The sequence below is a fragment of the Siphateles boraxobius genome, unplaced genomic scaffold (genome assembly GCF_051911475.1).
Source record: "Siphateles boraxobius isolate OS27281-9 unplaced genomic scaffold, OSU_SipBor_1 13, whole genome shotgun sequence".
Lineage (NCBI taxonomy): Eukaryota > Metazoa > Chordata > Actinopteri > Cypriniformes > Leuciscidae > Siphateles > Siphateles boraxobius.
In genome coordinates this window covers 10,383,499-10,494,552 of record NW_027508733.1, presented here as the reverse complement: position 1 = coordinate 10,494,552, position 111,054 = coordinate 10,383,499, and the positions used below count along the sequence as shown (strand labels likewise).

Here is a 111,054-nt window from a genome sequence, read left to right as displayed (position 1 = left end):
ACCAAACCGGAAGTCAGCATTCTTATTTTTACTTTAATGTTACGAGTGAATGTTTAGTGTAAATTTATAAAACAAACATGTTTGGAGAAACAATCTCTGCTCACCATAGACAGAAACACTGAATGTTTTTGATGTCAGTTTCGCTCCACTTATCTCTAGTTCATAAACTCCAATATGTTCAGTTGTGGTGTTTGTGATGGTCAGAGATCCAGTTTGATCGTCCAGCTTCAGTCTGTCTCTGAATCTCCCATCAGGAACATCATATGTGGAGAAGATTTGCTTCTTATTATTAATTTTAGCTATGAAAGATGCTTCATTTCTAAATTTCCACACTATGTCTTGATCTTCTTGTAGGGTTATTCTAACATCAGACTGTAAAGTGACAGAATCTCCCTCCATCACTGACACTGACTGTATTTCACTTGTTTTGGCACCAGACACACCTAAAAGAAAATAAACATGGACATATTAAATCTCCTTTTTGTTTATAAATCCTGAAATCAGCTGCAGATTTTATTTTAACTATTCACTGAATTATATATTGTATTTTAAACTCATCTGCAGTAGAGTAAAATCAAAGTGTAAAGTTTTTAAAGAATAAATACATGTTGATTATTTACATCTTAATTTATTCTGATAGATCATTGGACAAAACAGGCTCACTGCATCTGATTCATTTAATTTACTCAGGGTTTCCACACTTTTTATCCAAACTTCCACTCTGTAGTTGTATCTGAATTATTTTTTAAAATATATCTTAGAAATTGCTGGAGAGAATTTGCACTTTAATTCTTGATATTAAGATCTAATAACAAAAGACGACTGTGATTTGCAAGCAGATTAATGGTTTTGGAAATCTGAGCAAGAAAATTTTACAATCACAATAGAAAGTGCAGAAATTCCAATTAAAAACTTTTAAAAACAGAGACCTCCGCTGATGAAAGCGATAATAACTCTCGCAGCTTTATTACCCTGATACAGAAAGAAATTAAGCCGTAAATATATTATAAAATTATTTTATAACTTACCGATCAGTCTCCACCAGCACACACAGAACAAAACAAAAATGTGAAACATTTTATTCAACGGTTCACTGAAAAGTCTGATCTAAAGACCATATCCAATAAAAACACTGAAGCTGTTCATCTAGTCTGTGAATCCTCCCTCTGACAACGTTTGATGCACTGGACATGAGTATGTTTAAAATGTGTGTGTGTGTGTGTGTGTGTGTGTGTGTGTGTGTGTGTGTGTGTGTGTGTGTGTGTGTGTGTGTGTGTGTGTGTGTGTGTGTCTGTCTGTCTGTCTCTGTGTGTGTCTGTGTGTGTGTCTGTGTGAACCATTCATGAAGGTGTAAACCATTCTTCATTTTTATCATTTTTTACATTGATTGTTATTTTGCTTTTTTTAAGTTTGCAGGTTTGAACATGTCATGGTAAAATGGAGCCTGACTCTATCGATTTTAAAATGGTTGTATATATTTGTAGTTGTACTGTATGGAAACACCAAAGCACACAGTTAAAGCCATGTGCCATGTGACGTTCATCTTCTGAGTCAAACTGAAACCTCCTGCGGTCGGTTTTACAGAAACATGATCTGTTGGATGGACAAACATCTTGTAGGTGAGAGTGAGCATTCAGATCAGGTGTGTTTATAGGTGAAGAGTTTCTTCCTGACCTCCTACAAGCTTTTTGACTTTTTAATGGAAACAATAAACCATAATCAGACATTGTTTGACACAGGGAGAGAAAAAAAACACACACTGATCATATTTTAAATATGATCAAGCATCAGTTCAGGCAGGGCAACATCACCAGCTCCTCCTCTCATCCGCAGCCAGGATTTGTGCTTCAAATATTTCCTCATGAACTACACAGAGCATTACAGTCTGTAAGTAATACTCTGTTTAGTTCCTGTCTCTATGAAGCCCCTCCTTCTGAAAAAGCACAATGTGCTCTGAATCAGTTGGCTGGACCAGTGAGTTGTGATTGGTCAAGCGCTTCCAGTGTGTTTGGGAAATGTCCAGACCCTTTCCATAACTGCGAGTTTCAACACACTGGCTGCATCCGAAATCACTCTCTTGAGTAGGTACTTATTTTGAATGAGTAATTACTTAACGACTGCTAAAAAAAAGTATGTTCTAAATAGTATGAATGTGTGTAGCATGACTCTAATCTGGACGTACTACATTCGCCATATTTTCAATATCATGTGATCTTTTAGCTTAATTTCAGTGTTGTCCATTGTGGATATATGCATTTGATTTAATATCTGTTGTTTTGATTATCTTGTTCTGGCCTGGATTTACTTCTGTCGTTTTGTTTAAATAAACCTTCAACTGCATTTGGATCCAACGTCCTGTTTTTACTAAACAACTGTTACAGAACAACAGACCAAATATGGATCCAGCAGTGAGACTCTTCTGACTTCGCCAAGAAACTCGCATATCGTGGATCACATCAGAGTGCTTGAGGCTCCATGTTGAAGATTTGCCAATGGGCTGTCTATTCCTTAAATAAGCTGTTTTCCCCCAAAAAAACAGGTTTTTTTCAGCATAGTGAAACTTCTCCTTCATTGACATCCATTAAAAAAAAAAAACGGCATCTGGTCTCCTTCCCTGCGTATCACAACAATCCGTGTATCATTCGTTCAGACGTTTTTTTATTTAACACTGAAAGAAGAAAATTAGAAAACAGTTCCTTTTTCGTTTTTTCATTTTCCCCCAAAAAAATGAAAAACAAGAATTCAGCTTGATTTTTCGTAGGTAGAAAAATGAATAAACAGCTTGAATATTTGATTTCTACACGTGGGCGGGAATGAAACGCCCTTTTCCTCTGATTTGTCAGCCAAAGATCAAACTGTTCCGTCATCGGTTCTTCCTCAGCTCCGCACAGCAGAATAAGAGTCCTCCGCTGCAGCAGCTGATGTGCAGATTATTATCTCGTTTATTGCAACTACATTTAATCTTTTTCTAATTAAACAACCAGACTAACGAATGGCTCGATGCAACCCGTAGCTACTGGGCAAGTGGTTCGTGAAATAATTAGCTATTTTATATTTTCCGGACTGTAAAGTCACGTTATTATCATGAAGCACGCTGTGATTTATTCCTAAATGACTTAGCCCTATATAATGCATTGTACTTCAAATAATCTAAATGTTGAGGCGCGCCAAGAAAGGCTATTTAGATTTTGGTTCATTTTTGGTGTGCGTCAGAAAGATGTTCAAGGAGACCGAGACGCCATATGACATTTTGTAGTCATTTTGAATGTACACAAATAAAAAAATATATTTTACTGTTTCGAATGACAGAGTATTAAATGACAGAGTATTAAGTTATTTCCCCTGCTGAAGAACAAGTCCACGTAATGGCGCCGCATCGCGCGCTCACACAACATACTATCCGTTCACTTCTGCCATTGCTAGCTTGACATCGCAGCCTGTTCATTATTAAAATAAAACACAGTCAACCAAACATATGAAAAGTTATTCTGCTTAATTTAATTGTCTGTTGTATACAATATTAAAGGTTGTGCTGTCAGTCACCACCTACTTGCTGTTATTCCAAACTAATTTCGCTTACTGTGAAGATGCTGATTTATAAGGGACTTGACTAAAGTAGGAAACCTTCTGTACATTAATACCGCCGCTAGAAATTTTAGCATCCAATTTCCAAACGTTACATTGCAAATATGGAAACGTTGGACCGAAAGAGAGATGGGCGAAACCAACGTCGCTTTCAGTTTCAATTAAAATAAATTCGTTTAGGCTTGGCAGATAGGTTAAATGTTGTTTGTAATAAAGGGGACACTAGGCTATTTTTGTATATTTTTATAATGCAATTTTTATTATATGTGGCTAACGTTACTTATTTTTCATTCTTTTTGTTTTCTGAATAGCTTTAATTTAAGGATTTTAAATAGGCTACAGTAAAGGGAAGTAAAATATGCATTGCCTATATGTTATAAATAGTGTTTATAATGTTAATGTTGTATTTTATTTACCAGTCTTTTACACCATTTCTGAATAGGCTAATAATAAAAAGCGTTTTTTACAATGATGTGAGGCGCGCGCGTTTCCCTCTCAACATGACCCAGTGCGCCGCGCACAAGCATAAATTATAGGCTATTATTTTATTTGAATAAAACACAAGGCCTACAGCCCTCTCTAGGCTCTTCCCCGGTACGAGTTGTGTCGAGCCATTCGTTAGTCTGGTTGTTTGATGAGAAAAATATGAAATGTATATGCAACGCGTAAAGAATCCGCACGGACTCTTATTCTGCTGTGCGGAACTGAGGAAGAACTGATGACGGAACAGTTTGATCTTCGGCTGTGACAAATCAGAGGAAAGAGGCATTTCATTCCCGCCCACATGTAGAAATCGAATATTCAAGCTGTTTATTCATTTTTCTACCTCAGAACGAAAAACGGAAAATCAAGCTGAATTCTTGGTTCCCTTTCGTTGTCACTCCGAGTTACGTCGGATGACGACGAATGGGGTTTCGCTTAGAAAGCCTATCAACTTCGAGTATTACAAAACGAGCCAATGGCAAAGAAATGCCATGGGTCTGCGGAATTTGCATGGCGTAACTCCGCCCCACCTCGTGGGTATAAAAGGAGGAAGCCGGCAGCAAGCAGATATGTTTTGGCTTCGGAGCCAAGTGTATTCTTCTCTCCACAAGCCATCTCTGAATTGTCAGCTTTACAAACGAGTACCTCGAGTGTTGGTGTGACGGCGATCTACGGCGAGAGCGTGCTTCCTGCTGATCTGTTGCAGTGGTCTGCCAGTCGGTGCGTTTCTCCCCGGGTGCTTCAACACTTGAGTTTTCTCTCACTAAAAGAGCTTACACGTGGCACGTCTTTTTAAAGATGTCTCGCCCGTGTACTTCTGGTTGCGGCAGATTGGTATCGGACTCTGATGGGCACGAGCGTTGCATAGTATGTTTGGGCATTGATCATGCTAGAGCAGCGCTCGTGGATGACTCATGTTCTCTCTGTGGGAACATGACCATCGCGTCATTACGTTCGAGACTCGGTGAACTCGCTAGAGTGAGAGTCCCCTCATCCACCCCCCGTCCTGCGGCTGGTGGCCAGGGTGATCTGAGGGTTACGGTCTGGAACAAGGCGCCGACTATGTGTCCGCGACCCCAGCCCCCCTCTTCAATGACGGTGCCCGCTAGTGAACTGCTGATTCCCGCGGGTCTACCCTCTGGTGGCCCGCGTGCTTCAGTTGAAGCTACAGAGGAAGATGCCATGTCTGTTGCAGCATCACTTGGCGGGTTTGACTCTTCTGGAAGTGAGGGCTCGTCACAGCTGCCACCTTCCGGTGTGCATACGGCTGTGCTCGAGTCTGATCCGGAGATGACGGCCATGCTTTCCCGGGCAGCCGCGAGCATCGGACTTGAGTGGAGGCCTCCACCCTGTCCTGAGCGCTCGCGGCTGGACGATTGGTTTTTGGGTAAGGCCGCCGACCCTCGTCCTCGGCAAACCCCAATACCTTTCTTCCCGGATGTGCATGATGAGATCTCGAAGTCCTGGAAGACCCCCCTGTCTTCTCGGGACCGCTCGCTGGTCTCATCCGCCTTTCCTCCCCTCGATGAGGCAGCTGCCCGTGGGTACACTGGGCTTCCCCCGGTTGAACGCTCTGTTGCCATGCAACTATGTCCTCAGAGTGCTTCTTCTCGGGGCGAGCCTAAGCACCCATCCAAAGCCTGTAGATTTTCGTCGACCCTGGTGGCGAAGTCTTACAGAGCGGCGGGACAGGCGGCTGCTTCACTGCATGCTATGGCCACTCTGCAGGTCTACCAGGCCCAGATGCTCAGAGACATGCACGAGGGTAGGACAAACCCAGGGCTCTTTGATGAGCTGCGCGCCGCGACCGACCTTGCTCTCCGGGCGACGAAGGTTACCGCGCGCTCCCTGGGTTTGGTGATGTCCACAGCTGTGGTCCAGGAGCGACATCTGTGGCTGAACCTGGCTGACATGCGGGACGCTGAGCGGACCCGTCTGCTTAACGCCCCCTTGTCCCAGGCCGGCCTCTTCGGCGGTGCAGTTGAAGACTTTGCCCAACAGTTTTCAACTGCCCAGAAACAGACCGAGGCCATCAAACACATTCTGCCCCGCCGGCCCGCTGCTGCCTCCACCTTGCCGGCCGGGCAGACGCCTCGACCTGTTTCCCGCCGAGGGCGCCCTTCTGCGGCTCCCGCCCCTCCCGCCCGGACCACGCAGCAGCCTCCACCCAGGGCCGGTCGCGGAGGAAGCCGTAAGAAGGCGCCACAGCCCTCTCCTGCCCCGCCCCCCGCTAAACGCCGGGCCAAGCGGCGCTCCTGAGACGGGCTGCTCAGGGATGATGATTGTTTCTCAGGAGGTGGTAGCAGGACCACTCCTTCCCCCGGTGGAGGGCCGGGGGAGAATCTTTTGTTCTCCACTCCCCGCTGCTCACCCACGGGTGGGCAGCACCCTAATGTGGTTAAAGACAGAAACAATCCCCTCTTCCCTGAGCTCACAGAGTTCTCGGGCGACACAGAGCGCCGCCCACAAGCCGTGCTCTCCTCGCCCCCCTCTGTCCCAGAGGCGGTTGACACGGCGTGCCGTCCACGGACCGCTTCGCCCCTGTCCCCCTCTGTCGCCAGACCCCTGGCAGAGCAGGCCCCCGCGGGACGACCAGCCTGGTCCTCCCCTGGCCCCCTCTGCCAGGGTGCGGTTGCTAACTGTGCCCCCTCTCCGGGCCGCTATGCCGTCCACATCTGGGCCAGTTACTCCGCCTCGCTGCCCCTCCGGGGGGACGCCTGTGGCTCGCATGATCCCGTTGGTTCAGTTCCTGGGAGCCTGGCTAGAGCTTCCCCGTCTGTCCTACTGGATCGCGCGTACCGTCAGGCTCGGTTATGCGATTCAGTTCGCACGGTCTCCTCCCCGCTTCAGGGGAGTCCGCTCCACTTTGGTCGGTGGCAATGCCCCTATCATGAGAGCAGAGATTGCCACCCTGCTGGCGAAGGGTGCAATCGAGACTGTCCCTCCAGCCGAGATGAGGTCCGGCTTCTACAGCCCCTACTTCATTGTCCCCAAGAAAACCGGTGGGTTACGGCCAATCCTTGACTTGCGCGTGCTGAACCGCTCCCTTCACCGGATGCCGTTCAAGATGCTCACCGCCAAACGCGTTTTCGAATGCATACGGCCCCAGGATTGGTTTGCAGCGATCGACCTGAAGGACGCCTACTTTCATGTCTCCATTCTTCCTCGACACAGACCGTTCCTCCGGTTTGCTTTCGAGGGGCAGGCATACCAGTACGCGGTTCTCCCTTTCGGGCTAGCCCTGTCTCCTCGCATCTTCACGAAGGTCGTCGAGGCGGCCCTTGTTCCCCTTCGAGAGCAAGGGGTACGCATCCTGAGTTATATCGACGACTGGCTGATCCTATGGAGTCAGAAGCATCTGAGGTCGCTTCGAGCCATCTTCATTCCCGGAGCGCTGAACTGTGCAGCCGACGAGCTCTCACGGCTTCAGCCCCTCCCTGGAGAATGGCGACTCCATCCCCAGTCGGTTCAGCTGATTTGGGACCAGTTCGGGGACGCGCAGATAGATCTGTTTGCCTCTCACGACTCGACCCATTGCGCCCAGTTCTATTCCCTGACCGAGGGCACGCTAGGCACGGATGCTCTGGTGCACAGCTGGCCGCAGGGCCGCAAGTATGCGTTTCCCCCAGTGAGCCTTCTTGCGCACACTTTGCGCAAGGTCAGGGAGGACGAGGAGCAGGTCATTCTGGTTGCCCCTTACTGGCCCAACCGGACCTGGTTCCCCGAACTAGTACTCCTCGCGACAGCACCTCCCTGGCCGATCCCTCTGAGGAAGAACCTTCTTTCTCAGGGACGGGGCACCCTATGGCACCCTCGTCCCGATCTTTGGAACCTCCACGTGTGGCTCCTGGATGGGACGAGGCAGGTTTGAGTACCCTACCACCAGCGGTGGTGGCTACCATCACTTCCGCTAGAGCGTCGTCCACGAGACACGTCTATGCGTTGAAGTGGAACCTCTTCGTCAACTGGTGCTCTTCTCACGGAGAAGACCCCCGGAGATGCTCGATCAGTGTTTTGCTTTCCTTCCTTCAACAGGGGCTGGAGCGAAGGCTGTCTCCCTCCACCCTGAAGGTCTATGTTGCCGCCATTGCCGCACATCATGACCTCATCGAAGGTAAGTCGGTGGGGAAGCACGACCTGATCATCAGGTTCCTGAGAGGAGCGAGGAGACTAAATCCTCCTCGTCCTCCTCTCGTTCCCTCTTGGGACCTCTCAGTGGTTCTAACTGCCCTGAAGAGTGCTCCCTTTGAGCCCCTGCAATCAGTCGAGCTTAAGTTCCTGTCTATGAAGACAGCGCTCCTGGTTGCACTGGCCTCCATCAAGAGGGTTGGGGACCTGCACGCATTCTCCGTTGACGAAGCGTGCCTGGAATTTGGGCCGGCTTCCTCTCACGTGATCCTGAGACCCCGGCCTGGATATGTGCCCAAGGTTCCTACCACTCCCTTTCGGGACCAGGTGGTGAACCTGCAAGCGCTGCCCTCGGAGGAGGCAGACCCAGCCTTGGCACTGCTCTGTCCAGTACGCGCTCTCCGCGCCTATGTAGACAGAACGCAGTGTTTCAGGACCTCAGACCAGCTCTTTGTCTGTTATGGTGGGAAGCTGAAGGGAAAGGCTCTCTCCAAGCAAAGGTTGTCTCACTGGATAGTGGACACCATTGCTTTGGCTTACCAGCAGCAAGGTCGACCGTGCCCCCTTGGTGTGACTGCCCACTCCACCCGGAGTGTGGCGTCCTCTTGGGCTCTAGCGCATGGCGCCTCGCTAACAGACATCTGCAGAGCTGCAGGCTGGGCGGCACCTAACACATTCGCCAGATTCTATAATCTCCGAGTGGAGCCTGTGTCCTCTCGTGTACTCGCTTCAACCAGCTAGTACCGGACCCGCTCAGGTGTCTTCGCTTGCTCGCCATTCCACTCCACGGACTGGATACGTGCGATACTTTCCTCAGGTGAGCTTCTCCGAAAGCCCTGAGCTCCTCCAGCACTCCTGACGACGGCGCCAGTGTCTATTGCCTGTGCGTCGGCTAGGTGCCTCCCGTGTGCATGGTCCCTCCTCTGAGCGACCCCCACATGTGTATTTCCACTGTAAGCCTCTCTGAGCGTGTGTCTTTCCCTTGGCAAGCCACCTTGCCACCCCTGGGGTTGAAATATTCCACCTGCGGCTGGACACCCCAGTGTTTTCCATATGCTTCCTTCGGGTCATATGTGTATTCTCTAAGTCCCCCCCCCTCCGGGCTGGCATTAATTGCATACTTCCCCTAAGCTTGGGATATGCTTCCCAGTGTACCTTGGTATTCCTGTGTTATATGGAGTCCTTTGTCCAGGCTGACAGGGATCTCGATTTACGCAGGGCACTGGAAGACAGCTGAGAAGGTGGCGTGATTAGACTGGTAACCCCATTCGTCGTCATCCGACGTAACTCGGAGTGACAACGAAAGGGAACGTCTACGGTTACGTATGTAACCCTCGTTCCCTGAGTAGGGAACGGAGACGTTACGTCTGCCTGCCACTTTCCGCTGTACCGCGGGGATCGCCTGAGCTCAGTCTTGGCTCCTCAGCGAAGAAACATATCTGCTTGCTGCCGGCTTCCTCCTTTTATACCCACGAGGTGGGGCGGAGTTACGCCATGCAAATTCCGCAGACCCATGGCATTTCTTTGCCATTGGCTCGTTTTGTAATACTCGAAGTTGATAGGCTTTCTAAGCGAAACCCCATTCGTCGTCATCCGACATAACGTCTCCGTTCCCTACTCAGGGAACGAGGGTTACATACGTAACCGTAGACGTTTTCGTTTTTTTGGGGGGGAAAAAAGAAGGGGGAAAAAACGAAAAAGTTTCTACTTTCAGTATTAAATAAAAAAAACGACTGAACGAATGATACACGAATTCACAACTTTAGGAGGCGTTGCGCTTTCTTTTTCTTTTCTTTTTTAATGCTAACATTGCAACCTTGCCTTCAATTGTGGCTTTGTCAATTCGCAAATTAATGCTTCCTCGTATATTAAAAAAACTCTGGCGACGGCGAGGCGGACATGTCGGATTCTGCAGTCGGAAGCAATTTCTCTCCACGACTGCGCTGATCAAAAGCACAATGGGAAACACTTACTGACGACACAGCTTAATGCTCATTGGTTTAAACAACCGTGATGTATTGATCTCTTTTAAAATGTTTGATTTTAAAACTCTGATATATTTTTTTTATCTGTATAAATTATGTGTGAATATTCCCAAATTGTATGACAGTGCTATGTCTTTTTCATATGTAGTCATATTTCTAAATAAAAAATAAAAATAAAAAAAATGCCTGTATTAAAGTAAAAATAATGGAACTTATTTCGAATGGAATAAAATAGCAAATGCTTTGAATGTCTTGTTCATCATATTTATTTTCACATAAAAACCTAAATCCAGTTATGTCCAGCAAGCAGCAACACAGCGCATGTGCGTGAATCACGCGAGTGACGACTTCTACGAGAGAGATCTGCCTGTCCGTCTTGGCTGCACTTTTTTCTCTCCTCTCCTCTCTTCTCTTCTCCTCATCTCATACGAGCCTGACCACCCATCACTACAAACAGAAGCTGAAAAAGACTTTTGTTTTGAACAGTTTAAAGAACATTGGACGCATCACAGATTACTTTCAGTTTCACTGGTGAAACAGCACTTTTACGTCACCGAATCTGCTGTCATTTTAGGCAAACATTGTGAAAATGCAGAATGTCTCAAATATACGCTCATTGCGCATTTATTTACTTTTGTACGGTAAGATATTTGTAAGTTATCATTTCTCTTGTCTCTTTAGGACAACGCTGAACGAACGTGAAGCAGTTTATTTAATATTTGAAGGAAATTAGTTTAATAGGTGTGTATGTATTTTGCTAGGTACCATTCTAAGACAATTATTTGTTGCAATCTCTTTTCTGGTCAACTATAAAAAAGAACAATGAACGTGATTTTTTTGTGTTGTTGTTTGGCTCATAACTGTTAATTTCTTCTTCAGGTGTTTTAGGTGTTGGTACTGATACAGAGTCAGTGTCAGTGATGGAGGGAGATTCAGTCACTCTAAATACTAATGTTAAAACAAGCCAACAAGAAAACATAATGTGGTATTTCAATGGCATCCGTATAGCTCAAATCACTGGAGATCTCAGTAAGATCTGTACAGTTGATCAGTGTAATAAAGGAAATGAGAGATTCAGAGACAGACTGAAGCTGGATCATCAGACTGCATCTCTGACCATCACAAACATCACAAACACAGACTCTGGACTTTATGAACTAAACATCATCAGCAGCAGGACCAGCATCATGAAGAAATTCCACATTTCTGTTCGTGGTGAGTCGTTCAAAAACATGAACTGTAAATTTAATTTGCATCAATAATGTGTCTAATAATATTTTTGCAGTGACATTTTAGAGATTTTTTTTTAATGTGTACATTAATTCACCGTAACTGTTAAAGGGGACCTATTATGCCATTCTTTACAAGATGTAATATAAGTGTCAGGTGTCTTCAGAATGTGTCTGGGAAGTATCAGCTCAAAATACCCCACAAATATATTATACCACGCCCTAAATGCCTCTTTTTGGGTGTCTGTATCTTTAAATGCAAATGAGCTGCTGCTCCCCCCTTTCCAGAAGAGGGCTGTGTCTTAACAGCTCATGCCTCGGATTCTAGCAACAACAAAACAGGAAAACAAAAATGAATGACAGTGAGAATAACACTGATATATGTCAGAGGTGGAGTCGGACACTAATGAAGGAGAACCTCTGAGAATGCATCTAAATGAAGATGTTTCTTAATGGTTAGTTGATAAATTGATAAAACCGAGAACATGTAGACTGTTTTCCACGTATCGTGGGCGTGGCCTAACCCTTGCGTTACGTCATAAAATACAGTAGGCATACAGTATATACTGTATAGACATACACTTCAGTCTCACACACAGTTGAGTGCGCAGACCTCTCAAAGTATATTCCTTGGCCATGAGCATAGAAAAACGCATTGTCTAGTAATCATCTATAGTGAAATTTTGTTTTCAAGCACTCAAATCACTTGCTCGTGCCATTGTAAAGCCTGTGTATACTTAATTTAAATGAACAGCATTACCCCCACTCCCCAGTTCCATTTAAATGCATCTGTTATTTCATACTATGTGTTTGCATTTTACTATGCATTTTTTTTTTAGTTCACTAGGAATCCAAACTGCAGAGGATTTGATGTAAAAACAACTATGCAAATTGTGTTTTATAAGCACTAAAGGTCAACAAATTGGAAATAGGCTGAACGTTAAGATAAGCATGGGGAATACATTTTTATATCCACAGTTCTTGATGTTGTGTAGTTAGTTAATTTAAAAAGATCCTACAATCAGTGATTGGTTTGTGTTTCATGTGTTCCTGCTTCAGAACGAGATAAAATGAAGAGAAAGTCAGTGAAGGAGGGAGAATCTGTCACTTTAGATCCTGGTGAAATAGAAAAAACAAATAATTCGATTATGTGGTATTTTAATGACATTCTCATCGCTGAAATCACTGGAGATCAGAGTAAGATCTGTACAGATGAACAGTGTAAAGAGAGATTCAGAGACAGACTGAAAGTGAATCAGACTGGATCTCTGACCATCACAAACACTAGAAACACAGACACTGGACTCTATGAACTACAGATCAGCAACATCAGATTCAGCATCATAAAGATCTTCAGTGTTACTGTCACTGGTGAGTATCATGAAGTCACTCAAATCAACCCAGTAAATGTTTTCATTGAAATAGTGACTTGGACTCATAATATAATTATAATGTGATACAAATGATGACCAAAGTAACAGACATATATTTTGGTAAAGTTGTTTGTATCAGTCACTCTGTAAGTAATAATGACTGTCTGTCTGTTGTAGCAGGAATAAATGCTGTTGCTGTTGTTCTTGGTGTTCTTGGTGTTCTTGGTGTTCTTGGTGTTCTGCTGCTTGCTGCTGCTGTGATTTACATATGTGAGTATTACATACAGTTGATGTAACAAGATGAAAATATGATATTTATTGTTTGAAAATGTTCATCTTTAAAAGTTAAATTTTTTATTCTTATTAACCAAAATACTGTGTGCAGGCAACAGGGCGAATCCCACTTATCGGGTCAGATATATGAGCACTGAATCTGCCTGTAGAAAAACTGATTCAGATCTGTGAGTTTGCAACACGGAGTTTTATGTAGACTCAGAAATCATTGCATAAAAACACCAGTAATAAATGACACTTCAAGACTCCCATACTGTTTTACTATACGATAAAGATGAATAAAGATACATTTTATGTTATTATAAAATTTAAAAAAAAATGTATTGCTATCATTAAATTATTATAATTATATTTATTTACCATATAGGCGGTTACAACTCTAGTCTAGGATCAGGGTGTAATATAAATGTTTCTTACAAGTAAACTCCCAAATAAACTAAATGACAAAAAATATGAAAACAAAAAGCGCAGCTTTATTAAGAGAGCAGGTAAGAGCACCAGTACTGTATTATTAATATTCGCCAGTATGATATTCAAGCATTTTAGATGTGCTGTTTAAGAAGATGGTTTCAACAAAAGATATTTTTGCTGTGCGGAGGAATGTTTGAGTTCTGAAACTTTTGTAACAATTTGCGAGGGAAGGATGAAGGTTAAGACATGTTTATTATTTTGTAAAAGAAAGCCACCATGCATTACTCAAATATCAGAAAGAAAAAACCAACAACAACAGAATTTCAAGTCTTTAGTATTTTTTGTGTTTGTGTCAAAGAATCATCAGTCCCATTCCTTTCTTTTACCTTCTGTGAATCTGTTTTATTACAGGATGTCTTGCAGAGGACGGATGTGAATTCCCCTGATCAGTCTGACTGAGGCTGCCATTGAGACACTACAGTAACATTATTATGTTTACTTGAGAAATCCAACATTCTGATCTACTCTTTAAGCTTTCCTTCTTCTTCTTCTTCTTCTTCTTCTTCTTCTTCTTCTTCTTCTTCTTCTTCTTCTTCTTCTTCTTCTTCTTCTTCTTCATCTTCTTCTTCATCTTCATCTTCTTCTTCTTCTTCTTCTTCTTCTTCTTCTTCTTCTTCTTCTTCTTCTTCTTCTTCATCTTCTTCTTCTTCATTTTCTTCTTCACTAAAAGTTTCTCAGTTTTCAAGTTACATCCACCAAACTCTCCTACTTTTCTAACTGATCAGAGTTACGGTTTTCCTAAAAATTACAATCAAACCTTTAAATAAATCCCATAGACTTGCATTGACTGAATGTTCAGTTAAACCACTGTTCAAACTCAAACAGTCAAAATTCTAATTTAAACGGCCAGAAACCCTTTAGACTCAATTAAACTGTCATTCTATGTAACATTTATAAGCCATAAACTCATTTAAGCTTCCATTATATCTAATATTTTCTATCCAAAATTCTAGGTTGTAGAACTACTCAACTAAAACATAAAACTATTAAACATATATAGCAAAACATATAACCTTTAAAATTTAAACCTTCAAAGTTAAAACTACTTCAAACTTCCCTGCTATGCTTTCTCAAGCCATCATCAAAGTTAGTCTACACACATTTTTATTTAGTTTATTATTTAGATTCTTTCAAACAGAGAAGATGAATGAGAGAAGAGGATCAGCAAACACTCACCACACGCAGAGAAAAATAGAGCCACAATACCAAGATTACACTATTAGGTACAATACTGAAATATCACCTCATTTCAACTAATTCAAATTCAAACTAATTTGCTATAATTCATTTTTTAAGTCATTTATAAAATGCATTAAAATGTAGTTTTTATTATTATATTTGAGGAATACAAACAGTTAATTAGCTATAAAGTAAGAAACAAAGAAATGTGATGGCAGCAATACAATAGAGTGCTTTGTTTTTCATGTTTGAGGGTTGGGGTTTATTGACATTTCATGAATAACTGAACATGAATCATTCAAGATGGATATTTTGACCAAGTAATGTCACACTGCAAGACAATCTCTTCACATGTCGGCTGTCAGTCAAACACTCAGGTACTGAACTGAGTCTGTGCTGATACTGGTAATGTTACAATCTTCACTATTGTTTATTGACAACACTAGAGGAATATCCCTGATGAAAACACCAGCATGCTGTTGTCTCTGATAATCAGTGACATTTAAGCTGGTGTTTTCAGCTGGAATCTTTTTATTTATGTTTAAGTCTATGAAGCACTTTGTGTTTTTGTTTGTAAGTGTGTATCTTTGTGGTTAAAGAAAGTCAGTTAAAATCCTACAAGGGTTCAGCCATGAAAAATCACCATTGTTTCCTTGATCTAACTCTCAATCTCAGAACCTGAACTTGTAACGGAAGACACTGTGGATAAAAATGCCAATTGTATTTTCATTTGCAACATATTGTTGTTTTTTATGTTCAATATCTGTTACTGCTGCTGTGCAAGCATGTTTACTGATATATAGTAATTCACGTCAGTGTCATAGAGTACTATGATAGGCCTCAGATAGGCCACGTTGATCTCAGTGCTATGATACTGTTTTAGCTGCTTTTACTAAAAAATCCACCATTTATCAGTTCTATTCATATCATAAGACTAATAACCAAATCACAAACAAAAATCACCGGAGAGGATGGTAAACATCACATAAAGCTGATTTTATAAGATGGAAATATGACAGAACAGCAGCATCTCTAGAGATATAGAGATGTGATTTTCTGCTTCGGACACTAGAGAGCAATGATGTGCTTGTTACATTTTCTAAAATATCCAGCAGGGCTTTTTTTGTGTGTGTGTGTGATACTGTAAATGCAATGATACATATATGCAATGCAGTTAATATCTTTTTTTTTTTTATAAAATAAAAAATAAAACAAGAAGAGTAATTGACAGGCAAAGAAGCACAGTGAGGGGTGAAATCAATATTTACTAATACAAGTTATGTACATTTCTATATGATAACTTAGACAGAAACATATGTCGGCCCAGATCCGGCCCACATCTGATATGTGTGGAATCCATGTGTTCCAGATGTGGGCCGGATCTGGGCCGACACCATGTTGCTGTAAAAATAGAACATTTTAGTTGAGTTTATAGATGATATGCTATTCACTAAATTCTAACAAAATTTCAGACATCACAATAACACACACACACACACACACACACACACACACACACACACACACACACACACACACACACACACACACACACACACACACACACACACACACACACACACACACACACACACACACACACACACACACACACACACACACAAAAAAGAGAGTGAAAACGGGATAAATGTGAGCAAAACCAAAAGGTGTGAGACTGCGTCCAGTATGAACTCTTATCAGTTCCGGTAGATAAAAATCATCGTTTTTTGAGGACATTTTCATACACAGACTCCGTTTTTGATTTCTGAAAGGAAACACAAACTCTGATACAACGAAAAATGGAAGGTGTGGAATCCATGTGGGCCGGATCTGGGCCGACACCATGTTGCTGTAAAAATAGACTATTTTAGTTGAGTTTATGGATGATATGCTATTGGGGAACCACTAAATTATAACAAAATTTCAGACATCACAATAACACACACACAAAAAGAGTGAAAACGGGATAAATGTGAAAAAAACCATAAGGTGTGAGACAACTTTATTCCGGTAGATAAAGATCATCGTTTTTTGGGGACATTTTCATACACAGACTCCGTTTTTGATTTCTGAAAGGAAACACAAACACAAATTAATAACAGACTAATAATAACAGGTTTCTATCTGAATAACCTTGTTATTCTCTTAATAAAACCTTTTTAAAAAAACAGATAGATTAGTAGAGCTGAACATTATTTTCTATCATTTTTATTCCAAAGGATGATCTTGCATGCTGCTTTTTTATTTTGAATATGGAAATCAAATAGCCTACAGACGTCATTGTACTAAGATGCTAACATAGAGCAGCAGGAGGAAATGACATCAAATATCTCATTCATGACTTTTTAACCAGTTAAATCATCAAACAGTTGAAGTTCTGCAGTTTGTCTCAGTCTGAGAATGACTGTCTTTCACACTAAAGCAACAGCAGACACACTTGTGTCATCACGTCTACAAAGAAAGCAACGTCTGCTAAAGCTGCATCTCAGCTCAGATAATGATGAACCGCAGAGACGCTGCAGATCGAGCACACACTTCAACACAACATGAGGAACAACTCTGTGTCCTACTTTCTCTCTGAAGACAACCTAATGGTGAAAAAGCTGATTTTGTATGGGTGATTTTAGAATACTCAAACCAACAGTCAGAAATGTTTATATATGTTTTCAAACAAAATATTTTTTTAATTAGTAGGCATAGACCACTTGCTGGCTGGTATAAAGAACAAACGTTTCTAGCCTACATGTAGGATATATATCACCTCATTTATAAACTATACACAAAAAGAAAAACACTTTTAGGCCTATACTTTCAGGCAGAAAGAAGCACATATGTATGCATTGTTTTTCATTGGTGGTTCTCTTTTCCATGTATTCGTGTCATACTTTAATCAAGTATGAAAATGACTTGACTTTGACTTGAGAACAAGTTACTTGAGACTTGACTTGACTTGAAGTGGAAGACTCGACAATGACTTGAACTTATAATAAACAAACAGCAATAAAATTCATTTAAAAAAAATAATTATTGTGACGTCAGCACCACTAATCAGCGTCTGTGCCTTTAATTACAGTATTTTAAAAAATTTAAAGAATGTTTGTGCATACGAAAATAAATTTGTTTTAATGTTTACAGTTAATGTTAATGTTTACAGCTTTCCCTGATTGTTTTTTTTATCCACGCAGATATGATGAATATCTCAAATCCAAGATACACTGCAGCGATCTACAGCAGCCATCCATGTCGAAGTTCATTGTCCCCTAGACTACTACATATCCAGTCAACCACCCTTATTTTCTGTAAATGCAACACATTTTAGACAGTTTCAATTAAATTGAATTAGACAGATTGGATTATACATCTTAGACTCGATACATCTTAGACTCTAAATGTTTTGTGTAAACAACACAATTTTATTTTATTTTCAGATATTAATATATGCATATGATTCATATATAGCAAATGTATAATGAATGAGATACATAATATGTATACAAGTTCATCTTTTCTGTGCAAAAATAAATATGTATCGAAAAAATGTACCTCTATTTATTTTAGTACTGTGACTTGACTTTACTTGACTTGAAACTTATCAGGACTTGACTTGACTTGCTTAGGGTGAACCCTTGACTTGACTTGACTTGCTTGATTTATGTAGGCTGCATCTGTTTCAGAAGATTGTTTTTGTAACCTTAAAAGGAAACGTGTTCGTTCAAGATCTCTTGTTGGACATAAATTTGTCTAGACAGAACAATGACATCTTCGTTAAGATTTCCTGTTGTTAACTACTGTTCGAATTCACACCTTTTGCCTATCTCTGGCTTGATTAGAAGCTGCACACATACATTTCACACTTGAAGTACCCAATAGGTCACTTGGAGTACACATAGTCTCTTTGCTACTTGGGTTTTTGTCACACATACATGTTGTTCCAGAAAGCTTATTTTAACAGCATTATGCATTTCTAACAGCTTGATTATATCTTTAATAATGTTCCTTAGCTTATATGAACATATTCCTTTAAATGCTTATGAGTACATAAATCCTCAATGTTAATAAAAGTTGCACACATCTAAAAGATAAAAGAACACATTTAAAAGTAGAAAACACATCTAAATGTAAAATTTCCATTACAGTGTTCATCAGTGTTGAATGTGAGTGATGTGACTCTCTCCTGGTATGCAGGAATGAGTGTATTGTCCAGCATCAGTGTGTGTGATCTCAGCATCAGTCTCTCTCTACCTCTGGAGGTGGAATATTAGCAGAGGTGGGGACAAGTCACACATGGTCAAGTCCAAGCAAGTCTCAAGTCTTAACCATCAAGTCTCAAGTCACTCAGGATGTGTTGGGGTATATAACCTGGCGAAAGGGATCAGCCCTTCGCCCTTCTCATATAGATGCTGTCTGTATGTAAATGCCAATTCAATTTTACTTCTTGCAAGAAATAAAACATTTGATACTTTGACTTTTCAAGGGTTTCCACTTGTCTCCTTCCTCCTAACTTTTCAAATAGAATTATTTCCACGACAACACACCAATGAACAATTTGATGATGATGGAGAGAATTTGCACTTTAATTCTTGATATTAAGATATAATAACAAAAGACGCCTGTGATTTGCAAGCAGATCAATGGTTTACAATTATAATCACAATAGAAAGTGCAGAAATTCCAATTAAAAATTTTGGTCAAAAACAGAGACCTCCGCTGATGAAAGTGATAATTTGACCTCTAGCAGCTTTATTACCCTGATACAGAAAGAAATGAAGCCGTAAATATATTATAAAATGCTTTTGTAACTTACCGATCAGTCTCCACCAGCACACACAGAACAAAACAAACATGTGAAACATTTTATTCAACGGTTCACTGAAAAGTCTGATCTAAAGACCATATCCGATGAAAACACTCAAGCTGACACTCAAGAAAACACTCCAGAAAAACAAAAAAAGAAACACACTGATCATATTTTAAATATGATCAGGGCAACATCACCAGCTACTCCTTCTCATCCGCAGCCAGGATTTGTGCTTCAAATATTTCCTCATCAAATTCAGTCAGTCATTTATCTGGATTTAAGTCATTACATTTAAAGAGGCCATATTATTCCCTTTTACAAATCTTGGTTTTGTTTCTGGGCTCTACTATAACAGATTTTCAAGCTTGAACATTAAAAAAAATAAAAAAAATGTCCCCCATATTTGTCAGTGTTGCAGCTAGAGCTGCGAGCTGGGGAAAATAATGAACTTTACAGAGCGAAACAGTCTGTCAGTAATACTCTGTTTAGTTCCTGTCTCTATGAAGCCCCTCCTTCTGAAAAAGCACAATGTGCTCTGAATCGGTTGGCTGGACCAGTGTGTTGTGATTGGTCAAGCGCTTCCAGTGTGTTTGGGAAATGTCCAGACCCTTTCCATAACTGCGAGTTTCAACACACTGGCTGCATCCGAAATCACTCTCTTGAGTAGGTACTTATTTTGAATGCATGTGTGTAGTATGACTGTAATTTGGATGTATTACATTTGCCCCCCTGGCCTCATGGTTTATTAAAGTGTCCATCAAATGCACGCTTCAGAATCTCGCCGGAAGTAGTATGTCATACAGGTACTTTTTTCCTACTCTTTTATATGAAAATTCAGACATACTTCTGTCACATACTGTTTTTCGACTACAGCAGGGAAATATGCGATTTCAGATGGAGCCAATACTAATGCAAGTCAACCAGGCCCTGCCCCTTTATTTTGTTTATGCCTTAGGCGGGAATTATTTAAATGAGGAATATTGTAACGTGTTCATTCCTACGGGGAGGGGATATAAATAGATATAAACTTCAGCTGTGATAAAGTATGCAAACACAGCGCGAGCACTACTACGGTAAGAACTGAAGCAGAAAGTGTCCGACTTCACGTCTCTCTGTTTTCAGCTCCTCCCGCCTTTATGCGGAAACTCTTGCCGATCGGTTACATCCAGCTGATGTCCAACACACTTACTGACAGTGAAGTGACGCAACTGATGCTGGTAGATCATGTGACAGTGACAACATGGCAGATATAGTACGTCCAAATTTCGTTCAATACAACCCTTTATACTTTATAAAATAAACTTTTTTTAACGTGTTGTGGCAAAAATCCTGTTAAACATCATCACTGCGTAAGAGACACTCAGAGTCAAATGAATAAAAAGAGAAGTATTTATTCTTGCAAGAATAGATTCAGTCTAGTACAGAAGTTACGCTGTGCAAGAGAGTGACACACAACAGGAAGATATGAGACAGCCTTTATACTCTTTTCAAGGTTCTCCTCACCCGCTGTACCTTTCACCCACCCAGATAAGGTCCTCACTGCTGTTCAGTTTCTACTTAAAGACACAAACTGGTACTAAAATAAACTGGCCAAAACTGACCGTCCCTAAGGTCAGAGGTCCTGTCCCATATGTTCCTGAAACGTCACGCACAAGCACGTACACACATATATTTTTTTACACATTGAATGGGTTCTCTCTCCTATGATACCTGTTAGGGATCAATGACTATTAAAATTTCTACAACAAACGGTAGCAAAGTAAGATAAAAATCAAATGTTATGATCCCAGCCTGCATTCCCCTGTCTTGTGTAGGATTTTTTTAGTTGAAGTGTTTTCGGTTCCTTTTCATATCTGTATTCCTTTCCTGTTTCCCTGTTTGCCTTGCCACCTTGTTTGTCTCCATAGTTACCCTGATTAGTTCATGATTGTTCCCAGGTGTGTCTTATTTGTCAATCCCCCTTGTGTGTAAATACCCCAGTGTTTCTCATGGTGTCACAAGTGTCATGGACTGACATAACGTGTCCAAGGTGGGTCTAGAACCTGGGTCTCCCGGTCAGAGAAAGCTATTTCTCTACCTCTGACTACTGGGAAGACAGTTTGTAGAAGACCCATGTGCAGAAGCAAAAGCAAACTAGGAGGCTCAGATAACTCAAAAGCAGGTAGCATTTACTTGATCACAGTTCTCAAATACAAACAAAAGTGCAGTCGTAAAGAGCAGTCGTTATGGAATTGTGTTCCATAACAACTGCGCGAAACAAGGTAGTTGCTTGATAGACGCTACAACTTCCGCATTTGTCCACGATACTATGTTGCTATGGTTTCTACTGCAGTAAAAGTGGAAACTGAGGGTAACGTGGATATGACGCCATTAACTGGCGACTGTCTCACACCTGCTCACACGCCCCGTTTCTTTGGTTAAAATCGCTATTTTCTCACGATTTACAAATAGTTGGAAACATTTGGGATATTGTAAGTAATCAACTGAACAAAATATATAACACTGGCCTAGTGGTTTTTGGTTATTTTACTGCAAAATCTTACATAGTGCACCTTTAATGCTTCCTCGTATATTAAAAAAAACTGGCGATGGCGAGGCGGACGTGTTGGATTCTGCAGTCGGAAGCAGTAGGCTTGTTTGAGATGCGCCTTGCCTCGCCTGAAATATAGTCGAGAGTAGGCGGCTGCAGTGAGAGGAGGAGTGAAAAAAGCGTAGGCAAGCCGGACAGTTCTCGCTTCTCGCAGTTGATCTGACACCTGCGAGATCAATGATGGATATCGAGGGATTCACGGGATTCACGCTCGTGCACAGTGTTGCTGATAAACGATGTAATTTAAGTTCTGTTGCTTTTATATGAAAATAAATATAATAAACAAGACCACCCAAAGTACTTTAATTTAATTCCATTCCAAATAAGTGTTTATCAATCATTTTTTCTTTAATACAGACATACAGGTAGGCTATGTGTTTTTTTATATATATATATATATATTTATATATATATATATAAAATGACATTGCATAACCCATAGAGATCGCACTGTCCGAGATTTTGGGAATATTCACACATAACATATACACATAAAATATGATATCCGAGTTTTAAAATCAAACATTTTAAAAGAGAACAATACATCACGGTTGTTTAAACCAATCAAAATTAAGCTGTGTCATCAGCAAGTCGTTTCCCATCATGCTTTTGATCAGCGCAATTGGTGGAGAGCAACTGCGGGCGACTGCAGAATCAGACACGTGCGTCTTGTGCTCGCGAGAGTTTTTTGACACACGTCAGCATGACATCAGAGCAAGGCGGACCGCACTCGGACACATTTCTAACCGGCATGCATTACGCGCTGATCACCGGTGATCGGTTCTGCGCAGATTTTGCTCATCTCAAATAAGCCTTTAGGTGTGTTCGACATCGGCTGCGGCTGGATGTAACCGATCGGCGAGAGTTGCCGCGTGCAGGCGGGGAGGAGCTGCAAACAGAGACGTGCAGTCGGACACTTTCTGGTTCCCGTAGTGTGACCGCACACGTGATGTTTGCATACTTTACCACAACTGAAGTGGAATAAATGCAATATTTGCAAAATACACAGATGTTTTAGAGACATTTCCATTCAATACTTTATGTTCACGTGAGCGGTCACACTACGGAAACCAGAAAGTGTCCGACTGCACGTCTCTGTTTGCAGCTCCTCCCCGCCTGCACGCGGCAACTCTCGCCGATCGGTTACATCCAGCCGCAGCCGATGTCGAACGCCTTGCCTCGCCTGAAATGTAGTCGAGAGTAGGCGGCTGCAGTGAGAGGAGGAGTGAAAAAAGCGCAGGCAAGCCGGACAGTTCTCGCTTCTGGCAGTGGATTTGACACCTGCGAGATCAATGATGGATATCGCGGGATTCACGGCATTCACGTTCGTGCACAGTGTTGCTAATAAACTGGATGTAATTTAAAGTAACACTAGGTAACTTTTCAACCTTCATAATATATTTCCAATTCTCTTCTGATGGTTCATCGACTTACAATAGGTTGAATGACACGTCTGCCATAGCATGACGGGGTCTGTAGCGTTTTTAATCGTACTTTTAAACTTCGGGTTTCGGGTAGTAACCGGCGAAATAAAGAGAACTACAAAATTCGACTGCTTTACGGCATATACGTCACTTCCACCACCACCCCGACTTCCTTAAAATCGGACGTGCGAGCCAAATGTTATAGTCATGGCCGAAGCAGCACAGAAAAACAAGAAAGCAAAGGTTTTATCGGAGCAAAGCAAAAAGAGAAAAAGAGAAAGTGATCGCGTTAAAGGCAGAACGAGGATCAACATTGGGCCAGCGTTTTCTCGCTGGCGTGAGCCGAAGGAGGAGGAGGGGTGCCCGACCGATGTGGACTTGGCTGTCATGCTTTTGGACTAGTAATTATATTGCTTGCATACTATCTCTTTGTTTTTTTTGTCTGCCTGACTATGTTACGGAAGCTATCTTATCCTCAGTTTATCTTCATGAATCAAGTAATGATAGTAGAGTAGCAAATTATCAATCTGGTAGCTAGTAAACGATATTCTAGTTTTTGATAGATTCAGTAAAACGGTAACCAATAGACAAGGCTACTATAATGACACTGGCTTGTAAACGTGATCATCGCGATCATTTGTCGTTAGAAAAAAAAATAAAACCCATGAAATTATATTCATATGACATGCTGAAATATATGCCACTGTACCTGGGATGAAGACATTTCACACGCGACGCAAGCAGAACACCTGCATGTGACCTCCTCCTACAGTGTTCAGGGCTATCATGGTTGTCAACAAATGCACGTGCATGTAGGATGACAGAGTTTACGACAGTAGTAGAGGACAATACTGTTTCCCAACTGTAGGGGGACCCCAAGTGCAAAAGTTACCTGGTGTTACTTTAAGTTCTGTTGCTTTTATATGAAAATAAATATAGTGAACAAGACACCCAAAGTACTTGTTATTTAATTCCATTCCAAATAAGTGTTTATCAATCATTTTTTCTTTAATACAGACATACAGGTAGGCTATGTGTTTTTATATATATATATATATTTATATATATATATATAAAATGACATTGCATAACCCATAGAGATCGCACTGTCCGAGATTTTGGGAATATTCACACATAACATATACACATAAAATATGATATCCGAGTTTTAAAATCAAACATTTTAAAAGAGAACAATACATCACGGTTGTTTAAACCAATCAACATTAAGCTGTGTCGTCCGCAAGTCGTTTCCCATCATGCTTTTGATCAGCACAGTCGGTGGAGAGCAACTGCGCGCGACTGCAGAATCCGACACGTGCGCCTTGCGCTCGCGAGAGTTTTTTGACACACGTCAGCATGACATCAGAGCAAGGCGGACAGCACTCGGACACATTTCTAACCGGCATGCATTACGAGCTGATCACCGGTGATCGGTTCTGCGCAGATTTTGCTCATCTCAAACAAGCCTATTCTCTCCACCGACTGCGCTGATCAAAAGCATCCCAGCCAGCACAGCCATGTGGGGCCCACAATGGTTTGACCTGGGCTATCTAACTGGGACCCAGACAGTTTTGCACCCGGTTTCCATGTAGGCCCCACATGGGTTTGCCCAGATGAAATGAACACTGCTCAGTGTGCACACTACAGGCTGTTAAATGTTACACTGATCAGTGTTGGAGTTAATGAGATAATTAAGTGATTGAATAATGATTGAGCATTATTGATGAACACCTGCTGTTAACAAGCAGAATCACTGAAGAAAAGAGAAACACAAGAACTACTTCCAGTCACAGCCTTAGATGAAATCAACTGAATATAAAATACACAAAATCTCTCAAGATCTGATTAAACAACTCCACAAACAGCATTACCAGCTTCACTTATTACTACCCAGGTTTACTTTATTTCTGTTAGACGTCTACAGAAGTTCTTATTGAAAATTAACAGAGGTTAAGATGTTGATTATTTATTGAAAATAATAGTTTGGTTTGATGTTACCATTATGGTGATAAGTGTTTGCTTTAGTTGGGCTATTGACTTTTTAACATCAGTTTTTCTCTGCTCAGTTGTATCAGATTGTTATCTTGAGAACAGCAAAAGAAAATGCAATCAGAATCTATAAACTGATGGCTGATTAGAATATAATATTGTGTGAGTGTTTTACACGGGTGTAATGTTATTCATTTTGTTTTCTTGTTGTGATTCTACAGCAAGAGATCCACCACATTTTTATCAGAACAGCAAATGATTTTTAAAACAGAATATTCACATTTTGGACTCCTGCGATTTTTGCTCACACACAGACATCAAGAATCAGCATATGAATCGCTACAATGGTGACATGCTTCACGGTGCAATGCATTCTGGGAGCCATGGATAAGTTTCGTATGATGCACCCAGAATGCATTGCACCATGAAGCATGTCACCATTGTTGAGATTCATATGCTGATTCTTGATGTCTGTGTGTGAGTAAATACTAGGGCTGCACGATTAATCGCACGACATTGTTATGCGCATCTAATCAGTAATGCCAGTTCCTTGATTAGTAGTAAATCACCTTCACCTGCTTTCAGATGGAGTGGCATTTATTACAAAGAGCCGTAGTTAACTGACTAGCTGAGCCAAATCGCGTTAAAATCGAGGACATATCGCCAACGATATTTAATGCGATATGACTCAGCTTGTCAGTTAACTACGGCTCTTTGTACACAGCAAAAACTCCAGTGTTAAATTAAGACACCTGGGAGTGTATATGAGTCCACACTCAAGAGTGTTAAAGTTAATGAGATATTTAAGTGATTAATTGAGTGATGATTGAGCATTATTGAAGACACCTGAAGAATCACTGAAGGAGAAAACCGGAATTTCAGGTCACCATTATGGAGATGAGTGGTTGCTTTAGTTGGGCTCTTGACCCTTATGTTATTAACTTTAGATTTTGTTCGGCTGTTGTATCCGAGTTATACCTGCCAGATGAACAAAGATAAACATTGATCTAATGGTATTGGTTATATTATGACATTTATCATTTGAACTAAACGTTTGTGGTTTATGCTGTTGGTTACAGCATACCTGAGATTCTACATAAATATCCAGAATTTGAGATATAATATAAAGGAGTTCTTAAAAGTTGTAAAAAAAAAAAAAATTCTTTTAGGCACACACATATATGAAGATTCAGTCAATGCATCTCAACAATGCTGACGAGCAGAATATTCAATTAGGAGAAGTAAATTACATAGACAATTCAGATCATAATTTATTCATACCGCAATGCATGATGGGAGCTATTAATGAGTTGTGATTGGTGGCAACAAGGATTATTATTGTCACCACGGTTGAGATTCACAGGCTGAACATTGATGTCTGTTTCTAAATAAAAGCATTTGAAAGTGATTTGATCAGGACAATTTTTATTAAAAGTTTTGGATTATAAGAAAAATACAATTATCATGTGCTGTAGAACCACTAAACTGTAGTATCAAGTTAAATCAGACCATCTGAATGAGTTTCATTTTTCAGATCACAGCATGATTATGCCAAAACATAACCAACACTATCAGATCACACTTGTCTTTGTTCATTTGACTGTAATAAATCAATAACAGCTGACAAACAAAATTTAAACTTAAAGTATAAGGATCAAGAGCCCAACTAAAGCAAACACTTATCGCCATAACGGTGGCTTACAATTTTATATTTTCTCCTTCAGTGATTCTGCTTGTTATCATCAGGTGTCTTCAATAATGCTCAATGATCACTAAATTAATCACTTAATTATCTCATTAACGTTAACACTCTTGAGTGTTAATTTAACACTCATATCTGCATCATATCGTCCATCTGAAAGCAGGTGAAGGTGATTTACTACTAATCAAGGAACCGGCTTTACTGATTAGATGCGCATAACAATATCGTGCGATTAATCATGCAGCCCTAGTAAAAACCTCAGAAGTCCAAAATGTGAAAATTATGTTTTAAAAATCATTTGATTTTCTGATAAAAATGTGCTGGATCTCTTGCTGTAGAATCACAACAAATCACCCGTATAAAGCTCACACACAATGATTTTATTCTTATCATAAATCAGTTTATAGTATCTGATTGCATTTTCTCTTGCTGTTCTCAACATAACAATCTGATACAACTGAGCAGAGAAAAACTGATGCTAAAAAGTTAATAGCCCAACTAAAGCAAACACTTATCACCATAATGGTAACATCAAACCAAACTATTATTTTCAATAAATAATCAACATCTTTACCTCTGTTAATTTTCAATAAGAACTTCTGTAGACATCTAACAGAAATAAAGTAAACCTGGTTAGTAATAAGTGAAGCTGGTAATGCGGTTTGTGGAGTTGTTTAATCAGATTTTGAGAGATTTTGTGTATTTTATCTTCAGTTGATTTCATCTAAGGCTGTGACTGGAAGTAGCTCTTGTGTTTCTCTTTTCTTCAGTGATTCTGCTTGTTAACAGCAGGTGTTCATCAATAATGCTCAATCATTATTCAATCACTTAATTATCTCATTAACTCCAACACTGATCAGTGTTACATTTAACAGCCTGTAGTGTGCACACTGAGCTGTGATCATTTTATCTGGGCAAACCCATGTGGGGCCTACATGGAAACCGGGTGCAAAACTGTCTGGGTCCCAGTTAGATAGCCCAGGTCAAACCCATGTGGGCCCCACATGGCTGTGCTGGCTCGGATTATGGGAAACGACTTGCTGATGACACAGCTTAATGCTCAATGGTTATTAACAACTGTGATGTATTGATCTCTTTTAAAATGTTTGTTTTTAAAACTCTGATATAATTTTTTTATGTGTATAAATTATGTGTGAATATTCCTAAATTCATATAACTGTTGTCATATTTCTAAAAACAAAAAACAAAAAAAAACATGCCTGTATTAAAGTAAAAAATAATGGAACGTATTTCGATGGAATAAAATAGCAAATGCTTTGAATGTCTTGTTCATCATATTTATTTTCAGATAAAAACAACAGAACCTAAATCCATTTATGTCCAGCAAGCAGCAACACGGTGCATGAGCGAGCGTGAATCACGTGAATGACGCGAGATCCGCCTATGATGTCTGATCCTCTTCTACGAGAGAGATCTGCATGTCCGTCTTGGCTGCACTTTTTTCTCTTCTCTCCTCTCTTCTCCTCATCTCAAACGAGCCTAACCACCCATCACTACAAACAGAAGCTGAAAAAGAATTTTGTTTTGTACAGTTTAAAGAACATTGGACGCATCACAGATTACTTTCAGTTTCACTGGTGAAACAGCACTTTTAGCCTACATCACCGAATCTGCTGTCATTTTAGGCAAACATTGTGAAAATGCAGAATGTCTCAAATATGCGCTCATTGCGCATTTATTTACTTTTGTACGGTAAGACATTTGTAGGTTATAATTTCTCTTTTCTCTTTAGGATAACGATGAACGAACGTGAAGCATTTTAGTTCATATTCGACGGAAATTAGTTTAATAGGGCTGTATGTATTTTGCTAGACCATTCTAAGACATTTATTTGTTACAGTCTCTTTTCTGGTCAACTATAAAAATGAACAATGAACGTGATTTTTGTGTTGTTGTTTGGCTCTGTTAATCTGTTTGTAACTGTTAATTTCTTCATCAGGTTATTTAGGTGTTGGTACAGATGGAGAGTCAGTGTCTGTGATGGAGGGAGATTCAGTCACTTTAAAATATCGTATAGAAGAAAAAAAACAAGAAGAAATGATATGGTATTTTAATAACATTAGCATAGCTGAAATTACTGGAGATCAGAGTAAGATATGTACAGATGTTCAGTGTGAAGAGAGATTCAGAGACAGACTGAAGCTGGATCATCAGACTGGATCTCTGACCATCACAAACACCAGCACCACAGACTCTGGACTTTATAATAGATGGATCTCCAGGAAAAAACGTGGCGGTGGAGAATCATACTCTGTTGTTGTCCATGGTAAGTCGTTATTTTTAAAGTCCCCCTATAGTCAATAATTTTATCCCTTAAAGGGACAATGTGTAGGAATTTCTCCCATCTAGTGGTGAAATTGTATTTTGCATTCAAACGAATAGTGCTCTACAGCTTTTTCAAATGCGTGTTGCAACTACGGTAGCCATTGTGTACCAAAAAGCTATGACAGGATGTCTTCTAATAGCACTTCATCGAGTTTTCCTTCGGGTGAACAGGTTTATTTCAAACAAACTGCAACTTGACACAACGATCAAACGGATGTTTGATAGAATTGAAAGTTTCCAAAGGCAGAGAAGCGACAAAAAAAGCTTGTAATTTAGGCTGTAACATTGACTTAACGTTACCTGTTGAGAAGAAAGCAGGCAAGTTCAGCATCTCTTTTGAAAGCTTTTTCCTGCATCAACTCTTTCCACCTGGAAAAAGCTATCCCGACATTAAACCTTGTTTTTTGCAATCTCGGGTCCTGTGGCTCCACATAAGTGTGGTCCTCCATTATAAATAACCGTGCAGTGCAGCCTTTTAAACTTGCCTGGGCAGTGACAAGCGTCTCTCAAATCTTCTTGTCCGGTTCAGCTGCTCTCAGTTACGTGACGCTGGCTCTGAACGAAAACGCGTTGTGGAAATGCGTTGGCCTAATACTTTTTGACCCTCTCTGCTATTATAGTTTTTCAAGACGGTGGAACGACATGAAAGCCTCCGTGGACCTACCCATCACATGTATATAAAGATAATAAATTCTTTGTTTACAAAGATAAGTCAGATCAATGGCAGAGGTATTTGTGCACCATTGAGGACATATTTATGAATAAAAAGTTATTTATATTTATCTAAAAAAAAAACTACTGGGGCATAGGCCGTCTACAAGGGATCTCCAAGAGTCTCTGTCCTGGGCTCTCCTCTCCAGTTGGTTCCAGGTCATCTTCATGATCTTAAGTTCTACGTCCAGATCTCGGCGCCATGTGTTTCTTGGTCTGCCTCTTTTCTGCGTGCCCTGTGGCTTCCATGTTAGGGCTTGCCTGTGATGTTATCTGTTGGCTTACGTAAAGTGTGCCCTATCCATCTCCAACGTCATTTTTTAATTTATTTTTCTGCAGCCTTCTGGTTGGTTTTATGCCAGACTTCATTGTTTCTTATGGTCTCTGGTCAATTATAATTTGCAGTGTTTCAATTTGGTCCGTACAGGATCGATCTAGGTAGAACGTCGACTGGATCTTTCATTCTGTTCAGCAGAACCCTACTGAATACTTTCCCTGACACTGATAGCAGCGTGATCCCTCTGTAATTTGTGATTTGTCTCCTTTCTTCGGAAACTTGATTGAGAACGTCAGTGGAGAAAGGCATATAGTTCATCATAACATCATAATACACAACAAAATAGAAAAATAGCACAATTTTATGAAGTATTACCATGGGTAACATTCAGCTATGGAATATTCATGAATTGTATGATGTTCATTATGTTAAATAAGACCATTCAGTATACTCATATATGTTTGTCTGAACAGTGAATCTGTAAATCAATGATATTCTTCTGCTGTTTGTTTACATGCTACATTCAGGGGTGTGCAATATCGACAAATAGAATGATGTGCTGATACCTTTGCTGGTTTAGTCCGGTCATAGACTAGCTTTTCATATTCTTCATATTCATATCCTGCTGTTTAATTTTGTTTTGCTCATTGGGGCTTTTCTTTTTCTCCTTCTTCAGGTTTGTCTGCTGTTGATAAAGATAAAGTGTCAGTGATGGAGGGAGATTCAGTCACTCTAAACACTGGTGTTAAAACAAACCAACAAGAAAAGATTGAATGGTATTTTAATGACATTCGAATAGCTCAAATCACTGTAGATCAGAGATTTATCTGTACAGATGTTCAGTGTAATGAAGGCACTCAGAGATTCAGAGACAGACTGAAGCTGGATCATCAGACTGGATCTCTGACCATCACAAACATCAGAACATCAGACGCTGGACTTTATAAACTACAGATCATCAACAGCAGAATCGGCATCAAGAAGAGATTTAGTTTTACTGTCGCTAGTGAGTATAATAGTGTTGACTCAATAAATATATACATCTTTGATCTCATCGGTTGATCCACTATAAGAAGTCAGAGAAGTCATTATGTATAAGAGCATCCTTGAGACTGAATGTATGTTTGTCTGATGAGTGAATGTGTAAGTCAGTGATGTTCGTCTGCTGTTTGTTTGCATGTTAGATTATGAATCCAGACATATTTCTCTTTTCACAATCTTGTACAAGAAAATTACAATTTGTAATTTTGTTTGCCGTATAATGAACTGTTCATTTCTTCTTCAGGTGCGTCTGGTGTTGATACAGATGCAGTGTCAGTGATGGAGGGAGATTCAGTCACTCTAAATACTGATGTTAAAACAAGCCAACAAGAGAAAATTATATGGTATTTCAATGGCATCCGTATAGCTCGAATCACTGGAGATCTCAGTAAGATCTGTACAGTTGATCAGTGTAATGAAGGAAAGGAGAGATTCAGAGACAGACTGAGGCTGGATCATCAGACTGGATCTCTGACCATCACAAACATCACAAACACAGACTCTGGACTTTATAAACTACAGATCATAAGCAGCAGGTCCAGCATCATGAAGAGATTCCACATTTCTGTTCGTGGTGAGTCGATTTAATTTGCATCAATGATGTGTAATAATATTTTTGCAGTGTCATTTTAGAGATGATTTTTTTTAATGTGTACATTAATTCACGTTTACTGCTAAAGGGGTGCTATTATACTTTTTAAAAGATGCAATATAAGTGTCAGGTGTCTTCGGAATGTGTCTGGGAAGTATCAGCTCAAAATACCCCACAAATATATTATACCATGCCCTAAATGCCTCTTTTTGGGTGTCTGTATCTTTAAATGCAAATGAGCTGCTGCTCCCCCCTTTCCAGAAGAGGGCTGTGTCTTAACAGCTCGTGCCTCGGATACTAGCAACAACAAAACAGGAAAACAAAAATGAATGACAGTGAGAATAACACTGATATATGTCAGAGGTGGAGTCGGACAGTAATGAAGGAGAACCTCTGAGAATGCATCTAAATGAAGATGTTTCTTAATGGTTAGTTGATAAATTGATAAAACCGAGAACATGTAGACTGTTTTCCACGTATCGTGGGCGTGGCCTAACCCTTGCGTTACGTCATAAAATACAGCAGGCATACAGTATATACTGTATAGATATACACTTAATTTTCAGTCTCACACACAGTTGAGTGCGCAGACCTCTCAAAGTATATTCCTTGGCCGTGAGCATAGAAAAACGCGTTGACTAGTTATCATCTATAGTGAAATTTTGTTTAAGCACTCAAATCACTTGCTCGTGCCATTGTAAAGCCTGTGTATACTTAATTTAAATGAACAGCATTACCCCCACTCCCCAGTTCCATTCGAGACCAGCAAGTATTTATAGCTGAAACTGAACCGATCTTTCTGGCCTTGAACCCCCTTTTCTGCAGTGGAAATACTAAACGGTTTGAGAACGGACACAGGTCAGGAATCCGCACCGGAAACATGTTGGTGAACTTTGCATAATAGGTCCCCTTTAAAGTGAAATTTGTAAAAATTCACTACAAATTTATTTTATTAAAATTTTAAACCAATTTTTGTTTTTGTTTTTTGAGTTGTTATTTTATCAGTTAGTTTTGTCTGGTGAAGATGACACCTCATCAAACAATCTTTGTTCACTATTAATTATCATCTGTTTAAAGGTCCAGTAAGATATTTCTGAGAAATGCTGTTGAAAGTGGATCAGACTGAGCACAACAACACACTTGTAGCCAATCAGAGAAAGAGATATGGCTGAGAGACATTACAAAAGGTCAGAGGAATATCACCGGAAAAATAATTTTGCCCTTGCTTCAGCTATGATAAATTGACATCAACTTATGCATTGCATGTTCATGCAATTTTGGGGGCGAGGCAATAAAGGGATGGATGTGTTTGTTTGGGTTGATTTCAAATATCAACAGCGTTTCTCAGAAATTGCTTACTGCACCTTTAAATGCATCTGTTATTTCATACTATGTGTTTCATACTACTATGCATTTTTTTTTGTTCACTAGGAATCCAAACTGCAGAGGATTTGATGTAAAAACAACTATGCAAATTGTGTTTTATAAGCACTAAATTTCAACAAATTGGAAATAGGCTGAACGTTAAGATAAGCATGAGGAATCAATTTTTATATCCACAGTTCTTGATGTTGTGTAGTTAGTTTATTTAAAAAGATCGTCCTGGTTGCGTATGCAACCCACCGTTCCCTGAAGGAGGGAACGGAGGACGTAGTCGACGCGACTGAAATGGGATCACGCTAGGGAGCCTATCATCTTCGAGTACTATTGAACGAGCCAATGTAATTGGCGTGCGTAATTCGCATCACACACTCCGCCCCCGCGGCGCGGGTATAAATACGGAAGTGGATGCACGCACTAGTTGCTTTTCGCTGAGGAGCCGAGAGTAACCCGGGGTCAGCGGTGGTCCAGCGGTAGTGGCAAGGGGACTACGTCCTCCGTTCCCTCCTTCAGGGAACGGTGGGTTGCATACGCAACCAGGACGTTCCCTTTCAGTCGATAACGTCGGACGTAGTCGACGCGACTGAAATGGGATCAACCATTGAACACGCCACTAACGCTGCCACCTTCCAGTGCCTAAACCAAAGCCTCCTGATGCCCCCGCAAACTTAAGGCGGGGAAGGACAGGGCTTAGGCCAGGGAAGTCACTGCTGTTCCTACAGGACCACTGGGAAAGCGTTCCCCGTACGTTGGAAGGAAGGGACGCTGCGGAAGCCACATCCAACCCGAGGGAGGAAATGTGGAGAATACACATATGAACTGGGCGGAAACCGGGCAGTCTAACATATGGAATGTCACTGGGGTGGCTCCAGCCTAAGACGGGGGGAGACACACCGGACAGTGACGGCAGAGAGACTCTGCCGAGGGAAGACACGGGCTCACCGCAGGGAGCCGTATCGTGGAAGAATACACATATGGGGTCACCGAAGGGACCGCAACATATGGACCCAGCCTAACACAGGTTCCACACTGCTTACGAGTGGTAGGCCTAACACCAGACGTTCCGCACGTCCGACGTCGGAGGGGTGTGGAGGAACTCAACAGGGTTCAATTTTAAGGGAACTCAACTGGAGTAGAAAGGCGCACGTATCCAGTCCATAGGAGGGGAATGGCGCCGCAAGCCGACACTTGAACCGGGCTCACGGTGAAACTGGCTTCATGAGAAGGGAGCCCACGGGAAGCAGCGGTTCAACTAGGTGTCGTCCAGCCCCCAACTCTAGAATCTGTTTAGCAAAGTATATCGTCAACGCCCAGGCGGAGCACTTTACACTCATCATAGAGGAGCTCAACACCTAAGTGGACATGTTGCATCTCGGATCTTTGCCGAAATGAAGGCAAGCACTAAGTGCAACTTTGCATGGAAACAGCCTTCCCTCTCTGCTGAATTCCAACAGATATTTGAAGAGCTGGTCTGAGGTCTATGACTTGCATTCTGTACACGTCCAAGCGAATCGGACAGAGAAGCCAGGGCTGGATCTGCCTCCTCCAGGGCAGCGCTTGCAGGCTCACCACCTGCTCCTATTACGGGAGAGGTAGGAACCTTGGGCACAATCCGAGCCGGGGTCTCAGCTTGTGAGAGTTAGCCGGCCCAGACTCCAGGCACAATACGTTGACCGAAAGCGAGCAAGTCCCTACCCTCTAGTAGAGACCACGCGAGCAGGAGAACTGATATAACAGAATTTTTAACTCACTACCTGCAGTGACTCAGGGGCGGTCTCTGCAGTGCAGTCGCACCAGGGACAAGGCCCAAGAGGATAAAGAGGGACACAAGGATTTACAAGACCTTGCTCCTCAGGAACCTGACGATCAGAACGTTCTTCTGCATACTTCTGCAACACGATGAGCGTCGTTTAAACACCGAGGCAACATCATTTTGAGGGTGATTTAGGAAAACAGCCTACTGCAACCCATTTTGCGGGAAAGAGAGCACTGAAGTGATCGAAAGCTTTCAGGATCTCCTCAGGGGAGAAGACGCACTCAACGACTAGGTTCCACTTCTAAAGGCGTAAGCACGCTACCCAATTCTAGGGGGTGCTCGCAGAAGTGATGGTAACTAACACATGTTCTTGTGATAGCCACCTGAACCTCCGCGTTCAGATGTAAGACCGCCCGGAATCTCCGGGGGAAGAACGCGTGTGCCATCGTGCCCCGTCCCCGAAAGAGTTTCCAGGGGAAGTCAGGAAGGCTGTTGAAGGGAACCAGGTCTAGTTGGGCCAATGAGGGGCAACTATGAAGACCTGTTCCTCTCCTGACATGGCACGTAGGTGCAAGTGACGGGCGCAAAAGACAGGAGCATTGCTCAACACAACATGTGAAGATCACTGGGCTTCAGGAGCATTTTCTGCTCAGCACTTGGGTGTGACAAGTTCACTGAGCTTCAGGAGCATTCCTGCTCAACACCTGAGTGTGATAAACTCACCGAGCTTCAGGAGCATTTCTGCTCAACACTTGAGTACGAAGAACCTCACTGAGCGACAGGAGCATTTCTGCTCAGCACTTGAGTGTGACAAGTTCACTGAGCTTCAGGAGCATTACTGCTCAACACCTGAGTGTGATAAACTCACTGAGCTTCAGGAGCATTTCTGCTCAACACTTGAGTGCGAGGAACTTCACTGAGCACCAGGAGCATTTCTGCTCAGCACTGCGTGTGATGAATTCACTGAGCTACCTGTGATGGACTCACTGAGCTACAGGAGCATTGCTGCTCAACACCAGAGTGCGATGAACTTCACTGAGTTTCAGGAGCAAATCTGCTCAACATGAAGAGTGATGATTTCACTGACTTGCAGGCGCAAGGCGACCATGAGTCGCAGTCACTTTTAGAAGGCTCACTGGGGTTAAACGCATTTCTGCGGGCCCCTGGGGCCGCTGAGTCCCAGTGTTTGTCCAAGGGTAGTGCGCTCGGTTTACCCAAACACTGGCGGAAAAATAAAACCGGGGGGGCAACTGAGCGGCCCCGGAATGGTCATGACCCAGCCGGACCCAGGGGATGGAGTCTCCACTTGCCCTGGCTATAACTGTCGTGAGGCTCGATGGCGGCACGATTGAGTAAGCGGGAGGAGTGGAATAAGGCGCCCTCAGAAGCGTCTGACTCCAAGGAGGAGGTGACGGGTGAGTTTGTGACATGCAGGGGAAGCTTGCGCAACGGTCGCAATGTCTAACAACTCGAGGCACGAATGCCCGTGTAGTCGGGGGTCGCCCAGGCCCCCGTTGAAACACGCCCTTTGTACATGGCCGCTCTGTTGAAGAGGGTTTGGCAGCAGACCGGGATGAACTATAGTCACACAGGGTGAGCTGCTCTGCCACGGTCACCTCGGGACTCGATCGTGAAGCTAGCGCTGAAGCGGTCACATATGGAGGGAGCCAAAGGCTGCGACTACCATATACCCCAGGAGCCTCTGAAAGTTCTTTCAGTGGGACCCTTTCTCACTTCAACACCAGCTGAACACATTCTCATTGGAGAGACCTGTTGGACCGAGTACCTCTCCAAAACTAGAAAAGAGATACTCAGCCCGTGGGCGAGATTACTCTCTTCCAGTTGACCTGAAGACCCAACGGGCTTTGGAGCACTCGAGGGGAAGGACACTGTACTGATACTCCACCCTTAGACGCAACACACAGGATGGCCTGCGGTGCGGAAGGTAGAGATCTGAAGCACATGTCTTTCAGGTCAAAGCTGCAGACCAATCTTGGGCCAAGATGGTCACGACCCACCACCTAGTAGCACGAAGAACGAGTTTACAACTGGCCTTCGTACCGGCTGGAGGAGCGGCTATATCAAATCCTTCGCCAGCAGGATAAGATAAGCACGCACAAGTCAGGAGCACTGCTCAACACTCGGTGTGATGAATATCACTGAATTTTCAGGAGCACGTCTGCTCAACACCTAATGTGATGACTATCACTGACTTGAGCGGGGTAGCCGAGCCTGAGGTGGGGCAGCAAAGTAGAGAGAGTGGTGTTAGTGTGCTGTGCAACACTTACCTGTCTCCACAAGCGGCAGGGGGCGCGTGAGAAGGCGGATGACCGGGTCCTCGAACGCACCAAGCTGCCTGCTGGCGACCAAGGGGGAGCTGAGGGGTGTAAGGCTATACAGGGTCACACCCGCCAGACTGGCCCTCTTGGGACCCAGGAACAGATGAAATTGCTCTCTCTTTGAAGTGTGGGTACCGCTTGCTCCGCTTTTTTTTTTTTTTTTTTAGGGAGCCAGTGGCGGAACAGACACACACACAAACAAAGGCTCCACCCGGCCCTCACCCGGGGGGAGGGAGTGATCGTGCCACTCCAAGAGCATCTCATCCATTCCTGGGCGGCCCGCTCCGGAATGCTTTCGCTGTCGCTTGCCACCTGGCTTGGCAGCGCCTGGAGCGGGCTGGGCGTCTCTACTGCGGCCGGCTCCCTGCTGAGGCCTGGGTGGAGGCTGCTGCGGAGGGCCAGCAGGAGCGGCGGCCGGAGAACGCCCACGGCGACGAGCAGGCGGAGGAGCTGCCACCGGCGGCGGGTGGAGGCAGCAGCTGGCCACCGGGGCAGGATGTGCCGGATGACCTCCGTCTGCGCTTGAGCGGCAGAGAACTGTTTGATGCAGTTCTCCACCGCGTCGCCGACCAGCCCAACCTGGGAAATTGGGGAGACCAGGAACCGAACCTTGTCCGCATCCGCCATACCAACCAGGCTGAGCCAACGAAGGCGCTACTGGACCACCAAGGTGGACATCGCCAGACCGATCACGCACGCTACGACACCCGTACCCCGGAGGGTGAGGTCGGATGCAGTGCGGTGCTCACCTATGAGCGCACGGTCTGGATTACCCTCGTGCATGCCATGGGTGCCCTAGCCTGCAGCAACGCCATGACACGCAAGAGGAAGGGGCTTGCCCACAGGCTTTGTAAGCTCTGCCCGTCGGAACGGACGAAACTCACAGGCCTTAGGGGGGAGACGAGGATCCCCCCAAAAGGCAGCGGCCGCCGGACACAGGTGCACCTGTGTCGACAGACCGCTCCAATGGAGGGACACCTCGCAACCCTTCACCGTTCCTCCATCAAGGGTAATGAGGGGGAAAAGCTATTCAGGCAGTTTCTGGCAGAGAAAGATGCTGTTCACCACCTGATAAGCTCTCCATGCATTTCGGGAAAGAAAGGCACTGGGGCGGCGAGCTGAGAACCAGCGCGGCCCGCCCCAAGATACCAAACTCCAGATTCCAACCGAGACTGAACGGGACACGGTGGAGGTTCCACTCGAGCCCGGCAGCCTCGGCGGCCCGTTTCAGCATAGCTGATAATTCTGGATCCGGCTCGGGCAACATTGAACTCCCAGAGGGAGACAATGCAGCCGAGTCATCATCTCCAGAAGTCAGCTCACCCTCTGATGCTGCAATCGGCGTCCTGTCCTCCAGGGGAGCCCCGAGTGAAACCGCTGGCCCACCCATTACAGATGGACCAGCAGACAACACATGAGCTGTCCACAAAAGCTGTCTCAGCGTGCTGTAAGCCAAACACGTGACACAACAGTTGTGACCATCAGAGAGAGACAGGGAACGACCGCACCCAGAAACGCACGGGCGGAATGACATCTTGAAAAAGACGCAAACGCACCCGTGTTGCTCTTTCAGAAAATAGGACCGTCACCAGTGCCGGAGCACACAGGGGAATGACCGCGGCAACACTGAACAGAGAACTGAAACAGTGAAGCACTCACTTTTCCGCCCTCTAACCAGCCATCAACACACACAAACATTTAGAAATTTGTTGCTGTTAAAACAGCAGTTGAGAGCTCAAAGCTCGCGATCACCGCTGCACTCGCGCTGTAGAACACCAGCACTGGGAGAGTCTTCCTGAAGAACACCTACACACTCGCTCGTTGTAGACAACAGCACTCTCAGAGACATCAAACGATCGGCTCCGAAGCGAAAGGCAACTAGTGCGTGCATCCACTTCCGTATTTATACCCGCGCCGCGGGGGCGGAGTGTGTGATGCGAATCACGCACGCCAATTACATTGGCTCGTTCAATAGTACTCGAAGATGATAGGCTCCCTAGCGTGATCCCATTTCAGTCGCGTCGACTACGTCCGACGTTATCGACTGAAAGGGAACCTACAATCATCTGTTGGCTTGTGTTTCAGATGTTCCTTCTTCAGAACAAGATAAAATGAAGAGAAAGTCAGTGAAGGAGGGAGAATCAATCACTTTAGATCCTGGTGAAATAGAAAAAACAAATAATTCGATTATGTGGTATTTTAATGACATTCTCATCGCTGAAATCACTGGAGATCAGAGTAAGATCTGTACAGATGAACAGTGTAATGAGAGATTCAGAGACAGACTGAAGCTGGATCATCAGACTGGATCTCTGACCATCACAAACACCAGAAACACAGACACTGGAGAAAATAAACTACAGATCAGCAACATCAGATTCAGCATCATAAAAAACTTCAGTGTTACTGTCACTGGTGAGTATCATGAAGTCACTCAAATCAACCCAGTAAATCTTTTCATTGTGGCCTCTTTAAAATAGTGACTTGGACTCATAATATAATTATATTTTTGTATTAATTAACTAATTAATAATTAATTAATTAATATAAGAAATAGAATTGCAATGATTTCTATCACCTTAACATGCACATCATACAATTACCATGCAAAATACATAAAATTATGAATGCAGTTTCCCGTTCAGCTCACCGTGACGCTGTTCTTCTAACCCACCAGAAGGCGCCATTTATCAGTTAATTCAATGTGATAGAAATGATGACCAAAGTAACAGACATATATTTTGGTAAAGTTGTTTGTATCAGTCACTCTGTAAGTAATAATGACTGTCTGTCTGTTGTAGCAGGAATAAATGCTGTTGCTGTTGTTCCTGGTGTTCTTGGTGTTCTGCTGCTTGCTGCTGCTGTGATTTACATATGTGAGTATTACATACAGTAACAAGATGAAAATATGATATTTATTGTTTGAAAATTTTAATCTTTAAAGTGAACATTTTTATTCTTGTTAGTAGTACAGTGTGCAGGCAACAGGACGAATCCCATTAATCAGATAAGATATATATGTGCACTGAATCTGCCTGTAGAAAAACTGATTCAGATCTGTGAGTTTGCAACATGTTTGTGCGTTTTATGTAGATTCACTCAGAAATCATTGCATAGAAACACCAGTAATAACTGACACTTCAAGACTCCCATACTGTTTTACTATACAATAAAGATGAATACGTGAATACATTTTATGTAATTTAAAATTACAATAATTTGTATTGCTATCGTTATATTATTATAATTCTATTTATTTACCATATAGGCGGTTACAACTCTAGTCTAGGATCAGGGTGTAATATAGATGTTTCTTACAAGTAAACTCCCAAATAAACTAAACGACAAAAAATATGAAAACAAAAAGTGCAGCTTTATTAAGAGCACCAGTACTGTATTATTCATATTCACCAGTATGATAGTCAAGCATTTTAGATGTGCTGTTTAAGAAGATGGTTTCAACAAAAGCTATTTTTGCTGTGCGGAGGAATGTTTGAGTTCTGAAACTTTTGTAACAATTTGCGAGGGAAGGATGAAGGTTAAGACATGTTTATTTTTTTTGTAAAAGAAAGCCACCATGCATTACTCAGATATCAGGGGAAAAAAGAAATTTCAAGTCTTTAGTATTTTTGTGTTTGTGTCAAAGAATCATCAGTCCCATTCCTTTCTTTTACGTTCTGTGAATCTGTTTTATTACAGGATGTCTTGCAGAGGACGGATGTGAATTCCCCTGATCAGTCTGACTGAGGCTGCCATTGAGACACTACAGTAACATTATTATGTTTACTTGAGAAATCCAACATTCTGATCTACTCTTTAAGCTTTCCTTCTTCTTCTTCTTCTTCTTCTTCTTCTTCCACTAAAATTTTCTCAGTTTTCAAGCTACATCCACCAAACCCTCCTGTTTTCCTAAAAATTACAATCAAGACTTTAAAATAATCACATAGACTTGCATTGAATGAATGTTCAATTAAAGCTGCAGTAGGGAGTTTTGAGAAAATGTTGACTCAGCCTGAAAATTTGAACAAGCACAACTTACAGGTCCAACCCCCTTGTTCTCTGCTGCGCTACAGCCCTCCCTCCACAGCTCCTCCCTCCACAGCTCCTCCCCCCACAGCTCCTCCCTCCACAGCTCCTCCCTCCACACCTCCTCCCTCCACAGCTCCTCCCTCCACACCTCCTCCCTCCACAGCTCCTCCCCCCACAGCTCCTCCCCCACAGCGGAGCCTGCCGTTAACGCACAGGCTAGTAAGCAGGACCACCGATGACGGCGGATTATAAACAGTTATGGAACATTTACTAATAGGGGCGAAACATCAACAATATGCTTTACATTGACTATGGCCTGCCCATACTTTGACTACAAACTTGGTCCTCAAATCATTATGTATTTTGCAATACATGTAGCAGCTAACTTTCTAACGTTGCACTCTTTCTATAAGTTATAAATAGCTAGTAAGATAACGTTAAAGGATTAGTTCACTTTTAAAAAAACTTTTGCTGATAATTTACTCACCCCCATGTCATCCAAGATGTCCATGTCTTTCTTTCTTCAGTCGAAAATAAATTAAGGTTTTTGATAAAAACATTCCAGGCTTTTTCTCCATATAATGGACTTCAATAGGACACAAATGTTTCAAGCACCAAATACCAGTTTCAGTGCAGCTTCAAAGGGCTTTAAACGATACCAGACGATGAATAAGGGTCTTATCTAGCGAAACGATCGGCCATTTCAAAAATAAATAAAAAACTTTTATAAGCACAAATGCTCGCCTTGCTCTGTTCTGTGATGCACGTTCGTGATCCTGTTCGAACTCGTTCATCAAAATGAACAAATCTTTTTTCGAGTCATTTTGTTCGTTGAATGAACGAAATGACTCCGAAAAAGACTCGTTCAAAATGAAGAAATCTTTTTTCGAGTCATTTCTGAATGAACGAAATGACTCGAAAAAGATTCGTTCATTTGGATGAACGAGTTCGAACAGAAGAGTCACGAACGACGGTACACGCTCGCGCTGTGCAAGAGAGGGGTGATCAGCGCGTACACGAGCGTGATTGACACTGCTAAGACATTCCTCCTGGCTCTGATTGGTTGTTTCTGACCGGGAGCGATGTATTTCTGCAAATGGCAATAGGACCACAGGGAGGAGCCAGAGGAGCTTGATTTTTTCACAGATTATCTGTCTGATATTCTACTGTCAGGACATAATGAAAGTTTTAACAAATATTTGTTTACAAAAGCTACCTACTGGAGCTTTAAGCCACTGTTCAAACTCAAACTGTCAAAATTCTAATTTAAACTGCCAGAAACCCTTTAGACTCAATTAAACTGTCATTCTATGTAATATTTCTAAGCGATAAACTCATTTAAGCTTCCATTCTATCTATATTTTCTATCCAAAATTCTAGCTTGTACTACTAAACTAAAACGTAAAACTATTAAACATATATATCAAACATATAACCTTTAAAATTTAAACCTTCAAACTTAAGTTAAAACTACTTCAAACTTCCCTGCTATGCTTTCTCAAGCCATCATCAAAGTTAGTCTATAAACTTATTTATTTAGTTTATTATTTAGATTCTTTCAAAAAGAGAAGATGAATGAGATAAGAGGATCAGCAAAAACTCACCACACGCAGAGAAAAATAGAGCCACAATACCAAGATTACACTATTAGGTACAATGCTGAAATAACACCTCAACACCATTTCAACTAATTCAAATTCAAACTAATTAGCTATAATTCAGTTAAGTCATTTAAAAAATGCATTAAAAATGTAGTCAAACTATATATCTTTTTTTATTTATTATGTAAACGTTGCTTGAGGAATACAAACAGTTAATTAGCTATAAAGTAAGAAACAAAGAAATGTGATGGCAGCAATACAATAGAGTGCTTTGTTTTTCATGTTTGAGGGTTGGGGTTTATTGACATTTCATGAATAACTGAACATGAATCATTCAAGATGGATATTTTGACCAAGTAATGTCACACTGCAAGACAATCTCTTCACATGTCGGCTGTCAGTCAAACACTCAGGTACTGAACTGAGTCTGTGCTGATACTGGTAATGTTACAATCTTCAATATTGTTTATTGACAACACTAGAGGAATATCCCTGATGAAAACACCAGCATGCTGTTGTCTCTGATAATCACGTTACTTTAACTGGTGTTTTCAGTTGGAATCTTTTTATTTATGTTTAAGTCTATGGAGCACTTTGTGTTTTTGTTTGTAATGGCGTATCTTTTTGGTTAAAGAAAGTCAGTTAAAATCCTACAAGGGTTGATCCGTGAAATATCACCATTGTGTCCTTGATCAAACTCTCAATCTCAGAACCTGAACTTGTAACTGAAGACACTGTGGATAAAAATGCCTATTGTATTTTCATTTGCAACATTTTTTTTATTTTTTTTTTATGTTCCACACCTGCTACTGGCTGCTGTGCAAGCATGTTTACTGATATTAAGCCTCTGAATGATGTTTTAAGCTTTTACTTGAATACACTTTCAAGTAAAAAAACTTGAAAAATTCTTGCAATTGTACAAATCTCTGTTTCTTCAGTTTATCCTGTTTGATTTTCTTGTTCAAAGAGCTTGAAAGAGCATTGTCTTACTGAACATCATCAGATCTCTCTGAACTCTGAGATCTGGGGTTCCCAAATCAACTGCAGGATTTAGAAGTGTCACATGGTGCACTTTATTGTAAATGTTCTCAGAAAATTCATGCCAGTGTCTAGAGTACTATGATAGGCCTCAGAAAAGCGCAATCTCAGTAGAAGACAGAACTTCGGTGCCTCGCACTTTGGAATATTTTTTATTATTATTTATTGATTTTTACTTTGCAACAGAAAAGGGAAAATGTGCTTTAAAATGTTAGCCCATAAAACACTAGTTTATTTTCTGTAACAATGAAAGTCTCTTGAAAGGTCTCTGTGTTTTTATGTGATGAATGACATTAAAAAAGATCCGTTTCACTCATTACGGCTGGAAAGTTTATCAGAAATAACTGAACTAAGCTAATCATTTATAGATTGACTGTCTCTGTTCATTACTTAATGGACTCATGTTCACCTGTAACATTTTAAGATTCAACTTTTGACATTTACTAAAGCTAACTAACTGTACAACTCAATGTTAAGCAATATGCCCAGTGTCTAATCAACTGTGATTTTAATCAGTTTTTATTTCGTTTTATTTATATTGGAGGAAGGTGAAGGCTGTTCTTAGAAATCTGAATTCTTAGATAAGGTTTCTGTGACAGTTTTTACATTGATTGTAACTGAGCGTTATGAATTTTACTTGCATAATATTAGTTAGCTTTCAACATCGCTGTTTCACGTTGATCTCAGTGCTATGATGCTGTTTTTGCTGCTTTTACTAAAAAATCCACCATTTATCAGTTCTATTCATATCATAAGACTAATAACCAAATCACAAACAAAAATCACTTTTATAAGATGGAAACAACTAGAGATATAGAGATGTGATTTTCTGCTTTGGACACTAGAGAGCGATGATGTGCCTTTTACATTTGCTAAAATATCCAGCAGGGCTTATTAAACCTCTTTAAAGGGCTCTGTTGTAAACTTCTTCTTTCTTCAGTGTAGAAAAACTCAGAATCGAAAACCAGGAGACTTATTTAAGCAGGATTCTTTATTTGCTGTAGTCTGCTTCGTACCCAAGTCAAGTCAAGTCTAATCTAGTCTTTACATTGTAGTTTATATACATTTCAAGGGGGAGGGATTACATTGTGATGAACAAAGAATGTAAATGAGCTGAGACATGAGAACAGGAAAGGCATAGACTTCTCGTACTGAGATGAGACAAATGGTCTCAGTAATAAAATAACAGGTGTTCAAACTTGCTCAGCATGACTCTTCACCCGGTAAACAACGAGAACAGGAAAAGCCTTGCCTTCTCGTACTGAGATGGGACAGTCAGGAATATCCCGCTGGGAACCCCTACCGTTTGCAGAGATTTCCTGGTCTCATCATTTCTAAGCTTTCTCAATATAAAATACTATTGTATTGGAAATCTAAATTAAACATTTAAATAAATTTGTAATCCTACATTTCCCCCTTTGAGAGTTCTAAATAACTCTCACAAAATACAAATGTAGACACTTAAAAGTTAATTCTTGTAACTTGTGATCGTTACAGGCACATACTTCTGTGTTGCTGTTTCTGCAATTGCATGCTGACACAGAAACAAACATGCAAATTTAGGGTCTGTGAAGTACTTAAGGGTAATAGTCTTTTCTTTTTGGAACTGTCATTTCTTTGTGAGGGGCGTGAGTCATTTGTTGAATGAAACACTTGATACTGTGGACGCATAGATAGTACGCTAGTAGAAGAAATAACAGCAGAATTGCTATTTCCTTTATTCATATCCACAGTTTACCCAACAAGTTTCCGAAACATGAAGAATTATCTTCAGTCATCTGGTGTAATTTTGCTGAAAGATCAAGAATGTCTTGTTGGATTTTGTTCAAGTTCTCTGTTGGATCCATTAAAACCCGGTGCAGCACTCAGGAGAGCAGTATTTGTTCAAACACTAGGGTTGTAAACTTTTCCGAGTCTGCTAAACAGTAGAGCAGTATTTGTTCAAACACTAGGGTTGTAAACTTTTTCTGAGTCTGCTATTGTTGTTCCATCTTTCCCTATTTCTTAATTCCTTTGACACCTAAGGAACAGTGAGGTAAGGATGGACTAGGATAGGGCCTATGAGGGAGTCTTCACCGCAGAGTTTGACCCCCCGAAGCCTGTTGCATTCGGTTCTTCTCTGGGCTCCTCACTGGTTCCGTGTCCTAACCTATCCCTGTAGGTGGGGGAACACTTTACAGTGTGTACAATGAGTCCAGGTTTTCCTTCCCTGACACAATACTGCAGCTGCTGTAATCAACATCACTTGATGTGGCCCATGCCACTTTGGTTCTAATGGAGGAAACGTCTTTGTACAGATCAATCATCTAATCCAAGATGGCGCCGCGGATGGCTGCCTCGGTGTGGAGCTCTCCAGCTATTGTGTTGTTTTTGTTCGTTTGTTCTGCGTTTAGTCATTCTTTTCCTATCAGTTTCACCAAAGACGAACTACTGGACATTAGGAAACACACACCAGAAACCTTTTCTACAGTTTTTGATTATTCGGACGTTTTGCTGGACATTCTCGTCGGAGGGGCAGCGTTGTTGTTCAAACGCGCGTTCAGACGCAAACGCGGGAAGCGAGCCGGCGCGCTGGTTAAACTCGGCGAGCGCGGCCTGCGCACTGCACTCCCCAGCATTCATCTCGCGAATCTCCGATCCCTTCCTAACAAAACGGATGAACTTCTTCTCCTCACCCACACTAACAAGGATTTTTTAAACTCTGCTGCTTTGTGCTTCACTGAAACCTGGCTGAGTGAAGCCATACCGGACAACGCAATACATCTGCCGGGCTTCCAGCTGTTCCGAGCGGATCGCATCGCGGAGCTAACAGGGAAAACGAGAGGTGGTGGATTGTGTTTCTACATTAACGAAAGTTGGTGTTCAGATGTAACAACACTGAAGAAGATGTGCTCTCCTAATTTAGAGGCACATTTCATAAACTGTAAACCCTTCTACTCGCCTCGGGAATTTTCCTCTTTCATTCTCGTGAATGTTTACATCCCTCCAGACGCGTGCGTGAGCGCGGCGCTACAACAGCTGGCTGAACAAATATCTGAAACGGAACAAAGGTACCCAGACTCTCTTTTAATCATTCTTGGGGATTTTAACAAAGCAAATCTTTCCCGTGAACTACCAAAATACAGACAGCACGTTACATGTCCCACCAGAGACAGTAATATACTGGACCACTGTTACACCACAATAAGAAATGCATATCACTCCGTCCCACGGGCAGCTTTGGGGCTCTCTGATCACTGTTTGGTTCATCTCATACCGACCTACAGGCAGAAACTGAAATCAGCTAAACCTGGAATAAGGACTGTGAAAAGATGGACTAATGAAGCAGAGCAGAATCTACAGGCCTGCTTTGATTGCACTGATTGGACTGTTTTTGAAGCTGCTACCAATGATCTGGATGAGCTCACAGATACTGTAACATCATATATAAGTTTCTGTGAGGATACATGCATTCCTACCAGGACATTCTTATCATTCACTAATGATAAACCATGGTTTACTGGGAAACTCAAACACCTTCGTCATGCCAAAGAGGATGCTTACAGAAGTGGGGATAAAATCTTGTATAACCAGGCCAGAAACAGATTGACAAAGGAGATCAGAGTTGCTAAAAGGAACTACTCTGATAAACTGAAAAACCAGTTTTCATCCAACGACCCATCATCAGTCTGGAATGGCCTGAGGAACATTACCAACTACAAGTCACCATCCCCTCGATCTGTGGACAAACAACACCTGGCTGACGATTTAAATTCATTTTACTGCCGGTTTGAAAAGCCCTCATTCACACCACACACCCGGTCTGATCTGCACTTCACACATTCAGCATCACCTCCTGTTCTCCAATTATCACTCCCCCCTCCTGCCATCCAACCTGAGCTTAAGGTCTGTGTGGAGGACGTGAGCCGAGTCTTCAAAAAACAGAAGACTAGGAAAGCCTCAGGCCCAGACGGCATCTCATCTGCTTGTTTAAAAGCCTGCGCTGACCAACTGGCCCCGGTCTTCACGCAGATCTTCAACAGATCATTGGAGCAGTGTGAAGTTCCCTGCTGCTTCAAACGCTCCACTATCATTCCTGTCCCCAAACAACCCCAAATCACTGGACTTAATGACTACAGACCTGTCGCTCTCACGTCTGTGGTCATGAAGTCGTTTGAAAGACTGGTGTTGGCCCACCTGAAGGACATCACTGGACCCCTGCTGGATCCCTTTCAGTTTGCTTACAGAGCAAACAGGTCTGTGGATGATGCAGTCAACATGGGACTGCATTATATCCTGCAACATCTCGACAGACCAGGGACTTATGCAAGGATCCTCTTTGTGGACTTCAGTTCGGCCTTCAATACCATCATGCCTGGTCTTCTCACAGCCAAACTGACCCAGCTCTCCATACCATCCTCGATCTGTCAGTGGATCACCAGCTTCCTGACGGACCGGCAGCAGCGAGTGAGACTGGGGAAACACACATCCAAGACACTCACAATCAGCACTGGTGCTCCCCAAGGGTGCGTTCTCTCCCCACTGCTCTTCTCCCTGTACACTAATGACTGCACTTCTAAAGACCCCACTGTCAAGCTCCTGAAATTTGCAGACGACACCACTGTCATCGGTCTCATCCGAAACGGTGACGAGTCTGCTTACAGACTGGAGGTTGAAAAGCTGGCTGCCTGGTGCAGTTATAACAACCTTGAGCTGAACACGCTTAAAACAGTGGAGATGATCGTGGACTTCAGGAGGAACAGCTCAGCACTCCTCCCACTCACCATCATGAACAGCACTGTGGAAGCAGTGGAGTCATTCAGGTTCCTGGGCACTATCATCTCTCAGGACCTGAAGTGGGACAATCACATTGACTCCACTGTGAAAAAGGCCCAGCAGAGACTGTACTTCCTTCGCCAGCTGAGGAAGTTCAACCTGCCACAGGATCTGCTGATTCAGTTCTACTCAGCCGTCATTGAGTCTGTCTTGTGCGCTTCCATCACTGTCTGGTTTGGTTCAGCTACCAAATCAGACATCAGGAGACTACAACGGACAGTCCGGACTGCGGAGAGGATTATTGGTGCCCCCCTGCCAAACCTCCAGGACCTGTACTCTTCCAGAGTGAGGAAGAGAGCAGGTAAAATCATCACAGACTCCACTCACCCTGGACACCACCTGTTTGAACTGTTACCGTCAAGACGGAGACTCAGATCACTGGCCACAAGAACATCTCGGCACAGGAACAGTTTCTTCCCACAGGCCATTTCCCTCCTGAACAGTTAACACTCCTCCCAAGGCATATGCCTGTAAGTGCAATACTCCCACTGTTTAGTGCAATATCCCACAACTCAGGTGATACTTATATGTAGATTTATTTATTTATAATATTCAAAACACTGTAAATAGGTTCATAATCTGTAAATCTGAAAATGTCTATTCTGACTAAACCCAACTGTGATAGTTTTATTCTCATATATTTATATTTTTATTTTTTATTCTTATAATTTGTAGTATTATGTTTAATGTTGTATTTGTATATGTCCACTGGAAGCCTCAGTACCAAAACAATTTCCTTGTGTGTGCAAGCACACTTGGCAATAAAGCTCTTTCTGATTCTGATTCTGATTCTGATTCTGATTATTGATTCAGGAGGCATAATTTTCTTCTGTGCTGCACTACCTGAACACACTTGTACAGTTGCATAGAAACAAGCCTGTTTAGCTGCTATATCAGCAAGAGCATTACCTTTAGCTTCCGTAGTATTAGTTGTGAGATGTGCTTTCACTTTGATCACTGCTAATTTCTTTGGAAGTTTCATGGAAAACGTTAGATCTTTCACTAATTCAGCATGCTTAATGGGGGATCCAGCAGAAGTTAGAAACTGTCTGGTTTGCCAAATGACACCAAAATCATGAATTACCCCAAAAGCATATCTGGAATCTGTGTAGATATAAGCAACTGATCCTGAAGCTAGCGTGCATGCTCTCGTTAGGGCTACTAGTTCTGCAGCTTGAGCTGAAAAATGATTTGGAAGACGTCCTGAAGCTAACACTTCCGTGATGGACGTTACTGCATAACCTGCTCATCTGTGGTAATTTCTCCTTCATCCTCTAACAAAACTTCAGTCATAGCAGACATCATACATGAGGACGGATTCGTGACAGGTGCAGCGTGCACCAGTAAGACAAAATTCGGCATTATTGTGGACACTGCATGAGGGTTTTTTTTACGTTTACAGTCTGACCTAACACTATTAATGATGAAAGGCCTGTGCTGTAAAATAACATTTAAGGCTGTGAGTCTACTTTAACCAGTGTCCCCCAAAGGAAAAACTGAGATAGTCACTTTCCTTTTGTTCTATTAAACAAAAACAGAAGTCTTTTATCTCTGTTGCAAGTTAGTGGGGAAATAAAGCACTCACAGCCCAAATGGTTAACACGTCAACCAGCTGCCCCAGTTTAATGATGAGGGGAGGGGCTGTTTCAGAGTAGCAAGCAGACTGAGTAGTAGCTGAGTAACATTGTTAACTTGTTTAAAGTTATTTTTGTTTTTCCTACACTCTTTTCCCCAATGTCCATGTTTACCACAATAATAACAACTACTGCCCTCTCTCTTAGGACATTTGCGTTTCTGTTGATTCTCTGTGTTGACCTTAAAGGATGCTGCTGCAATTTTTACTCTTTCCTTGACATCAGAGTCTCTTTCCCATGCAGCCAAACTGTCTAAGTTGTTTTGTATGGTTCTAGTGGACCATGTTAAGTCTAAGAAAGGCAATGCTTTTCTATGTTCTGACAACAGACCATAAAACCATGTGCGAACTAGGGGACCATTATCTTCTAGCACCTTCTCTGAAGTGTCAGCTATACCACTGTATGCTGCTGCTGCCTGACAAAATCTTTCAGTGTACTCACTAACATTCTCATGTTTCTTCTGTACACAACTAGTGATCTTTGACCAGTCCATGTTTGGTCCAACAATGTTCTTTAATGCTTTCAGAACTCCCTCTCTCAATTCATCTTTTCTGGCATGTTGTAGTTCAGAAGTAACAGCAGACTCAAAACTGTTGAATTCAGATTCAGTTAGAATTTGTGACATCAGCTGTGTGACTTCTGCCAACGACATGTCGTAAAGACGCATTTTACTGATCAATGCCCTTCTGAATTCAGAAAAATCTGTGCGTACTGAAGGTAAGCTTTGGGATAGTCTTTCTATGTCTCTAGGTCCGAGTGCTTTGGCAACAGTTTGGTTTTGGACAACAGAAGAGTTGGGAGGAACACTTTCAGTTCTCTCAATTCCCTGAGATCTTCTTGCGACACATACCTTTACTGAATCTATAGGCTTATCAGTTACTGATGGGATGTCTACATCTGTTTCAAAGAATGCTTGTAAGTCAGGATAAGTTTCAACTGACTGTTGGTCTTCTGAGTCACATTTGGTTGAGGCCTTGTTATGGCCCACCTTAGAGTGCAATTGTTTGTTCTGTTCTTTTAATTTAGCTAAACACCTAGATTGTTCTTGTGCAATGGATAAGCTAAATTCCATGTGACAGAAAATAATGCCTTTTATGTTTCTCTTCCTGATACATGCACCCAACACCTTCTTGCATTCTTCAATAGACCATACTTTTTCTGGGTGAATACCAAATTTCTTTCTCAAATCCAATCTGACTGACTCAGTCACTATGGAGTCCATCTGCTCCCCTAGCAATGACCTGAACTCACTTTCTGTCCATAAAGGAGTAGCGAGACCACCTTTTTCTGTTGTGGGGAGTCTAGCATTCCTTCTAAACATTGTTGTGAGTTTTCTTTGTTGCCAACACAAACAGACACTAAAACTTCTCTGATCCACAGAGGGTACACTCGTTAACACAGATCACTGTTGTTAATGCTAACCTTCTCTGCCTAAAGCAAAGGATACACAAATTACTAGCAATTTATGCTAAAATCTTCCCTGCCTGAAAAAAACATTTGCCACTTCCCTGGCAAAGCAGAGGATAAAACAATATTAACATGTAAGTTAATCTTCCCTGCCTGAAAACAGAGGGTACAATATATTAGCACTTGATGCTAATCTTCCCTAATTTTATAGAGGATAAAACACTTCCCTGGCAAAGCAGAGGGTAAACAGTATTAACATGTACGTTAATCTTCCCTGCCTGAAAAACAGAGGATACATTTCATCTCTAAAAGCAACTTTAGAGGATAACTTTAGTTAACAAACCCTACAGCTGTTTGTTAACTTCTTCTCTGATGGCGCAGAGGAATAACAGATTTTTTTTACTGGTTTTTCAACGGTTCTTTGAATGGAGTGAAACTCACCAAATTTTTGTTGTATAGAAATATTCCGCCTGGAAATCTTGGTTCAGCTTGAAGTTTTTAATCTGGAGGAACATGGAAAGATTCAGTCTGGCAATATTTGTTTAGCTGGATGTTTCAAAATGCAGCTGGAGACTTAGTCAGTTTTGTTGAGATCTTTGAGCTTTGAAGTTTCAAAAGTTCATTCTTTGTTGAGTTTCAGTTTCTCCATCCGGGTCACGGCACCATCTGTTGTAAACTTCTTCCTTCTTCAGTGTAGAAAAACTCAGAAGCGAAAACCAGGAGACTTATTTAAGCAGGATTTTTATTTGCTGAAGTCTGCTTCGTACCCAAGTCAAGTCAAGTCTAATCTAGTCTTTACATTGTAGTTTATATACATTTCAAGGGGGAGGGATTACATTGTGATGAACAAAGAATGTAAATGAGCTGAGACATGAGAACAGGAAAGGCATAGACTTCTCGTACTGAGATGAGACAAATGGTCTCAGTAATAAAATAGCAGGTGTTCAAACTTGCTCAGCATGACTCTTCACCCGGTAAACAACGAGAACAGGAAAAGCCTAGCCTTCTCGTACTGAGATGGGACAGTCAGGAATATCCCGCTGGGAACCCCTACAGTTTGCAGAGATTTCCTGGTCTCATCATTTATAAACTTTCTCAATATAAAATACTATTGTATTGGAAATCTAAATCAAACATTTAAATAAATTTGTAATCCTACAGTTAGTTCACCCAAAAATGCTAATTCTATTCATTTCCTTCTCTGTGGGCCTCAAATCAGTTCACTAGTTTAACAGCATACGCTTCTGTTGTTGTACGTCACACGCATCACCCACATGACCAGTGTCCGGCCAATAGTGAGCCTACGTGTGACGTAGCGCTACGCTATAGCACACTAGTTTAACTGACTAGAGGCCCACAGAGAAGGAAACGAATATTTGAAATAAAGTCGTTATTTCTGTATTTTTTGCGCACAAAAATTATTCTCACCACTTGATAAACTTAAGATTGAGCCACTGTAGTCACTTGGACTATTTTAACTATGTCTTTAATAACTTTTCTGGGCTGGCATCCCTGACCATCCCTTCTAGTTTCAATCCCTGAAGAAGCCTATGGAGGAGTGATCCAGCTCTCAGATTTAATCAAAAATATCTTAATTCGTGTTCCAAAGATAAACGAAGGTCTTACGGGGTTGGAACAACATGAGGGAGAGTAATTACTGACAAAATTTTCATTTCTATAACGTGAGTACAACCGATACACAGTTAAAGTGAATACACAGGCAGTGACAGTCGCGTCGAATAAATTCCCTCATCTCTGCATCCACGGTCATTCAGACCAGACGAGGGTTCGATTTTGCTCACTCGTTTTCATTCACTTCTTCAAGTGCACTAACGTTAGTTTATTGATGTCTGGATACAGCCACTGCCAACGGACTGCGGTTAATTTAGTTGTATATTTGATATTCGTTTGATATTCACGAAAATGACCATTAGGCTACAATCCCCGTTTTATAATCCCCGAGGTAAATCATTATCAGCTATTGAAGAACGCATTAAAAATTCATAAAATTAGAGCGGTTTCAGATTTTAACATGGATCGAGTAGTTTAGGATCTTAGAATTTAGTTTAAAGGCATAACGTTAGTACACCCAAAAATGTACTCACCCTCATATAGTTTCATTCTCATTTAACGTTAAAGTTATTAAGTTTTGGCACATCTCCTGGTTGAATGTATTGTGGTTCCATATACTGTAAATTAAATGAAAGCTGTTTATCACATTGATGTTTGTCAAGCTGTAGTGCAACTCAATTTTTGTGTTTTGTTCTCTATAGGCAGCAAAAATCTGGGATCTGCATTGGCCCTTCCAAGTCTGGAATGTTTTTACAGTTTAATGAATTCAATTTTAATAAAAGTTTTTAAACTGACTTCTGGGGGTGTTGTCATAATTGACGTGACATCTAATAATCAGTAATATAACTGTGTGAAATATTTTTTGCATACAAGCCTTTATATTTAATTCTTTTTTAGGCGTGTAACAGATTGTAGTTATAATATGTTGTGTATATATGTGAATATAAAAACTACCCTAATCAATTATACTGCATGGTAACTTTACAGTATTTTAAAATACAGTGCAAAAGCAAGAACTGTAATTAATTTTACAGTATAAATATACTGTAAGTTATTATACAGTATGCTGTGAACTGCTGTAGTCAGATTTACAGTAATTTTACCGTGGAATAAAATACTGAAGCTTGCTGGATATTTTTTGCCAGTAAGTTACTGTTGATTTTACGTTAATTTTTTTACAGTGTGTGTGTGATACTGTAAATGCAATGAAACATATATGCAATGCAGTTAATATCCTTTTTTTAAACAAGAAGAGTAAATGACAGGCATAGAAGCACAGTGAAGAGTGAAATCAGTATTTAGTAATGAAAGTTATTGAAAGAAATGTACATTTCTATATGATAACTCAGAAAGAAAACATAGTGTCGGCCCACATCTGGTAGGTGTGAAATCCACGTGTTCCAGATGTGGGCCGGATCTGGGCCGACACCATGTTACTGTCTAGGAAACTAAAAATAGAACATTTTATTTGAGTTTATGGATTATATGCTATTGGGGAACCACACAATTTCAGACATCACAATAACACACTCACACACACACACACACACACACACACACACACACACACACACACACACACACACACACACACACACACACACACACACACACACACACACACACACACACACACACACAAGAGTGAAAACGGGATAAATGTGAGCAAAACCAAAAGGTGTGAGACCGGGTTCAACTCTCATCAGTTCCGGTGGATAAAGATCAACGTTTTTTAGGGACATTTTCATACACAGACTCCGTTTTTGATTTCTGAAAGGAAACAAACTGTGTCAGGAACCCGCTGATGCGATGAGAAATTAATAACAGACTAATAATAACAGGTTTCTATCTGAATAACCTTGTTATTCTCTTAATAAAACCTTTAAAAAACACAGATAGATTAGAAGAACTGAACATAATTTTCTATCATTCCATAAGGATTCTATCATTCCATTTTCTATTATTCCATAAGGATTCTATGATTCCGTTTTCTATCAATCATTCCATTTTCTATCATTCCATAAGGATTCTATCATTCCATTTTCTATCATTCCATATTATTCCAAAGGATGATCTTGCATGCTGCTTTTTTATTTTGAATATGGAAATCAAAAAGCCTAGACATTGTTGTATTAAGTTGCTAACATAGAGCAGCAGGAGGAAATGACATCAAACATCCCATTCATGACTTTTTAACCAGTTAAATCATCAAACAGTTGAAGTTCTGCAGGTTTGTCTCAGTCTGAGAATGACTGTCTTTCACACTAAAGCAACAGCAGAGACTCTGGTTGCATCACGTCTACAAAGAAAGCAACGTCTGCTAAAGCTGCATCTCAGCTCAGATAATGATGAACCGCAGCAGATCGAGCACACACTTCAACACAACATGAGGAACAACTCTGTGTCCTACTTTCTCTCTGAAGATAACCTAATGGTGAAAAAGCTGATTTTGTATGGGTGATTTTAGAATAATCAAACCAAAAGTTAGAACTGTTTATATATGTTTTCAAACAAAAGATTATTTCAATTAGTAGATGCTGGCTGGTTTAAAGGTCAAATGTTTTTAGCGTACATGTAGGTTATAACTAATACAAGTCATTACACCTAATTTATGAGCTATGTAAATAACAAAAAGAAAAACACTCGGCTACTTTCAGGCAGACGGCAGCACATCAAAAATAAAACTGGTCTGTCCATAAATATATGTCACAACTAAAGGAGTGATCTACTTCAGTCAAACGACACACTGCATGGTCACTGTTGCTTGGCAGAACCCGGTAGCTATCATCCGAATTAATGCGTGAACAAATCTAATTCATACTTAGAATTGTATGCATTGAATTTAATTCGTGGTTCTCTTTTACATGCAGTATTCGTGCATAAAGAGGCAATCAGCACTGTTGTTTACCAATTAATTCTTAATGTGCTCAAAAAATACTGGGTTAAATGTAAGGTTTCCACCTTCAGTGTGGCAAACTAAGCGAGACCCATAGGCTTATGTGAACTTACAACACATTTGATATTATTCTACATTTGATTCTTTTATTAATTTTTAAATAACTCTATCAGAATATGTCGGTGTTCCTTTAGCAGTTATTCTGTCTGGAACCATTTATCACTTTTAGACAATTCTGCGACTGTTACTGGATGGGATTCATTTTTAATCTTGAATTAATTTACTTAAATTAGGACTATATGTTATAGTTTGTCCCATTTTTATCTAAATCAAATTTAAACATATTTATTTTTTATATATCATGAATTGTATACTATAAATAATAACTGATTAAATAACATTTTTAATAATCTAAATAACATTATAATAATGTTAACTAATGATCTGTCTAATAATGTCTAACTTTTACTGCGCATTATCTTTTTTTTTGCCACACTGCAAAATCCTTGTGAAATAAGACCCAAATACTCACGTCCCAATATTGATTTGATATGGGACGAATAATTTTTGATACGGGACGATCGAATGAACAGGTGGCAACATCGCACCCAAGTTTTAAACAGATTTAGGTCTACAGTGGATAAAATAGGATTTTACTTGGGTTGATATTTAAAAAAAAAAAAAAAAAGAAGTAGCCTAGAAGTAGAAAGTTTCCAGTCACGCACTGACTGTGTTTAAATGCAAGTTCTTAACTCAATTACGAACACGACACTGCGTGTGGTCATGTAAACCCGTTCACTTAATGGGAGTAAAGTGAATGGTGACTGAGGCTGTCAGATATAATATTTTAGCAATTGTAATTTAGGCATATTACTTTTACTGAAAAAAAAACTATTTTAAGAACATTGTCTATGTGCTAATAAATTGGTTTGTTCTAAAAAAAATGGAAAAACATAGTATTTACACTGAGGTGCAAACAGTACGCTTAGTGTAAATAGCATTTAAAAAAAAACTCTCCTTTTGATCTGCTCTGAAGGAAACAATGGCAGTTGAGTCTATAGCCGTCTGATGTTGCAAACTTCAACCGACAAGCTTCAATCACACTAACTGACTGCAACAACTTCTTACCTTTTTACGTGCTGTTGGTTTACACAATGCTATATCAGTTCTGTCTTCCTCCTGGGTCTGAACTGCTATAAAAAATAATACAGACATGTTGAAAAAACAAAGCTTGCAAACATATATAGAAATGTGTATGAAACGAATAAATATCGGTGCTTCAGATGCATCATTTGAAGTTATTTGTAGTTAATATTTTACTCTCCTGACCTGTTTTTCTACATTTCTTGCAGATGAAGAAGATCACGACTATAACTACAATCATCAGAGATCCAGCAGCAGCAGCAGAGATCAACACTATCAGAGACACTGGAGAGTGTGAAGGAGAGAGTGTGTCCGGTGCTGTAATGATGAAGAAAGAAGTGAACGCATCAGTCTGATCTACAACAGAAGACAGACATCAGGTCAGTAAATACACACATATATCATCAGTGCTGTGTACCTGCACATGTGTGACAGAGTGTGTTGATGTCCAGATGTGTGGTCTGGTTGCTGATGGGATTGTTCAGCACACAGCTGTAGGTGTTTTTATCCTGATATTCCACCTCCAGAGGTAGAGAGAGACTGATGCTGAGATCACACACACTGATGCTGGACAATACACTGATTCCTGCGTACCAGGAGAGAGTCGCATCACACACATTCAACACTGAACACACCAGTGAACAATTTGATGATGATGATGATGATGATGATGATGATGATGATGATGATGATGATGATGATGATGATGATGAACAGTTTCTGGTAATGTTAGGAGAGGGCAGATGAGCTGGAAAATATAAGAGAATAAACATAAATTTAAAAGTTAAATCTAGTCAACAATCTTATTTGCAGTGTAGTGGAATGACAGTCAGTGAGTGTTTCTGTCATCTCTAACTATACACATTTTAAACATGTCAAAATATAAAATAATGGAGAATTCAGAGTTCAGTAAGTTAAACCTAATCAACAGCATTTGTTGCAATCAAAAGCAAATTGTGTTTATTACCAAAAATCATTTTCATTTGTCCTGCAGAAAAGTGAGAATCTGGGTTACAGTGAGACTCTCACAATGGAAGTTAATGGGTTTTCAACAGTACAGCCACAAGACACGAACAACATGAATGTTAATGTCTATTGAGCTCAAAATATTCCTTAACAATTTCCTAATAACAAGAATATTCGAAGGACTAAGAAATTATCTACTCACCATAGACAGAAACATTGAATCTTTTTGATGATCGTTTCGCTCCACTTATCAGTAGTTGATAAACTCCAGTATGTTCAGTTGTGGTGTTTGTGATGGTCAGCGATCCAGTTTGATCGTCCAGCTTCAGTCTGTCTCTGAATCTCCCACCAGGAACATCATCAGATGTGGAGAAGACTCCAGCAGCTTTACTGATTTGAGCTATGAGAGACTTTTCAGCTCCAAATTTCCACAGAATATCCTCATCTTCTTGTATTTCAGTATCAGTGTTTAGAGTAACAGAATCTCCCTCCATCACTGACACTGAATCACCAAACACACCTGAGAACATGAAGAGGTTTAAAGATTAAATCAGTTTGTAATATTTAGCAGCACAAGAGACTGAAAATAAAAGGGCGACATCTTTAATGTATTTCGAAGTTATCGGCTTGTAGAGCAAAATAAACATTTTAAGTTACATGAAAAGTCAATTACAGCCGAGTAATACTTCAAGTTGAATTCTAAGTAGATCTCACACTTATATGTGTTAGATTTGATTTATTTTAGGAGAACAGTAAATGCAAATCCTCTAACTTATTTGAACCGTATAGCAGCAGCTTTATTTCTCTAAAACTGAAAGAAATTAGGTTATCACTTTATTTTAAGGTGACGCAGTTACATGTTACTACATGCGTACTATAGTAATAACAGTGAATTGTGCATAATTATAAGTAACTAACCCTAAACCAAACCCTAACCATAACATATAGTAAGTATAGTAAGTATTTAGTTAGTTTTACTCAGTTTTTATTTGAGTAAGTCTAATGTAACTAGGTCAACTTAAAATAAAGTGTAACCGAAATTAGGCAGTAAAAATATATGTATAACTTACCAATCAGACTCCACCAACACAAAAAGAACAAAACAAACATGTGAAACATTTTCTCCAGTGGTTCAGTCTGATCTAATAAGACTATCTGCTGATAACACTCAATCTGGTGTAAGTCCTCCCCGCCACTGAGTTTGACCATCCTATAGTTCACACATACACACTGCATCTGTGTTATGATATATAACACGGCTCATATATATATATATATATATATATATATATATATATATATATATATATATATATATATATATATATATATATATATATATATATATATAAGCACTGTTTTCAACGGTTACAAATTCTATGTATTTAGTTATACTTAACAGTTGAAAATAATGTTGTGCTGGCATACCAGTTTCAAGTTCGCGTATGATATATCTTTCAAATACCGCCATACTCCAGTGCAAACTGAAACAATTTCCAACAATTCAATGGCCACGAAGAGCACTATTTTGAGAGGGTACCTTTATTAACTCCTTACCCTTCTTACTAATAGTTATAACTTTATAACAACAATAAATAACCCACATAGCTAACTTTCTTTACGGCAAATAACAATTTGAGCCATATGACGAGGACTGAATCATGGAATCCAGTCATGAATGGAATTTACTGTAAAGGCCTGTTCACAAGATCAATATATATAAAAAGTTAAATAACAATAACTAGCTATATCATTCTGTTTATTATAAGCACGTGCTTGTCTGTCGCTTTAAATGCTCAAGCTCGTTATAGCAAGATTGATTCTGATTGGCTGGCAATGTTATTGTTCATCAGCTGGATCGTTCTGAAAATGATTTCACATTTATTGTTTCTCTGTGTCGTTATCGTTATAGCTGTGGTGTGAACTCTGCTATTCCTTAATAAAGGGAATCATCTTTAGAACTATATCTTTATCGTTATCTTTATAGTTATCATCTTTGGTGAAGGGGCCTTAATGTGAATGTGACAGGATTGTAAAAAATAAAAAAAATAAAAAAATTTTTTGGATGAATAAATCAAAAGTAGGGCAGTAGAATGAATCAAATCGCGAAATCGACAACTGTCTTTGAATATTAAACAGAAACAAAGGTCTTCACGACAACCTGTCAAAATAAAAGTTCGGTTTAACTTGAAGAAATTATGACAGTGTACTTCTAGAGTGCCCTTCTTCGTAACAACAACAACAATAATAATAATAATATTTTATTAATACACACATTAACTCAAAGGTCTTCATTACAACCCACCAAAATAAAAGTTTTGTCTAACTTGAAGAAATTATGAAAGAAATATATTAATATTGCACGGTACAGTGTACTTCTTAAAGTAATAATAATAAAAGATTATTTTTAAGAAATATTACAAAGGTATTCATACATGTTTTAATTTAAACAGTAAACTTGTTTTTAATTGATTTAAAAAAATGTTTTTATATTCTATGTACTCCTGACAGTAAAATAAACCACAATAAACATATTTAAGGTCTAGTCATGGAAAGAAAAAATACAGCGATATACTGTGAAACTGCAGAAATGTAAAAAATAATGTGATACAGATTTTTGGTCAAACGACCCAGCACTAGTGAAAAATGGAAAACATATTTTTTTAACGTTAACATTGATGGTTTCAGAAATGTAGTTTCTGAATGTGTTAAATATGAAAAAGTATTTTAAAATGGCGTTATAATTATTCAGTTTTTGCGAAGTGGCAAAAATCCTCTGCCATCATACATTGCCATGCTGAAGTCTGACACTATAGCTCATCTGTTCAAGTCAAACTGAAACAGCTGCGGTCGGGTTTCTTCAGAAACATGGTTTGATCTGCTGGTTGGACAAACAGCTTTTGCATGAGAACGGCCGTTTGTTTGATGTGTGTTTAGTTTGTAGATGAATGTTTTTTTTTTCTGTCCTGCTGTTATGAGCCTCACAGCACACAGTCTGCCTTTCCTCCTACACACAGTAGCTTTACAGTGAAATAAAATTAATTTTACACATGTAAAACAAATCATATTTTAAAAATTCCAGATTGTGTTATTGTGTCATTGGTTATTTATGTCTGGTGCTGAGGAAATGTTAGATGTTAGCTTATATATTAGTGTCAAGGTTCTGTCACTTCGGTCTAGTTTTGGCCTATTCTTGGTTTTGTGACAGAGCCCTGACACTCCTGTATTGTCTTGTCATTGTGTGAGCGCGTGCGTTCGAGCGTTGAAAAGCTTTGTTTCTCCCATCACTAGGGAAAACAGGATTGGCAGCAAGACTTGACACAGAGTTTTCCCGAATTGTTTGTTTTCAGTATTGATTTTATGTTTCACTATAGGGGCATTTTATCATGATAAAAATAATTAAATTGTTACATATTATTATTCTTTTATTAATGTCTAATATTATTATTTATAACGTGTTATGTGTGATATATATATATATATATATATATATGTTTGTGTGTATGTATATATATATATATATATATATATATATATATATATATATATATTTATATATATATATCAGAAGATAAGGACTGCTTTTGCAAATGTTGGATAGCCTAGACAATATCAAGAAGATAACTGGAGATCTCTGCACTATATATCTTTTGAATTGTAACATGAATATTTTTTTATAGTGATACAATGTAATTTAGGGTAGCTGTAGCAATTGTTTCGCGACGACGTTCTGTCAAATTTTTTTTTTTTTTAATGTTAGATATCCCCAATTTAGCATTTTATGTTTTGAGGTTAATTTGTATCTAGTTGGATAATACGCATATTTCACCGACGAAAACAGTACCAAAGGAAAACAAGAATCAGCGTGGTGTTTTGTTACTGAATGAGCATGATTCAACGTTTTGAACGAATCGTTTGAACGAATGACTCACTTAGACTGCCACTTGCCGCCACCTACTGGCGGTTTAGTTTCATGTTTAAAAGTATTGTTGATTTTTTTCTTGTAGCTATATTTAAACATTATAATGTTGCAGTGTATAGACTAAATTATTTCATTTGATTGGTAACAACCCCGTCATTATTATAACTGAATGTATTGATCAAATGTAAGAATTCGACATGAAAGATGATGCATACATTAATAGGTTAAAAATAAAAATCAGCGCCTTTATAAAGGTAAATAACGCCCTGGGGACTGGGGTAAATATAACAAATATGCAGATTTAAGTATGTAAAAGTTGATTGAACACTGATGAGAATATTGCTACAGTATAGGGTAGGCTACATATATTTTACACCCAAAAAAATCATCCCGGAATAAACTACTGTTATTTTACATTTGATTATTCAATATCTGTGCGTGCATACTGTGAGACCTAAAAATCTTAAAGCTCTGTTTATTTAATTGGTTTCATTTAATCTGTTTCATCTTTGTTTCTGTTAGATTTGTTAATGGGTGACAGCACTGGTCTTGCATACCCTCAACAATTCTGCAGTTGCGCCCCTGACTGACTCACTCTAGTCTGATTACTTTCGTTTTAGGAAGGCGTCAACGAACGGATAGGATATTCTTGTTTCACAGAATCTGCATTCGTTTTTCAGAGGAGGCGATGAGCTTTCTCATTTTCATTGTAATGTGTTTTTTACAGCTTGGTAAGTAGCCTATGCATTTTTTTCTGGTGAACAATAAAAACGAATGGCGATTGTGACGGATTTTCGCAGTTCTACTGCTAAGGCCAGCTTTTGGTTTCAATTCAGTTTTCGTTTGGCTATAAATGCACAGTCGATGCGCTGTCATCGACGCAAATAATACCGCATGTTATTCTTCATGATTTGTGAATTCAGGTGACGCGGTCTTCTGTCCTCGGGTCTGAAATCTCTCTGAAGTCTATTCAGAGCTTTACTCTAAATTATTAGCACTTATCCTATTGTTAGAAATGGCTTGTAAATGTGATGTTATACCTCGATTTATTTGGTATCCTGCACATTCTTTGGTACCAAATATTCTTATTACTAATGTTTACTGGTAATTCTTTTCATCCCAGAGCTGACCTTTTTATATTATTAACAATTATTGTAAGTGTTATAATTTGCTTGTAGGCTAAGGCTGTTTTTTTTTAACCAAAATTTCAGGGCCGGCCCGTGGCATAGGCGGACTAGGCAAATGCTAGGGGCACCACTCAATAGGGGCGCCAAAATGAGTGAACGAGTGAATTTTTTTTTTTTTTTTTACTAATACTATTTTAAAAACATTAATTCAAAATACTACAAAATAAAGCAAAAAAAAAAAAAACTCCACAAAAACTTAACTAAGTCCCCCGACTCCGGTCCGGCGCATCAATCTTCCCTCGCCCAGCGAGTGCTTGAAGTGCGTCAGAAACAGAGCTCGCGCGATCAGTTTACTGTTGGTAATTTGTTGTGTAGCGTCGCCCCTCGCTGCATCCAATGTAGACAGCATTTCTTTCGTTTGAGGGCACTTAACACACTCAAGCACCCCGTAGAAACGGGCCTGGCAGCTCGCGCCAGGTCTAGACATGGGGAAAGTTACCTGATTGTGACGGATGGCCAAATTTACATGACATATTTTAGATTAGCATTATAGTCTGCAATAGATACAGTGCCAAACGGAAGAGAAGAGGATAAAAGGGGATAAAGACAGAGGTAATGTAATGAATGAACAATTTATCTAATTGCATAGTAGTAAGATATTTAATTTAATGGCAGTTATTTTTACCTTAAACTTTAAGCTAACAAATGTTCTGGGTTCTCCAGAGGCCCCAGAGCCCAGACAGTGTGATTTGTAACAGTCACGTCAGTTTTTTTAGACGCATTCACTATCACTTTTATTAATTCATGTTTTACTCTACAATTGTGCAGTTTTGAGGGGGATATATGGCATTTTTTAAATTTATTTGCCAAAATTATTAATGATATTTATATAGGCTACAGGTTTATTAAAAGTAGCAACGTTTTATGTGAAATTAACATTAAAGAAGACATTTCGCAGTTTCATTCATGGTGAAAACATGAAACGTGCCATAGTTTAGTGGAAGATTGCTGCCATCAACTGCAAAACAAACACTTTTGCTAGCGCTCAATGAATATGTTTGTGCATGAATGACATTTGGACGATGACATCACAGTTTTATCCAGAGCGGCTATATATACTGAACAAAGTTATAAACGCAACAAAACTGTAAAGCTGTAAATCTGCCTTGAAATAATCTATATTGTAAAAAGCGCTATAAAAATAAATGGGACTTGACTTGAATGCTAGGTGTAATGCTCTTGCTATTTGTGTTTAGGCTGTAATGTGTGTGTGTGTGTGTGTATATATATATATATATATATATATATATATATACATATATAGGATAAATAATCATGAACACAATGACAGGGCGAAATGGGCTGTGATGCATGGGGCACCAGGTAAAATCTTGCCTAGGGCAGCAAATTGGCCAGGGCCGGCCCTGCAAAATTTAATTGGAAACCTGCATGTTCTTTAGTGTATATATATATATATTTTTTTTCTGTTAATTATATTTCAGTGATCTGACATGTTTCAATGACAGTTACTGTACTTTGCATGATCTTTAGTGTGTATTATTTTTCTGTTATTTATATTTCAGTGATCTGACATGTTTCAATGACAGTTAGCCTACTGTACTTTGCACTGTGGAATTAAAACGTCAAATGGAAAATTGTCTGGTTTGATCAATCATTATTCTTGAAAACTGCATGATATATATTTTTATATATATATATATATATATATATATATAATAAGCGGCGACAGATCGCTCGAAAATAGCGTTTGCCTACGACGGGCCGCGGAAGGTTCGCCTTCGGTATAACGGCGGCGGAACGGCGGTTGGCCAGCGGGCCGGCTGCGGAACGAAGGCGGTAGGAAGGCGGCAGTGCGCCGTCAAACGTGTTTGCGATTACGCCATTTTGACGCTTCTACTGCCTCCGGAGCGCCGCCGGCGGTCCGCTGACTCATTGCTATCTGGGCTCTCTCTCTCTCTCTCTCTCTCTCTCTCTCTCTCTGTTGCGTTGCAGCAAGGATGAAGCGGAGAGTGAATCCAATCGCAAGCACTTTAATAACAGAATATCCAGGGTAAACTCAGAACAAGGCACACGGAACAAGGAACTGGGAAAAACTCACATCAAACAACGACCGACAAACACCAACTGAAGAACAAGGGTATAAATACACAGACAAACAAGCTTAACAAGATAACAAGGGGGCGTGGCTAATCAGAAACACCTGGGGAGACTAATCAACCGAATGGGGAACAGCAAAACATGTAAAGACAGGGAAACACATGACAGACAAGAACAAGGAACAAAACACAACACCCACACCGTGACATAGCCCCCCCCCCCCCCCTATGGGCGGCTCCCGACGCCCCTTGAGACAAAAAAACCTAAAACAAAACAAAAAAAACACTAAAGTTCAGGAGGGTGGTGAAGTGGAGGCGGTCTTGGGGGAGGGACGGAGGGCCAGGTTCGTGGAGTGAGGGCGGACCTGGACCGTGGGTGGAGCAGGCTGAGCAGGCGACCCCTCGGGCGGCCAGGGCGGTGAAGACCCCTCGGGCGGCCAGGGCGGTGAAGACCCCTCGGGCGGCCAGGGCGGTGAAGACCCCTCGGGCGGCCAGGGCGGTGAAGACCGCTCGGGCGGCCAGGGCGGTGAAGACCCCTCGGGCGGCCAGGGCGGTGAAGACCCCTCGGGCGGCCAGGGCGGTGAAGACCCCTCGGGCGGCCAGGGCGGTGAAGACCCCTCGGGCGGCAGGGCGGTGAAGACCCCTCGGGCGGCCAGGGCGGTGACTCAGGCGCAGGAACAGCAGACACCGGCTCAGGAACAGCAGACACCGGCTCAGGAACAGCAGACACCGGCTCAGGAACACCGGCTCAGGAACAGCAGACACCGGCTCAGGAACAGCAGACACCGGCTCAGGAACAGCAGACACCGGCTCAGGAACAGCAGACACACACACTGGCTCGGCTCGGGCTCAGGAACAGACAACACACACACTGGCTCGGGCTCAGGAACAGACAACACACACACTGGCTCGGGCTCAGGAACAGACAACACACACACTGGCTCGGGCTCAGAAACAGACAACACACACACTGGCTCGGGCTCAGGAACAGACAACACACACACTGGCTCGGGCTCAGAAACAGACAACACACACACTGGCTCGGGCTCAGGAACAGCAGACACACACACTGGCTCGGGCTCAGGAACAGACAAAACACACACTGGCTCGGGCTCAGGAACAGACAACACACACACTGGCTCGGGCTCAGAAACAGACAACACACACACTGGCTCGGGCTCAGGAACAGCAGACACACACACTGGCTTGGGCTCAGGAACAGACGACACACACACTGGCTCGGGCTCAGAAACAGACAACACACACACTGGCTCGGGCTCAGGAACAGACGACACACACTGGCTCGAGCTCATCTTGTCCGTAGACACTGGTTCGGAAGCGGCCATCTTGTCCGTAGACACTGGCTCGGAGGAAGTGACGTGAACAGTCTCTGGATCAGCAGAAGTGATGTGAACAGTCTCTGGTTCGGCCATCTTGTCCGTAGACACTGGCTCGGAGGAAGTGACGTGAACAGTCTCTGGATCAGCAAAAGTGATGTGAACAGTCTCTGGATCGGCAGACGTGACTTGAACAGTCTCTGGACCGGCAGACGTGACTTGAACAGTCTCTGGATCGGCAGACGTGACTTGAACAGTCTCTCGATCGGCAGACGTGACTTGAACAGTCTCTGGATCGGCAGACGTGACTTGAACAGTCTCTGGATCGGCCGGGACCAGCGGCGAGGACTTTGGGCTGACAGGAAGTACAGGGAGGACTTCCAGGCATTGCGGGACGCGGGAAGTCCTCTTCCTCCTCCGTCTCCGAGAGCGAGAGGGCGCTGAGCTGGACGGAACCAGCGGTGAGGGCGCTGTGCTGGACGGGACCAGCGGTGAGGACGCTGTGCTGGAGGGACCAGCGGTGAGGACGCTGTGCCGGACGGGACCAGCGGTGAAGGCTCTGTGCCGGACGGGACCAGCGGTGAAGGCTCTGTGCCGGACGGGACCAGCGGTGAAGGCTCTGTGCCGGACGGGACCAGCGGTGAAGGCTCTGTGCCGGACGGGACCAGCGGTGAAGGCTCTGTGCTGGACGGGACCAGCGGTGAAGGCTCTGTGCTGGACGGGACCAGCGGTGAAGGCTCTGTGCTGGACGGGACCAGCGGTGAAGGCTCTGTGCTGGACGGGCTTACGTGAAGCTCTGGCCGGACGTGGCTGACGTGAAGCTCTGGCCGGACGTGGCTGACGTGAAGCTCTGGCCGGACGTGGCTGACGTGAAGCTCTGGCCGGACGTGGCTGACGTGAAGCTCTGGCCGGACGTGGCTGACGTGAAGCTCTGGCCGGACGTGGCTGACGTGAAGCTCTGGCTGGACGTGGCTGACGTGAAGCTCAGGCATGTCGTGGTGAAGCTCAGGCATGTCATGGTGAAGCTCAGGCATGTCGTGGTGAACGTGAAGAACAGGTGATGACTTGGCGTGCCACGGGAGGAAGCTCTCCAGACATCTGGAGAGTGCCTCTCTCCAGTCCAGACCGGAGAGATCGGGGAGCTCCCTCGGGTCGACCTCCTTAGCCCCCAGCCAGTAACACATTTTAATCGCCTCATCACCCAGAGAGCAGCAGGCAGCGAGGGGAACAAACCCCCAGGTGTACTGGAACAGATCAAGGCTTTCCAGGGCCAAGGCCGCGATCTGTCCAGCAAACTCCTGGTCTAGCCTGTGTAGATCAGGCGAGATCCGTGCTGCTGGATTCATATTTGCAGGTCGGTCGTTCTGTTGCGTTGCAGCAAGGATGAAGCGGAGAGTGAATCCAATCGCAAGCACTTTAATAACAGAATATCCAGGGTAAACTCAGAACAAGGCACACGGAACAAGGAACTGGGAAAAACTCACATCAAACAACGACCGACAAACACCAACTGAAGAACAAGGGTATAAATACACAGACAAACAAGCTTAACAAGATAACAAGGGGGCGTGGCTAATCAGAAACACCTGGGGAGACTAATCAACAGAATGGGGAACAGCAAAACATGTAAAGACAGGGAAACACATGACAGACAAGAACAAGGAACAAAACACAACACCCACACCGTGACACTCTCTTTCTCTCTCGACTTGCTTTATTTGTGATTTTTTTTCTGTCATTAGCCCTACGGGAAGTCCGCTAGTTCGGAACCGCGCTTTGTTCACTGACTGGACTTCTATTGTTTTAAGATGCTTAGAATTTAGGATAGCATTCGGTCTGTGCGATAAATCAATTTTAAAGCAGCAGTAGGGAGTTTTGAGAAAATGTTGACTTAGCCTGAAAATTTGAACAAGCACAACTTACAGGTCCAACCCCCTTGCTCTCTGCTGCGCTACATCCCTCCCTCCACAGCTCCTCCCCCACAGCGGAGCCTGTCGTGAACGCGCAGGCTAGTAAGCAGGACCACCGATGACGGCGGATTATAAACAGTTATGGAACATTTACTAATAGGGACGAAACATCAACAATATGCATTACATTGACTATGACCTGCCTATACTTTGACTACAAAGTTGGTTCTCAAATCATTATGTATTTTGCAATACATGTAGCAGCTAACTTTCTAACGTTGCACTCTTTCTATAAGTTACAAATAGCTAGTAAGATAACATTAAAGGATTAGTTCACTTTTAAAAAAACTTTTGCTGATAATTTACTCACCCCCATGTCATCCAAGATGTCCATGTCTTTCTTTCTTCAGTCGAAAAGAAATTAAGGTTTTTGATAAAAACATTCCAGGCCTTTTCTCCATATAATGGACTTCAATAGGACACAAACGTTTCAAGGACCAAATGACAGTTTCAGTGCAGCTTCAAAGGGCTTTAAACGATACCAGACGATGAATAAGGGTATTATTTAGCGAAACGATCGGTCATTTCAAAAATAAATAAAAAACTATAAGTTTTATAAGCACAAATGCTCGCCTTGCTCTGTTCTGTGATGCACGTTCGTGATCCTGTTCGAACTCGTTCATCAAAATGAACAAATCTTTTTTCGAGTCATTTCGTTCGTTGAATGAACGAAATGACTCGAAAAAAGATTCGTTCATTTGGATGAACGAGTTCGAACAGAAGAGTCACGAACGACGGTACGCGCTCGCGCAGTGCAAAAGAGGGGTGATCAGCGCGTTCACGAGCGTGATTGACACTGCTAAGACATTCCTCCTGGCTCTGATTGGTTGTTTCTGACCGGGAGCGGTGTATTTCTGCAAATGGCTATAGGACCACAGGGAGGAGCCAGAGGAGCTTGATTTTTTCACAGATTATCTGTCTGATATTCTACTGTCAGGACATAATGACAGTTTTAACAAATATTTGTTTACAAAAGCTACCTACTGGAGCTTTAAGTTTGATCGATTATGAAAAATATTCCCCGATCCTCAGTGGCGGTCTTATGCATCCGGGGGCCCGTTTCAATTACTAATATGGGGTAATACTGCTGCCCATATAAAACATAAACATAATAGAGCAGAAAAAGCAAGGATTCCTGTTAGTTTGCATCAATGGAATATTATTTTATTACGTGCACTTTCAGCTTCAAGAACAGACAGCTCAACATAGATTGATTAGTATATTTTCAGCTGTCTGGGCTGACATAGAATAAACAGCTCATACATCTTACTAAAGCTTTGATGTTGTAGGCTATAGGCTACTATCATAGTACATTGTTGTGAGTTTATTTGTGATGTCATTTCTGTGATTGACTGCTGATTACCAAAATGTTTAGATTGTTTAGAAATTTGCAGAAAATCAAAATTCACTATGCTTGTTCGGTCCTATACTTTCTTAGAAGTGATTTATGATTATCTGTTCTTCTCAAGGTGTCTTTGGTAATGATACAGATGCAGTGTTTGTGATGGAGGGGGATTCAGTCACTCTACACACTGATGTTGAAACAAACCAACAAGAAAAGATTAAATGGTTTTTTAATACCACCCGCATCGCTCAAATCAGTGAATATCTCAGTAAGACCTGTACAGATGTTCAGTGTAATGAAGGCACTGAGAGATTCAGAGACAGACTGAAGCTGGATCATCAGACTGGATCTCTGACCATCACAGACATCACAAACACAGACTCTGGAGAATATCAACTACAGATCATCGGCAGCAGCGCCATCAGTAGAAAGATATTTAGTGTTACTGTCCATGGTGAGTCATTTATCCAATGTTTAAAGACATGCATAATCACAATGTGTTTACATCAGTTACTTTCAGAGCTGTTTATTCTTTTTGCCTGCACAGTTGCATCCCAGACATTTGTGGACTACACTTTTACGTTTTGTTCTGCAAAGTAAATAGGAACTTTGAAGCAGTTTTGTTCATTTTTGAAAACCTAAGTTTTTAAAGGGGTCATTTTATGCCCTTTTATGAAGTCTTGATTTTTTGGGGGGGTGTACTATAATATGATTTCATGCATGATTGTTCAAAATGTGCATTGTTTTTCGCATATTTTACATTATTACAGCTCCCCTCTCCCCAGTCTGTCTCGAACTTGTCATTTTCAATGAAGCCCCTCCTTCCGAAATACGAAATGTACTGTGATTGGTTAGCTGGCCCAGTGTGTTGTGATTGGCAGCGCTCAACGCGTGTTCGGGAAGTGTCCCGGCCCTTCGTAACCGCGAGCTCTGCTCAGATGTAATATTGTATTATTTTCCTAAGAACAGTCTTACAAAAGCAAGAGCGGTAACACTTTATTTTACAGTGTTCTTGTTACATATGTTACATATAATTACCATAGTAATAACAGTAAATGATGCATAATTACATGCAATTAACCCTCAACCAAATCCTAATCCTACCCTAACCCTATAGTAAGTACATGTTAATTAATATTACACTGTACTTAAATATTTAATTACACTGTAACAATGACATCTTAAAAATAAAGTGTAACCGCAAGAGCTTACAGAAGCAACAGTAAACGCTACATCAAAACTGTAATAGTTAGCAGGCTAGCGGAGGCAAAGCTTTGCCTACCATGTTTTTCTTTGTTTGTTTTTTCAGATGTATTGAGGGTCATTTGTGGATATATTAATATATTCATTATATTCATTCAAATAAGTAATTTCACCATGGTTAATAATAACTTAACGGTTGCTTCATGACCAATTGAAAAGTTCTGTGTGCTGCCACTAGGGGGACAATCACAAGGGGACAAATGCAACAATCACATGTAAATGTCAGAGAGAGAGAGTGGAAAGGAGTTTTCAGAATCCCACAGAAGAATCCTCTATCCTATTATAACAGATGTTTATTTGTGTTTTAGATGCTCCTGGTGCAGAGACGGATAAAACAAAGACAAAGTCAGTGAAGGAGGGACAATCTGTCACTTTAGATCTCGGTGTAGTGAAAAACCCCAAAGGTTTGATGACGTGGTATTTCAATGACAGTCGTATAGCTGAAATCAGTGGAGATCAGAGTAAGATCTGTACAGATGAACAGTGTAAAGAGAGATTCAGAGACAGACTGAAGCTGGATCATCAGACTGGATCTCTGACCATCACAAACACCAGAAACACAGACTCTGGAGTTTATCATCTTGAGATCTTCAGCAACAGCAGCATCATCCGGCGCCAGTGCAGCATCAGGATTATCAGTGAAAATGGGACTGGTCCTAGTGAGTAAAATTCAGTCATTCAGTTCATTTTCCTTTGAGCAGGTCTAGAGTTTTTCAATGATTTTGTTTTCATTGTGGCGTGTCTGAAAAAGAGAGCTCTCAATATTAAAATATAATTGAGATCATCTGTATCACTGTGACATGCATGTCAAGTGACACACTTTTGTCACAATTGAAAGTTAGTAACATTACCAATACATAAAAATCGGTTAGTTTTCCCATGAGCACCAGATGGCGCCATTTATCAGTTCACTCAATAGCACACAACTGATGAAGGTGGAAAGGCAAAAGAAGCAATTGTTGTATTACAACATCTTGTATTAATGACTATCTTTTTTTTCATTACAGATTGGATTATGTATTTACTAGGAGCTGTCGGTGTGCTGGTGCTTGCTGGTGTAACTGGTGAGAATCTCTTTCTTTTTTGTGCGTGTGTTTTATGTGTGATGTTTCATTCAATCATTACACACACATCAGTATAATGACTATTTAAGGTAGTGCTCCTTTTTTAGATGTGAAGTTGTTAGGGAAGATGACTGGAATTTTAACTTGACAAGAAGTTTCATGTTTCAAATCACATATAAAAAGTCACATGATGCAGTTATATTTTTGTGTGCCTTTTTATAGAAATCAAATAATTATTCAATAGTTTGTGTTTTAATCACAAAGCATCAGACACTACATTCAAACATGTTGAATTGCTAGTAAATAAGATGATAATGTGATTCAGTTTGAAGATTTATTAAATTGAAGAGCTGAAGAGTATTGTGTGTGTGTGTGTGTGTGTGTGTGTGTGTGTGTGTGTGTGTGTGTGTGTGTGTGTGTGTGTGTGTGAGAGAGTGAGTGTGATGGGTAGATTTAGGGGTCGGGTTAGTGTGTGTGTGTGATATCAATCCTGTTCATTTCCTTTACCTTCTGTCAATCTGTTTTCTTCTTGCAGGTGAAAATTATAGAAAACGTGGTCATAAAAATAACATCTTGTATCCCCCATTAAATAATCAAATGACTTTTGGACAGATGAAGAGTTTTATTTAATGTATGTGTAATTCTGTCACAACCATTTAGCTTATAACCAGTGTCATGTGCAAAGTGATGTAAGCATTTGCAATGTTTGTGCGTCATGGATGGACCCTGGCTATTTTGGATCCTCTTCCCTGTGGAGCTTTGTCACGGACCAAACAGCCCGGCAATGAGAACAACAGAAGTTTTTTTGTTGAAAAATAGGGTTTCTTTTATTTACCCCAAAACACTGAATAATAGAAACCAAAAAGTTAACAACTAGGCCTATAAAAGAGATCAACAAAACATAACTATACTCAAAACAGCATACAACAAAACAGAATATGAACTGGACAAACTGACCTTTCTGAATCAATGAGACACAAGAGAACATATATGGTGGCTTGGCCAAACCAATTTACACATAAGGGGAAAACAAAAAAGGACGACAGATACAACAACTACAAAGTAAAACGAACTAAACCCAAAATCCCCCTCCAACATGGCAGCACATGGTATGGCTTGATTGGCAGGCCACAGGATATCACAGTCCTCCACCCTTGGCCACGCCTTTCTTCCCCCAGGACAGACCTCTCTCCAACATGGTAACAAAGAAACAATGATTAATAGAACATAAAATGTTTACATAACCCTGCAATGTGAAAATGTGTGCACTCCATTTAAACAGTGTATGGCTAAAGCAAATAAATGTATATTATACCTGAAATAAACTATATAATCTGTGTTATGAAATCATGAATTGTTTGGGGTGTGGCTAACTGCAAAAATAACTTAACCTGTGTACTTAACACATGGCTTGTATGCGGTATTACCATTGCTGGCCGTTACCCTGCCTTGCCGGTGGTTCATCCGTGGCTTGGGCCATCACAAGCTTAGTGACATTTTCTTGGATTTAACTAACGGTGGAAGTTATTTTAGTCCTGTTACACATGTTTGTGGACAGCTATTCAATATTAATTTTCTTTAAATTCACGGGTTTCAATATACAGAGTCATGAGTATATATTAATTGTGTATCTATATACAGTCAGTTTTGATTAACTATGTGTTCACTAAAATGGACACCATGCATCCGCAGCTATTCAGCCAACAGATATTTCATATAGGCTCATATTTCAAATTTGATGTGGTGTCCTTGCAGTGATCTGACGGGGTGGCACATCGACCACGACGGGTGGAGCTCATATTGTTAAGGCCAAAGTTTACTTCAAGATTACCTCAAAAAAAATTCCTTTTCCTTTAATTCCTCCCTTGTCTGGCTTATGCTGTTAGTACAGTAGTAGAGTGAGAAAGTTATCCTTCTTGGCCAGGAGAATAATATTTCTTAAAGTCCCCCTGTAGTCTATAATTGTATCCCTTAAAACTAATCTTTGATCACCAAAATTACATATTTAAAAATTTTTTCCTTGGAAAAAAAAACATATTCATGCTTTAAAATAGCTTGAATGTAATTCTACACCCTTGCCTTATTTAGTGTGCACGGTTCTAAAAATATGCAAATATGCCCCGCCTCCACTCACACACAGCAGCTCAGAGATCCACTTGTTGATGATCACACGTTGATCTGATTGGTTTTAGTTTTTCACCACAGGGGGACCTTAATGGTGCATTCCGGACGTGAATAGAGCGTCTAGCGCGAGTGATTTCAATGTTAAGTCAATACAAAGACGCGTTACGTGCTTATAAAATTCCTGCGGTGCGAATGAGGCGTAGAGCGCGGCGCGGTAGACGCGAATTCGCCTCGTTCGCGCGAATTGAGCGTCTGCCGCATTACGCACGAATTATTTATTTAATGCTTTTTGTGCATTCACGCGTTTGACACGAATTCGCGTCTGCCGCCCGAGTTGAAAAATCTGAACTTCTGCGTCAATTCGCGCCGCGTTAACCAATCAGGAGCCAGCTTGCTGCTGTCATGTAGTGAAGTAAATATTTTTTTACTTCACGTAAATTTCGCTTCAAACTTTTGTTTTTTACGCGCGTCAATTTCGCTCTTCACGCGTGAATGGATTCAAGGTGTACACACATATAACTAGATGCGGCAGGCGCGAATTTGACGCTCAATTCGCGTCTGGTGTGAAGGCTTGATAGGAGATTGTACGGTCGGTTCGGTGGAAAATTAATTGTAAAATTAATTCTGCTACAGTTTATTCGGAAACCTATACCTGATCTATACCTTTATAATTAATTATAATAGCCCCTTATATAATACTTTTATATATATTTCCCTTTTGAACTAATTTGCTACACCTACATGCTCTTTTTTCTCCATTTCCATTCTCTTTACACTAACATGCTTTTTCAATTGTCTTTAAACTAATAATATTTGCACCAGTGTAGTACATTTTAAAACTGCAGGAAATAAAAACATTCAGTGCAGCCTTATTGGGACCTTGCAATAAATAATACACTAAAGCTGTCCTTAAAGGGAAGGAAGCCACGGATATATATATATGTATATCAACAAAAATGGTGTTTTGAATATATATATATATATATATATATATATATATATATATATATATATATATTCAAAACACCATTTTTGTTGATGTCCCACACCTGTGGTCTCAATGTTGCAATACATAAAATAAGCTAATTTAATTACAATTTGACATTATTTCAAATAGAATTGTTTAATATACAGATTCATTTACAGCATCTTAAATACTTTGTATTATTTACTTGATCATTTGTATGATTTTTTTTTAACTAATGTGCCTGTCCCACACTTTTGAGTCCTTACCCCAACAATGAAAAAAAGCTTTTATTATGAAATTGTATCGAACACAAACAAGTCTAGTTTCTATGGAAACAGAAATTATCACTTGAGTACATTGCTGACAGACTGGGTCACCACACTACCTCACTCACAAGATACAAAAAAAAAGGTAAACATCTTTGTATTTATTGTCCGTCTGTCCTTACCATTCAGCTTAATAATTGAGTATTTTGAACTACATTTTAAAAATAAATGTATATTAATGTTGAATTCATGTATATTAAGATGCTAAGAGTCAAAACGAATGTGGTAGGCCTTGCTAGCTGCCAATTAGCTAAAATATTAGCAAAAATATATTAGCAAAAATGTCATTTCTGCAACATGTCTTTACCGCAGCAAAATTAGGTGTTGCGGTAAAGACCCTGTGTTGCGGTAGAGACAAATTCAAGGTTTACTGTATATTAAATTACAAATATTCAGTATATTATTAGTACCTAAGTATTTATTAGTATATACTGTTGTTCTCTACAGTAGCCTGTTTTTGATTTCGTGGCAGTTTAACATTGTGTCCTTACCGACACAAGATGTCACTACCGCAGCACTGCTCTATTTTCTTTTTTTTTTTCACATTTTCAGTTGCAACAAAATATTTTTACACTTAAGCTGAGATGATTAACACATTGAAATTGCAACATCTGTCATAAACAGTTAAATATGTTATCTTTTGTGTGTATGGACACTTAAGCTGAGATGATTAACACATTGAAATCGCAACATCTGTCATAAACAGTTAAATATGTTATCTTTTGTGTGTATGGAAACAATAAGGTTACTGTAAATTTTTTACATGGCATAGAAAAAAAACTAGCCTGGGTTTCCCGATGCTGCCTTGCGCGCAGCGCGATTTTATTCACGCTGCTAGGCAGCCTAGATTCCATGGACCAGAAGGGGACCAATCACAGAACGGGGAGGGAGCAGCAAGACGATGACGATGTCTAGGTGACACACCGAAGCAGTTTGTTTATGTATCTATGGATCCAACATGGCAGCAGACGCAAAGTTACCTTTCGATGCAGCCTATAGTCAATAGTCGCTGAACGCCATCGTGTACACATAAATCTCTGACCCATCGTCTTCTTCCTCGTCTAATGTCTGTCGCTCTACTACGTCATCTGGTATAATTGAAACGATTGGCTATGTACAGGTGCATTTGATAGACATTCATAGCACCCAATAAACGGCTCTGGGTATTCGTAAACCACGCCTCAAATACGAGAAAATGAACATGTGGTTCCCAGACCCACGTCAGAGAATGTCTAATATGGGGAGAAAGTTCACTCAGTAAACTTCCGGCTTCTGAAATGGTTGCAGTTCCACTCTGGTTCCATATGAGGGCGCTCACAGGACGAGTGCAGAATGAATGGAGGTCAATGACTCAGGATATATTTTTTTGTCTAGTAATTTTAATGTTGTATTCAAAAGGAGATGCAAAAAAATTACTCATTGCTGGGTGTTTGATTTTTTAGAGTCACTCATTTGCTTTAAAAAGTCTTTTAAAATGTCAATGACGTCGTACACATCGTTCAGTCACTTTGGTGCTTTTTTTCGCTCTGCAGTTTCTTTCAACACAGCTGACACAGGTAAATACACGCACTAGAAGAGTTTTTGTTTTGTTGTTTTAAAAGACCACGCCGAAAATACACACACACATTCTGGTTCTGCTTCGGATGCCACGATGCCATCAAGCGGTATCTCTGGTCAGAGCCGGCCCCAACCCTTTTGGGGGCCCTAAGCAGAATTTGATTTGGGGGCCCCCTCCCATTACGCGGAGTCACCTGTGCTTGAAGATTATTGACACAAATATCACGCAATAATGATACATTATAAATTAATACAGTGAGGTTATGTATTATTAATACAAAATAAATACTTAATAAAAAATAGATAGCCTACTTAAATAAAAAAGTTTTAACTTTTACTTTACTCTTTTACTAACTCTCTGAAACTTCTTAAAACAAACTGTCTCAAAACATGTCAAATAAATTATTTGCTAAAATAATGACAAAACTGAGAAATCAGAAACATAATAAGAGCAAGGGTTCAACAATGACAATTATTGTTGAAAACTGTAAAAAAAAATATTATTTCTCAACTGTCTCAATACAGTGTAACTCAAAATCTTTTTTTTTTTTTTTTGATTATTATTGTATCAGACTTTGTTGGATTGTACATGACAGAATCCAATAAAGTCTGTTACTATAAAACCGGTAATGATGTACTGGCGCTCGTTGTATATGTGTGTATGCAATGTATTTTTCCCCTCGGGGCTTGCCGTAGATAGGAATGGGTCAATTGCTGCACAAAACATACCGTAAATAATCATGCAAACATACTTTTATCTTGCTCTTTTTTTCTCCTCCTCTGTCATTTTCTTCTTTCTATTTTCGACACCAGAGGGATATGTCCTTTTTTGTGACATGGCTTAACATTACCGTGACTATGCACAGTTGCGCACGCGCGAGGTGTCTAGATTATGCGCATGACTTAAACGCTGGCAGACCCAGCAGCAGTTGTAGGCAGGTATATTGATCATGAAATCAGATTTTTCTTGTCTTTAATTATTCATTCATTCATTCATATTAATTCATTCATTTATGTCACTTGTTTAAGTCATCTAAAAAAATTTTGGTGGCCAAGGGGCCCCAAGCAGCCGCTTAGTTCGCTTATGCCTCGGGCTGGCCCTGTCTCTGGTCGTAATCAGTTCTTCACTGACCAATCAGCGTTCATTAGCAGAATGCTAGCGTGTAATGGGCAACAACAAGTCAACCTGTAAGAAATCGAAAGGACATAAGTACTTGTTCATTCAACTTTCGACCTATAACCCATGTTGAACTTGCAAAACCTACAATAAAATCTGAGATTTCTCAATGGCAGTCGGGTGAAAGAGACAAATTTATCCGTCTAGCTCCATAGACTCCCATTCATTTTGCACTCAGGTCGATCGCCCCCCAGTGGAACTCTGGTGTAACTACAACCAAAATTCGGTACAATACGCTTATTTCATGCAGCAGTTATTTTGAAATCGAAAGCGAGGCTCCGGTGGGAAGAAAACCGGAAGTGTCGCCTTTAATCATAGGAGAGTCGCGAATGCGATGGCGTATTTAATGTAGAAATTAGTTATTCTAAAAATTTACACACATTTCTTTCATACTTTAGACTATATACAGTGAAATTCATTTATAAATATATATTTTTTTAGAAAGTAAAAAAAAAGAAGCAGGAACGAACTATAGGCCTATACATATCCTATATTGGATATTAACATCCAATAGTGTAAATCGCGGCAGCAGCTTCAGGTTGGTAGTCCAAGGCATTGTTGTTTATCTTTACTTCCGGGGTTCTTCCCACCGGAGCCTCGCTTTCGATTTCAAAATAACGGCTGCGTGAAATAAGCAAGGGGGTAATCCATCAGCCGGAAGTTGAAGCCTCGCGGGAGCCGCCATTGTAGCAGAACTTCACCTGCTGTTAGCATTCCATTGACTCCCATTCATTTTGGCGTCACTTTGACAGCGAATAACTTTACATCTGAGGCGTCCAAAGACTTGATTTGTCCATTATTTATTTCTAAATAAACACGAAAATGTATAAAAGGCTCCATTACTTTGTATCTTACGTTATGGCCCCGTAGAAGCCGTTTTTGTTAAAAACAGGCTAACGATTGCGTCATAACCACGCGACTTTATGTCGCACAATAGAGACATTACCGTATAGACAGGAGGAGAAGCTCGCAGGCAATCGGGGGGACGTTCCGTCAAGGGGGAAGCCCATAGATAATGAGTCCATAAAAGCAACGGGACAAAATATTTCAACAACGTTTTTGGGGAATTGGAAATAATTCGGTATGTGGCAAGTGAATACATATGAAGTGATTAACGTTGGCAATTTTCACGCACAGCTACTAGAAGATTTACGTCTGTCAGACAGGTTGCTCACGTCATCAAGCTTAGTTTGAGTCGGTTTGAGTCTGCGCGTCAGGAACGGAAGTGCTCAAAAATCGCTAAAAATGGGCTTCAACTGTCTCAACTGAGTTCCAATGAGATGGCTCTGTCCACTTCTTATACTGTCTATGGAAATAAGCGTATAGGGTGAACAGGCTTTCCGTGTACGGGCTTTGCCCACGTCTCAATGAGTCGAGCCAGGCTAGAAAAAAACATGAAATTCCCTATTTTGTATATAATTTTTTACATTGTTGGTAGTTGTTGAATGCATCAACAGATGCTTGACAAATGCATTCACAACCTTGCAACTATTGAACTTTAATACATAAAGTAATACATAATTTCCATTCAACTTTTTTGCAACAATAGAATAATGACAAACAAATGTAAAAAAGAATTTGCACACGGGGCACTCTCCCACTTGTCCCGACCCGTATGTGGGAAATTATTTTTCCAGTTCAACTGTGAAGCTGCACTTACGCTTCGGCATTTTGCGTGCAATGCTGCTCTGCTGTGTCAGCTCTGCTCCGCGTGTGTGCACACAAGGCAGCCTCTCAGAAATTACGTCACGCAACATAGTAGCCTACCGTATTGTGTGCAAAGGCAAGCGCCAGTCAATGTAAAGTACACGCTTAATGGTCCAATGAAAAACAGTGAAAAGCAAACATTTTCATGAATTTATTTAAAAAAAATAAAATAAAAATAAAAAAAAACGGATACCCCAGACAGTAGCCTACGTAAAAAGTGGACATGTCCGGGCAAAGGAGGACGTTTGGTCACCCTAACAGTACAAAAGCATGTCGCAAGATCGAAGTGATTGATTCGTGTGCCGCACACGGAGACGATCAAGTGCAGATATAATGGGTTTAATGAATGAACTATGGATAGCCTAGCCTATACAACTTAACTAAGCAGTCGTTATATTGTTGTCGTTTAAACTTACCCAAGGACATGCACATAGCTATAGCCTAGGAGATTCTGCTTGTTCCTGCATGCGATTGATTACAAAGTCAGTCATGTGTTTTTATATTGTACAATTCATTCACTCATTGCACAGTGATCTTGTCTATACTATATTCGAATTCCTGTATTGTCTTGGGGGTTTTTTTGTAATGCTGTCTTGTGTTTTCCTCTAAACATCCTCAAAAATAAATGTATAGGCAAATTTTGCCATGGTGCGGACTCTTTCTTTTCAAGAAATTTTCTAAATATTTAAATTATTAATTCCTTTAGTTCCTTTAGTTGATTTTTAAAACTAATATTATTAGTGACTCTAATTTAACAAAAGTTTCAAAAGCCAAATACAGAAGTGATGCAAGCAAGCGTACTAGACATTATCATGCATGGAGTCATTATTGCTTGCATGCAAGTAAACTGTGAGTTTCACATTTGCATTATCCCTTCCACTGCACAATGTTTTCACACCTCTAACATGACCTCTCAAATGCACATCAACCACATGTTTATTAATAGGCACTCTTATGCACATACTTTTTGTTTAAGCAACAGATCAAACCACATGTATTTAATGGAATCAGACCACAGGTTTCAGACTCTCAAACTGAGCTGGTACTCCCGAGTCCCATTTGTAAAGTTTCAGCCCGATCTCACGGCAATTCGTACGAATTTTACGAGGTGGCTAATTCGTACGAATTCATACGACCTCACTCGTACAAATTATTACGATTTTTGCTAAATCGTATACATTTTACGAGTTGCCCAATTCGTATGAATTTGTACGAATGACCTACCCCTGACCTCGCCCCTAAACCTACCCATCACGTGGGTTTAGACAAATCGTACAAATTCGTACGAGTGAGGTCGTACGAATTCATACGAATTAGCCACTTTTTAATCACTTACAAATTCGTACGAATTGGTCGTGAGATAGCGTTGAAAGTTTAGTGCTTTTTGTGTGCTTTTCCATTATTTGTGTTCAGATACGTGGATTCTCAACAAACCCAAAACTTGTCCACAACTTGTAAAGATCAGTGTTCGCATACTGAAAACAAATGCTCAGAGGTGCTCACTATGACTTATAGACTACTCTTGTGCAGACAGACGAATAGTGCACGTTATTCTCCTCTGTAGCTGTCTGTAAAAAAAACAAACAAAAAAAACATTAAACAACATACAAAAAGAAAAATAATAAATGTTTCAATTGAAAGGAATTGAATAGCCTAATTAATATTGTGAATGGACACTTCAGATTAAGATGCATAAACAAAATCAGAAGTGTGATTTACTAAGCTAAAACAAACACAGTTACTAGTATTGTTATTAAAGGAAAGAACTGCACCAAATGCCCCAAATACAGTTTGATTGGACACACAAATTATTGACATCAACATCCTCTTCCAGTTTAAACGCCTATTTATTTTGCTAACTATGCATGATATGGTTACTTGAGTTGTATTCTAGTTTTTGTCCTCCCCTGCTGTCTGCTATCAGAACAGACCTACTACCTATTTTTTGGGTCACATCCCATAAGCTGAGAAACAATGATCTACTCAACCCATCAGAGCAGAAGACTAAAATCTCATCTTAATTGTTAGTGTGTGTCAGATCACCATATAAAGCACATACACCGGCACTCATGCACACAATAAGAAACAGAAATAAAAATGAACTTGCCCGTTTACGTGCATTTCGTTTGTAGAATGTTGGATCAGCGTAATTGATCTCTTCATCATGAGTCTGCACTGCTTCATCATCATCATCATCATCATCGTCAACAACTATATAACAAAAAAATAGGTATAAAAAACAAAACTGAAATGTAACTACATATTTGTCTTCAAAATGTTAAAGTGTAGATTGATGTGATTAATGTCAGATAAAATTGCCAAAACTGTCTCTCAACTTGTCACTGAGGTAGTTCCCTAAACAGGTTATATGGGTATGTCGCGCCATCTAGTGTCTTATAAGTGTAATTCACAGAAATGGTCAAACTCAGTACTATTCACTAAATATGTATAATTCTTTCTTATAAGCAGTAAGTAACTCTTGCCTTCTTGATCAGTTTTTCTGTGTTTCCTGCAAATCCAGAAGATCCAAAATCCAGCGACAATCATCATAGATCCAGCAGAGATCAACACTATCAGAGACACTGAGACTGGAGGAACTGAAGAAGAAGATAAGAGAGACAGTAATTAGGAATTAGGAGTGAGGAATGCCGGGCCGAGAACGTTACGAGCACCTCCCGATAATATTTGAACATGTTTTAAAAATTCGGGGAGTCGGCCCAATTTTCACCAGCTTATGGCTGTCCACTATTGCCAAACCATACACAACCACGTCACGGGCTATATCGATGGGGCTATAACTGGCAGCAACCATACAGTGTGGGCATACTCTCTCTCTCTCTCTCTCTCTCTCTCTCTCTCTCTCTCTCTCTCTCTCTCTCTCTCTCTCGTTTATGTTAAAAAAGGAATGGCTACTGTTCTCTGCTTTTCAACAAATCATTAGCATACACATTTCTGTCATTTTTCTATATCTGAAGCTATAGTTGCTTGCAACATTGAAAGCTCCGGTCTCTGTGTTTAGCGCGAAAGCTCACGTGATTGCCGCCGGCTCGGGATAAAATTCGTGCCGTGTACCAGCTGTTTTGATGCGATTATCAAGTTAACTGACTCGTAACGTGTGCAATAACTCACAACCTTCCGAGTGTCCGAAGTTCGCATTCACTTATAGGATGTAGATCAGACTGATGCACCGTGTACGCCCGCATTTAAGTGAATGCATCAGTCTGATCAACAACAGAAGACAGAGATCAGCTCAGTAAATACACACATATATCATCAGTGCTGTGGTACCTGCACATGTGTGACAGAGTGTGTTGATGTCCAGATGTGTGGTCTGGTTGCTGATGGGATTGTTCAGCACACAGCTGTAGGTGTTTTTATCCTGATATTCCACCTCCAGAGGTAGAGAGAGACTGATGCTGAGATCACACACACTGATGCTGGACAATACACTGATTCCTGCGTACCAGGAGAGAGTCACATCACTCACATTACACACTGATGAACACACCAGTGAACAATTTGATGATGATGAAGAACATTGTGAAAAATTACTGCTGATGACAGGAACAGGCAGATGAGCTGGAAAACATGAGAGAATAACAAGGAATAAGCATAAATCTAAGAAAGTGTGTTTGTCATCCCACACTGAAATAATTTTATAAATTAGTTGCAGTAACAACAGGAATATATGAATGTTTTATACATACAGTATGACATCTACTCACCATAGACAGAAACACTGAATGTTTTTGATGTCAGTTTCGGTCCACTTATCTCTAGTTTATAAACTCCAGTATGTTCAGTTGTGGTGTTTGTGATGATCAGAGATCCAGTTTGATCGTCCAGCTTCAGTCTGTCTCTGAATCTCCCATCAGGAACATCAGATGTGGAAGAAATGTTAGTGTCCCTATTGATTTTAGCTATGAGAGACGTATCAGCTCCAAAATACCACATTATGTCTTCATCTCCATGTATTTCAGTAGCAGTAGCAGTTTGTAAAGTGACAGAATCTCCCTCCATCACTGACTGTACTTCATTTGTCTCAGAACCGAACACACCTGTAGAACACGAAAAGATTTTAATCCCAGATTAAGATTCTTTTTTTGTTTGTTTATAAAGTCTGAAATCTAAGGCGAATTGAAGAACAGTAAAGACTTAAAAGATTAAAGTTCACATATATGAACACAGATAATGTGATCTTTTATTTTTAAAGTTATCAACTATAGAGTAATTCTGCTAGACATTTTTAATAATTTCATAGTTGTGGCACATTGCCGAAAGCTTGAATACAAAGTCAATCAGTTTGATTTGATTTATTTGGGAAGAAAAGCAAATGCAAATCCCTAATTTGAACAGCAGAAATTGATAGTGTTCTGAAACAGAAAGAAATTAAGCGATACATATTAAAAAAACATTTAACTTACCAAGATGCCTCCTGCAGAGACAAAAGAAAAGAAAGATGTGAAACATTTCAGTGTCTGATGTAATGAAACCGTATCCGCTGGAAACAGTCAAGCTGTGTGAATCCTCCCACGACACAGTTTAACCCTCATAATGCACACACACATGCTCTGCATATTTATATGATTACATATAAACGTTCATCTGGCTCTTGTTGAGACTTTAAATGTAATTATATTGAAAAAGATTCTTCTTTTTTTACCATTTATCATTGATTCATATTGAAAGGTAGACTGACATGTACAAGTACAAGAGTGCAATATTGTGGAAAAAAATTTGAGGTAAAATAAAAGTTATGGATTTTAAAATGGTCCACAACAATCATTTAGTTGTAGTGAATGATAAAACAGGTAAAATAATCTCCCATCTCTCATTGCCGGTTGTACCGAGGTGAGACACTAACATGTGAGTCAAACTGAAACCTGGGTGTGATGATCTCTTCAGAATCAAGCTGTGATCTGCTGGATGGACAAAGGTCTTGTGCAAGAGTGTGAAGAGCTTCTTCCTGCTTTATGAACCTCAGATGATCCCCTCTCAGAACAGCTTGAAGTAAAAGATAATCCATCAAAACCTGTCAAATAATCAAACCGAATTGAGAAACTTGACAGACTGACATCAGATCAGCACTCAATACGACTCCAGTAAACTGAACCACACAAGTGCTGCTGTAATCTTTTCTTTGAGTCTACTTTAAACAGAAATGTCCATTTACTCTCATCCATGAGAAACATTAAAAACACAATAATTATTGTAACCATTCAAAGCTTTCGAACAGTTTTTGGTCTTATGGTAAGTAAAGGTAAATAGTAAATACTTGTTTCTATTTGGTTAAAAAAAGCCTTTTGAGTTTTACAAAGTATTTAGTTGATTTCCTTTTACCTGATTGCAGCTTTATTCTGATTTATATTATTATCTCTCATTATTATTATTTTTTCTTTATTGTATTGTATTTGTACCCTACAATTGTACTATTGTATAATGGCATAAATGTTTTATACTTGCATTTGTACGAACTACGAAAGTGTATTTCATGTTGCTTGAATAATAATAATGATAATAATAATAAATATAGTCTACCTTATATACTAATGCTCACAAATTTGTGTTTTTATAGCAGTAAAAATTGGTTTATATTTATTTTACAAATATTACACTGAATCCACTTCCTTTGTGATAAAGCAAGCCAAAGGAAGTAGTCACAGCTCCATGAATTAAATATATATTTATTACTATAGGTTTTTATTGTTATTATTTTTGAGTGTGTGTTTATGAATGAGTGAGTAAATCTGTGTATTAGTGGAGAAGAGAGAGTTAGGAAAATAGACTGTAAACCTATTATCTGATCACACTCTGGAGCAGAAGCTGGCAGTAATGCACCAATAAGCTGGATGCCAACCATAGGAAAAACAAGGAAACTGGATTGCATGAAACAGTAGAGCATATAATAATGAAGGACTAGGAACAAAGTAAAAGAAGAAGGTGCACACAGCATGACTTTAGAGTATTTATTGAGTAAACATCAAATGAATAAACATATTAGAATAGCTCTGATAATATTTTTTAAGAAACAGGAAATTATTGGCCTATATGCTCCACACTCCAATAGGTGGAGGTAATGCACCACAAAAGTTGGTTTGCCACCCGCTTATAACATACGAAGTTTTGTCCTCTTTTTCTCCTCCCCCCTTCTCTTCTCACGCCGCCATTTGCAAGTGCTCCGCATCTGTAAGACGAGGCAAAGCCTCTATGGGCAAAGCCGAAGAAAATTTAACACATAGCCTACTGTTTTTTATACACGTTTCGGAGCTTCAGCGTCGAACCTCACATCACTGGCGAGACCGACACAAGCTTTGTCGTGTTGTTAATGTTTTCGACGCTGCTTCTTCAAATCACTAACTTTACGAGGCTAACGTTAACTTATACTTTCGCTTTCGGATACAAATGGCATTGACATAAACGTTCTGCAGAATCTGGATTCCCGCAAAAGTGGAGAACATAATGCTCGGCATTTTTCTCACACTGTGTTTTTTCTTCCTGCATGGTAAGTCATTTTTTTCATAAGACAAGTGTTATCTATTATTAGATTATGAGGTTGCATACTAGGAGAAGGCCTTGGCGTCGCCATTAACAAATTATCCACTCACACGTTATTAGTCCTGTTTTAAATGGTGAATATATTTATGTAGAGCTTCAATTAGTATGTTATTTATTGTTATGAGCCAGTTTGATTTGGGAGAGGGAGGAAGATTGAACCTCCCAAATATGGGTTGTCAACTGTCCCGAAGCCGGTGAAGCAGTCGATTCTGTTCCCTTCCAGGATTAGTGATGGCCGGTTCGTGAACGAATCGTTCTTTTGAACCGGTTCTTTTTAGTGAACCGGTCGAACCAGTACACTAAATCGGACTGAATCGTTCGCGTCTTGCGTCAGTGCTGATCCACAAGTTACTAAAGTTACTCACTTTCAGACATGCCTGACAGTCCCTCGGACTCGAAATAAACCAATATCCCGGAGTATATTTTACTCCAGTAAATCCAATAGTTCACTGAACTGAGACGTGCTGAGGAGAGAAGTGATGAGCACGAGCAGCTGATACTGCGCATGCGCATACTACCGAACCGAACGCGCAGGTACAGCGCCTGCAGCACATTTTTCGAAATCGAATTACCAGTACAGTGAACCGAAAACGGTTTCTTTTGGACGCGTCCGACACGCTGAGAACCGATGAGCTGGACATACTGAGCATGCGTGTAATTATTTTCCTCGGACGAAATACATGCTAGGCTACTTTATTATTTTGTTGCAAACCAAAAAGGGTTACAAAATAAAAAATGTTGGAAATGTTTATGACTTAATTACTGTATTATCACTGTATGAGTTTATGATACAACTGGTGGAGCGAAAGTATTAAATTGTTTATTTAAAAAAATAGGCTATATATATTGTCTTAAATGACTGTGCATTGTTTTAGTTGAAGATGCTGTTGAAGGCTAAATGAAGAGTGTTTTATGATCTCAATAAGGGATTTTGGACAAAAATAACTGAGTTACAGTAGGCTGTTTTAACATGATGAAATTCCTGTACTGTAATTAATGACACATTCACAAATTTAGTTTGTATTAAATAAACTGTTTTAATACAACTGTCAAAGTGTTTCAAACAATACACCATTAAAGTTTAACAAAGAATAATTGTTGAAAACTAGTGCACTTGCACTGTATTTAACTCAGGCAATGCCTGTTATTATCTTGCAATATTGAACACAGATTTAATTAGGCTATCTAACATTCAGAAATATGAATGTTGTTTATAAAGCATTACAGCAAAATAATTAACATGAATGCACAACTCCTACATTTTAAAGGTTTGAAACAATTAATGTTTTGTAAAACTGCAATTCTTTCGCCAAAAATACACCATCAAATGTTCTCAAGGCAAACACTCCACGTGCGTTGTCAAAAACGCCCCAAAGAACAGAGGGGCGGGGTGAGCAAAGCTCATTATCATTTAAAGGCATATGCACTGAAACGGCGTGCTGAAAACAAATCTGTTTTTGAGCAGGTAAAATTAGTGTTTTCTTAAAATACTAATGAGAATTTTTAATAAAAGTATATTACAAAGTTTTCATTTAGACCCTAAAGATTCATATTAACTTGTACAAAAATGCCATTATATGACCCCTTTAAAGTACAGCGAGAGCGGTTCAAAAGCATATGGAGCCACCAGCTCTCTATCTCGCACGCGCGCGCGATCACCGCCGTTTTGCTACAGCGATTCTCAAGAATTGTTGCAGTTTCGAAACCGAAAACTGTTTCTTTCGGACATGTCCGACATCTGAGAGAGAACCGATGATCCTCGCGCGATGAAAGAATTTACGTCATTACGTCACTCTAAATGACGTCATTACGCAGACCTGCCAACCTGTACGCATTTTGCGTAGCGGATACGCATTTTGACCTCAAAGTACGGTGGTACGATTTGTCACTCTAAACTACGCAAAAACCTGGTGACGCTTCTGTGCACGCGCAGTCCTCAAATCAAGCAACAGCAAAAGAAGCGGAGTTCGACCAATCATAGCGCTGGGTTCATTCCCCAAATAGCAAGCGGGGATGATTGACAGATGCGTAAAGCCTATCATTAAAAAGAGAGTGAAAAAATCAGCAGCAATAAAGAATCCCACTCGATTCCTCTTCCGCGTCTGACTGAGTTCATCAGCAAGGACACTAGTCACGGTACTTCTGACTCCTGAAGGTAAACAGGTTGGGGTGAATGTGGAAAGTTGAAATATTGTTTTTAGTTAATTTAATCTGGATTCGATGATCATACGGGAGTGATCGCATGGATTAAAATATACGGAATATGACGGAATAATACTCCGTCATTCAAGGTCACTCAGTTATGAGGAAAATATCATTCAGCAATGCAAATTATAAAATGCTTAAGTATTGATGAACAATAAATCTAAATAAAATTAAAATCGCTATGGCTTAGTGATTATGAAAGTTCTGTAATTTGTGGATTACTGATAAACGTGAGTCTGGAGAAACAGGCGTTTATTTATTAATTCTCAGTGTTGAGAAACGTAGTCTGCATGTGTTACGTTATTGTGTTAATAATAACTAAAGTACCTAATTATGTTACATAATTATTTTGTATGAAAACTAGCGTATTAGTTACTTATGGATTAAAAAGTACTGTTGTATCAGTGCTGCGCGAGCTCTCTCACAAACAGACCACGCGCACAGAGAGAGAAGATAGTGTTTTTTCTGTCAAAATGTCAGAAAGCATTTTGTATTATCCATCCGTATTTTTAAAATTTGTTAATAGACAGACGGTTTACTGTTAACACAGCCCCATATTTCGGATTCATCTAAACTTAAAATTTATATTATTTTTAGAATAAGTGATTCGTTTTGCTAATATTGGTCATGTGACAGGACTCCTGTCTATTCATTGTCAACTATTTTCTATAAATATGTTTGTATTGGCTAATGTTTATTCAGCTAATGCGTGTCCTGTTTAAAATGTGCAATGTTCAAATGCAAAGACAGCACGTCTCAAATAAAAGTCCTTTTTTCTGTGATTTAGTATCATATTTGGATATTGGAGTAATAAATTAAGTAGCCTATCTTAAATGTACACATCTATTTTTGTTGTTTTTTTACTGTTTTCTAGGGGTTTCTTGATTTTAGACTAGTTGACCAGCATACATTATATGCAGTGCAATATTAATCATGAATAAAAAATGTTTTTGAGCAGTATTGAAATTTTGGACTTTCACTGCAATAGCTAAACTGCTAGCTAAGGCCCCATCCACACTACTTCGTTTTCGTTTAAAAACGGAGACCTTTTGCTACGTTTGCACCTCCCGTCCACACTAAAACGGGAAAAACGAAGACCCAAAACGGAGAAGTTTAGAAACGCTGCAGCTCCGTTTTTCGTTTTGAATCTCTGGAGGGCGTTTTAGTGTAGACGGGACAAAACGGAGGAGTTTAGAAACGATGACGTAGAAGGTCACGCTCGGCTCTATGATTGGGTGTCATCACTAGGGTTGTAACGGTATACCGGTATGGCGGTTTATCGCGATATTGACTTGTACGATTATCATATCGTGAACATTTGCTTATCCACGGTTTTGGAAAAAAAATTAAAGCAGATCTCAAATGCGCTTATGCAACTTATTTCCACTTGACTACTCCACCTATACATGTGCACTGGAGAAAATGTCTGAGACTGAGGCTGCGAATTCTTCGAAAAAAAAAAGTTAAAAGCTGCAGTGTGGGAATACTTTGGGTATCCGAAAAACGAACGTGGGTTTTTCCTTGAAGATTGATATCCAGTTGTGTCCAGAAATATGGACGAAGAGTGGCTGCAAAATGAGGAAATATGTCAAATATGTTCTCCCATATTCGCGAACACCTTCCCTCCCTGCAGATAAAGTTCCATTTATAACTTAAGTCCATATTATTTACGTGTTGCTGAGGGAATTTACAATATAACGCAGATGTCACGTAAAATGCGCGATTTGATAGATGGATGAATAAATCTAAAATATAGCTGTGCAATAAATAAAATCGCTATATGAGTGTGTCTATTAAACAGCGCAAAAAACTGTAAATCTATATTCTGCTTGTTCAGCGTGTCTGTGTGAATGAGCAGCACCGTTTCACCTAGTATATACTCAAGTATATGTGACGCTCATGGTGTTTAAAGCGTCTGCCGTCTCACTCACTATATAAGGACGTGAACACATGAACATATCCAGAGCTGCTCTGAGAGAACTAAATGAGCATTTCATAATTTTGTTGAAAATAATCATTGTCAAATACACTCTGACTGAAACTCATAGGATTTTAGTACAACCTGTCAAAATAAAAATTATCTTAAATAATAATTAATAAATTAAGATTTTTTTTAATTCAATTGATCAAACATGTTTGTTCAAATGGGAGATCTGCAGCTTTATTTTTTCTTTCTTATTTTTTCAAAAGGTAGATTAAAAAAGTTTGTTTTAATAAACCATATGTTCAACCAAAAAACCCTATCAGTTTTCATTAATTTAAGGTTCATTGCAGCTGATAATAATAATCATTGTTTAATACCGTAAACCGTGAAACCGTGATATTTTCTGAGACTATTATCATACCGTGAAAATCTCATACCGTTACAACCCTAGTCATCACCCATGACGTATCCTTCCCTGATTCGTCAGCCACCCATCACATGTCCCGTCACCGGAAGAAAACAAACAAAAACATCCTGGACTACGTAGCTGATGTTAGTGAGTGCAACATGGATAACGAATTACAAGCGTTACTGACTTTGATGTCTTTGTTAGCAGCTGTTGTGCAAGCAAATTCTGCATTTTACAATGCTATAACTGCCTACATGCGCCGGAGGCAAACTATTATTCGAGCGATCTATGACAATTCCCGTGTGCAGCGGCGGTATCAACTCATCAAATCTGAGGAATAGTCCATCCGTTTCCTGTTTACACCGGTACGCGCATGCACAGTGTTGGAGAATGGTCACGTGATCCGAGTTTTCAGTCGTTTTAATGTGGACGGAGATCAATTCTAATACGCAGCTAAAACGCTGGTGTGGACGGAGATCGTTTTCGTTTTAATTCTCCGTTTTTAAACGAAAACGCAGTAGTGTGGACGGGGCCTAAATTTTAAAACTTTAGAAGTCAAAACTAGAATTATGAAGATAGGCATGTGTTTGAGTGTGTCTTGCATTATCTCCAAAAATGAAATGCACCCCAAGCCCATTCCCCCCCCCTTGCTACTCAAAAAAAAATTTCAAGGTTGGCAGGTCTGCATTACGTGATGACGTAAACGAACCGTTGAACGAGTTTTTTGAACCGGTTCATTGAAACGAACTGTCCGAAAGAACAGGTTCGCGGAAAAGAACCGAACTTCCCATCACTATCCAGAATTTCTGTTCCCTTCTGGAATTCCTGTTCCCCTTTTACGCAATCATACTACAAGTCATGCGTAGTTGCCGAGTTACCATACGTACCATCAGAACTGAATAAGAACCGATAAGAACAAGAAGCACAACTGGATGTACGGGAAGTCAAAAGGTTAAAGTCGTCATGAAACGGAAGTCGAGATTGTCCTTGTTTCCTTATTGTGACGGTGGATTTCTCACCACCGTTACCCTCCCATGAAGCATTTTTAATTGAGGGGAGAGGGAAGGATAACGCATTTGATTAAAGATTATAAGGGTACATGAATTAAAAAAAAAAAAAAGTGCACAGATAAATTATCTATAATAAACACTACAATATTACATATACAAATATGAATGGTAACATTTGATTTCATGACGACTGTAAAAAAAGTATTGTATTTTTTCCGAAACTTGAAAGTGAGTTTTTCCCATCTGTCAATTCTATCCATCTTCTTTCTTTTCAAATTTAAAACATATTACCGATTTCAATATAATGTTGCAAACAAACAAACTCCAAAAACAATGGTTTCATAATTTAGTTATTTATTGCAAGAAACATTTATCTTCTGTGGATGGATTGCCCACACACTTTACGTGGAACCATTGCCCAACAAATGGAAATTGAAACAAATAAATAAGAGTAACAATTTAAAAAAGGGTTTTAAAGCAATGGTCAATTCATTAGGCTATTACTTATGCTACACCAACCAAAAATGCTCAGCCATAGTTACCCAAAGAATATCTGCAGAGTCATGAAATGTTTTTGCCTGTCCTTCAGAGTCATCAAAAGTTTCTCTCTTTCCACTAAAGTGGCACAGGTATTTATTTATTTTTATTTCATACAGGGAACATAAAAGGTGTCACCTGAAAATGTGTTTCCCTTGTGACAATAATATGAGGAACTCTTTTCTCATGTGTATTTTGGTGACATTGAACATATTGTTAATACATTCTGTACACTGTTTACAAAGTTTTATATCATAAGCCTGTCATCTCTGACGTTTTGCAATCTTTATAAAAAATAATAAGACAATAATATGAGTTTGGACGTCAACACGGACAGATTAGGCAACTTGTATGGGAATATATTCAGACATAATACAAAAAATAGGAACAAGTGCAAGATTAATTCAATCAATTCACAGAAATTGCACAATATATATTATATTGCAATCCCCACCATTGATGACAAGTGATGGTAATTGTTGCTTTCTAATAAAACCATAAATAAAATAGAAACAATTAATGTAATACAAACACATTCGCATATTTTAAATCATACATCTAAAATCAGATAACAAATTAAATAAACATGTAGGATCAAGTAAACTAAACAAACTTGAATTCAATGTAGGCCTATTCAAAATATCAACCAAGCAAAAGAAACTTATTATCAGCAACTCAACAATTCCTCAAAGGACATGTCTGGATCAAAGAGAGGTTGCTGCTTATATCGAAACTCAGAGATTGGCCACAGGTATACTGCCGTACAAAGCCAAAACGCAGTAACTACATATTTGGTCAAAACTGAGTTTAGATTGGAAATGGGCTTTGTAACATCTCCTACATCTTGTGACAAAATCTCCTGGTTCAACTGCATCCCGTTTCAGAGAAATCACTATGTCAAATTTACAGTAACTACAAAATCCAAGCTAGTAACAAGGCAAACCGCAGTAAGTGAAGCTACTGCGTTCTGCCTTTGTTTACTCGGCTTTGACGCGGTAGCTAGTACCAAGGCAAACCGCAGCAGTAAGTGAAGCTACAGCGTTCTGCCTTTGTTTACCCGGCTTTGACGCGGTAGATACTGCGGTCTGCGTCTGTTGCCACATTCAAATCTACCAATCTGTCCGCCTCGCGCACAGCATCCTTATCACAGAATCTGATAAGGAACGCCATGCGCAAGGTGACACTGTGACACAGACCACCAACAAGCCAACAACATATCATAATTAACCCAGAGAAACATGGCACAATCCCGAGGAAAACATGGTGTCTCTAGCTTTAAAACACAAGTATCCAGACAGTGGTAAGGAACATGGTAAAATATGAAATATTTATATCAAATATATCAAATATCAAATAACACCGTTACCAGCTAGCGAGCCGCTAGCATATGTGACCAGTCACGGAAACTAGGGACACAAGTCGGTTCTGGGGCATTTTGAGTTATTCATAGATTCTGAGAGTGTAATATCCAAGCTTTCCAACGATGTGTAACATGTGGAAATCTGATAATATTTGGAGAAGTTGTGGCCATTTTAAAGTAGGCACTTAAAAAAGCTCAAAGAGGAGAAAACGACCTCTAAAGATTGTGCAGTTCTCACCTGTCTCTGCTGCTGGGGGTGACAATAGGGCTCATTTACATCTCATTTAGATAAGCCATACCCCCTGTAAAGCTCCTCCATGTGCTTTACAGCTTTTTTTACACTTCGAATGAGTGCACTTCTGCCGCACTAGGCGCAAAACAATTGTGCTGCCCCTCTATTTGCAACGTACCAGCAACAACACACAAAGACCAATAATGCCATAGAGCCTGCATATAACACGAAACCAGCAACAACACATAAAGACCAATATGCCATATACATATAACGCAAAACCAGCAACAACACACAAAGACCAATATGCCATATACATACAGTATAACGCAAAACCAGCAACAACACACAAAGACCAATATGCCATATACATATAACGCAAAACCAGCAACAACAAACAAAGACCAATAAGCCATAGGCATACATATAGCGCAAATAGTGCGCAACGCTCGTGTGCCAAAAATGTCAACAATATTAAAGTTTATGTAGGAGGCAAATGCCTGCTGGCATTTTTCTTTAAGCAGTCATTTCTGCAATTTTCCAAATAATCACATTTCACCTCCTCAAATTACTGTTGCAAATCTCTTTATACCACTTTCTTATGTGCGTATACACACACAAATGAAATGTCCGCAAGCACATTATATCATCAGCAGGTTCAGCATCTTAAATAACGACTAAAGAGCAAATGAAGCTTAACTTACATTTCAGAAACACGCACGGCAGGCCTTCATCGCAGCAGCAAAGGTCTTAACTGCATCCTCTATTTCGATTCTCCGTCACATATGAAACAGCCAGCCACCGCTGTCAGCGAGCCGAGCCGCCGTATTGAAGCAGTGAGGGCGCGCGCGCTGCGCCCATACCTCCGGTTCAGTTTCCCGAGCCCACGAAGTGCGGCGAAAACATTTTCGGTGTAACTGCCAGACGGTTCATCTCGTCTGCCACAATCTTTGAGGCATCCATCTTCATTGAATTTTGATATCAGAGAGAGCCGGCCAGAGCACAGCATAATAAGTAGCCATGTGGTTGACTTGGAGGGCGGGGGCAAAAGCGTCGGGTTATTCAGTATGGAAATACACACAGACAATGACACGCCACGCCCCTACTGCATGCTAGAATCTCCGAAAACAAGCCGATTTCAACCTCAAAATGTAAGCTTTTAAATATACCAATACTGCTATCTCAAACATGGAGAGGCTTCTTCGTGATTTCAATTAACAGATTCTCCAAAAAATTGAAAATCACCAATTTTGAAAAAAAACTCTTCTTTCTCATTTTGCTCGAAAGTTGTGCTGCCGACTTGTGTCCCTGGTTTCTGTGACGGGTCACATATAAACCATTTTAGCTTACCTGCTCCCCTTGATGGCAGTAACGTTAACATCTATCCACTCTGGAAACGCTGATATAACTGTTTTGTTTCTTGTTGTCTTCATTTCTTACGCTATTGCAATGTATTTTATTGGGTAATCTCTCAGTTGAAGCTTAAGAGGAAGTTGTAAACATAGAGCTTTTATTTTGATGGGAAAAGGGAAGTGGGAAAAGCGTTGTATTCTGACCGTTGTCAGTGGTTGAATTAAGTGAGACATGCAGAGAGAGGGTGCTTCTCAATATCCCTCCTCGTCTCCTCGCTCCTCTGTCCTCCATCCTATGACACGGAAACCAATCAAGCACAGCCATCTTGAAGGACATCTCAATTCTCTAATTGCACCGCGAGGAGTCGAGGATCGAGGAGTGAGGAGGCTTTCAGAGGAGTCATGAGCGAGGATACACAGGTGTATCCTATGCGGAACTGTTCCATTGACTAAACGTGACGCACGTATACATTCTCCTCCGCCTTCACATCGGTCGCAATCTTTTTAAATTATAGTTTACCTATGCAGTTTATATAAACCACACATCTCACATATTTCAACAGGGTATCTTGCTTTATTATTGTTCATTATGAATTTCTTAAATAAACAAACTTCAACAACATAAGGGCAGATGCTTTGAGCGCTGCTGATGACGCTGTGAAGTGACGCTCGAATGATCAAGTATTCCAATGTATAAAAAAAGCTTTCATTCGATTCCTCCATCCTCATTTTCTTTCCTTGCGTCCTTCCCTCACAACCTACAGGGGGAGGAGCTGAGGCGCTAGGAAAGGAAGCGAGGAAAGGAAACGAGGATGCACAAATAAGAAATGAGAAGCACCCAGAGTGTGTGCGAGAGAGAGAGAGAGAGAGAGAGAGAGAGAGAGAGAGGCGCGGACGCGATCGAACTGTGTCTGTGTGTGTGAGAGAGAGAGAGAGAGAGAGAGAGAGAGAGAGAGAGAGAGAGAGAGAGAGATAGGCGCGGGCGGTGGAAACATAAAAACATACTCCGTCATTTTGTTCATACTGGACATAATTCAAACTGCAAAGTGTTTACTTATATTTTTGTACACTGGCAATAAAACACAACATTGTGCTTTTGTCAAACTATAAACTTGTCAAACTGTAACACACATACACACACACACACACACACAGTTTTAAAAGCAAAACATATTTATCCAACCCCATTTAAAAACAGTCTGTGGGTGCCATCTTTTGGATATTCATTATATTACATTGGTTTTCATTTCTTGTTCTCAAACAGAGCACTAATCTGTTATTTTTAAGTTACACATTCTACATTGATTAAAAAAGAAAATCAAATGTGTTTTTAATGGTAGTTTTATTTTATACGGAATTCAATTATTTATAATTATAATTCAGATGATAATAAAGTTAGGGTTAATTAAAATTAAGGAAAACAAATATATTGATCTGAAATATAGCAAATTAATTTTAAATTCATTCAGGTTCAATTACCAAACATATCTCAAGTTCTTTTTGTCTTTTTATTAATTTAATTAATAAACTAATTATATAAAACTTATTTAAAAAATACAAGGCTTAAGACATGCATTCTCATGCAAACATAATAGCTTAATTTTTCTGTTCTATATTTCTATTATGACTATAAATTTTCAATAAAAATAAAAATCCACAAACCAAAATACCAGCATTTTGATTGTGTGTAAAATTATAAGGATGTTTTGGGGAAAATAATGAGAATGACAATTTAATAATTTAAGATTTATGTGAAAGGGACATTACGACAAAATACTATTCTTGAATACACTGGATGAAGGTTACTACCAAGCATTTTCAACACTCAACCTATAAACATCCATAAACAAAACATAAAACCAATTAAAACAAATGAAAAGGTATAAGGAATAAAAAAAGAAAGTTGGATTAACACATTTCAATTTTAGATACTGCACTCTGCTTTTGTAATAGTGTTTTAGTTGCTTGAGGTTAGACAAAGGCAGAGTGCAGAATCTATATTTTTAGGGTCAAAGGTCATATCAATGGTCTTTTTTTGTGTATAACATTTTCCTTCCTTTAAAGGTATTACATAAAAGTATCAACACTATTGTACCTACAACATGTTTCGCTGGCCTGTATGAAAACTTTGAAGCCATTTTTCTCAGTTTCAGTGTTGGCGTAGTTACTGCACTTTGCCTTTGTAGGGCAGTATAGCCTAATCATTAAAGGGTAAGTTTGGTGTTTTACAATTAAAGCCCTGTTTTAAGATCGTTTCTGATGAAATCGAACGGTTAAGATGAAAATTTGGAGAAATGCTGCTGTCCCGAGAATTTTAGGTTTCTTTGGTAGAAGAACCATCTCCCCCCCCCCCCCCACCTCCACAATGGTTTCATGCAAGGTGCACAGATAGAATCATTCATAAATCGCATTAAACTTTAGTTTACAAAGACTTGAAACTCACCGAGTGGTCTGGTGTGTTCACTGATATGCTCACACAATAATCGCTGCAAAAGATGCTTTCCAACAGGTTTTATCGTAGTTTTTGTCCAACTCCATTGACTTGTATCGTATGTTCTGTGAAGTACGGTATTACTCCGCCGCCGGAAATGGAAATGGGGTTGTTTGAATTCTTTCTGTAGTCTTCCAGTCGCGGTTTCGTAGGCTAAGTTATCTAAACATTGGCAAAGGTGCATTACCGCCACCAACTGGGCTGGAGTGTCTATTATTCAAGCTCTCAACGGAAGAATGTCCGGTTGTGAGGCGTTTGGAAAAATAGGTCCACAGTTGTACAACAAATGGTAAAACACCTGTTGGAAAGCACCTTTTGCAGCGATCTTTGCGTGAGCATATTAGTGAACACCCCAGACCACTCAGTGAGTTTCACGTCTTTGTAAACTAAAGTTTAATGCGTTTTATGAATGATTCTTCCAATGCCCCTATGAAACCATTCTTCCAATGCCCCCATGAAACCATTCTTCCAATGCCCCTATGAAACCATTGTTCGAACCGCACTTGCCCTAACTGCAAATCCCTTTCACTGTCCGGGTTTTGATTCTGGCAAATCAGTTTTAGCGAATTCAAACAACGTGATAATTGTTCATGAGTCCAACATCCATTCATTGCTGCTCAAGAAACATTTCTGATTATTATTAATGTTAAAAATAAAATCTGGATTCTTTGATGAATAGAAATTTCAAAGGGGATTTATCTGAAATAGAAAGCTTTTGTAAAATTAAAAATGTCGTTACTGTCACTTTAATTTAATGCATCTTTGCTGAATAAATGCAGGCTATTTCTTTAATTTCTTTAAGAATTGGAATTCTTACTGACCTTACTTACTAATGTTACAAAAGCTTTCTATTTCAGATAAATGCTATTATTTTGAACGATGGTTTGTGTGTAATGTGACAATTTGTTTTGTATAACATCAGAATTGTACATAAATAGGTTAAGCAAAACAAATGTGTTTATGTCTGAGAACCTTTTATACACAAACTTAACTGCAGAAACTGAAATGACAAACACTGTGTGATGCAGTACAAATATTTTGGGTGTCCTTTATTTTCCTATAAAGAACCACGATTGTCCCGTATTTTCCTTTTCTGAAGTTGGCAACCCTACTCCCACCTGTAAAACCTTCGTGTAAAACGAAAGGTGCAGGGTCGTAGGCCTACGCTTAAAAATAATCATGGTTTTATAATAGTAAAAGTGTAGTAACCATGTTTTTTGCAGGTTGATTACCATTTGTATAACCAGTTATCAAAACAATGGTTAATGTAAAAAAAAACATGGTTAATTTGTGGTTACCATGGTTTAACTACAATAACCATGTTTTTTGGTTTTTACTTTTCATAAGGGCACATAAAGTTTGGAGCCTTAACTGAGTGATATGGAAGTTTAATTATGAATATCTAAAACTTGAACAAGATCATTCTTGAGACTTGTGATTGTCCGATGAGTGAATGTGTAAATCTATGATGTTTGTTTTACTGTTTGCATGTTACATTATGAATACAGACGTATTTCTCACAGTTTGTATGATCTGTAGAATAACATGTTCACAGCACTCTCCTGTTATATTATTTTGTCCCACTATCCCAGACATTTATGATTCATGATTATCTGTTAATTTCTTCTCCAGGTGTTTCTGGTGTTGAGAACCACAGAGTGACAGTGAAGGAGGGAGATTCAGTCACTCTACACACCAATGCTAAGATAAACCAGAAAGACATATTTAAATGGTTTTTTCAAAACTCTCGTATAGCTCAAATCATTGGAAACATCAGTATCTGTACAGATGTTCAGTGTAAAGATGGTGAAGAGAGGTTCAGAAACAGACTGAAGCTGGATCATCAGACTGGATCTCTGACTATCAGTGATTTCCAACATTCAGACTCTGGACTTTATGAACTACAGATCATCAGTAGCATCAACAATACCGACAGCCTTAAGATCTTCAATGTTACTGTTAGTGGTGAGTATAATTCAGTCATTCAATGCATTTTACTTTAAGGAGTGTTGAAATACAGCTGAATATTTTTAAATCATTAAAGTAAAATGAAAAAGTGAGCTTTGTCTCATTATTGAAATATTATGGAGATCATCTCTTTTTCCTTAACATTTTTCACATGAACAATGCATAAAATGGCATTGCTATAATGTCAGTTATTTCACATGTAGAAAACAAAACTGCTATAATTTTTACCCACTATTTTAAAAGTGATTTATGATTATCTGTTAATTTCTTCCTCAGGAGCTGCTGGGGTGTTTGTGTTTGTGATGGGGGGAGATTCAGTCACTCTAAACACTGGTGTTAAAACAAGCCAACAAGACAGAATTAGATGGTATTATAATGACACTCAAATCGCTCAAATCAATGGATATCTGAGTAAGATCTCTACAGATGTTCAGTGTGAAGAGAGATTCAGAGACAGACTGAAGCTGGATCATCAGACTGGATCTCTGACCATCACAAACACCAGAAACACAGATACTGGAGTTTATCAACTAGAGATCATCAGTCACAACATTGAAAAGACCTTCAATCTAGCTGTTCATGGTGAGTCATTTAACACTTAAAAGCAGGTTATATATGTTTATATCACATGTTTGTGGTGTTTATATCAGCAGGGACTCTTAGCAGCATGAAAAACAAAACGTTTCCTCAAATTGTGAATGGACTACCCAAGGGATAATCAATGGTTAGGTGTGCATTACATTATTCTTAATGCGCAATGTGGAGACAAAGAACTACGTGAATTATCCCATTTATTCAGTGAATTATATCCCATTTGCCAGCAAGACAACTTCAAGATTTTATTGATGTTTGCAGCTCAATATTTGACTGGAAGGCTAAAAATGATGGTTATTTTCAATGATGGTTATTCGTTAGGCAATGGCTCGTTAGATCTATCGTTATGCCAGCTTTCAATTAGACACGGAGATAAAGTACTGCGATAAGATTAAGTTTAGTTAGTTATTTGATGCTATAAAAACAGGGTGTAACGTCATGATTGACAGTTGTGTTTGCGAGTGAGTCTACGGGAGCGGGATTGTGGGCGAGACCTTGATACCATGCATGGCTCCACACATCAAAATCATTATTTCACAGACACAGGCTCTAAACTACATGTTCAACAATGACCGTTACTGGGATGTTTTGGCTTAACTTTTTTTTTACAGTGGAAGGAAGTGGAGATGCGCTGTCCATGTTTGTTTGCATGCCTTTACAAACCCATTTGAGCTTCTGTTCACCATACTTTGTGCGTATGAGTGTTGATCAATGATTATATTTGATTAAAAGCCTAAATTAAATCAGTTCATCATATAAAAATAAATAATTATTATTTTCAAATCCACAGACTTTTAAAATGTGTAATTTGTTGTTTTCAGCTAATAGAACCTCCAATCATCTGTTGGTTTGTGTTTCAGGTGTTTCTGCTGCTATAGAAGATGAAGTGAAGAGAAAGTCAGTGAAGGAGGGAGAATCTGTCACTTTAAATCCTGATGTAATAAAAAAAACAAATTATTTGATCACATGGTATTTTAATGACATTGTCATTGCTGAAATCACTGGAGATCAGAGTAAGATCTGTACAGATGATCAGTGTAAAGAGAGATTCAGAGACAGACTAAAGCTGAATCATCAGACTGGATCTCTGACCATCACAATCATCACACACACAGACTCTGGAGAATATAATCTAGAGATCATCATCAGCAGCAACAGCTTCATTATTAGGAGGAATAGGAGCTTCAGTGTTACTGTGACTGGTGAGTGTCATTTAGTCTGCATTTAAATACAGTGCCTTTGGACAGTTTTAACCAACATTATGATAAATGTTATAAACCTGCACAATCCACAAAATCAGTTTTCCTGTGAGCATTCATGTTTCCTGTTGAGCTCAAATTGCTTTGATGTCATTTTAGTTCCCGTTTCTCTAAAACCCACCGTTTATCAGTTAAATCAGTACCACACAACAGATGAATAAAACAGAAAAGTGTAAATGTTGTTCAAACACATCAGTAAAATGTATGTTTATCTTTTTATTATTACGGCTTTAGGTCCAAATTCAGCTGCTCATGCAGGAATAGTAGTTCTGGTGTTTGTTGTTGCTGCTGCTGTTGCTGCTGCTGTCATTTACTATCGCAGAAGTCGCAAGAATCACAGGAGTCAAGCAACAAGAGAAGGTTAGTATTACATACAGCTGATTTAACAAGATGTAAATATGAGTTTGTGTGCAAACGTATGTGATAATGTATTTTCACTCTGATTGGAATTGAGTTTGTCATTATTGTTCAAACAGGCACCAGGACACCGCCAAATCATTATAAAGAGGTAAAATAAAACCCTCTGAAAACTTGCATGCAAACAGACACACAACTTACAGATCTGAACATTTTTATGTAGTTTAATTAAAAATCAGTACATAGAAACTGTTTTACTTTAGAATGAAAAGCAGTGGCATGAATATATATTTTATTTTATTTGATTAAATAATTATATTAATACACACCCATGTGTATATATGAATGTGTATATATATACAATTATACTGCTTGAGGATCAGGGTAAGATAAATGTTCCTATTACCACCAAAGCATATCTTCAGTTGAGGCAGTGCAAAAAACAACTCTTGAATAAAATAAATGATGATAAAATAAAATAATATAAAAAACAAAAAGTGCCACTTTATTTAGAAAGCAAGTCTTATTAGTACTTGCCAATATAGTTCAAGCATTTTAGATGAGGAAGAAAAATTAACGTGTTTGACTTTGGACTACAAAATCAACAGTTCAGTGTTTGAAATCACATGCAAAAGTCACATGATGCAGTTTTATTGTTTGTCATTCATGTGACAAAACACCCAAATTATTCATGAATAGTTTCATATGTGATTACAAAGCATCAGGCATTCAAACATTGTATTACTGTAGTAAGGTAGTACAGATTTGTCATATATTCAGGAAAACCACCCTAAATTAATCAAAAACACAATTCTAAGTCTCTAGATTTTTATGTTTGTGAATCTGTATTTTCTTACAGGAGATTTGCCCTCTAATGGCGAATGCTGCCCATGGGACATCTCCTAACCAGACTGACCCTCTAATGGCGAACGCTGCCCATGGGACATCTCCTAACCAGACTGACCCTCTAATGGCGAACGCGGCCCAGGCGACGTCTTCTAATCAGACTGACCCTCTAATCGGGAACGTTTACAATGAGACGAGTTCTAAACAGAAGGACCCTCTAATGTTGAACGCTGCCCATGGGACGTCTCCTAACCAGACTGAGCCTCTGATGGCGAACGCTGCCCATGGGACATCTCCTAACCAGACATACCCTCTAATGGCAAACGCTGCCCATGGGACATCTCCTAACCAGACTGACCCTCTAATGTCGAACGCTGCCCATGGGACATCTCCTAACCAGACTGACCCTCTAATGGCGAACGCTGCCCAGGCGACGTCTTCTAATCAGACTGACCCTCTAATGGGGAACGTTTACAATGAGACGACTTCTAAACAGAAGGACCCTCTAATGGTGAACGCTGCCCATGGGACGTCTCCTAATCAGACTGACCCTCTAATGGGGAACGTTGACAATGGGACGACTTCTAATCAGAAGGACCCTCTAATGGTGAACGCTGCCCATGGGACGTCTCCTAATCAGACTGACCCTCTAATGGCGAACGCTGCCCATGGGACATCTCCTAACCAGACTGACCCTCTAATGGCGAACGCTGCCCCTGGGACATCTCCTAACCAGACTGACCCTCTAATGGCGAACGCGGCCCAGGCGACGTCTTCTAATCAGACTGACCCTCTAATGGGGAACGTTTACAATGAGACGAGTTCTAAACAGAAGGACCCTCTAATAGTGAACGCTGCCCATGGGACGTCTCCTAATCAGACTGACCCTCTAATGGGGAACGTTGACAATGGGACGACTTCTAATCAGAAGGACCCTCTAATGGTGAACGCTGCCCATGGGACGTCTCCTAATCAGACTGACCCTCTAACGGCGAACGCTGCCCATGGGACATCTCCTAACCAGACTGACCCTCTAATGGCGAACGCTGCCCATGGGACATCTCCTAACCAGACTGACCCTCTAATGGCGAACGCGGCCCAGAAGACGTCTTCTAATCAGACTGACCCTCTAATGGGGAATGTTTACAATGAGACGACTTCTAAACAGAAGGACTCTCTAATGGTGAACGCTGCCCATGGGACGTCTCCTAATCAGACTGACCCTCTAATGGGGAACGTTGACAATGGGACGACTTCTAATCAGAAGGACCCTCTAATGGGGAACGCTGCCAATTGGACGTTTCCTAATCAGACTGAGCCTCTAATGGGGAACGCTGCCCATGGGACATCTCCTAATCAGACTGAGCCTCTAATGGGGAACGCTGCCCATGGGACATCTCCTAATCAGACTGAGCCTCTAATGGGGAACGCTGCCAATGGGACATCTCCTAATCCGACATCTCCTAATCAGACTGAGCCTCTAATGGGGAACGCTGCCAATGGGACATCTCCTAATCAGACATCTCCTAATCAGACTGAGCCTCTAATGGGGAACACTGCACATGGGACGTCTCCTAATCAGACATCTCCTAATCAGACTGAGCCTCTAATGGGGAACGCTGCTGCCAATGGGACATCTCCTAATCAGACTGAACCTCTAATGGGGAACGCTGCCAATGGGACATCTCCTAATCAGACATCTCCTAATCAGACTGAGCCTCTAATGGGGAAGTCATTAATTCCCAAAGAGAACAGGCGGCGAGCTCCGGCAGTGAAGCGCGTCTTGGACTATGAGAGCAACGAGGAGAGCAGCTTGGACTGTGAGAGCAGCGACGAGAGCCTCTAATGGGGAACGCTGCCAGTGGGACGTCTCCTAATCAGACTGAGCCTCTAATGGGGAACGCTGCCAATGAAATGTGTTTTAAATTATCAAGCAGTAAACAAGCAACGAAGTAAGAACCAAAGCAACACATTACCAGCAATGGATCAGCAAGTGCTTGATGTTTTCCAGTATGCACAGGTTTATTAACCCTTAACTGTCACCGTTCCACAGATGGGACGTTTTTGCCATTATATATTTAAAACAATAATATCGTACAATAATAATGGGGGGGGGGGGGGGATCGGTGAAGCAATGTACACCATTGGTGTACATCCTCTTGTAACTGACTGTTTTCTTGAATATTCAAGACAGCCATTATCATCAGAAGAGTATTAGACTACTAGCATAGTCTCAGATGCCCTTGTAATGTAAACTTGCCCTTGTCTGTTTACACCTGGTATTTGGTCGATCTGATCACAACTGGACAACTGTAAATACAGGTGAAAACAGGGTCTAAACCACTTTGAGCTTGTCCACTTTCGACCACTTCCAGAGATAGTTGAAAACGCATTTGACCAGATTACTTTCCTATTGTAAACACTCTTGTGGTCGAATGTGTTCAAACAGCCACAAAAGACAATCTACTCTCCGTCTACTGAACTAATGAGTAAACATTATTGGAAGAGCTCTAGCCAGACGGGATTTAAACTTTGTTGGCTAAAGACACAAGTTTGGTTTGAAGATGAAAAACATACCGAGCACAATGTTCTCTCATCATTCCTGATTTCTAACACACACTCACAGCGTTCGGCTGGTCTTGCATCTGTCAGAGCAGAAACTAAAGCTGATGATCTCCATGTGTTCATGTGTTTATATGTAAATTGCGTGAGCTTATTTTGTCCATTATATCGAAAGATCTGAAAAAAGCCACGCATTCACCCACTCATAGAACCTCCCCTTGAAGAAATCAGGACAGAAGTGGTTGAAAGTGGACAGAAGAGACGGATTAAAACACCAGGTGTAAACTTGAATGTGTCTCCTTCGTCTACTTGTGATACGATCGACCAAAACGCATCTTAATAGCAGGTGTAAACAGCCTAAGACACGAACACTCTTCATGAATTACTCAGTTGAGAATTTGAAAGCAGCTGACAATCAAACAACATGCATGTGCTGGATTGGGTTGAAACTTTGGGATATTGTCAGGAAAAGCATTACTGCACATTTTCCACACAAATGTGTACACATTTGCAAATGACTTTTTGTTTTTTAAATTATAGTCTTCAAATGTTTATTACTTTATTGTGTTCACTGTTGAAATGTGCACAAATGAAACCTTGTTTTTATTTGTATGTTTAAGAGAATCACAATAGAGTTACAATGTCTTACCTGAAATTGTATCAAAGTATTTGTGATAAAAGTTGTTTAGATAATCTTGCATTCATTAGAGGAAGAATATTATAATAGATTATTATCACTGTGTGATATGATTCTCCTCCTCCTGAATGTTTTATTTGGTCAGTCTGGTTTCTCCCTTGGAGAGCTATAAACAGGACTTTAGTAAGTGCCTTTGACAACCATCTTAATCCCCTATTCCAATTTTATTTGATCTTTTATCAGTCTTTTTTTGTACTGATTGTAAATAATATGTAAAAAGCATCAACAGCCTTCAGCAGTGTCGAATATCATCTTTTTTCTGTCAAGTCAATATTTTGTCATGTAAATCTAAAATACTGTTATTCATTGGTCAAACTCCTCACAAAATCCTATACCATGAATTTAACACGATGTACATTAATAAGAACGGGACATTGATGTTTTCATTTCACAAACACTAATGGTTCAGTTTATTTTAGTAAAATCTCAAATTCAAATATTGCAAATGATCTGTGCATGTAAAAAGGTTTTATTTTGTGGGAAAAGACAAAAATCACATGCTTTTCAGTGAGCAGAGTATTTCAGCCAGTAAAAAAAGGTGCCTTGAAGTTGAGCCTATATAAACACTTTTCTCTCCGAAACATGGAAATAAATTGGAAAGAAATTTGAATGTGTATGTGATAAATTGCATTAAAAACATTGTTTCATTTATAATAACTGGATATTATTTATTACTTTGAATCAATTCACTTTGAATTAATTGAATGCATCTTTGCTGAATAAATGCAGGCTATTTATTTAACTTATTTAAAAATTGGAATTGGAATTCTTACTGACCTTACTTACTAATGTTACAAAAGCTTGCTATTTCAGATAAATGCTATTATTTTGAACAATGGTTTGTGTGTAATGTGACCGTTTTCTTTTTTTGTTTTTGTTTTTTGTATGACATCAAAATTCGTTTTAGAATTAAATTAGAAATAAAAAGAGAATTATTTTACTGTTTGCATGTTACATCATGAATACAGACATATTTCTCACAGTCTGTATGATCTGTAGAATAACATTTTCACAGCACTCTCCTGTTATAGTATTTTGTCCCACTATCCCAGACATTTATGATTCATGATTATCTGTTCATTTCTTCTCCAGGTGTTTCTGGTGTTGAGACCGACAGAGTGACAATGATGGAGGGAGATTCAGTCACTCTACACACCAATGCTAAGATAAACCAGAAAGACATAATTCATTTTTTTTTTTTTAAACATTCGTATAGCTCAAATCATTGGAAATCTTAGTATACTAGTATTATTGTCTTTACTGTTTCTGTTTGAGCTTCTGTTTACCATAATTTGAGCGCATATGTGTTAATCAATGAATAGATTTTATTAAAAGCCTAATTAAATATGTTCATCATATAAAATAAAATAATTATTTTAATTTAGTTATTTATTTTATCAAAATATTTCATTATTACTTTTAAAATATGTAGTTTGTTGTTTTCAGCAAAAAGATCCTCCAGCAGCTGTTTGTTTGTTTCAGGTGTTTCTGCTGCTGAGCGAGATAAAGTGAAGACCGTGAATGAGGAAAAACCTGTCACTTTAGATCCTGGTATAATAAAAAAAACAAATGAATTGATCACATGGTATATTTTAATGACATTGTCATCACTGGAGGGAGTAAGATCTGTGAAGATGTTCAGTGTAAAGAGAGATTCAGAGACAGACTGAAGCTGGATCATCAGACTGGATCTCTGACCATCACAAACACAGACACTGGAGAATATAATCTAGAGATCATCATCAGCAGCAACAGGTTCATTATTAGGAGGAATTGGAGCTTCAGTGTTACTGTGACTGGTGAGTCTCATTTAGTCTGTCAGTGCATTTGAAATACAGTGTCTTTAATTGTGGACAGTTTTGACCAACATGAATGTTATAAACCTGCACAATCCACAAAATCAGTTTTCCTGTGAGCATTCATGTTTCCTGTTGAGCTCAAAGTGCTTTGATGTCATTTTAGTTCCAATTTCTCTAAAACCCAACATTTATAATTTAAATCCATACCACACAACTGATGAACATAACGGAAAGGTGTAAATGTTGGTCAAAAACATCAGTAAAATGAATATGTCTATATTTTTATTGTTACAGCTTCAGGTCGAAATTTAGGTGCTCATGTCGGAATAGTAGGTCTGGTGCTCTTTGCTGCTGCTGTCACAGCTATGATTTATTATTGCAAGAATCATAATAATGAGGTAAAATAAAACACTGAAAACTCGCATGCAAACAGACACGCACGCCTTACTGATCTGAACAGTTTTTATGAGGTTTAGTTAAAAATCAGTACATAGAAACTGTTTTACTTTAGAATGCAAATCATTGGCATGAATATATATGTATATCTTATGTGATTAAATAATTATATTAACACTCACACACAGGGAAGGGGAAGTAACACACCAGATTGCCAAAAGTCAGTCATTTTATATAACACCCAAAATCTCCATGAGTAGTTTCATATTATTTGAATCAAAAAGTATCAGACATTGAAACGTTGTACTACTGTAGTACTGTATTATGTCACATATTCAGGAGAAGTAAACCACCCCAGATTCCTCAAACACAATTCCAAGTCTAATTTTTATTCTGTTTGAGTGACTTAATCATCAATCCTGGGGCCTGTTTCAGAAAGGAGGTTAAGTGAAAACTCTGAGTATGTTAACCCTGAAATGAGGGAAACTCTGGGTTTTCTGTTTCAGAATGGGAGGTAAGTACAAACCTGAGAAAGCAGAGTAAGTCAAGCCTATTTCTGGAAGAGAGGTAACATATACTAAGAGTCAGTTACAATGGTAACTTACTCTGTGAACCTAACCTGGTCGGGAGCAGGTTTACTTCCGTAAACCCAGAGTTTATTTCAGTCTCCTCCCCTTTTTTAAAGAGGAAGCGGTGTTTAAACACCTCAATCATTCTTTCGGTATTTATTCATTGCTGTTTTTTCCCCCAATTTTTTTAATAAGATGAAGTCTACAGCATATAACTTAACTGGCAACTGAAAATACAGTAGATTAGAGTTACATGTAATTCTAAACAAATTCTACAGAATTAAACTGTGGCATTCACTGAAAATCACTGAACTGTGTTCATCTGTGCACCAGAAGTTGATGGACCTTCCTCCTACTGTTCTTCCACACTCTGGGGACGGGGGAGAGATAAGAATATCCGTTTATACTTCGATATAAACAATAAAGATTGTATAGGCTACTCCACATAAATAATGTGATGAAATGTGAATGTGTAGATTGTTTGATGTGAAGACACATAATATTGACATTTCCTCTGTAGGCCTCTCTGTGGCAGCAGAAACTGTTTCTTCATTCCCATCGTTCTGTTAAGATGAGCATTTGGTTGAGCACATTTTATAATACCATTTGTCATAATTCCTGGTGTATTGAGTTGGCTACTTATGTTGCACCCCTGGGAAAGGGGAAAATAGACATAAATAAATGAGACGACACGATGTTGTCTGTGCATCAAGCTATATTGGCTGTCATTTCTTTCTTTTCCAACACAATATATAACAGAGAATTGGGTGTATACATCAATACATTAGTTCACATTAATACGCAGACGAGATCAGCAATGCATAACAATGTATCACAACAGTCACCATAACTGTAATTTAAATACATTTTTATAACTTCACTTTTATAACTGTGTATTTATATGAGCACTAAACCAGTATTTTTAACATTCAGTCCTTTATCAACTTTTCTACAACTTCTTTGGCACTAAAATAAAATGAAACACTATTTCAGCAGTCACTTATCAATAAACAGATTAACCATGAAATACAGAAAAATAACATGGACTATGTTCCACATAACATTTGCTCCTAACCATTTCAGTTAATAAATGGTATATTTTTACGTTACAGTTAGGCAAGGACATAAGATGCATTCACTTTAACCCACCGTT

General features: G+C 39.9%; 4 protein-coding genes and 1 long non-coding RNA gene across 7 annotated transcripts; 4 read left to right on the top strand and 1 right to left on the bottom strand.

Annotated features, from left to right (window-relative positions):
- The first annotated feature begins 10,510 nt into the window (after positions 1 to 10,510).
- Positions 10,511 to 18,265, top strand: LOC143735294 (uncharacterized). 2 transcript variants are annotated; one of them, XR_013203080.1, is made up of 6 exons: positions 10,536 to 10,822; positions 11,061 to 11,396; positions 12,470 to 12,781; positions 12,961 to 13,053; positions 13,900 to 13,968; positions 17,913 to 18,265. XR_013203080.1 is itself a non-coding variant. In XM_077225427.1 (5 exons), coding segments are annotated over exons 1-5 (795 nt in total). In that variant the 5' UTR covers positions 10,511 to 10,770; the 3' UTR covers positions 13,902 to 15,966. The 2 variants fall into 2 exon arrangements, 1 of the variants encoding a protein (XP_077081542.1); XM_077225427.1 differs by lacking the exon at positions 17,913 to 18,265 and having other exon boundaries at positions 10,511 to 10,822; positions 13,900 to 15,966.
- A 10,361-nt stretch (positions 18,266 to 28,626) lies between these two features.
- On the top strand, positions 28,627 to 54,563 carry LOC143735110 (uncharacterized). 2 transcript variants are annotated; one of them, XR_013202994.1, is made up of 8 exons: positions 28,645 to 28,946; positions 29,194 to 29,520; positions 31,244 to 31,573; positions 31,853 to 32,182; positions 39,761 to 40,090; positions 40,477 to 40,551; positions 41,375 to 41,443; positions 54,473 to 54,563. XR_013202994.1 is itself a non-coding variant. In XM_077225259.1 (7 exons), coding segments are annotated over exons 1-7 (1,446 nt in total). In that variant the 5' UTR covers positions 28,627 to 28,894; the 3' UTR covers positions 41,377 to 44,684. The 2 variants fall into 2 exon arrangements, 1 of the variants encoding a protein (XP_077081374.1); XM_077225259.1 differs by lacking the exon at positions 54,473 to 54,563 and having other exon boundaries at positions 28,627 to 28,946; positions 41,375 to 44,684.
- Positions 54,564 to 55,293: 730 nt separating this feature from the next.
- Positions 55,294 to 58,125, bottom strand: LOC143735387 (uncharacterized). The gene is made up of 3 exons (XR_013203153.1): positions 57,997 to 58,125; positions 57,796 to 57,860; positions 55,294 to 55,541 (listed from the first exon to the last, which is right to left on the bottom strand). It is a non-coding gene; the product is annotated as an uncharacterized LOC143735387 (long non-coding RNA).
- A 5,192-nt stretch (positions 58,126 to 63,317) lies between these two features.
- On the top strand, positions 63,318 to 74,271 carry LOC143735260 (uncharacterized). The gene is made up of 5 exons (XM_077225376.1): positions 63,318 to 63,429; positions 70,719 to 71,048; positions 72,166 to 72,516; positions 72,865 to 72,921; positions 73,457 to 74,271. The coding sequence occupies exons 1-5, from the start codon at positions 63,387 to 63,389 to the stop codon at positions 73,549 to 73,551; spliced, it is 876 nt and encodes a 291-aa protein (XP_077081491.1). The 5' UTR covers positions 63,318 to 63,386; the 3' UTR covers positions 73,552 to 74,271.
- Positions 74,272 to 86,932: 12,661 nt separating this feature from the next.
- LOC143734640 (uncharacterized) lies at positions 86,933 to 107,791 on the top strand. Its single transcript, XM_077225226.1, has 7 exons — positions 86,933 to 87,281; positions 100,487 to 100,819; positions 101,099 to 101,404; positions 102,277 to 102,618; positions 102,910 to 103,035; positions 103,152 to 103,183; positions 103,892 to 107,791. Exons 1-7 carry the CDS (start codon positions 87,239 to 87,241, stop codon positions 105,722 to 105,724), a joined length of 3,015 nt encoding a protein of 1,004 aa, XP_077081341.1. The 5' UTR covers positions 86,933 to 87,238; the 3' UTR covers positions 105,725 to 107,791.
- The last annotated feature ends 3,263 nt before the right edge of the window (positions 107,792 to 111,054 follow it).

Coding starts and splice junctions, on each gene's coding strand:
- LOC143735294 (XM_077225427.1), top strand. CDS start 10,771: ATGCAGAATGTCTCAAATATACGCTCATTGCGCATTTATTTACTTTTG. Junction 10,823..11,060: donor CATTTATTTACTTTTGTACG/GTAAGATATTTG, acceptor TTTCTTCTTCAG/GTGTTTTAGGTGTTGGTACT. Junction 12,782..12,960: donor CTTCAGTGTTACTGTCACTG/GTGAGTATCATG, acceptor TGTCTGTTGTAG/CAGGAATAAATGCTGTTGCT.
- LOC143735110 (XM_077225259.1), top strand. CDS start 28,895: ATGCAGAATGTCTCAAATATGCGCTCATTGCGCATTTATTTACTTTTG. Junction 28,947..29,193: donor CATTTATTTACTTTTGTACG/GTAAGACATTTG, acceptor TTTCTTCATCAG/GTTATTTAGGTGTTGGTACA. Junction 31,574..31,852: donor ATTTAGTTTTACTGTCGCTA/GTGAGTATAATA, acceptor TTTCTTCTTCAG/GTGCGTCTGGTGTTGATACA.
- LOC143735260 (XM_077225376.1), top strand. CDS start 63,387: ATGAGCTTTCTCATTTTCATTGTAATGTGTTTTTTACAGCTTG. Junction 63,430..70,718: donor AATGTGTTTTTTACAGCTTG/GTAAGTAGCCTA, acceptor GTTCTTCTCAAG/GTGTCTTTGGTAATGATACA. Junction 72,922..73,456: donor GGTGCTTGCTGGTGTAACTG/GTGAGAATCTCT, acceptor TTCTTCTTGCAG/GTGAAAATTATAGAAAACGT.
- LOC143734640 (XM_077225226.1), top strand. CDS start 87,239: ATGCTCGGCATTTTTCTCACACTGTGTTTTTTCTTCCTGCATG. Junction 102,619..102,909: donor CTTCAGTGTTACTGTGACTG/GTGAGTGTCATT, acceptor TTACGGCTTTAG/GTCCAAATTCAGCTGCTCAT. Junction 103,036..103,151: donor GAGTCAAGCAACAAGAGAAG/GTTAGTATTACA, acceptor TTGTTCAAACAG/GCACCAGGACACCGCCAAAT.